Source organism: Camarhynchus parvulus, chromosome 1, assembly GCF_901933205.1.
Source record: "Camarhynchus parvulus chromosome 1, STF_HiC, whole genome shotgun sequence".
NCBI lineage: Eukaryota > Metazoa > Chordata > Aves > Passeriformes > Thraupidae > Camarhynchus > Camarhynchus parvulus.
The window spans coordinates 99,949,382-100,087,950 of NC_044571.1; the positions used below are offsets into that span (position 1 = coordinate 99,949,382).

At 55.6% G+C, this 138,569-nt stretch overlaps 4 protein-coding genes across 9 annotated transcripts; 3 read left to right on the forward strand and 1 right to left on the reverse strand.

The window, feature by feature from the left end:
• Positions 1-207: 207 nt before the first annotated feature.
• Positions 208-36,552, forward strand: ARAP1 (ArfGAP with RhoGAP domain, ankyrin repeat and PH domain 1). Its single transcript, XM_030955635.1, is given in 37 exon segments — positions 208-615; positions 7,647-8,139; positions 8,142-8,394; positions 14,891-15,039; positions 16,563-16,630; positions 17,931-18,034; positions 18,563-18,733; positions 20,341-20,410; positions 20,677-20,797; positions 20,919-21,124; positions 21,470-21,576; positions 21,659-21,858; positions 21,954-22,039; positions 23,168-23,350; positions 24,288-24,462; positions 25,501-25,635; positions 25,871-26,006; positions 26,499-26,601; positions 26,689-26,884; positions 27,210-27,255; positions 27,460-27,623; positions 27,913-28,125; positions 29,076-29,181; positions 29,405-29,552; positions 29,756-29,839; positions 29,991-30,059; positions 30,220-30,337; positions 31,162-31,275; positions 31,658-31,800; positions 32,524-32,556; positions 33,401-33,483; positions 33,951-34,001; positions 34,379-34,442; positions 34,613-34,654; positions 34,656-34,769; positions 35,701-35,738; positions 35,918-36,552. Coding segments are annotated over 35 exon segments (4,488 nt in total). The 5' UTR covers positions 208-615; positions 7,647-7,724; the 3' UTR covers positions 35,719-35,738; positions 35,918-36,552.
• Positions 36,553-49,605: 13,053 nt separating this feature from the next.
• PDE2A (phosphodiesterase 2A) lies at positions 49,606-89,065 on the forward strand. 2 transcript variants are annotated; one of them, XM_030954739.1, is made up of 31 exons: positions 49,606-49,673; positions 68,293-68,344; positions 79,129-79,218; positions 79,755-79,843; positions 80,281-80,390; positions 81,072-81,127; positions 81,203-81,262; positions 81,361-81,520; positions 81,608-81,660; positions 82,150-82,224; positions 82,335-82,376; positions 82,462-82,530; positions 82,645-82,775; positions 82,907-83,018; positions 83,103-83,142; positions 83,581-83,644; positions 83,735-83,813; positions 83,897-84,074; positions 85,001-85,113; positions 85,372-85,449; positions 85,646-85,768; positions 85,973-86,043; positions 86,423-86,545; positions 86,649-86,736; positions 86,846-86,893; positions 87,001-87,075; positions 87,232-87,331; positions 87,561-87,673; positions 87,932-87,970; positions 88,116-88,222; positions 88,431-89,065. In XM_030954739.1, the coding sequence occupies exons 1-31, from the start codon at positions 49,606-49,608 to the stop codon at positions 88,654-88,656; spliced, it is 2,832 nt and encodes a 943-aa protein (XP_030810599.1). In that variant the 3' UTR covers positions 88,657-89,065. The 2 variants fall into 2 exon arrangements, with proteins under 2 accessions (XP_030810599.1, XP_030810607.1); XM_030954747.1 differs by lacking the exons at positions 49,606-49,673; positions 68,293-68,344 and adding an exon at positions 69,110-69,204.
• Positions 89,066-93,593: 4,528 nt separating this feature from the next.
• ARRB1 (arrestin beta 1) lies at positions 93,594-106,916 on the forward strand. Of its 3 annotated transcripts, XM_030952583.1 has the most exons (16): positions 93,594-93,983; positions 99,043-99,073; positions 99,655-99,715; positions 100,096-100,140; positions 100,480-100,676; positions 101,386-101,445; positions 101,564-101,631; positions 102,073-102,208; positions 102,288-102,372; positions 102,463-102,535; positions 102,870-103,007; positions 103,203-103,286; positions 103,484-103,507; positions 104,359-104,429; positions 104,801-104,852; positions 105,484-106,916. In XM_030952583.1, the coding sequence occupies exons 1-16, from the start codon at positions 93,964-93,966 to the stop codon at positions 105,593-105,595; spliced, it is 1,257 nt and encodes a 418-aa protein (XP_030808443.1). In that variant the 5' UTR covers positions 93,594-93,963; the 3' UTR covers positions 105,596-106,916. The 3 variants fall into 3 exon arrangements, with proteins under 3 accessions (XP_030808443.1, XP_030808453.1, XP_030808434.1); XM_030952593.1 differs by lacking the exon at positions 103,484-103,507; XM_030952574.1 differs by lacking the exon at positions 93,594-93,983 and having other exon boundaries at positions 98,856-99,073.
• A 3,430-nt stretch (positions 106,917-110,346) lies between these two features.
• Positions 110,347-116,209, reverse strand: WDR73 (WD repeat domain 73). 3 transcript variants are annotated; one of them, XM_030950271.1, is made up of 8 exons: positions 116,149-116,209; positions 116,006-116,073; positions 115,556-115,644; positions 114,798-114,886; positions 113,645-113,712; positions 112,812-112,976; positions 111,333-111,707; positions 110,347-110,744 (listed from the first exon to the last, which is right to left on the reverse strand). In XM_030950271.1, the coding sequence occupies exons 1-8, from the start codon at positions 116,187-116,189 to the stop codon at positions 110,506-110,508; spliced, it is 1,134 nt and encodes a 377-aa protein (XP_030806131.1). In that variant the 5' UTR covers positions 116,190-116,209; the 3' UTR covers positions 110,347-110,505. The 3 variants fall into 3 exon arrangements, with proteins under 3 accessions (XP_030806131.1, XP_030806119.1, XP_030806141.1); XM_030950259.1 differs by having other exon boundaries at positions 112,803-112,976; XM_030950281.1 differs by having other exon boundaries at positions 112,803-112,976; positions 115,556-115,632; positions 116,149-116,189.
• Between the last annotated feature and the right edge of the window lie 22,360 nt (positions 116,210-138,569).

Sequence of the window (138,569 nt, forward strand, 5' to 3'; positions counted from 1 at the left end):
CATGGCCGGGCTGTGGGGCTGATCTGGCCCCTCCTGGCCCTGAGCAGCACCATGGCCGGGCTGTGGGGCGGTTCTGGCCCCTCCTGCCCCTCCTGCCCCTGAGCAGCAGCATGGCCGGGCTGTGGGGCTGATCTGGCCCCTCCTGCCCCTGAGCAGCAGCAGCATGGCCGGGCTGTGGGGCTGATCTGGCCCCTCCTGCCCTGGCCTCGCGTAGGCGAGGGGCCGAGCAGGGGGGGCTTCCACCCCCGGAGCAGGCAGCCAGCGTGTCCCGGTCCCTGAGCGCCGGATGAAAGGACCATTGTCCCAGGCTGGGCAGCCGTGAGGGCTGGCCATGGACACCCCATATCCCCTCTGTGTCCCCCAGCCCTCCCACTCTCCTTCTCACCCCCCACTAAGACCTTGGGAATTGTGCGGGGAGGCAAGAACCCCACGCGCAACCCGTTTATTATTTTATTGGGGAAAGTCCTGGCAGCTTTCCCCTTGAATCCTGTTTCCATGAAGCAGCCAAAGCTCGGTGCGGGAACAAGCCCGGGCCTGGCAAGGGGGGCCCGGAGTGCCCCCGCCCCGGGAAGCGCCCCGGCATCCTCTGGGAGCCGCCGCTGCCACCGGACAGAGGTACCGGGTGCTCCGGGGGGCTGCAGGGGCACCCCCAGCTCGGGCGGGGGCAGGGGACAGGGGAGGGGGGCACACTCTGCCTTCTCAGCGCCGTTTCTCTCCTGGGGGAGGTCGTGTTTCTTTCCACGTGTTTCTGTGGGCACACAGGGGGGCAGTGGGGATACTGGGAGCTGCTGGGGCGGTGGGGGGAGTGTGGATTGTTCCCCGGCTCAGTGCAGCTGTGGTGTGCCCTCCCCACCCCCCGACTGGGGTACTCGCGCCTCAGATTACCCCAGTATGCCCCAGCTCAGCCCCGGTACTCCCCAGCCAAATTCCAGTACGCCCCAGCTTGCTCTCAGTACACCTTAGCTCGGGCACAATATGCTCCAGTTCACCCCCAGAACCCCCCACCCCAATCCCAGCACATCCCAGCTCAACCCTGGTTCAATTCCAGTATGCTCCAGCTGCCCCCCAGGAGACCCCAGCTCACTCCTGGCAGACTCCAGCTCACCCCCAGCACACCCCAGTTCAATCCCAGCTCACCCCCAGTACACCCCAGTTCAATCCCAGCTCACGCCCAGCAAGCTCCAGTTGAACCCTGCTACTCCCCAGCTGCCCCACAGCTGCCCCAAGCAGACCCCAGCTCAAAGCCAGTTCATCCCAGTTTAATCCCAGTATTCCCCAGCATGTCCCAGCTCCTCCCCAGTATATTCCAATTCACCCCAACACTTCCCAGCTCAATACCAGTACATCTCAGCTTAACCCCAGTTTAACCCCAGCCTTCCCAGTTCACTTCCAGCATATCCCAGCTCCCCTGAGCAGACCCCAGCTCAGCCCCAGTATAACCCAGCTCAGTCCCAGTCTCCAGGGAGCCCTGGTGTTGCTGATAGCCCCCATTTCTGTGCCACTGCAGGGGTCCTATTGCCTGGTTGGGGTGAGTGACATGTTGGGGGACACTGGGTGGTTGTGCTGCTGATGCCAGGGCTGAAGCTGGGAAAAGGGGACCCCGAGGGCCCAGCTGGCAGATTTGTTTTCTGCTGGGGATCTGGCGTGTCCCTGTTCATGGCCAAAAAACAGCGTCAGTTGCAGGCCCCTGCCAGCAATGCCTGTGCCACACTAACCACCACCAACAGCACCCAGATGCCAGGGGATACTGGTAGTGGGCTTCCCTTGCTTTCCTCCTCCTCTTCCTCACTGCTTCCCAGTCTGTCTGGTGAGGCCTGGAGCTTTGCCAGTGCTGTGCAGCTGGAACTGGGATGGTGGTTGCTTTGTCCTGCAGTAATGGCAAGCTGGTTCCACGGGACACCTTCACCCTGCTGGGGCCATTGGGTTGGTGTTTGGGGTGCCCACGGGCTGCACCTGCATGGGGGGTTCCTAGGTCCAGCACCACTGCAGGGACAGCAATTTTAATTTGTGGGTTCAGCCCCAAAGCCAATTTTTGGAGGCACAGAGCTGAGTGCTAGGGGTGGGTGGCTATTCTGGGGCACTGGGAGAAATGTAGCAAGGAAAACTCCTCCAAGAGCTTATGGTGGTTTTCTGGAGGTGCTCCAGCAGCTATTGGGATGTGTTATTATGGGCCACAGCCAGGACATCAGGGACAGGGATATTTAGAATAATACTGAGGATGTGTTTGCTGCCAGAACTTAGCCTCAGAACAAGGTGAGCCTTGAGATTTTGGGGGTGTCTCGTGGGAGGCAGGGAGTGATGCAGCTCCTGTGACAAGACTCTGTGGAGGGTTTGATGCTTGGGGGTGCTTTGCAGGTGGGTCCCCCAAATCTACAGGTGAGGGAGAGCCTGGCTGTGTGGAAAGTCTTTTACAAAGTGGGGGTGGATGCCTGTGGTTGGCAGTCCTTGTACTTCTGTCTCTGCTGCAGCATCCCCTCCCTGCCTTGGCTTATCTGCAGTGCTGTGGTGGCCAGGGGCATCCAGGGGATGGCCCCAGTATGGTGTGACCCTGCTGTTGGGAACAGGGCCTGTGCATGGGCTACAGCTGCACCCCAATGAGCATGAAGAGGAGGCTGGAGGGCATCAGGGCTGGAAAAGGGTGCACCCCATCCACAGCTGGAGGGGTCACCCCTTCCCCATGACACTTTCACTTCCCACTAATGGGAAAGTGAAAGAGGGACCTGCATGGTTTTAGTGCTGGTGATGGGGCTGATTTCTCATGGAGGAAGGAGGTGCTCTGCTTCCCAGGGGACCCATCAGGGACAGGGACCCATCCTCTGCAGCCAGGCTGTTGGCACAGCCCCCCATCCCAGCATCACCTGGGACACTGGGGCTCCTCTGGGGTGGCTGTGCACGTGGGGTTTGGCTTCCTGACCTAGTTTGCTGGCAGCTTCCATAAAGTGTGTCAGGAGCTGAGAGCATTCCAGTGGAACTCAGTGGGTAGCGACAGCATTGCCAGATGTATTTACCCCTTTTCTGGCTGGATTTCCTCATTTCTGGTTGGATTTACCACGTTTTTGACTGGGGAGTTGCTCATTTCTGGCTGTATTTGCCCCTTTTCTGGGTAGATTTGTGAGGCAGGCAGCAACACCTTGGAAGGGAATGCTGTTTGCTGATGCAAACTCATCTGTTTGTTGGAGCCACAGCCTGGGACATGTTTTACCTTCCCAGGTTTTGCTTCCATGGGGGAAGGGGAATGCAGGTGGGACCTTGGGGAAATGAGGAACCCTCAGTTTTCCTGCCCCCTTGTCCCTAACTTCTCACCCACCTCATCACTGCCCACCTCCCACCTCTATGCACACCCTCCACCTGCACACAGGGCTGGCTTGGGGCAGCTCCCCTGTCGGGGCACACCCTGGTGTGTGTGTGGGCCCTCTGGCTTCTTCACATGAACCACCTGGAAATGGCAACTCATGGCAGAGGGAGGAGGCTTCGGAGAAGCAGTTCCACCTCTGGATTGTGATTCCACAAGCCTGAACTTGATCCCTGAACAGTGCCTGGGGGGTTTGAATATCATTTGCAATTTCTTTGGCTGAGAAGATCTTGAAAATGAAAAAGCCTCACCTTCCAAGGAAATACCTTGGGTGCTGCTGAGCAGGTGGGCACCCACTGAGGAGCGTGGAGGGTTTGGGTGGGAAGGGGTCTGTGAAGTGTGGGGTAATCACTGCTTGCTGAGGATCCTGCTTGGGCAGTTTTGGGGTGAGGATGTGGTGCTTTTGATTCCCAGTTGGGTGGGGCATCTGCAGTGGCCCTGGGAGGTTTGTTGGGGTCATCACATTCACCCCCTGGATCCAGCAGTGACACTGGTGACATTGGTCTCATTCTGGCTGGCCGTGGCCCCTTGTCTGAGGATCTCTCCTTAATTTAGGCAGGAAAGGGTAAAAATTGCTGTGATGTGAGTCTGGTTGCCCAGTGCTGCTGGAGCTTGGTGGCTGAAGAAGCCCCTTCCCACTGGTGGCTAGCCCCGTTCCCACAGGTCCTTCTGCCACCCGGCTTTGTCCCCTGTGCCCACAGGAACCCTGGTGGGTTACAGCTTACTGCCCTCTCTGGGGATCCACATGGGTCCTGGGGTGTTGGGACATGGGAGCCACCTGCCTGCTTGTCCCTTTCTGCCCAGTGGCCGGAGCTCAGCTTGTCCTACTGCCCCACAACGCCCTGTCCTTGGTACCTGGTTCCTGCTGCTGCAGTGCTGAGCTCTCACTTCCCAGAGATCACCCTGCCTGGCTCTTCCTTCCTCTCCTGCTGAAAGCCCTGCCCCGTCCTTCTGTCACCCAGGGCTCACACCGCCTCAGATCCAGCCTTCTTGTCCCTCATGGCAGCTGTGGTCAGTGCCTCACCACACTGAGGCCTCACAGCTCTGCTGGGGCTCTTGCACCACATCCTAGCTCAGAGCTCTGCTTGGCTTTCCGGAAAGTTCCCATCGCTGAGGTGGCGTTTGAGGAAGCGCCGGGGCGGGCAGAGATCCCCTTGGCAAACCTCCACGGCTCCAGCTGGACCACGGGCAGGCTGGCCACCTCCTGCTGCTGCTGCTGAGCCCAGGGACCTGTGCTGGTAATGAGCTTTCCTTGATTAACGAGCCCACAGAGCTGGGCAAGGGGAACATGGGATGCCGGCAGGGTTTGCCTACATTGGAGGAGGAATTGCAGTGGGAACCAGATCGATCAAATGGGTGCCAGACACCCTGCAGGGCTCCTGTGCTGGATTTTCCTGGCTCAAGGCCACTATTCTGTGGCAGGGAAGAGCTGTGAGATGGCCACCACTTTATTACCTGGTGCCTGGGTGCTGAGTGCAGCTCTGTCAGTGACATCCTGATGGCCCTGGTCGCACTAGTGGATTCCTGGCATGTCGTTAGGGGTAACAGTGATTACCCAGGGGAAGCTGGAGCCAGTGAAGGGAGCGTGCTTGCCTGTCACTTCCAGTCAGAGCCCATAGCTTCCATGGCATGCACAGCTCCTTAATCGAGCAAGCCCAGCCATCATTAGTGCCCTACCTGAGGGTTGGGAAGCCCATGGCCCTGAGAGAGTGGTGGGATGCAGTGGGAGAAGGGTGGGCACACCCCTGCCTCACAGCGGGGCTACTCCCTGGGCCAGGATGCTCAGCTCTGCTGGGGGAAGAGGTACATCCCAAATGTTCTCTTGAGTTGAGGGCATCTGAGGTGGGCTGGGGTAGCTGCAGAAGCCCCCAGAAAAGCAGCCAACACCCAAGTTTGGGGAGAGAGGGGCTTGCTGAGCCCTTTGGTCCAGAAAAAGGGAACCGGCACCAGGCACCCCCAGATCCTTCATCCCCATCACTGGGAGAGCGACGGCTCTGTGGGTTTGGGATGGGGCTGAGGGGTATTTTGGCATCCTGACTTATCCCCCCAGAGCACCAGCCACAGTGCCAGGGTGCTGGCAGCCCTTGCCATTCCGTCCTCACACCATTTGTCCAGCCTTTAAGTCTCTTACAAAACAGCCCCTGTGGTGTTGCCTAATCCCGGGGAGGAATGCAGTGGGTCAGCACTGGGAGGATTTGTGCGTGCTGGGGCCACAGCCAGGGTCACCCCCCAAACCCCAGCAGCCAGCTGGGTTACAGCATCTCCCTGTCTTGGTTTTGCTTCTGGAATATCCTCATCTTGTTTAGCACAGAGGTTAAATGATTAATGATTGGAGGAGGGAACCTAGCAGAGGCCTGATGAATTATTTACTTGGTGAGGGCAAAGGGCCCGACAGCAACGGGAGCTGCCAGCCTGGCACACTGGGGACTTCCCTTGCTGGAGTTTTGTCCCCATCCCTGTCCCCGGTGAGCAGCAAGGAGGGCCCTCAGCCACCCCAGATAGTGCTGGGACAGCGCCAGTGGTGAGTGCTGGTGCAGCTGTCCCTTCCTGACAGGTCTGTCCCGCCACTGCATCCATGTCCTGGCACAGCAGGGGATGCTGGCACTGGTGTCAGTGGGTGACACTGGTGGCGATTCCTTGGCTCTAGCCAGGACAGGGGGCATTTGTGGGAGCCCCATTCTGCTGTCACTGTGTTTCCCTCTGCTCCTCCATAGCCCGTGCCCAGCTGGGGTGGAGCCTGCCTGTGCTGGTGTCACTGGGATGTGGTGACAGCAATGTCACCCAGCACCATCACTTAGCCATTTTCAGTAATAGATGAGGGCTTTCTAGGTGTGGAGGTGGAAGAGAGAATTTTATTCTGAATCAGGGATTTTTGTGGTGCTGGGACTAGTGGGAAGGTCCTGGGTGCTGCTGATTTCTGTGGCGCTGCCAGCAAGGAGCTACAGAGGTCAGCCAGCCCTGTGTTCCTGTTGCTCGTTCCTTGGACACTTGGTCCTTGGAGCCTGAAGCAAAGCCAAACTGTACCAGGAAGTGCCAGGGAAGTGGCACTGTGGCCACATCCCAGCAGCACCACTGAGATGCTGCTGTCTCCAGGTGTAGGGCTCACTGGCTGTGGGGACCCCATGGTGCCTCAGGCTCGGCAGTGTCCAGTTTGTGCCGGGTTGAGAGCGAGCTTTGCTCAGCTGTGCACTTTGCACCGAAACCGCAAGTGCTGCTGAGGGGCCTGCCTGAGTCACAGCAAATGTGACTCTGACAGCAGATCAGACTGGCCTATTTACAGCTCCAGGAAATCCTCTGGCTCCTTCTCAGCAGGTCTAGAGAAACCTCCAGCAAACACAAAATAAGATGGTGCTGGGGTCATGAGCAGTGCTGTGTGCGCCGGCGTGACGGGATCTGCCTCCTGCCTGGAGCCCGCCGAGGCCGTGATGCTGGTGGGTGGGAAGGGCAGGGGATCCCATCTGCTGCTTGTTGGGATAACAGGGATTTGCCCTGCCAACAGCTATGCTGTGGGATGGGTGTTCTGCTGCAGGATCTGGGACACCAAATGAGCCTCATGTCCCAAGCTCTGGATGCCACAAGGGCACTCTGCTAGGTGTGAGCACCAAGGTGCTCTGCCAGCACTCCAGGGTGTGGTGCCATGCTAGAGCAATGCCAAGGACAGACAGGGCTCTGGAGCTGGGAGCAATGCCAAGGACAGACAGGGCTCTGGAGATGGGAGCAATGCCATGGTGGGCATATGGTCTGTGAGGAGAGGTTTGGCGTGGTTTGGGTCTGGGGCTCCAGCAACAGCACTCTGCCACTGGCTGTGACAGGGACAGCCTGGGAGAGGGGACAGCCTTCTGGATGCAACTGTCCATGTCACCCTATCCTGGCTTGCTGCTGTAAACCAGAGGAGCTGCATCCTGGAGGGTGACAGCCCTGAGGTGCAGCCAACAGCTCCCCTGCCCTTGAATCACGCATATTCAGGCATATTCCCTGATTATTTACAATGTGGATAATCCCCTACTGCTCTGTCCCACAGCCCAAATGTCATCCCCTGGGACAAGGCTGGGGCCCCATAGTGCCTTCATCTCTAAAAGGATGGCCTCTATGTTTCAATGCTTAAACTGGGACCCTCCAACATTTCCACACCCCTGCAGCCCCCCAGTTTGGGCTTGGTGATCCTGGGGACATAGCATGGTTGGAGACCATAGGAAAACCAGGTTGCTTCTCTGGTGATGTTGGTTTTGGGACTCCAGGCTTCACCTGGTGTGTGTTTTGGGACTGATCCTGATCCTGTTGTCTCCATTCCCAGGTCCTGATGTCATCCTGAGCCTTGCTGGCAACACAAGATGCACTGAGTGGTGCAGGTTTCTGTGGCCAGCCCCCTGCCATGGAGGAGGAGGGATCTCTGCCGGTGGCCGCCTGGCTGTCTGCCGTCCACCTCGACCAGTATGTGGAGAGCTTCCAGCAAAGCGGGCTGTGGTCCGTGTGGGACTGCCGGGCTCTGACGGACGAGGGGCTCATCCGCCTTGGGGTGCTGCTGCCCGGCCACCGCCGCCGCATCCTCCTGGGCTTGCAGAAAGCCTTAGCCGAGGCGCAACCAGCCGGGACTCAGCAGCCCCCTGGCAGCAAACCTGTCCCCATGAAGCGCCACATCTTCCGCCCGAGCGCTGCAGCAGCGCCGGAGCAGCCGGAGCCCCGGTGCCCGCCGGTGCCTGCTGGGACCCCCCTGCTGGAGCCAGAGAGGGGGGCAAGCTTCACCCAGCTGCCCCCACCCATCCCACCGAGGGTGGGCTGCCGCCCTCCCTCAAATTCTCGGCATCACTATCGGGGGACAGCCCCGAGCCCCACCCTGCGTCCTGCAGCCATCTCCCGGCCCTGGAGGATCCCTCTCCAGCAGCCCTTGGGGAGAAGCCCCCCACCGACAGCAGGGCCAGACCCCCCTTGCCGCCACTGCCGGCCAAGCGACACCAAGTGGAAACCAAGTGCCAGAGCCTGAAGGGCCCCCCAGTGCCTGACCGCCCCCCCGTGCTGCCCCCCAGGGCTGTGTCCCACAGGAGGTAAGGGGGCTGGCAGGGACACGGCCTTGGGGATGCCCCAAGGCGGCCAGGTCTGCGTGGGGGGCTACTGGGATGTGGGTGGGACCCTCATGGGTTACCTGGGCTACCTATGCTCTCCCCAGACCTTAGCACAACCCCTGGGGGTACCCCCAGCCCCAGCATGTCCCATGGGGGTACTAACCCTTTCCCCAACCGCAACACAACCCCTGGGGGCACCCCTGCCCCAGGGCACAGCACATTTCCCTGGGCTACCAGCACTGGGGTGGGGGGTGCTGAAATATTTATTTTGGCTCTAGCTGGATGTATCCACCCTGCTCATCCCAGTCACTCAGGTCACCCCAGCCTGGCATGGGCTGGGTGCAATCTCCACAGCAATGTAGAGCCCTGCCTTCCCCCCACCTGCAGTGTAGGCAGTGCTGAAGCCTGAGGAACTCTGGACACCAGTGGGTGCAAGGCAGTGAACTGCCATGCACAGAGAGCACGGGGCAAAGCTGCTGCCATCTCCTGTGGCCAAATGACATGGGAGCAGGCTGGAATTTTGGGACAGCAGCACTTGCAGCCCCTCCTTTGATGTCCCAACCACCCAGTGCACTCCCAAATCCTGCAGAGCACAAGCACATGTGGAGTGAGGACTGGGAGTGCAGTTTGGAGAGGGCAGACAAGCTCCTGGGTGCCAGCACCCTCCCAGGGTGAGGTGGGGGAATGTCACCAAGCTTGTGTGCCCCCCCTGCCCCGGGAGTCCTTCCCTGCAACCTCCCCAGGACCCACAGACTCTAAGGGATATGCTCCTGGAGCTGGGATGTCTAGCTGGCCCCCTCAGGGGGGTCCTGGGAGTGAGGCTGGGTTTGTGCTGACTGACGGTGCTGGATGTGTGTAGTCAGGATGAGAATGGGAGGGCTGGGTTTCCCCTCCAGCTTCCCATCCCTGTGTCCCAAGGGGCTTATTGTGGTAAGGTGGGTGGAGGTGATCCCTCTCCCTATGCTCGGACCCCTGCCTGCAGGGAGTGAGCTGGGGAGGGGGCTCAGGCAGCTGATGTGGGGGGCTGGTGTGCCATGGGGTGGGCAGCACCTGTCCCTGGGGCTCCTTGGACTTCAGATCAACAGTGTCCATCCTGGCAGCCCAGGAACTGCATTTCTGCACCGAGACAGTCACCCAAATCCTCCTGGAGCCACTCTCCATCCTGCCCTGGCCAGAAAGCTGCCTGGGCATGATGAGGCCAATGGCTGCCACTTTGGTGCCAGCTGTGCTGGTTTGCTGCTGGGCGTGCCATTGGTTTAGTGCTGTCCATGCTGGGTGTTGGATGCCAGCCGTGCCGTGGGTTTAGTGCAGTCTGTGCTGGGTGTTGGATGCCAGCTCTGCCAGCATTCTGGTACTTGCCATGCTGGTTTGGTGCCAGCTGTGCAGTGGGTTTAGTGCTGTCCATGCTGGGTGTTGGATGCCAGCCGTGCCGTGGGTTTAGTGCAGTCTGTGCTGGGTGTTGGATGCCAGCTGTGCCAGTGTTCTGGTTCTTGCCATGCTGGTTTGGTGCCAGCTGTGCCGTGGGTTTAGTGCTGTCCATGCTGGGTGTTGGATGCCAGCTGTGCCAGTGTTCTGGTTCTTGCCATGCTGGTTTGGTGCCAGCTGTGCCGTGGGTTTAGTGCAGTCTGTGCTGGGTGTTGGATGCCAGCTGTGCCGTGGGTTTAGTGCTGTCCATGCTGGTGTTGGATGCCAGCCGTGCCAGCGTTTTGGTGCTGGCCATGCCGTGGGTTCTTTCTGGCCGTTCTGAAGATTTGGTGTTAGCCATGCCTCTGCTTCGGCCAGCTCAGGAAGTTTTGCTGTTTTCAGCCAGTGCAGGAAGTGCCGGGGTGAGAAGCTGCGCTCCCCGCCGGCCTCCCCCGGCCCTCCCCGCGGTGCCGATCGGTCCCACCGCGGTTCCTGTCACCTGCCCAGGTAGGGGGGCACGGCTGGCACGGTGCCGGGCGTGCGGCGCAGGAGCAGCCGCCGGGGCCCGGGGCGGAGGGATTTTTGGGAGGGGATCGAGCGCTGCCGGCGCTACCGGGTGCGCCTCTCGCCGTGCCGGGTGTTTCCTGCGCTGGCCTGTGAGCCACAGGCACTGCTGGTTCCTGCTGCCCCGGGACTCCAGGGCACCCTGCCGCGGAACAGGCGCTGCCCATCCTGGCACGGCACCCCCAAGGCTGTGCACCCGGGGGCTGGGATTCCGCCCTGGAGCCGCCCCGCGGGATCGGGGGGTGCATAAGGGTCCCTTGGGAGCTGCATCAGGAGCGTGAGACTCAGGATGGGATGGGCCAGGCGGTGGCTGAACAGCACCCCCCGAACACAGGGGTGCTCCCGTGGCTTGGGGGACTCTGGGGACACCGTGGCAGAGCCCCGGGGGCTGTGCCAGTGTGGGACAGGTGGGTGACCACAGGGCCCTGGCACCTGGTGTGCCATCGTGCACTCATAACATATAGATTACACCTCAAGGTATGTGTTAGTGCTTGGTAGCAACAAAAGAAAATATATATGGAGGTGTGTATGTGTATAGATGTGTGTATGTGTATATTTCTCACATAGATCTTCATGGCTGTAGTGAAAATCTCCAGGGGTCTGTCTGTGCACCCCTATGTATGTTATATGTACATTATGTGGATATATTGGGGAGTTCAGAACTAACCAGCCAAACCCCAAAACTCTGATTTCAGAAGTCACTTGAATTGTATGACCAGGAACATATTGGCTATAGGTGGGTTCTTGTTTTGGGAACATTTTAAAAATAAAGAGCTGTGATTTCCTAAGAAATTCTTCTCTCTGAGGGTGGTGAGGCCCTGGCACAGGCTTCCCAGAGAAGTTGGGGCTGCCCCATGCCTGGAAGTGTTCAAAGCTGGCTTGGATGGGGCTTGGAGTAACCTGGGGTTGTAGGTAGGTGTCCCTGCCCATGGTATGAGAAAAGCTTTAAAGTCTTTTCCCAGCCAAACCATTCCATAGTTCTATGGCTCTTTGGCCAGTGCTGGTGCCTGGCCATGCCCTGGCTGGAGGAGGTGCTGTGTGGTGCAGGACAGCTGGCACAGACAAGGGGGGCATTCAGGAGGGTGAGGATATGAATCACCCTATGGTGGGTGTTGGGTCCCAGCTCTGTGTGTGGGGCAGCATCTGCTGGGAGCTTGGGAAGCTATCCACACTGGGGCTCCCTGCAGTGATGGGTCACTGGCCAAAGGGCCTGTGCTGGGTCTGAGGGAGCCCCACAGCCCTGGGGTGCTGCTGTTGGCCCCAAACCCATCTCCTGTCCCTGGGGGGACCTGACTTTGGTGCCTGCAGCCAGTGAACATGAAAGGCCTGGGGCTGGGGATGATACTGCTGGGCTGCCCAAGGACCAACCACAGTGGGGAATGCTTGCCCATGTTGGGGCGGATGGTTGCTCTTGTCTGGATGATCCTTGCCCATGCTGAGCTGATGCCCACATCAGGGTGATGTTTGCCCAGGTCTGGATGGTACCTGCCCACATCAGGGCGATGTTTGCCCAGGTCTGGATGGTACCTGCCCACATCAGGGTGATGCTCACTGCATCCAGTGAGCATCCAGGCTGGGACTGGGGCTCTTGGCCAGCAGCTGTGAGGCAGCTGCACTGGTCTGGCCCTGTCTCTGGGTGGGAATGAAACCCCACCATAACCTTGTGGAGGTGGAAGTGCCCACAGGGGAGGGATCTCTGAGAATGAGAGCTGAGGAAGAGCTGGAGCACCCCTATGTATGCAAGGGGGGGTCACTTGCTCTGCCCCTGGGAGTAGAGCAAGTGACCTGGGCATTTCTGGGGTGACAGCATCCACCCATCTCCCCTCACTTCCGGCTTGCTGCCGTGGTCCCTGGCGCTTCCTCCTAGCTGCTTGCAGAGCCATATTGTGGTTTCCTCCAGGCCATGTTCAACTCTGAGTTCTCACCACCCCCCCCAAACCCTGGGCCACCCCAAGCATTTCTGTGCTAGGAGGTGACAGGATCATCCCAACGCTGCTGGGTGTGGGATGTGTGAGATACCACCTGCCACGGGTTGATGGCAGCAACTGTGTCCAACACTGGGAGCTCTCTCTCACCAGTTCTGGACTTCATGCCACCCTCCCAGTGCCAGCAGGGGGACTGTGAGCACCTCAGTTTTGGCCACTGATGGCTCAGACCTAGACACCCCACAGAGGATCCCATGAGCATGTCTGCATCCTGATTGTGGGATAAGGCTGTCACTGAGGGGGGGCACACCCTCTCCATGCCCAGGAGATGGTCTAGGGATTAGAGCAGCCCCCCGAGCAGCTGGTGGGGGGAGGGGGTTGTACAAAGGGATGTCCAAGGAAATGATGACAGAAGACTCCTTTTTGGAGGGCTGGGTGAGCTGGGCAGGGGTGGTGGCCTGGGCAGAGGTTTGGCTTTGTGGTGGTGGCTGTGGGAGAGCCGCCCTCTCTGCCCCCCTTAGAAGAGAGGCCTAGATAAAGGGTAGCATTCAAGGTGCTGCTCAGATAAGGGACAACACATAAGGCACTGGTTTGTCACTTGTCTAATGGCAGAGGTGGCACCAGGCAGACCCTGCCTGGAGCAGGACTGGCATCCTTTGGGCATGGCTGCAGAGGGGTCTGGGAAGTGCAGGGGGTGATAGGGCACCCATGCTGCCCCAGGGAGCCATGGGGGGACATGAAACCCAGGGATGCCACAGCAGCCAGTGATGAGAGGTGGGGCAGGCAGAGCAGTGGGGAGGGTGTTTTGGGAAACTGGGGTGTTATTTGTGCCTGAGCTCTGTGGGTGCCCCCCTGCTAGTCCCTGGGATGGTGGGGCAGGGGCTGCACTGGACTGGGGCTGAGCCAGAAAGCCTCCTGAGCTGTCCCCATCCAGGAGATGGGGGTTGTCCTGGCCTGAGGCTTGTCATCTCACTGCTGGCCATGGGGCTTGTGTTGCAGCCCCTCAGCCACACCCCAGGGGCCAAACACCATCCTGGTGGCTGCACAGATGCACACCCCAGCCAGGCTTGTGCTGGAGGCTCTGTGACTTGTGCACTGTCACCTCTGTGTGTCTGGGTCTCTGCACAGCTGGGTGCTCCGGCAGCTCCTGCCTGGTGGTGTTGGGAGCAGTGCTGCTCCACTGCCCATGCTCCCCTCCTTCCCTGCCAGCATTCCCTAATGTATGGATGGTTGTGGCTGGTTCCCATGGAAATGGCTGCTGGGAAATGAGGTCAGGCTGACCCAGGGAGAGCCAGCACTCCCGTCCTTCCCTGCTTCCTGCTCCAGCCAGGGAGAAGTTTCTTCTCCAGCTCACCCCAAGCTAAGGGAAAGCTCTTGTGCACAAGCCATGGTGCTGGGAGGCACATCCCCAGAAACCATGGTGTGCTGATGGCATCCTTGGCCATGGAATCATGGCATCACAGAATGGTTTGGATTGGATGGGACCTTAAAGCTCGTTTAGTTCCACCCCCATTGCCAAGAGCAGGGGCACCTCCCACTAGATCAGGTTGCTCCAAGCCTCATCCCACCTGGACTTGAACATTTGCAGGCATGGGGCAGTCACAGCATCTCTGGGCAACTTGTGCCAGGGCCTCACCACCCTCAGAGGGGAGAACTTCTTCCCAATATCCACTCTAACCAGCTGTTCCTTTTTGTGGTGCGGTGGGAGGTAGTTGGGGCAAGGATGGGGATGGTGCCAGCATACAGCTCCCCTGGGGCTCACCTACCTGGGGCTTGGGGTGGAAATTCTGCCCACTGCCTCTACCCTCTCTTTGGATTCAGGGATGCTTCAAAGGTACCTTGTATTTTTATACCCTGGAGAAACTTCTTAATTTCCTGCCCTTGAAAACACCATTACCCCAGAAGTTTCTATTGATTGCCTGTCACCTTTCAGTCTCAGGAAGGCAGGAAGCAAGGAACAGGAGGTAGCAGTAGCTGAGCCCAGCTGTTTGGGCTCTGTGGAGAGGAGGACAGTCTCCATGGTCTCTCTCCCCACTGGTCAAGGTTTTGGGGCTGGGGGCATTCCTCACTGAGCTGGGAGAAGCTCCATTTCTAGGATTTCTTGCTGCTGTAGCAGCCACACTGGATCACCAGTGTCCACTCCACCATAAAGAAGCTGGTGGCACAGAGCATGCCTAGGAGCCCCATCCTGCTCAAGAAACCCTGTGGCCACTTGCAAACCAGCTAAGGAAACAACTCTGCCATTGTTTAGACTGGAGGAAAGAAAACAACCTGCTCTGGGATGTGGCTTCAAGGCTGTGGGTGGTTTGAGGTGTCCCAGAGTCAGATAAGGATCCTGGGCCGTGAAGCACACACAGGGGAGTGAGGCTGGATGCCAGGAAAACATTTCCAGGCTACAAAAGTAGTCATATAACCCAAGCACAGGAAAGGCTTTACCGTGGGGTCTTAGGAATTGCTTTGTGGGTCTGGGTCTGCTGGGGTTTGGTCCCTTTTGAGGGTTCTCTGTGACTCCCCTGCAGGTGTATCAGGGCTGGGAAGTGAGGCAGGGGCTGGCATAAGGCAGTGCTTGCTCCTCTCCCCCACAGCATCCCTGTGAAGGAGGAGGTGCCCATCACTGAGAGAGCAGCCAGCGTCACCCTGTCCTCCCCGCTGCCCCCGCCCCGCTCCAAGGCGCCAGCACCGACGCCACCCGCGCTGCCCTCCAAGGCCAGCCTTCCCTTCGTGCCAGAGTTTGGTGAGTACAAGGGGGGCCTCTCCACTCTCCCGCTGTCACAAATCCTGCCTTGGGATAGCTGGCTGCCAATCCATCAGCATCCATCCCGTGGGTGCTGTGCCTTCCTTCTTGGCAGTTTGTTCCTCTGTCCTTGCTGCGGTCTCTTTCTTCTCTATCCCCTTTCTTGCCTTCTGGGCTGGGGGAGTCAGGGGTGCAAGGCCTGGGCTGGGGGATTTAGGGTGTGTGAGGTCTGAGCCGGGCACTTCAGGGAAGGGGTGTAAGACCTGGGTTGGTAGTTTCAGGGGATGGGAGATGTGGACTGGGGGTTTGGGTGCAGCCTCTCCTAGGGCAGAACAAATGTTTCTGTGGGTGCTGGAAGCACCCACACTCACTCACTCACAGAGGAAAAGTGAACCTGCTAGGGGGGTGAAATGCAGATGTCCCTGATTCTGGGGTCCCAGGATGCCTTTGCATCCCCCAGCCCCATCCTCAGGGTGTCCCTGGGGCTCAGCCAACTGCAGGGAGCAGTGCTGAGCTGGGGACCCCCATGGAGAGGTGAAGGTTTGGTCTGAGGGTGCAGCCCTGGCTGGACTGTACTTCAGCTGGAACAGCTCTGCTGGAAGGAAAAGGAAGGGCTAAGTTGTGTGGGGTGCTGGGTGCCTCTCAAGGCTAGCAGTCCTGCAGGAAGCAGCACTGGTTTAACTGGGATCTGGGGGGTGTTTCAGAAGCTGGGAAAAGCTGTGGACAGGTTATCAGGACAGAGCTTATTTGTTTGTTGGGGGATGCAGGGAGGAAAGCTGCTCCCACCATGATGGGTTTGGGATGCAGGGGGTTTCTGTGGTGCCAAGGTGAGCATCTACTGCACCCCTCAATCCCCTGCAGCCTGAGAGCATCCTCACCTGCTGCCAGGGCCCAAACACCATCATCTGGGTTGTGGTTTTGGGAGGAATCTGACCCAGATTCTCTGTGGTATTTGGGAGTGGGTGTCTGCCAGGGCCAGGCTCTCTGGGGCCACTTGTTCCCTGTGGGGTTACAATCCTGACCAGGATTCCTGCTGATGTGGGTGCTGGGTGAGGAGAAACCATCTCTCACTCCCATCATCCTCTGGGATCTCATTTCCATGGTGCACAAGCTCGGGAGCTGGTAAGGAATGGGAGAGGAGGGAGGGGAATCCACCCTGGAAAACCAGCTGTGGAAAAATCCCCTGGGAACCCCCAGCAGCAGGAGCCCCCAGGCAGAGACACGAGAGCCTGGATGGAGCCATGGTGCTGGGGCTGGTGTCACCAAGTCCCCTTCTGGCGAGGCCAGGAGTGTCAGGACAGTGCTGGGAGGTGCCACTAGTGGGACTTTGCCCTTTCCCAGCTCTTCCCCAAACTCCTTGATAAAACCTTTGTTGTCACAAGAATGGGGTGGTTATTTGCCAAGGGCAAAGCAAAGGGAAGCCAGCCATGCCTGCATCCCCACAGGCTCCAAGGTAGCAGGGGGAACTGGGACCCCTTGCTCCACCCCAGCTGATCCTCAGTATCTTCCCTCTCCTTTGTCAGATGACTCAGACTACGAGGACTCGGCGTGGGAGGAGGAATTAGCCAGACCGACGGGGGAGATGGCCAAGGTTGGTCCCACCGTGGGGCTGGAGGTGGGCAGGAGCTAGCAGGGTGACTGGCTCTAAGGACTGGCCTTGGGATGATCCAGAGATACTGGTTAGGGCTGGAGGAGCATGTTGGCAGTGGCTAGAGATGGGTTCTGCCTCACTGAGCACCCACTGGGTCTCTCTCATAGGTTTCTAGGGAGTACCCCCTGGGTCTCCCATGGGGGCTGGAACCCCAGGGTTTCCAGGAAGCACCCACTGTGTCTCCCATGGGGGATGGAACCCCAGAGATGGAACTCGGTTTTTCAATGTCCTTGGGAAGTATGTATCAGGTCTTTCAGTGGTGCTGGGACTTGAGGGTCCCTGGGGAGCACGCACCAGGTCTCATCCAAGTGTCCCCAGGAAGCACTCACTAGTTCCTCTGGGGTCTCTGGGGAGCACCCCCAGCTGTGCAGCACACCACACTCGTGTGCCCTGAGTGTGTGCTAGTAGACATCTTGAATGTAATCCCTGGATTGTGAATTTCTATCTGCCTCCCTTGCTCTCTGGGGTGGGAACGGATGGATTTGAGGAGTCCCAGAAGCTGCAGAGCTCCCTGAACACCTGGAGCCCTCATCTACCTTGGCTTGGGAACACCAGGGCCAAGGAGGCAATGCCAGATTTCTCATGAAGCGGGGACATTTTTAGCTGCTATAAATAAACATCCTGGTGTTCAGCTCCTCCCTTGGCTACACTTTCCTCTCTCTGTGAGCCTCAGCATGCCTCTTCCTGGGCACCCTGGCACTGTGAGCACCCACTGAGCTGGGGATGGGCTGGTGACATGGCATCGTGTCCCCTCTCCTTCCATCCAGCCTGCACCCTCATGGTGTGGTGGTGGCACCAAGAAGACCCCAGGTGTCACAGACGTATCTTATGAAAAATCCTTGTGCTAGGATTTTTTTCTCCTGAGAAGCTGAGAGGCCTCAGAAATGAAATGTAAACAATAATTATCTGCTGCTGTAGAATGCAACAGGTGCATCTTTGACTGGTCTCATGTGGTTGTTTTTAATTAATGGCCAGTCACAGTCCAGCTGTCTCAGACTCTCTGGTCAGCCACAAGATTTTATTATCATTCCTTTCTATTCCTTGCTAGCCTTCTGATGAAATCCTTTCCCCTATTCTTTTAGTATAGTTTTAATATATAATTTTCTTTTAATATAATATATATCATAGAGTAATAAATCAGCCTTCTGAAACATGGAGTGAAGATTCTTGTCTCTTCCCTCGTCCTGGGACCCCTGTGAACACCCCCATACCCAGGTGTCACCCGTGTGTGTCTCTGCAGGAGGATGCTGAGCCTAGGATGGGGCGACCACGCTCTGTGCGTTTCAACAGCCTCTTCAGTGAAGATGAGTTTGGTGAGGACCAGCCCAGTGCATCCCCTGCCAGGTATGAGCTTGGCTGCCGTGCTGTGTGCAGGGCACGTCTGTGTGATGCTGCTGACATGCTCTGTGTGTGTCCCAGGGGGTGTTTTTGTTTGTGTGGGGGGTGTGAGCACAGGCACAGAGCTCCTGTGCACAGCAGGACAGGTGAGTGTGCAGGTCAGGGCTTCTTGTGCATGCACAGCTCCACAGTGTGCCCACAGATGGGCACACACAGGACCTGTGTGTGGGAGCACGTGTGAGTGTGTGTGAGCAGAGAGCAGCTCTGAGCATCACTGGGCTGGGGCTGCAGTCTTGGGGGTGCCCCTGTCCCCCCTCCCAGAGCTGGGACTCAGGCCTGGGCTGTCCCTGGGACTGGGGGACACGCTGGGACTCCACCGAGGGGACTGTCCCCAGTGTCCCCACATGCATCCAGCTGGCCTGCATTGCCTGTGCCTCAGGGAAGGTCACAGGGAGGCTGAAGCATGCTGGGGAACCTCAGCCCCTCCCGGGACCTGCCAGCTCTTAACCCCCTCCCTCGGCTCCTCATCCCCAGTGGTGGCAGCAGCTGGAGTGACAGGGAGCCCAGCCTGCCCCTGCCCGCACCCAACGCCTTCCCTGGCAGCAGCCCCGGCACACTCAGGGACAGCATGGAGGGCACCAGTGCCACCAGCCTGCTGTCACCCACCATCAGAGAAGGGTGGCTGGACAAGAACCCGCCACAGGGGTGAGTGATGTACTGGGGGTCCCTGTGTGACACAGAAGTGTAATTGTCCCCTCCTTTTCTCACCTGTCATTCCTGCTCATGGGGGTGTGCTTTTGCTTTGGTGAAAATCCATTGCTAGGTGTTCCTTCCACTCCCTTCTAACCTGTGATTTAGGCTAGAAACACTCATTTTTTGTGAAAGAGCCTTCTCTCACCAGTTGTTGTACTGACTTTGCTGAGAAGGGGAGGCTGCAGCTCGATCTTCTTCTCAGACCCTGCATCACTGGGAAAAGAGCTGCTTTTCCTCTGGGGGAGCCCTGGAATTAGCGGTGACCACAAGAGAAGCTGTCAGGGATGAGGTGGGGTGTCTGGGCTGAGCCGTGCATTTGGGATTGCTGGGTTTGCTGCAGGAGGAGGTGGTGATAGCCCCTATCCTATGGGATTGCAGCCTCAAATCCTGGGTTCATGGGGGATAGTCAGAGTGGTGCCGCAGTAGAACAGGGGAAGTGCTGGGCTTGCGTCTGTGTGCTCCAGAGTGAGTGAGCCAGGGAGTCATGGGGAGCCAGTGATCCCCAGGGAGTCTAGTGAACCCAGTGAGCACAGCCAGCACAGTGTGCCCAGGGAGCCCACTCAAAGAGCCTCTGCACTAGCTGGGAGGCAACAATCATGCAGGAGATGTGATGGATGTTTGGGAGCGTCTTAATCTGGGCTCCGAGTAAGCCCCGAGGCAGCAGTTCCACCGAGGAGGAGGAAGCTCAGCTGTTTGCAGCAGAGCAGCTGTGCTGCTGGGGAAGTGAGAGCAGCTGGAAGGTCCCTGGGAAACCCCTGCTCCAGCAAAGCTTTCCTGAGTAAACAAGCCCTTGAGCAACCGTGTCCCTGCTGCCACAGCCCCACCAGCATGGGGAGACCTGGATGTTCAATGCTGGTAGGGGGCTGCATGGCAGGGCTTGCTGGAGCTGTGTTGGAAAGGGCTTGGCTCCTCCTGCAGCCCTAATCCTAAAGCTATGGGCTGAAGAGTGTTCTGCCTTTTCCTGTGGTGCATGGTTGGTCTGCATTCTCAGCTGGGGAGGGCAAAGGGCTCTCTGGTGGCTGTCTTCCAGACATCTGTCATCTGTATCTCCATCCTGATAGAGAGGCACGGCTTCTCCCTCTGCTCTGGTGCCACTGACCCCTCCTGGAATGTGTCTCCTGGTTGAATCCTGCTAAGCTGTTAGGGGCAGCCCTTGGCAAACATGAAAACATGTTCTCAGCTCCATGTTTTAATTGGTGCCTGGAGGAAAGCAGGAAGTCCCCATTGCTATCCAAAACAGCAACACGAGGGCACAGGGAGAGGGCACAGGATCAAGGGCTGAGGACTTCAAGGGCTGGCTGGGACAGGCCTCTTGTCCCTGTGCAGGATAGAGGACTGGGGATATAGCACCAGACCAAGGGTTGGGGACACAAGGCAGAATGGAGGGCTGGGGACACAGCATATGGTGGGGGGTTGGGGACATCGAAGGCTGGGGACAAAGGGCAGGATCAATGCTGAGGTGGCCCCAGGCTTTTGGCAATTGGGGCGTGAACACGCAAGCAGAATCATCCTGAGTTCAAGGGCATCCCCTCCAATGGGTCCCTCCCGTCCCCTTCCAGGTCCTACATCTACCAGAGGCGCTGGGTGAAGCTTGACACTGACTACCTCCGCTATTTTGACAGTGAAAAGGTGGGTGGAGAAGATGGCTCTGGGGGTTTGGGATGAGAAGGTGGCAGAGGAGCTGCCCCAGCAGGGCCACCTCCCTCTGGCCATCTCAGCTTGGAGACGTGGCTGTACCAAGCAAGGGTCAGTGTCCCAGGGAGCAGCCACAGCTGGGTGCTGGGGATGAGGCTCAGAGTCTCCTGGACACTGGAGCTGGAGCATTGGGAACCTGGGGCACTGACAGCCCCGTTTGACACAGACATGAGCAGCGTGTCTCCCACTCCCTGACCCAGGATACCTACTCCAAGCGGCTCATCCCCGTCTCCTCCATCTCCCGCGTCTCCAGTGTTGGGGACCAGAAATTTGAGGTTGTCACCAACAACCGCAACTTTGTGTTCCGGGCTGAGAATGATGGTGAGCGACAGTGACAGGGGTCCCTGTTCCCCAGCTCCTCTCCCTTCCCAGCCCAAGGGATGAGTCCCATTGGCTCCTGGGCTCAGGCTGATCCTGACACGTCTCGCCTTTGGCCCCACAGCAGACCGCAACGAGTGGATACGGACCCTGCAGCAGATTGCAGAGGAGCGGAAGAGCAAAGTTGCAGTGAGGACATCGATGTCCTTAGCCACTGACAGTGCCACTGAGCTAGCTGATAAGAGTGGCTTCCTGGAGCTGCGGGGCTTTAAGCACAAGCTCTTTGTGGTGGTGGCTGGGGACAAAGTGTTCCTTTACAAGAATGCAGAGGTGGGTTGCTGGGGGGGCTGGGGCACTATGGAGAACCCTGATGCCCCTTCCCTTTGCACTGCCAGCCTGAGCAGAGCAGCAGTGAGCCAGGGCACCCAGGCCTGCCACCATCCCTCAAATAGGGACAGCTCAGAAGCCACAGGGTGCTGCCCTCTGAGCCCTCCCTCTCTGCTGGCTCTGAGCCTTGGAATCTCCCAGGAGCATGACACCCACTGTAGCTCTTCCAGTCTGTGGTGCTCTAGGTACACCCAGGATGAGAGCTGGGCAGTGAAGAACCCCCAGCTCCCAGGCACTGGATCCCATCATCCATCCCCCCCTCATCCCTTGCCCACCCTCCCCCACCAGGACTATCGGCTGGGGATTGGCATCACCTACATTGAGATGAATGTGGGGAACGTCAAGGAGGTGGATCGCCGGGGCTTTGACCTCACCACACCATACAGGATCTTCAGGTGAGCCCAGGGTAGGGAGGGGGTGCTGAGGGTGCTGCCCACCCCGAGCCATGGTATATCTCACCCCCATCCCTCCTGGCAGCTTCTCTGCTGACTCGGAGCAGGAGAAGGAGGAGTGGGTGGAGGCCATGCAGCAGTCCATCACTGAGGCACTCTCCAACTCGGAGGTGGCCGAGAGGATCTGGGCGGTGGAGTCCAACCGTTTCTGTGCCGACTGCGGCTCCCCCAAACCCGACTGGGCCTCCATCAACCTCTGTGTTGTCATCTGCAAGAGATGTGCAGGTACCCATATCCAGTGGGCACAAATGGGGATCCCTGGGGACACCCAGACCCTTCCCACCCCAAAATGGGTCCCTAATGCCTCATCTCACTGGCAGGGGAACACCGGGGATTGGGCCCTGGCATCACCAAAGTCCGGAGCTTGAAGATGGATAGGAGGGTGTGGACTGAGGAGCTGATCGAGGTAGTGGCACAGTCCCAAAAAGCCCTTTTGGGGGGCAACATCCCATTCCTTCTGCATTATGGAGCTGTGGGCTGGGGGGTGCTGGAGCACGGCAGGGCTCTTCCAGGCTGATTCCAGGCCCTTGAGGGGACACCATGGTGTGGCTTAGCTGGGGAGAGGGCCCCAGAAGCCTTTCATTCTGTCCTTGTAGACCCTTGGCAGCCAGCTCAGCACGCCGCTAGGGACAAGCGGCACTTGTATGAGAGACAGACAGACGGTGTCTCTTTGTCCGTGGGTGGGTGGCTGTGGAGCGGCTGTGGGGCCGTGGCTGTGGGACGGGAGTAGGCCCAGGGGCAGAGCACTCCCCCGAAGCGCTATGGCCGCCGGCGCGGAGGAATGTGCCGGCGCAGCCAGGGCCGGGGATGGGTGGGCGGGCACAGCTGGGATTCGTTTCAAGACCTAACCTGGCAGCCATTTCCCGCCGGCAGAGCCGGCAGAGCCTGGCTGACTCCGTTCTTCCCATCCATCCTGCTCAGAGCCTGCATTCCTGCTCGGCGTCCCACCCGCGCAGCCCCCGCCTCCAGCACTGCCTGCTCCCCGAGCTCCCAAACGCTTCCAGCTGCTCCTGCGGCTGCTCCCTTTCCCCTCCCCTCTCTGGGAACCCTGCCTGAAACCGCTCCAGCATCCCCAGGGCTCCGGCTCGCACCGCCCCTTCTGCCCTCTCGCATGCACCCTTTCCAGCTGCTGGAAAGTGCCCCGTGGGTACTGGGGAGATGTGTATCTCCTGATAAATCTCCTAATGGCATTGCTCACCTGTGGGTAGCGGGATGGCAAGGGGCCACCAAAAGCGCTTTGAATCTGTCCCCGTGGGTACGGAGCACCACCCCACCTCCCACAGCTGGGTGCTGCTTTCCAGATGTGCTTTTCCGGGGCAGGAAGGGGAGCTGGCGGCTGTGGATGCTGCGTGCCTGCAGTGGGTGGGTGGGTGCACCTGCACCCTGCCCAGCCCCACGGCCCACTCCCCTACACGACCCATGCTCTTCCTGCACCCCACTGTTCCTCGGGGCAGCACCCTGCCCCCCAGCAAAGCCCCCCCACATGCCCCAGCAGTGTGGCCACGTTGGCGTCTCCTTGTCATTGTTTCCACAGCTCTTCCAGCGGTTTGGCAACATAATGGCCAACCAGTTTTGGGCTGCAAATGTGCCTCCCAGTGAGGCCATCAGCCCCACCAGCGGCAGCCAGGAGAGGAGGCGCTTCCTTATCGCCAAATACCGGGAGGGCAAGTACCGTCACTACCACCCACTCTTCGGCAACCAGGAGGAGCTCGACAGGGTCAGTTCCCCCAGGGATGGTCACCCACTTGGGGGTTCTGCGTGAGCTGGGGTCCTGAGGCTCTTTGGGGAGTGAAGTCTGTGTCCAAGCAGACTGCCCACCATACCTCCCTGCCCGTATCCCCCCAGCCCCCATTGCACACCCTGTGTCCTCACTGTGCATCCCAAGCCAAAGTCTGGGGTCTCCAGCAAGGATGAGCCAGCTGTGGGGACAGGGTAACATCTCTGCCGTGGGGTATAACCAGCTTCATGTCCAGGCTGGAGAGCCTTGTCTGAGATGGGATCTCCCTACTGCAGCCAGGCAGCCCCAGGGTTTATCTCTCCCTGGCTTGGAAATTGTTTTGGGTTCAAGCTCTGGGCTGGATGGGGCTTAGGGGAGCTGGTGCTGTGGGCACACCCCACTTGAGGCAGCTTGACATCCCTCCCCAGGAGTACCTGGCCGGCACTCCCAATCACCGCCCATGGCACTCATTCCCAGCACTGGCTGTTGGCAGCATGCCAGACTACAGCGGTCACACAAGGAATATGACACATGGAATGCCATCCTGGCACTCTGGCTGCTGACCTTCGCCTCCTGCTCTGCCATGGCTTTGCCCCTGCCGTGGCTTCTGCAGTGTTTTTACAGGCGGTGGGGGTACATGGGGGGCCCAGCCAGCCGAGGGAATTCGCATGTGGGCTTGTTTGTTTTCCTACTCTGCCTTGGCCGGCCCGCCCCGCTGCCGTATGACTTCACCCCGGCTCCTTAAGGGAGGGATTCACTGCCGGCTCCAAACTTTTTCTCCCAGTTTGAGCCTCCTTTGTTCTGACCAGGCGGCTGGGAGGCGGCCGGGGGTCCGGCAGCTCGCTGAACTCTCCCGGCTCCTTTTGCCGGGGGCGTCCTCCTCCTCCTCCTCGGTGGGAGCCATCAGCTTCACACGGGCTTCCTGGCTCTGCTGCAGGCTCTGTGTGCGGCCGTCACCACCAGTGACCTGGCAGAGACGCAGGCTCTGCTCTTCTGTGGGGCATCGGTGACCTGTGACACCGGGGACCCCCAGTGCCCAACGCCCCTGGCCCTGGCTGAGAGGAGCGGGCAGCGGCTGCAGATGGAGTTCCTGCTGCACAACAAAACCTCAGGTAAGGACTGACCCCCTTGAAGCTCCGCCGTGAGCTCACACCCACTGACAACATTCCTGGAGTTGCTGCTGGGCTGTTCTGGGGGACACAGCTGTGCTTTGAGCTGGTCCCAGCTCTGTGTCCTGCCCAGCAGCTTCCTGGCAGGAGGCTCTCCCATCTGCTGCCACTGTCGAGGGTCTGTGTACCCCATGAGAGGGAAGAGAGGCTTTGGGGAACCCCTGCACCCCTGGGGGCTCAATCCCAGCTGGGAACAGAGGTCTGGAGCCCAGCTGGGGATGCAGGCTGGTGTTGCAGGTACCAGAAGGGATAGGAGAGAGTATTCCCATCCTGGCGTGTTGTGGGCATTCCAGGCAAGGGACATTCCTCTGTCAGATGTGCAGCCCCACCTCCAACACGTCCCTAGGGCAGGAGGGCTGACCCCCTAATGACCAGTCCCATTCTGCTGGCTGTGCACCCCGGCCCCTGAACTTGACTCCAGGAGGGCTGACAGCTCCCATGGGATCTGCACCCTAATACAGGTGTTGGGCAAGTGGGCAGGAACACTTGGGTGGGTGGAACAGAGCTGTGGGGGGCTGGCCAGTACCTGTCAGAGCTGTCACCTCCCCCCTTGCGTCGGCAGCCAAGTCTGTCCTGTGTTCCTGCGGAAGTTGGAATTTGCCCAGGTCTGGGGCTGGCCCAGCTATTCCTGATGTGTCAGCACTAAAGGTGTCTGGGAGAGCTCTGGGGCCTCCCAGGCCACCCCAGCGAGCCAGAGAAATCCAGAGCTTGGGCTCACATTGTTCCCATCCAGTCCTAGCTCAATGCTTAAGGAGCATTGAGGAGTCCTCCTCTGGGGAGGGCTCAGGATGTGGAATGAGTCCCAGGCAGCCCTGCATTTGGATACCAGCACTGTTCCTTGCACCCCAGCTGTGCTGTGGTGGGAGCTCGGGGTGCAGCCTGTGAGATGCTCTGTGTGCTGAGATGGGGCAAACCCAGCTGCCTGGTGGGGCTGGGCGAGGAGGGCAGCTCCCTGTGACAGACTGATCTCCCTGCTTGCAGAGCCGCCGCGCCTGGAGATGGTGTGCAGTGAGGAGAAGCCCTACTCTGTACCCCTGCCCTCCATCACCCACAATGGCTTCCTCTACAAGACCCCCTCCATGGTCAAGCCCATCAGTGAGCGCAAGGGCCCAGAAGGTACATGTGTGAGACAGGGAAAAGGGAGCTGGGAGATTGATAGGGGAAATTGCACCCTCCCCTGTTCTCTCAGGCATTGAGATGGTGGTGGGGAAGTGCAGCACTACTCTGTAGCCTTGGTTTGATGGGTGGTCACATCAGATGGGCACCCAGCGGTGCTCAGGCTGGTTTGGTGGGTGCCATGGGGCGGGCCAGAGCTCAGGGAGGCTGCTCAGTGCTCTCCTGTGCCGTGCAGAGTTCAGCAGGCGGTGGTGCACGCTGCAGGATGGCATGCTCAGCTACTATGAGAACGACCGTAACACTGTACCCAATGGCGAGATCAGGGTGGAGGAGATTGTCTGCCTGGTGAACAACCCACTCCATGCCCATGGGTAAGGCTGCATTCCCTGGAGCACCCCAACAGCCCCTCTGTTCCTGCATGGCCTGTCACGGCTGCAGTGGCCCCCATGAGGGGTGTCACCAGGGGACTGTAGTCCCCAGCCCCACCAATGGCCCCTGAATCTATGGCTTTGCAATGATTCTGTGTAAATAGTTTGCAGCCCCTTTGGAGCATCTTTCCAGTACTTATGTAACACCTTTGCAGCCTCTTTGCAGCTGCTTTGTCATCCCTTTGGAACCCCAGTCCAACTCCTTTGTAACCATTTTGTGGCCTCTGTGCAGTCCCTATGTCTTCTGTTGGAATGTGTCTGGCATCATGGGGATGCTGGAGTGCCCGGGGCCATGGTGGGGGGATCCCACATTAGATCAGCCATTGTCAGAGCCATCAGCAGCCATGCAGCAGAATGCTCCCACCCCTGGAACACCCTTATCGCCCACCCAGCTCTATCCCACTCCTGTGGCTCCCCTTTTCCTCCCTCCTGAAGGATCGAGAGCACGTTTGAGGTGTACACGGAGGCAGATCGACTCTACCTCTTTGGGCTGGAGAGCCCTGCCTCTGCTCGAGAGTGGCTCAAGTCTATTGCCAAGGTGGGATGCAGGGGACTGGGGTGGCCCTGGGTGCTGGTGGCAGCTGGACACAGTGATGCTGATGGATTCCTCTCCTCCCTGGCTCAGTCCTTTGTCCACCCCTGTGCCGAGGAGCTGCTAGCACTAGACTTTGAGCGGCTTGGCCGTCTGCATTACAAAGGGGGTCTCACCCTGGAGCGTGCCCAGGAGGGCTGGTTTGCCCTGGTTGGCTCCACTCTCCATGTCTGCTCAGAGGATGGCCGTCGGCAGGAGCCTCTCCAGCTGCGCAAGCTGCAGGAGCTCTGTGAGTACCCCAGCCCTGCTGGCAGGACCCCCTGGCTGGGGGCAGGGCGTGTCCTCCAAATCCTGCTCTAGGATACACCTAGCTTTTGGTAGGAGGCTGGTGGATATCACTCCTGTGGAGCTCAGGGTCCCTTGAAAGGGAGGGAATGCAGCTGCTCTTTTTCCTCTCCATCCTCTTCCCCCTCTCCATCCTCTTCCCCGTCTCTGCTTGTCCCATTTGGACTGGAGCTGGACCTGTTGGCAGAGCCTCCCACAGCATGTGGGTCAAGGGGAGCTGTGGCACCCCATGTTCCCATAGGTGATGGGCTTCCTGCCTTCCTTTCCAGCCATCCAGGGGGACCACGAGGTTCTGGTGTTGGTGGAGAGGCGGAGGTAAGAAGGTGGGGGAAAAGCCCCACCCTCCCAGCCAAATACCCCTCCTTGTTCTGGCGTGTCTTTACCCTCCCTGGCATGACTATAGACCCCCAAAACTGAGTTGGGCTCACCTGCAGGCCCCCAGGGCCAGCCTTCCTGGGGGTTGCAGACATGCAGTGGGGTGTGGGGGGAGCCCCCTGCTGAGCCTAGGCGTGCTGGCAGGACGCTGTACATCCAAGGGGAGCGGAAGCTAGATTTCCTGGGCTGGGTCCATGCCATCCAGAAGGCTGCGAGCAGCTCGGGAGACACCTTGTCGGAGCAGCAGCTGACGGAGTCGGACGTCCCACTGCTGGTGGACCGCTGCATCGACTACATCACTCAGTGCGGTATGGATCAAGTCCTGGCATGCTGGCAGGGACCAGAGCGTGGCAGTCAGGTCACCCCACTGCTGTGGTGTGGCAGGCTGAGAACCCTACATGCTTGTGATACGTGATTCCCTCTCTCCCTGAATATCCAGCTCTGTGGGAGGGCTCCATCTCTAGCAGGGCTTTGTCTCCAGTCACAGGAGCACCTGCAGGGTGGGGTACTCTGTAACACCTGGCAGTGTTTGATGGTGGGCTGGGAGTGGGGTCTGTCTCCTGCAGAGGGGTCTCATTCTCTCTGGCTCCATCACAGGGCTGACATCTGAGGGAATCTACCGCAAGAGCGGACAGAACTCCAAGACCACCAGCCTGCTAGAAGTGCTGCAGCGGGATGCACGCTGTGTCCGCCTGAAAGAGGGCGAGCACCATGTGGATGATGTTGCCAACACCCTCAAACGCTTCTTCCGTGACCTTGGGGATGGGCTCTTCACTCGGCGGTGGGCCCCAAACTGGCTGTGGGCAACAGGTGAGCCCTGGGGGCTGCTTGGGGGTGGCAGAGGAGGGGTGTGGGCCAGCCAGATCTGTGCAGCCAATTTGTCCCCTTCATGGGTTGGAGGAACATGTCTGGGCTCCACATGTTACCCTGTGCTGGGGTCTCAGGTGGTGGGTGGGGAGTGGAGTGTGTTCATGCTGCCCCTGTACAGACTCATGCTCTGGCAAGGGTGGGGCTGAGCCAGGGGAGACAGCCAGATCCCCCTTCCCTTCTGGATCTGCTCACTGGACACTTGGGATAGATGCACTCAGCAGAAAAACAGACACAAGCTGTGGTGCCATGGAGCTGGGATGCTCTGGTTTCAGAGAGCCGGGATGCTCCAGCCTTTTGATGCTCCAGCTCTGTGGAACTGGGATGCTCTGGCCCCATGATGCGGGGATGCTCCAGTCCCAGTATGCTGAGGTGCTCTGTTCCCATGAATCTGGGGTGATCTAGCCCTGCAGAGCTGGAATGCTGTAGTCCCATGGCCTCACAGGTCTGGGATGATTCAGCCCCATAAAGCAGGTGTGCTATCACCCCATGGACCTGGCATTCTCCAGGCCTAGGATGCTCCGGCACCTTGGAACTGGCATGTTCCAGCCCCATGGAGCTGAGATGCTCCTTCCCCATTCAGCTAGGGTGCTCCAGCCCCATGGAGCTGGGACAGTCTGGCCACATGGAACTGGAGTGCTTTGGCTCCATGATGCTGGGATGCTCCAGCCCCATGATGCTGGGTTACTCTGGTCCCATAATTCTGGGATGCTTCAGCTCCGGCATGCTCTGGCTCTGCAGACCTGGGATGTTCTCTGACCTCGTGGATTTGGGATGCTCCATCCTCAAGATGGGACAGGAGAGGGAAAGTGAAGTGTGTAGAGGGGATAGTGTGTCCCTGAGCCCTAATCTCCACTTTGTGCTCCTCCGTGTTCATTCTCTCCCTCTGGCAGCGCTGGAGGATGAGGGGGCAAAGGTTGGCGAGTACCGGCAGCTCTTGGCTGCCCTCCCTCCGGTGAACCGGGCCACTCTGAAGGCGCTCATCAATCACCTCTTCCGGTATGGCATCAACCCCCTGGGCATCAGCCTCTCCACTGTGGGGTCCTTGGTGGCTCTGGGGTGTGGGAGAGCCCTTATCCTTTCGCTCATGTCCCCAGCAAGGAAAGGAGAGGAGTTTGGGGCCAAGCTATACCTGATGCCATGCATCGTGTCCTCCATGGGGGTTGAAGGGTGGGGTCCAGGGAGGGCTCTGGGGCAGGAATCTTGACAGAGTTTCCCACAGGGTCCAGTGCTTCTCTGGGGAGAACCAGATGAACACACACAACCTGGCCATTGTCTTTGGGCCCACACTCTTCCAGACGGACGGGAAGGACTACAAGGCAGGACGTGTGGTGGAGGACCTCATCAGTCACTACGTGGAGATCTTTAACGTATGTTCACCCCTGGGTCCCAATGTGTGGGCATTCACAGGGAATGGAGAGCTGGAAGGAAGAGGAAGTCAGGTCTGTTCTGTCTGTAGACATCTTGCTTTGGAGACAAGGGGAGAGAGGACTATGTCTTTTCAAACCTTGGAAAGCAGAAGCCTGGAGCCAGAATGGTCTGGTCAGCCATGATGGCTTCTCTTCCCTGGCAGGTCAATGACCAAGAGATGAAGAAGCAGCAGGATGAAATCACAGCCATCATGAAGATGCGGGAGGCATCGTCCAGCGGAACACAGGTGGGTCCTGGACATGGGGACATCTTCTCCTGGAGCCCTCAGTGTCTACTGTAGTATCTCTTGGACATGCCCTGGGCAAGAGATGTCCACACTGGTGGGGGGATTTCACCCACACAGCTGCATGTTGAAACTCTTTACTGTTGCTCTCCAGCAAGCTGGGGACTTCATCTGTACTGTCTACCTGGAGGAGAAGAAGACAGAGACAGAGCAGCATGTCAAGGTGAGTGGTTGGGCAGAGGATGCAGAGGGGACAGGGGTCCCATTGTTGTATGCCCAAGCCTCTGTGGAGGGATGGAGACTCAATCTGAGCTGGGTGTCTGTGGTGTGGGGATGGAAGGCCCTGGGCACTGACTGATGGAGGCTTGCCCCCTCCCTCTCAGATCCCAGCCACAATGACGGCTGAGGAGCTCACCTTTGAGATCCTGGACCGGCGGAAAATTGTCATGAAGGAGAAGGACTACTGGAGCTGCTTTGAAGTGAATGAGAGGGAAGAGGCAGGTTGGTGCAGGGGCATGAGAGTGGTGATGAGGAGTAGAGAGATGGAGATGGAGCCGGGGATGATGTTAGAGGTGGAGATGGGGATGCAGTGGGGATGAGGATGAAAAAGATGATGGACATGGTGGTGCAGATGGAGTAAGGATAGGTATGGGGATAGAGATGCAGATGGAGATGGGAATGGATATGGGGACGGGTATGCAAAGTGTCCCCTTGTGATTGCACCATGGAGCAGTCTGGGATGGGCTCCAGGTGCCCAGGGGAGGACAGTTGCTTACCTCATCCAGCTTGCACATGGCCGAGTACTGCAGATGGGCTGAAATTTGGACCAGGGCGTCTGTCTGTATCCTTAGGAGTTCAAGTGCCTTTGAAGCTTTGATGGGGGGAGGTGTCCAAGTTCTCTGGCCACCAAAGTGAGCAGCCCTCTGTTGGCCATAGGCAGCAGCAAGGGAGAGATCAGCAGAAACAGGATGAGAGCCTGGTCCTGTCTGCTGGTGCCTTGAGGTCCTGCTGCCAGTGGGTGGGGGTCAATCTTTTCTAGGTAACAAGTGGCAAGAGGAAATGGCCTCAAGTTATGCCAGGGGAGGTTTAGGCTGGATATTTGAGAAAATTCCTTCAACTAAAGAGTTGTCCAGCCCTGCCACAGGCTACCCAGGGCAGTGGTGGAATCTCCCTGGAGAAATTGACAAGTCCTGTAGGTGTGGCACTTGGGGACATAGTTGAGTGTCAAGACCATGTCAGACCCTCAGGGCAGAAGTGTGACACTTTCTGGGTGGGAGCTGGCCCTGGGTGCACTTCCTGAGACCTGACTGTCCCCTGACTTACAGAGCGGCCCTTGCATTACTCGGAGAAAGTTCTGCCCATCCTGCACTGCCTGGGCACAGAGAGTTACCTGGTGGTGAAGAAGCAGATGTCCATGGAGCACATGCTCATCTACCTTGGTGAGAGGCAGGGGCCATGGTCTGGGATGGTAAGGGATGGGATGGGATGAGGATTGAACACTGATGGGGATGCAGAGTGGAGAGGAGGGGATGGAGAAGGTGTTGGGAATGGGGAAGAGGATGGTATGAGATCTAAGTAGGCACCAGCTCAGTTAGCATGTGACTTGGAGTCCCCTGATACGGTGTCATGGCCAAATGCTGTGCCCAGAGCAGTAGGGAAGCTGCTCCTGCCTGCCCTGCCTGGCCTGGGAGTTGAGGGGCAATGCCAGGACTCTGCAGCAGCTGGAGGGCTGCTGTTACAGGGGGTGAGGGTCTGGCTGTGCCCTCCTTGGGGAGCCTGTTCCCTCTGGAGGGCTGGAGCCGCTCAGGCATGTGCCTCCAGCCAGCAGAGTGGGTGACTGCAAGCATGGCATGATGAAATTCCGGGAGGAGAGGAACCTGCTGGGGCTTGGGCTGAGCACTGGCTTCCATGATCGCTACTTCATCCTCAACCGCTCCTGGCTGCGCCTCTACAAAGAAGTGCGGGTGAGCCCTGCCTCCTTCTCCTTCTCCTTCTCCTTCTCCTTCTCCTTCTCCTTCTCCTTCTCCTTCTCCTTCTCCTTCTCCTTCTCCTTCTCCTTCTCCTTCTCCTTCTCCTTCTCCTTCTCCTTCTCCTTCTCCTTCTCCTTCTCCTTCTCCTTCTCCTTCTCCTTCTCCTTCTCCTTCTCCTTCTCCTTCTCCTTCTCCTTCTCCTTCTCCTTCTCCTTCTCCTTCTCCTTCTCCTTCTCCTTCTCCTTCTCCTTCTCCTTCTCCTTCTCCTTCTCCTTCTCCTTTCTTCCCCTTCCCCTTCCCCTTGCCTTTCCCTGCCCTTCCCTGCCCTGCCCTGCCACACTGTGACTTTCTGGGGATTCCCTGAGGACACAGGACTCCTGTGGGCTGACATTGCTCAGGCAGTGCAGGCAGCAGTGTGGTTGCCATGGCACAGGCAGCTCAGGCAGCCATGGGCAGTGTGGGCAGTGCCAGAACTGGCCCCTGGAGTGCTGTCACCCAGACCTGGAGCAGATCCCAGAGCTCCTGGTCAGTGCCAGGGCTGAGGGGGGACATGCTGGCACACTGGCTGTGCAGTGACAGCCCCTCTGTGCCCCCAGTTCCTGGTTGCCCTGATGTGACACTCCATTAGCACTCCATCCCTATGCCCTGCCCGTGGGCACAGGAGGGCTGCAGGGAGGGGTCCCCCACCTCTGTTAACCCTTTTCCTCTGTTGAACAGAGCCTGAGGCAGCGGAGCCCCCCCTTGGAGAGCGTGAGTAGGGAGGGGAATGGGGGGCTCAGCTGGGCTGCAGGGGCTCCCATGCCCTCTGCCCTTACAAGTCTGCCCAGGGTTGACCTCAGATCTGATCCAGGGTCAGTCCCAAATCCAATCCTGCAGCACACATGTGCCAATCACTGGAACTGTCCCTGGTGCTACCAGCTCTCCCCATTTGGCCCTTCTGGCTTGTGGGTCCCGCTGTCCTTCACTCCAGGCAGCCAGAGCTGGGTCTGGGGAAGGGACCAGAGAGGAGAGGGATGGGCTGAGCTTCCCCATCCCGCAGGCATTGGATCGGGCTCTTGTAAGTCAAACACTGCTTGCATGTGAACGTGGATGGAGGGTCCCCAGTGTGGCACCTGCTTCTGCATCATGGCAAGGCACAGCAAGCCCTGGAAGGATCCTCATGCTGTGCCACAATGGCAGTGGGACACTTAGGAATGTGCTCTGGGCAGAGTGGATCCAGATCCACCACTGCCGTGGCTGTGGCCATGATGCTGAGGAGGGGTATGAGGTGGGATCCCATGGGAAGTGTCTATTGCCAGACTCTCATTGAGACCCTGTCACAATGTGCAAGTGCTGGTCCCAGCTCAGAAGGCAACTGGCACTGCCTAGGGGGGACAGGCCACCTGTGTCCCTTTCCTGCTACCTGTGGCCCTTGCCATGGGTGACAGACACATGCTCTGCTCCATGCTGGGCTTCACCCTCCTCCCTGTCACCGCATCACTACAGCTTTTCCTCCCTGCTGGGGGTGAACCCTATCCCAGCAACGGTGGGGACTGTGCTGGGCGGGGATAGGTCTGGCAGCCACCAACCCAGTGTTGGTGCCCTGTTCCCCCAGAGTCACAAGCCAGAGAAGGAGTGGCCTGTCCGAAACCTGAAGGTCTACCTGGGCGTTAAAAAGAAGCTCCGACCCCCGACGTGGTGAGCAGCAAAGGGGTGGCCTGTGGTGCCGAAGGATGAGGATAGCGGTGGAGATGGGGACAGGGAAAAGGACAGGGACAGTTTTGACTAGTGGACCCGTCCCCTGCTGGCCAGGCCTCCTGCCACCAGGTGTCAGAGCAGCCCTGTAGCTCGCTTCTGCAGCCCGGTCCAACCAGCAGGGACTGAGCTGTCCCCAGCACTGTCCCCAGCCCTGTATTCGGCGCTGTCCCTGCCCTGTCTTTGTCCCGAGCCCTGTTCCTGGCCCTGTCCCGGGGTGTGTTTGTGCGACTGAGGGGATTTGCAGAACTGGGGGAGGGTTTGTGGGGCTGGAGTGGGCAGTTGCAGGGACAGTGGGGGGTTTGCAGAGATGGGGTTGGAAGGGATGAGAGGGGTTTGCTGGGGTACTTGGCCAGCAGAGGACAGCTGTGTGGGATGTTGGGATTCATGTTTTCACTCCTCTCTTCCAGCTGGGGTTTTACAGTATTCTACGAAAACGAGAAGCATGAGAAGCAGCAATGGTGAGGGAAGGTGACATGGCATACTAAAGTTCTCCCTGGGACAGACAGACACATGGCAGCTCTCTGAAGCCTTTGCCATAGCAGGGGTAGATGGGGAATCATAGAAATCATGAAACGATTTGGATGGGAAATGACCTTGAGAATCATCCAGTGGCACCCTCCTGACCTTGGCAGGGACACTAGATGTGTGGAGACAGCCTGGCTGAGCACTCCTGGCCCCATACAGGTTCCCCCTGAGGAACCCCTGCAGCTGTCCCCTTCAGTCCCCTGGGGTCTCATGCAGAGCAGCAGCTGAGCTCTCTGGAGCAGGCAGGTGTCCCTGGAGTGGGCAGAGGGGACACCCTACTTGCCTTTGGCTGCTGACACTGTTTCCACAGGTACCTGTGCTGTGACACCCAGGCCGACCTGCGGGAGTGGTTTGCCACCTTCCTTCAGGTGCAGGTAGGGAGTGGGCTGGATGATCCCTCCCTGTAACAGCGGGGCACCCCGTGGGGGACAGCAGAAACCCTTTGGGGTATCCAAGCATCCCTAAACACCAGCGCCCCAGGGCAGAAGAGAGCTCCTGGGGCGGGTGAGTGCCTGGTGTCCCTGACTGTCCCCTCTGCCTGCAGAACGGGGGTGCCCTGTGGCCCTCGGAGCGTCCCAGGGCGCGGGTGGTTGCGGCCGCAGCAGGATGCCAGGTTGGGTAACATCTCCCTCATCCCGCTGCGGGGCAATGAGAGCGAGATGAGGAACAGTGTGGCTGCTTTTGCTACTGACCCTCTAACTGTGAGTGATCTGGGGGCACTGGATGCTCCTCCACGCAGGGCTGCATCCCCCCTGCATCACATGATGGGTGGGTCCTGGTCTTCTAACCTGGGTGGGGGATATCCTGGCTCCCACTCCTGCTCCCATTCCTTATGTACTGCATCATCTCCAGTGATGGAGCTGGGGGGGCAAGCTGATCCTTTGGGGACTGCTGGAGTCTCCTGGGTCCAGGGGGTCCCAAATCATGTGATGCAAAAAGAAGGGATGCTGCCATGCTCCTGATTTTTCCTCTAACAGGGTTGGGTTTTCTGTCCTGGTCACAGATCACCTCCCCATCCTGCTGTCTTGTCTGTCTGCAACAGCTGTCCTGCCTGGGGGCTGTCACCCATCGAGTGTCCCTCAACCATGCGGGTGCTGGACTCTTGCCCAGCCACGAGGCTGGTGGTGGGACAGAAATGATCCCACTGCCTCCAAGCCCATGGCTTGGGCCCTCGTTGCTGTTATAAACCAGGGGACAGGGCTGTGCCAGGGAAATCCCCCACCAGCATCAGTTGGGCATCACCCAGTGAGTGCTCAGGGATGCCCCAAGGGCAGAGAGCAGCATCTTTGCTGCCCTGGAACTCCTGCACAGGCTTAGGTTTATAACAGAGGGCAGTGGGGAAGGCTCCAGGGGCTTTGCTGTGGGCTGTGCTTCACAGTGTGCTTGTGGTGGGGTGGTCTGGTGCAGGGGACCAGCACACCAGGGCTCCCAGGGGACAGTGGGTGAGTGTCCCCCACCACGGGGCCAGCATGGGAGGAGGTTCTGGGACTGCAGTGACCCTGGGGCGACCACAGTTTCTCTTGCTGGGCATTTTCCCTGTGTCCCCCTGGGTGCCATGCTGCCAGTGATGCGCAGACACGGAGGAGGAGGAGGCTGAGGATGAAAGGTGATCTGTCTGCCCTTTGTCCCTAGCTTCTGCGGAACGTCTGAGCTGGAAAACTGACATGCCAGTGAGTTTCCCCCTGCCTGCTTGCCCTGTCCTGATCTGATGACAGTGGGAGTCAAGAGCTCTGTCTGTCCTATTGCCATCCTGCCTTGGGGACATGGCACGTGTCCCCAAAGGTGAAAAGGGGTTGGAAGTGCCTGCTCTGTCCCCTCACCGACACTTTGCTCTCCACTTGTGCCACAGGTTCATCTCCAAGTGGGGCCACCCTCGAGGTCTCGTGCCAGCCCCATACTCGGGCACCTGCCAGGGTCCTGTTGCCTCCAGAGCCTCCACTGGGCCTTCTCACCTTCCACTGTGGGGACCACAGGCAGCCAGGAGGGCAGATGGCAGCGAGGCCACCCCCTACCCCAGCAGAGCTGGGCTTGGGAGACATTGCCAGACAGCCCACAGGATGTCAGCCCTGACTCTGTGCCCCAGCTGCCTTTGGCCACCGCTTCTTTTCCCAGCTCCGGGAGGAGAAGCAGAGCCTGGCTGGGAGCTGCAGTCGAGGGCATTTATGTTTCGTCTTCCATCCCCTATTTTTAAGTCTTTCTCCTCTGAAATGATAAGGCTGGTGGGAGCTGCCCTTCCTGTGGGATGCTGCACTGGCCCTTCTCATGGGATGCATGCCTGGCCCCAGGCACTGCCATCATCCTACTCCCATCACTCCTGGGGAAGGGTCCCCTCTGTGCTGGGTAGGGCAGGATGACAAGAGCCTCAGTATTCACCCAACACTGGGAAGGGGTGCCCCTGGGCTCTGTCCTCTATCCATCACGATGGAGATGGCAGGAGCAGCCCCTGCGTCCCACTGCCACCTCTTGACAATATTAAAGGTCTTAAGAAACAAAGTGGGAGTGTTCAGGTCTCTGCCAGCCACACGGGGCAGGGGGGGACACCAAGAGCTGGAAGTGCAGAGGGACAGTCCTGGATGCACCTGCTGGGTGGTTGCCAGAGAATGGGTGCCATGGGGAAGGCAGTGAGCTGCCCTTTTGGGGACAGAGCAGTGGCACCCCACTCCAACAGTCCTCTGCTGTGACTGCTGAGCCTTGCCAGTGCCAGAGTTGGTGTCTGTGCTGGACTGCCACTGTACATCACCAGGAGTAGGTGGGAGCTACCAAGAAAGACGTGTGCAGGTGTGTTTCAGGGCCTGGCCCTTGCAGTGTGAGGCACAATGGGCATTTCGAAGCCAGAGGTTGGGAGCTGTCTCTTTGGATCATGGCAGCCTTAGGAACTCCTCCCCGTAGCTCATGGCTGATCCTGTGTGCCTGCTGCTGCCTGCCAGTGCTTGTGACCTTGGAACTTGCCATGGAAACCCATTGAGCTTCATCTCACAGCCATCATGGTGGGGAGCATCACTGGAGCTCAGCCTGAGTGGCAGGAGGTAGCTGGGACTCTGCTTTCCCTGGTTTCCAGGAATGTGGGGATACTAATCCCCACAGCTGTGGGGATGCAGGGGTGCTGGTCCCCAGGGATGGAGGGATGCAGGGGTAACTGCAGGGCTGGAGCATCACTCCCTGCTGAGTTGTCTGTGGCAGCCCTGGGTGGGGGTGTCCCACGCCCCCTCCTCACGCTGAGCCACCACAGGGGCTGTGGGTGAGTCATGCGTGGGAGCTGGAGGGCTGTCAATCACCTGCAGGCACTGCCAGGCTGCAGGGTGGTGGCAGCGAGGCTGGCAGTGTCACCTGCGCTGCTAGAAGGGAGCCACTAAGAGGGAGACACAGGGAGGGCACCTGTGTCCCCATGTCCCCCTGAAAACAGCACCCCACAAGCCTCAGTTACACCAGTGTGTGGCTCAAGCCCCTTGTTGTTGGGGCAGGGTGAGGACCCTCACCTGTTGGGAAGGGCAGGAGAGCCTTCACCACCCCTGGTTTCATGACCTCTCCCATTCTGCTGTGCCAGGTTGCTCCATGGGGCTTCTAGTGCCCAGCACTCTGTGGGCCGGGAGTGGATGGTTGGCACCAAACCCCAGGGATGTGCCAAGAAATACCATTAGTGCTCAACATTGTTAAATACTCACTCATCCATCCATCCATCCATCCATCCATCCATCCATCCATCCATCCATCCATCCATCCATCCATCCATCCATCCATCCATCCATCCATCCCCACCTCTATCTCTCCCCTGCCCCACCACCATTCCCTGAATCCACTCCCTCCTTCAGCAGCCTACCTGTCTCTCTGGCCATGCCCTCTTACCCTCCTTCCCAGTCTTTCACCACTAGGGCATCCATCCTCTTCATCTTGCCCTGCTCCAGGAGCTGAACAAACCCTGCAGCTCCCAACCAGCCAAGCTTCCAGCCAAGGCTGGCTCTGTCCTCCCTGCACCCCTCACCAGACCAGGGGCAGAGTGTGGGGGCAGCAGGGGGATGCTGGGGGCCCTTCTGGATCCCAATTTGGGGTTCCCTTCATCTCTAACCACATTTTTTGGGGAAGGGATCAATAGGGAGCTGCTGGTGGCCCACTTGAGGGAAACTGGGAGTGGGCAGAATCGTGGTGCTGGGAACCCCTGGATCCCATAAGCATGAGGTTTGGAGTTCCCCTCACCTTCATACTGTTTTCTGGGGGAAGAGATGGGCAGTGAGCTCCTGAGAGCCCATCTGAGGGCAGCCAGGATGCAGTGATGATAACTGGGGACCTCCTGCCCTGATGTCCTCGAGCCCAGCCAAGCCAGGAGGGGCCAGGGCACTGTGCAGCAGCCGTGCTGCACTGAGCTGGTGCAGCATTGCCCTGTGGAGAGGTGGATCCATCCAGGAGCAGCATGGATCAGGCCTCTCTCCAGCTCTCACTATTCATAGTGCTGCGGAGGCAGTGCCATGTGACACCGCGCATCGGCAAGTGATTAATTGCAGAGACATTTACAAACAACTTAATAAACTGACACTGGGGGGGTTGGGCGTGTGAGGGTGTCTGCTGGCTTCTCCACGAGCACAGGCTGGGGCCTGGCTGAGACCCACAGCCTCTCCTGCGTGCTGGAGCCCTTGGCACTGTCCCTGTCCTTGCCCGTGGTCTGCTGGTGTGGTGGCATCAGTGACCTTGTGCGCCAGACATGTAGATTAGATGGATGCCAGACTTGAGTCACGGTCATGGTGCCACCAAGGACAATGCTGCCGTTCCTGAGGTGCTGCCTGCCCTGAGTGCTGCCATTCCTGGCTATTGTGTCTTGTGCTGGGGACACCCCACATTCACCGTCCTCATCTCGGGTACCCTGAGGAGGAGCCAGGAGGTGGCTGGACAGCCCGGCATAATGCCACAGTCACCCCATGGCACCAGTACTGATTGTCCCCAGGGGCTCTGCTCTGCATCCCACACCCACAGCAGCTCTGTGTCCCACTGAATGGCTTCTGCCCCTGCACTCCCCCTCCCCCCTCAGTAATGAACTCAGCAGATTATCAGGTCCTGGGTTATTGCAGAGCAGCCACACTCCAGCAGACTTTAAACTAGTCATTATTTCATCAACAGCCCCATTAAACTGTCACTGGCTTTTTCCAGCCTTTTTCCCATCATTTTCCCCCCTTTTCCTTGCCTCCTGCCTTTTCTCTCTCCATCTATGCTTTTTTTTATCAGAGCATGTGGCTGCCAACACACTCAGGATGCTCTCAGGGGGTTCACCTCACCCCTCAGCTATCCGTTTACCCACCCAGAAAATGGGATCAGGCTGGGGAAGGATTTGAGGAAATCTACCACTCCCCAAACTGACACAGGAACTCTCCTTCCCTTGCTCCATTCCACTTCAGCCTGGCCCAGTGATGGAAAAGGTCTCTGGATGCTGGGGAAGGGAGAGAAGAGCCCATGGGAGGGTTTTAAAAGCAGAAAGTGAAGGGGCAGAGGAAAGGCCCAGCTTGCCTGAAGCTTTTTATCCTTCACAGTGCTCTCTCCCCTCCCCCTGCTCTGTCCACTCCCAGCTTCCTCCCTGGCGGTCGCCCTCTCACTTTAACAAGAAAAATGAAGGAAATTTAAATAGCCAGGTAAATGTTGGGCTGGTGTGGGGGGGAGGAAAGGCTGCAGAGGTGGGTTGTGCCTAGGAGGGTCCGATGGGATGGGGGATCTGCTTCTCCCAGCTCCAGTGGGGTGCTGGCAGTGCCAGGGACTCGATGCCACATTGCAGGTGGTAGATGTTGGGAGCTCGGTGTCTTGGGAGAATGGAGAAGGTGTTTAGGAAGGGATGTTTGCCCTTGGCTTTGCATGGCCAGAGCTGGACAAGGAGACATGACTAAAGCAAGATGGGGTGGGATGGGTGGCAGAGATGGGAGCCACACTGGGATTTTCCCTGCCAGGGGGACCTTCCCAGTGGGCACAGGGACCAGTGAGCAGAGCCAGCTGCCAACCTTCCTCCCAGCAGAGGCCAGTGGTGCCATTGCATCCCAGAGCATGTGGGTCTGGCATGTGAACAAGGACGCTCTGGCTGATGACTGTTTATCCATCACTGTCACAGCACTGGCTCAGATGAGGATCTGGGTTTGTCTTTCTCCATTAAGTAGATGTTAATTTGCATTTATTTAAAAATAACAGAGCTTTCAATCTCTTTATTAACATCGCAGCAGCAATGCTTCTGGGTTGTCAGCCCAGAGATATTCCTGATGTATCCCTGCCCAGGGCTGGGCACAGAGCCCAGCTAGGATCCCCTGGAGCCAGGATCCCCAGGGAGATGTGTGCAGTGTGGGACAGGCAGATACATAGAATTGCTGAGTTGTCAGCATCCTGGCTGTTGCGTGTCCCCTGGGTGACAGCCCTGCTCCCCTCTGTGCTCCAAGACTTCTAGGGGTGGGGAGAAACAGGGATGAGCTTTCCAGGGATGGTGGGGGTGATTCAGTGTCCCTGTGGGCTGCAGAAGGGTCACAGAAGGGATCTGAAGCATCTCTGGAGCCTCCCTAGGGCCTTCTTCCCCAGGTGAAGGCTCAGAGCAGCTCCCTGAGCTACAGACAAGACCCCAGCAGGTTCTGCAGGTGAAGGCAGCGAAATCCCTATGGAATCAACCTTCAGGAGCCCTGTGGCTAGTGACCACAGTGCTCCAGGCAGTTACATGGATGTGCCACAGGTCCTGCAGGCTGGGCACCCATCCCCTACCCAGCCCTGTCCCCGGGTGCCCCAGACATGGATGCAGCTGCAGAGGAGCAGGCACAGCTCTGCCCATCCATGAGTCTGGTTCACCGGGACTCCAAAATCTCTGTTTGCCCTTGTTCCACCTGCTGGGAGATGCCCAAGGAGCCCATTTTGGGCTGTGACTCCAGATGTGTGTTTGAGCATGCTGTATGCTTTCCAGATGTGTGTATGGCATGCCTGGATCTGCAATGCCTCCAAACACACTCATACACGCTCAGGTGCACACGTGTGTATTTATCCCACCTAAATACCTACCCAGGTGAGCAGGAGCTCCATGCACGTGTGGCCCTGAATGATGTCACCCCACTTCCATGTGGGCTGCCGCTGAAATTGCAATGAGCTTTGGCTTATTGAAGACAAGGGAGATGGCAAACCTCACTGTCTTGAGTGTTCGTGGAGGCCAGGCCTTGAATCAAAGGAAAAAATAATAAAAAAAAAATAACAGCAGCAACAACAACAAAAAACAGAACAAAAATTAACAAAAACAAACAAATGAACAAACAAACAAACAAAAAAACCCAAACCCCCCAAAACCCAACCCAAACCAAAACAAATGACACAATAAAGAAAAATAATAAAATAAAGGGAAACAATAAAATAAGCAAAGGTAAATCTAAAAAAATCCCTGAGACTCTATATATAAAAAAATAAATACAGGGGGAAAAAAAGCTCTTTGAGGAGAATCACTTCAAATTGGCTATTTATCGGCGCAGCATCCCGCCGGGAGGTTTCCATGGCTACCTGGCAGCCAGAGCCGGGCCAGCAGCGTGCCAGCCCCATGTGCCTCCCTCCCAGCGTGTCCCCGCCGTCCCCCGGCACCGGCCTTGGTGCGGCACTGGCGGCGCCCGATGCGGCTGAGCCGAGCCGAGCCAGCACCACCAGCCTCAGCCCCGCCTGAGGAGCTGCCCTGGGAGCCAGATCCCGAGGATTGGTTCCCACCTGGTGGGATGTAGAGGCTGCCACTGCAGGCGCGGTGGGAGCGGGGTGTCCTTGCAGAACCCCCTGTGCAGGTCGGGAGCAGAGCTGAGCCCCCATCTGGGGGGGACGGATGCCTCAAGGCACTTTGCTCCCCAGAGGAGCACTGAGCTCCCCCTTTACCTCTGGAAGCCTCATCCCTGCTTCTCCCCACCCCAAGAAGCTCTGGAGCATGATGGGGAGTGCAGAGGACGTGCTGTCAGCACCTGGAAGAGCTGAGCTCTCCCCTTCCCTCTCACCAGGCATGGTTTTGGACAGGAGGTTGGGAAACCTTTGGGAGGAGGCTTTTGAAGCCTCATGCTATCACATGCTGCTAGATTTGGAGGGATAATGTGCTAGAGAGTTCCCATGGTGGTCATTGCTCGCATGGATCCCTTCCATGACCCTGAAGGGCCATCCCAAAGGCAGCGTCTCTCCATGGAGCCCCCATTTCCCTTCTGGGTGCACCCATGGGCCATGACAAGGGGGCACTGATTGACCCTGACCCCTGCTGAAGGTGCAGGGAAACTTCTCATCTGCCCCAGCGCTGTTGGAAGGCAGAACACAGGGACATCTCCCAGGAACAAGGAGCTCCATCCTGCTCCTCCTGTGTCACCAAGGCTGCCCGGTTCCTGCCCTGTCCCCTGTCTCCCACCTCATCTGCCACCCACCCTGGGGGCGTGGGAGTGTTGGGTGCAAAGGAAAAGCCCCTCCACTCCTCCTATCAGGGGTAGGCCCCTGCCTCTGGGTGATGGGAAGGGGAAGAAGGGGATTTGGGACTTCTGAAGTTAGTCTGCACCCCAGTGCCACCCTGGGACTGGATGCCTTGGTGCCCCCATGCCCGCTTCCACAGGCAGCAATGGGAGGGCTGGGAAGAGCTCAGGGGTGGCAACAAGGATCTCCAAAACCTTGAGCATCTTTGGAATGAGGAATCAGTGGAGAGGGTCAGGTCTGGGTCCTTGGTATGGGGGAGGACTGCGGGGATGGTACTTGGGCTGTGCTACCCTGGGAACATCCTTATGGCTCCTGACAGTTCCCAGGGTCTGATCCTGCAGCCCTGCTTCGATCTCTGTTTCCCACTGCCTGTATGCTGAGTGCCCCCTCTGGGATAGCCCAGGTAGGGAAGCTGCCACCTGGGGAATGGCATCGCAGGGATATTTTCCCATACTTTGGGCTCAGGGACACATCATACTATGGGAGGATGGAAAAATTTCAGGTGCAGTGAAGAGTGAGGTTGGAAAGTAGGGGCAGAGTGTCCCCCGTGCCCCCTTGTGTCCATGAGCACCTCATTCTCCTGGCTCAGCACTGGGAAGGTCACCTGCATGATGTCCTGTGTGTGACAGAGCCAGCGGGTCCCTGTCCCCTCCCGCAGCCAGCTGACAGCTGTGGCCAGGCGGGGGACACTGGCAGAGGCTGGAGGGCAGGTGCAGGTGCTGGATGGGGCTGCAGGAGCTGGCACCAGCCACCCTCCCACTGCCCTGCCAATCCCATGGCCTGTGGGATCCCAATCCTGAGGGAGCTGTGGGTAGGGGGGCTGCTGAGACCAGCTTATGATGGTGTGAAACAGCCCTGGAGAAGGTGGCTGACTCAGATCTCTTCCTTCTCCCTTTTCCCTTCCCCTTCCCTTTCCCCTTCTGTTTCCTCTTTTCTCTTCCTCTTTCCTTTTCCCTTCCCCCTCTCCCCTTCACCTTCTTTCCCCTTCTTTGCCTTTTTCCCGCCTTCTCCCTCCCCCTTTTCCCTTTTTCCTTCCCCTTTCCCTTCTTTTCCCTTCACCATCCTTCCTTTACTTCTTCTTTCCCTTTCCCTCTCCAAATCCCATTTCCAAAGCCAAGGAAAGCCCTTGCCTTCTCAAGCTCCTTCCTGTGGTGTTCAGAAGCTCCATCCCAGCTCCAGCACCTTCCTAGCCAGCAGCACCAAACCTGGATGGCTCCAGCATGGGATGGGCTGGCACTGGTGACAGCATTGCCCCAGTGTGGGATGTGGTGGCCCCAAACAGCTCCTGGGACACGCATCCCCACCCCAAAATACACATAGGGTGTTTCTCTCTGTTCTACCCCATTCACAGGTGAGCTCTTGGACCTCTGGACACAGGGAATTATTTTCTGGTTCACTGTGAATTTATTTCCTATTTTTTATTGAGAACATCTTGTACCAACGTTGCAATAAAAACAAGGCTCCAGGTTCCTCTGTGTGTTTTTTTCTGTTCTTTATCTGTTCCCAGGATAAATGTCAATGGAAATGGAAAAGCTTTTCTCTGTTTTGCTATTTTCTTCTCTCCCTGAAAGACTCATCAGGTTTATGAGGGAAAATGGTGGAAAAATCAGAAAGGGAAAAAAAAAATCCCCAAAACTTGCTGAAATTGAACTTTCTCATGGATATGCCTCTGTACATGGCAGGACCAGGAGGGATTAAACAGATATGTAGACGTGGCACTTGTGGCTGTATTTCAGTGGTGGGTTTGGCAGTGGTGGGGAGCTGTGGTGGTCTTTGAGGGCTTCCTTAATGATTCTGTGATTCCACAATTCAAAGTAGGAAAGTGGCTCAGACCATCCCAGGAAACTGGACTGGGTGTCTTCAGAGGAAGGGGAGCATCTGCCTGCATGCACAGCAAGAGAGCTCACAGCTCTGGTGTGATGTAGAGCGCATTTCTAGGGAAAGTATTCAAGGTGCAAATTGCTTTGTATCAGCAAATACATCTCCATTAGCGCTGGAATTGGTATCCTGCACAATACGTGCTCGAGGACAAAGCCTGCCTATTCAGAGCCCACAGAATTCAATCATCTTGCTGAGGAGTATCAGCAGAAAGCAAAGCAAGGCTCGTTTCGCATTCACGCCACAAATATCGGCATGAGCCCACGGAGATGGAACGCTGCCTACGGAACCCTGGCACCACTTCGCTTCTCCAGCAGTAAATAGAGACATGCAGCCCATGCTGGTGCCCAGCGCAGGATCCCCAGCAGCTCCAGCAAAGAGAAAAAGACAGGTTTGTAGGAGATAATGTGATATTTGTAGGAGACACTGTGTCAGGACTTCTGACTGCTGTCATGTCTCCCAGGACCCTCTCCCTCCATCCAGGAGGTCAGGCTGAGCTGCCCCTCTCAGGTGCACCTGGAGAAGGTTTCTGGGAGGCTCTCAGCAGCCATCACTGGGGCCTCACTCCTGTCAGAGGGATCAGTGAAGCCCTGGGTTGAGCAGCTTTGTGCAGGAGATTAGAACAGGAGTGTCCATGCTCTGTAGCAGCTCTCAGGGTCTCCAGCTGGTCAGAGTAACCCTGAGATAAGTTCGAAAGTCTCTTTTCCCAGCATGGTGCTTGAAGAAGGAGTCAGAGCTCTTCATTTCTCGGTCTCAAGGTTGTTTATTGTTTCTTTTCTATAAAATTCTTTCTCCTGTCCTGCCGAGGTCTGTTCAGCAGGTCAGACAGAGGCACTCTGCCCATCCCCGGCTGGTTTTATCTTTTTATACTAAAAACTACATGTACAAGATTTACAATTACTTCCCAATACCTATCACCTATGTTAGACAGTGAGCTTCTACTCTAAACCAATCCAAAAGTGCCAGCATCACCCAGAACATGGAGGCAAGGAGAAGAAGGAGGAGAAGGACAGGGCACACCCAAATTCCTCCATCTTGGGACCCTGAGCCCTCCTTCTAAAAACCTCAAAAATCTATTTTTCACCCTGTGACAAACTAACTATTATTCTACTTAAACTTTTGTGGCTTGTAAATCCTCATATAAGGTTGGTAATTGTTTTTTCCAAGGGCTAAATCAAAGGCACAGGGGTCTTGGGCTCTGTGCCAAGGTTTCTGAGCCCCCCTGGGCAGGGGCTTGAGCCCTCCAGGGCAGCCACAGGAATTTCCTGGGTTCTGACACATCCAGCAAAACCCACCCAGCAATATCCTCGCAGCAGTGCCCACCCAGAAATGCCTTGTGTGCTTCCAAGCAAGAATTATCAGGCATTTATTAAAAAAAAAAAAAACCAAAAAAAAAACCCCAAAACTAAAATCAACCTCAAACTGAGCATTTTTAATTAAACACACCAAAACATTCCAGGAGGGTGTTTCTGATTCTTAGCCTCCACGACACTCCTGGGATTTCACACACTGTGCTGCCATTTGCAGGAGGACTTGAAGAAGCTTCTTGGATATGGGGCAGAGTTTTCTCTTGAGGAAAAAATAGTACAGACAGATGTGGAGTTGAGAAAACCATGTCTCTTAAATACCAGGAATGACATTTGGAGAGGGGAATGAGAAGGGAGAGAGCTAGGCATCACACTGGCCACATGGAGGGAGTCCCAGGGGTTTGGAGAGTGTGGGACAGTGGGGATCCATGTGGACGTGGCACTCGGGTCCATAGCGTGGTGGAGGGCTTGTCAGTGGTGGGGAGTGGTTGGACTTGATGGTCCCAAATGGCTTTTCCCACACAAATTCCATTATTCCATGGTAATATGGAGATGTGATGGTCCTTGCCTGGCATCTGGAGATGGATGGTTCTTTCTGGTGGACTTTGTGCCCAAATCTGCTCTGATCTTCTCAGCTGCTTCTGTCTGGGGACCACTGACAAAACCATCTCTTGGGAATAAGAGAGGCTGGGATAAACAGGCATGGGAACCAGCTTTTCTGGAAAGGAGGGGACTCCTTGTAGATTACAAGGTGATTGGGGTTAGCAGGGTGTGGGATGGCCCATACATGGCAGCCACCCTGCTCCCACCATCCACTACTGCCACTGCAGAGTGTTGGGAACAACCTGGCCACCTTGGTGGGAGTAGATGGATGAGTGCTGGAATGGCTCCCAGTCCTCAGGGCACCCCACGGCGCCCCACAGCAGGTTCTCCCCCTAAAGGAATGCAGGATATGATGAAAACCTAAGTCATTAAATCTGAGGCTCAGGGTGGAAATAGGGATTAGATTAAAGTGATGGTCCTTAAAACAATCTACAATTAGCCCTGGCTCTAGTCTCAGCTCTTGGGGGAAAATTTGGGAAAGTAATGCAGGACTGGGCCTCAGTTTCCCCTTGCAGATAACAAAGTGAGAGGATCTTGTGTAACTGATACACTGCCTATATCTGTAGGCCATGGGGATATTAATTCTGGTGAATTTGACAGGAACTGATGTGATTTGAGTGCTAATCCCTTAATATCTATTGCTGCTCTGACGTCCCAGCTGGGAGATCCACAATGACTTTAAAGCACATTCCTCCCTTCTCCCCACAGGCAAATGATGCTGGAGAGATGGAGGTCTGCAAGGCTAGTGAAGAACAACCTAAATAGCTCTTTCTGGTGCAAAATCTCAGTACACTAAGCCAAGTTTGGGAGTGTGGTTTGGGCCTGTGGTGCAGCACACAGCATGGGCAGAGAGTGCAGAGGATGCAAGTACCTGCAGAGGGGTGCAGTGGAGCCTGCAGACCCCAGACATGCTCTAGATTCACCTGTGTGCCTGTGCTGGCTGAGAACAAAGGTCCATGGCTCCGTACTGCCAGTGGCCCAGAGATGCTGAGGGTGAGGGAAAGAGCAGGGCAAAGGCATGGATCTTTGTCAGTGGCACAGGCAGTGGGATCCAGGGTACCCCAGCATGTTTACACCAAGCTCTGTGGTGTGATCACCGTGCTGGAGGGAAGGGATGGAATTGAGGGGGACCTGGACAGGCTGAAGAGGGGATACTGTGCCAGCCTCATGAAATTCCACAAGGTTAAGTCAAGGTCTTGCACCTGGCTTGGAGTATTCCCAAGCACAAACAGGATGGCTGGAGAACGGATTGAGAGCAGCCCTGGGGAGAAAGACTTGACAGGTGAAGAGCTCAGGATGCCCTGGCCATGGGCACTGACAGCCCAGACACCCGCTGTGTCCTGGGCTGGCCCCAGGAGTGTGGGCAGCAGGCAAGGAAGGAATTCCTCTGCTCTATTCTGCCCTGCTCTGGTGAGACCTGTCCTGCAGTGCTGCTTCCAGTGCTGTGGCCCCAGCATCAGAAGGACAAGAAGCTGATGGAGGGAGTCCAGAGGATGCCATGGAGATGCTCTGAGGGCTGGAATACATCTGCTATGGGCATCCCTCCTATGGCTGAGAGAGTTGGGAGTGTTAAGCCTGGAGAAGAGAAGGCTCTGGGCAAACATGAGAGCCCCTTCCATGGCTCCAAGGGAGCTGAGGAGAGATGTTGGACAATGGTCTGGAGTGACAGGACAGTGGGGATGGCTTTAGTCTGACAGACAGTAAGGTTAAATGGGGTACTGGGAAGAAATTCTTCCCTGTGAGGGTGGTGAGACCCTGGCACAGGTTGCCCCTGGCACAGAGAAGCTGTGGCTGCCCCATGCCTGGAAGCATTCAAGGCCAGACTGGATGGGGCTTGCAGAAACCTGGTCTAGTGGAAAATGTCCCTGCCCATGGCAGCAGAGTGGAACTGGAGGAGCTTCAAATGTCCCTTTCAACCCAAACCATCCAGTGGTTCTATGATCCTGAGCCAAGATCTTCAACAGCTGGATGATCTGCTCGCAGTCTTTGTCCAGGACCTGGTCCCTAGGAGCTTCCCTTTTTGTCTCGAGTGCTTGCACTGGAAGAAGAAGCTGAAATGCTTAAATCTCTTTGAAAGCTCCGGTTGCTGTTGCTCCTTCTTGATTCCCTCCCCTTGTGCCAGGAGGTTTCACAGAAACCTCTGACCTGAATTCAGGGTAGGATGGGTGTTCTTCCCCAGGGTCCCTCTTGGGAGTGTAGCTCCCATGCATGGGGTCTTTGCCTGGAGAGCACAGGCAGTGCTGGCACTGCAGTGATTTTTACCCTTCTCCAGCCACCCTCTGATACTGTCCCACCCTGCTGACCCCTCTGGCACTGTCCCACCCTGCTGACCCCTCACACTGCCAGACCCAAGCCCATGGGGCCCAGGACAGGAGATCAGCAGATTCAAGCTGGGGACCACCCATTGTGGCTGGGACTGTTTGCAGGGTGTCCACTCTCTGGCAGGGACCTCTTTGTGGTCCAGTGTTGTCCTATATCACAGAACCATGATTTGGGGAAGCCCTCTGAGACCATTGAATCCAACCATTGCCCAGTACTGCCAAGCCCACCACTAAACCATGTCCTCAAGTATCACATTTACATGGCTTTTAAATCCCCCCAGGCATGGTGCCTGCAGCGTTTGACAACAGTATTGTGGGAGAAATTGTCCCGTATACCAAATCCAAACCTCTCCTGAAAAACTTGAGGCCATCTCCCTTACAGAAGAGGAGATATATTGCTCACTGCTGCTTAGTGCCCTCGGGAAAGCAACCCATCTGTGGTCCAAGTGTTGCCTAGTGCAGCTCATTTCCCCTGGGACGGGAACCTGTGGGACCGGTGCTGCTCAGCACCTCTGGGACAGGGATAGGTGGGAACAGAGCTGCCCCGTGCTGCCGATGCCACCGGGGCAGCAACAGCGCACGGCAGACGGGGGTTGCGGTCCCAGCAGGGCCAGAGGCTCCGGGTGGGCCGGCTGGCCCCGCGGGGCGAGCGGGGAGGGCAGGTCCCGCGGGCGCTCCGAGACAAAGGCGGGCGCTCCCCGGCGAGGCGCGGCGCACGGGCGAGGCCGGGCGCGGCGCGGGGCGGGCGGCGGCGGGCGGCAGGTGCGGCCCCTCCGGCCCCTCCGGGCCCTCCGCCGAGCGGCTCGGCCCCCGCCCAGCCCCGCGGAGCCGCAGCAGCGCCGTCAATCAGCGTCGCCCCCGCTCCGTCCTTCCCTCCCGCACGCCTCGGCGCGCTGCATCGGGCTCGGTGACAGCAGCGAGCTGAGCGCGGCGGGAGGCTCCGCTCCCAGCCGGCACCGAGAAGCGGGCGCGGCGGCGGCGGGGCTGGCAGGGCTGCCGAAGCATGCGGAGCCATGGGCCAGGGCTGCGGACACTCCATTCTCTGCCGGAGCCAGCCGTACCAGGCGGCCGCATCTGACATGTGAGTTCCCTCCCGCCGGCACCGGGGACGGGGGACCACGCCAAGAGGGAGGGATGCTCTGGGAGTAATGCCGGGCAAAGGAGCGAAGGAGACGTCAGGGACGCAGGAAAAAGTTCCTCCTGCCTGACAGCTGTCAGGGAGGGGGTGGCAAGGAAATGACAAGAGGCTGCGACCCCTCCCTGTTCCCCACTCGCCACCTATGTTAGCCCCGAGGCAGGTCATCGCTGGTGTTTCTGTGCCAGAGGGCTGGTGTGAACTGAATCTCCCTGTCTCCCCATCACCCTCATCCCATAATGATTTCCTGCAAGGGTAGGAGGCTCCTGGCCCAGTGGTGGGCCGCAGGGGGGCCCGGGTGACTTTGTGAAATTCAGGTCAGCCTTCTGAATTGTGGTTTCGGCAGCTTCACACAGGGCAAGAGAAGCCAGCCCCTGCACAGCCACCCGCTCACCAAACAGATTTGGGGGTCCCAGTGTCACAGTGCCTGTCTGTGTATGGCGAGGTGGGGATGGGGCTCCAGGGCTCACGGTGGTCTCCTGCTGCAGCAGGCACAGCGGGCTTTGTGTGACAGCGTGGGTGACCTTGCTGAGGGATGACAGTGCTCCCTGGAAGCAGGGAAGGGTGATGCTCTGAAGAGCCCACGTGGCAAGAGGGGAAGCTTGCAGTGTGTGGATTCCCAGTGCCCAGGGGCTTGGTGGGGCTGGCAGAGCCCCCTGTGTCCGTGCACCCCTGTGTGCAGCGCTGGCGAGGCGCCGCAGCTGCTGGGAAGCAGGATGTGCATGGGTGTTCACAGTGGGTGCTCTGGGCACCAAGGATCTGGGGCGCTCCCAATCCCTTCTCCCCCGACTCCAGTGGGAGCAGATCCCACATTTTGAAAAGCCCTCTGGGAGGGTGAGCTGGACCACAGGAAAGAAATGCAGGTCTAGGGCAAAAAGGAGGAAGGCTTCTCAGGGCTGGGATTCCTTTGTCTGACAGCGCCAGCTCCACATGCTCGGGCTCTGGCCGAACTGCCTGGCTCAGCTGCTCACACCAGGACCACCAGAACCAGGAGGCACGTTGCTGCACTGGAATGTGCCCAGGAGCAGCCAGGGCTCTCCTGGAGCAGGTGCTTTAGGTGATGGCAGGACTGTTGGGGTGCAGGGAAGCTTACATCCACTCCTGCCCCAGCGCTACACATTTCCCTCACCGAATTTTCACACCTTCATGAGTTGACCTTTGGGTGAGAACCTTCTCCCTCTCCATAGAAAACACCCTCCAGCATCTCTCTTGCCTACATGCAACGTGTATGCCTTGGATCTGTTTTCTCAAGGCCCCAGTAGGTGCTGATCCTCCTACGCTTCCGTGGGTGCTGGGTCTGTCTCTGCAGGCAGCATCCTTCCCTCAGCTCTCCTGGCTCACTCCCTGGTGCTGTGTGTGCTTTGTTCCCTGCAGAGATCCTTCTCTGGTGCTGCCTGAACACGTGCACGTGTCCTTTTCTTTAAGCAAAACACACAAAGGTCTTGAAATGCCATGCGAGCCCCATGTTCCTTCCTGCCTCTGCTGCTGCTGTTTAAAGGCTTAAAAAAAAAAGGAAATGACAGAAAAGCTTGGTGTGGCTGGGCTGGCTGTGCCCAGGTAGGAATTGGCAGGCGAGGTGGGAATGGTGAGTCCAGCTGCTTTACCCTTTTACTCGGGATATGTCCTTCATAGATATTTGTCCCTGCTCCTGTAAACCCCACGGGGTATAGAGAGGTGGAAAAGCTTCCCAGGAGTTGCCAGAGGACGATGCCCCTGGCCCTGCAGTGCTCCCTGGAGGGGCTGCAGTGGTGAGGCTGGCGCTGTGGGGAGGGGCGCTGCCTGCCGCCTGCCTCCCCTCCAGCCCTGCCCTGTTCCATGCTGGCTGGCAGCGCTGCCTGGCGCTGGCATCCAGGGGTGGCCCAGCTCTCCCATGTGCATGGTGCATTTTTTGCAAGGGGATGCAGGTGCAGCATTATCCAGGTCACGTTTTAACCCATTTCCTCCCTTTCTCCCGCCGGGAAGTGTGCTCCCGGGTGGGTGGACGCTGACCTGGTTAGAGGTGGGTGGGGTGTCAGGGTGCCTGGAGCTGCTGCTTTCACAGCATCTGACAGCAGCCGGGGCTGGGGAAGGAGCTACTGAGCTCTGCAGATGGAAAACACAGAGGAGGAGATGCCGCTCTGAGCATCCCTGCGGGAAGTATCCAGCTCAGCAGAGGCTGGGAGGGGTCAGGGCTTCCTTCAGGGCACATCACTGTCTGGGACACAGGGGGCGTGAGCAGGGCTCAGCCACCTTTGGAAACCGTGGAGCGCCTGCAGAGCTGAGGGCAGGCTGTCAAACCCCTTGGAGAACCCCCCCAGACCCTTCATGGTTATTGCTGGTCCCTGGGCTGCATGTGTAAAATGTCGTGGAAAATGCCCGCCCCATCACTCCGTTGTCCTGGCAGTTTGGCTGGATAGCTCTGCTCCCCCTCCAGGCACTGCTCCTCAGGAAAAGGGGTTCAGTGGAATGAGGTTAACCTGGTCCCCCATTGTTGGGGTTCTTAGGGGAGGTTCTCCATGTTTTTCAAAGCCCCAGGCTCCTCCTGTGCTTGTAAGTGGGGCTCTTCAGGATCACCCACCTGCCTGTGCACCCAGCCCCTGGAGGTGCCTGGCAGGGAAAATAGAGGGAAAACTCCTGGTTGTGAGCTTCCTGCATTCTGCATACGCCAGGAGCTTCCCAGCACCCTGCTCCTGTGCATGGGAGGTCTCCAGGGTGAGGGAGGAATTTCCCCTCCATCACCCTGGGGCATCTCCCTGAGCATCTCCACCTTCAGAACAGCCAGTTGTTTGGAAGTGTTGGGAATTGGGCCAGATTCTGGCTCTGTTAGTGAGGACCCTCACCAAGTGTGCCCTGGCCATCATCTGCAGCAGAGCCCTGCTCCTCCCCTGTGTGCTGTGCTGCTCTGGGGGCTCTGGGGGGCTGAGCATCCATCTAGGGCTGAATGCAGGGTTCCCTGGGGGCAACGGTGGATGCAGCAGCAATTTCTGGGATTCCCTCTTTCCTCCTGCTGCCCTCTGACCCTGGTCCTTGCTTTTGCTTTTACCTCATTCCCAGCTCCCACGTGGCTCAGCGGGAGCTGTGCTGGGCTCAGAAATGCCAGCAGGGCCCGGAGCTGCCTGGGACTTTCTGCCTGTCCAGCTTTCTCCTGTCCTCCTGAACGGACGGGCCTCTCTGGAGGGCGGAGTGAGCTGTAGAGTGAGTGTTGGGAGAGGCTTTGTTTGCTGCCATGGCTCCATCTGCACAGCAGCAGCAGCAGCAGTGGGGTCAGGCAGTGCAGAGGCTGCTGAGTGAGCAGCAGGGAGCCTGGAGCTTGGCTTCCCCCAGCCCAGGTGCCAGGGATGGGTAAGGGGTCTCAGCTGCCTTAGAAATGGACGATGACAGTGAGATTTGATGTTTCAGGGGATGGAGCCTGAATTGTGGGATGATTGGTTTGGGTTGGAAAGAACCTTAAAGCTCATCCAGTTCCTATGTCCCTGCCGTGGGTAGGGACACCTTTCAGTGCACCAGGTCCCTCCTCATCCAATCTGGCCTTGTGGAAATGTGTAGGAAGGTGTTTGGAAACATCTTGTAGGCAGCTGTCCCCAAACCTTGTCATCCACAGAGGATCCCCTGTGGGGAATGGACCAGTGTGGCAGCCTCAGGGACTTGCTGAGTGCCAGCTCAGGAATGTCCCTGAGGCTGGTTATTTGGCAGCAGCAGCCCTTGCTCCACTCCTGTCCCCAAATCCTGCTCCCAGCAGCAAATCCTGCCCCTGAACCCATGTTCTGAGCCCTGCCTGCATCACTGGTGTGTGGAGTCAGAGACGAGGAAGGACATGGGAGAATCTTGGGTGAGTTCAAGCCTTTTGGGCCTTTGTCAGTTTGCATATTCAAATAGAACCAAGAGAGGGATGTGGAAGTGGGATGGGGTGCATTTCCCACTGAAAATATGAAACCCTTTGGCTGGGGCTGGGGCTGGGTTGGGGCTTAGCCTGAGCATTGCATCCATCGAGGACAGCCTTGCTATATGTTTTGGCATCCCCAGAGCCCTCTGCTCTCCACCCAAAGAGGGAAAAGCAGACAGCAGCGCTGCCAGTGCAGCTCTGGGACAAAGTGCTGACTTAGCCAGAAGCCTCCTCTGCCTTCCAGTTGCTTCCCAGCCCCTTCCCAGGCTGTTAATAACTTGCACGTTTCAGCTGGGTGACTCAGAAGACGGTGAGCAGATATTTATAAGGAGCATTTGAAAGGCAGAGACTGGTGGAGGGTTTTTCTTCCCCCTTTTCTTCTCCTGAGCTGGTGCCAGCTGAACGTGCCTGTGCTTTGCTTGGCTCTGGGTTGAGGTCTGGAGGGTGACCTGCCCATGTCCCCTGAAATTCAGTGTGTGCTTGCCACAGCATGAGGATGCTGATGCTCCATAAAACCCTCCAAGCACACTTAATCTCACCCCATGGCAGCAGAGCCCTACTGCCAGTGCCTGTGAGGGCAAGAGCTGGCAGGGCAGCCAGAATTTGGGAATGCAGGGATTTGCAGCCCCTGCTTGGTCTGGTGGTCCCCAGCCTGGCTCTGAGGCATGGAGCCCTGCCAAGCAGTGACATGGATCAGCCTGGTCAGGATGTTGCTGCTTGGTGGTGATGCTGTGGGATGTCTGTGCAGCTTCTTGGTGGTTTGGGGTTTATCCTCACACCAGAGCTGCCCTGTGTACTTACCCCTGCAGCGAGGATGTCTCCACAGCCCTGTCCTTGAGCCAACACTTGGCTTGAGCCTGGCTGGAAGGACACAAGCTGTGGCTGTTGCTGTGTTTTCCCTTGCTTTCCCCAAAATGGGGTCTTTCCTCATGTTTTTTACTAGTGTGATCACAGACAGGGGGATGGCAGCATCCTTTCTGCATGGAAAAAGCAGGTGGGAGCCATGAAGGCTTTAAGTAAAAAATTGGGGTCAAGGAAGTGGTGCTAGTGATGGGGAACAGTGCCAGAGTCCCCGACCTCCTGACTCAAGCAGGGTGGTGGCAATTTTCAGGAATTTGATTGTCAGCTGCTCAAGCCAGGAACTCCTGCAATGGGATGGAACTCCTGCAATGGGATGGAAGTCCTGCAGTGGGATGGGACTCCTGCAGTGGGATGGAACTCCTGCAGTGGGATGGAAGTCCTGCAGTGGGATGGGACTCCTGCAGTGGGATGAGACTCCTGCAGTGGGATGGAAGTCCTGCAGTGGGATGGGACTCCTGCAATGGGATGGGACTCCTGCAGTGGAATGGAAGTCCTGCAATGGGATGGGACTCCTGCAATGGGATGGAACTCCTGCAGATGAAACTCCTGCAATGGGATGGAACTCCTGCAGATGGAAGTCCTGCAATGGGATGGAAGTCCTGCAGTGGGATGGAACTCCTGCTCCCCTCCTGAGAGGAGGTTGTTGGATCCTGAGCCTGAACATCCTCGGGAGCTGTAGAATGTGGGGACCCTCTCGGTCCTTCTGCAGGACCTCAGGGGTAGAGCTTGGCCTCCCTTTGGCTGCTGAGGGGCTGAAGCTGGGCCTGAGGTTGGGATTAGGGTCAGAGCTAAGGGTAGGGGTAGATCTAAGATTAGGGTTAGAATGAGGGTGAGAGCTACTGCTAAAGTGGGACTAAATTTAGGTCTGGGTTTAGGGCTATGATCAAGTTTAGGGTTAGTGTTTGGGTTAGGGATAGGTTTAAGGTTAAGGCTAAAGCTAAGTTTAGCTTTAAGGTTAGGTCTAGAGCTAAGATAAAAGATTTAGAATCTGGTTAGATCTAAGAGTAGTGTTAGGTCTTGGGTTAAGTCTAGGGCTGGTGTTTGGTCGATGGCTAAGTTTAAGGTTCAGATTAGTATTAGGAGTAGTACTAATTTTGTGTTTATGCTTAGGTTTGGGGTTATGGTTAGCCTTGGATTAGATTTAGGGCTAGGGTTAGAATTATGCTTCAGATTAGTTTAGTGTCTGTGTTAGAGCTAGATTTAAGGCTTAGTTTAGTGTTAGGGTCGTAGTTAGGTTTAGATTTAGAGCTTGGCTGGGTCTAAGTTTAGGGTTCCAGCTATGCTGAGGTGTAGATTGATGGTTAGTTATGGTTATGGTTAGTGCTTGACTGGAGTTCATGTCAGGTCTGCCAGGACAAAGGCTGCAGTGCTCCATTCTCCCTCAGCAGAATATGCTCCATTTGCCCCACCAGCACAGCCTTGGGGCCTTCCCATCCATGTTTTCCCCCTTTGACTGAGCCAAAGGCTCTCTGGGACCTGTCATGTGCTTTGGTTTTGTCTTGCACCTGTCTTGACCTCACTGGGAAGTGGGACAGATGCTGAGTCAGCAACGCTGCTGGATGAAACCCCCAAAACTGGGGAGTTTTGCTAAAGCTCAGGTGAGGAAAACCAGTGCTCAAGTAAGGAAAATCAGGTCTTGAGACATGAGGAGTGTCCCTGTGGAAAAGCCAGCCAAACTTCAGAGGCATTCCCCAGAATCAGCCCAAGGGCAGGCACCAAGGCACTCAGGTGCCCTTTGGGTGCTGCTTTCCTTTGGTCAGAACCAGGTGCAGGTGGATGCAGCAGCAGAGCCAGGTGAGCTCTTGCTCCAGAGGGTGCCACAGGAAACAACTGCTCACGGTGAGAGCTGGGTATGATGAACCCTGGGAGGCCTAGGAAGAGGCTGAGGGGGCTGCTGTTGGTGTGACTGTCTCCAGGGAAATGATGCTCCTGGGAATGGCTGTGGGTCCCAGTCAGGCATCTGTGGCTGGTCCTGCACCTACCAGATCAACAGGACACAGCTGGAGCTGCTTGGGGCAGGATTTGTGCTGTGTGTGCCATGCTGTGGGCTGGGCAGAGGGGCGCCCAGTGCCAGTAGCTCCACGTGGTTTGGGAACCCCGAGGTCAGGGTAATGTCCTTGGGGCCCCCCATGTCCAATTGGGACCATCTCCCTTACCTCACGGAGACAAAGCAACCTGTCCCACTGTGCAGCGATGGAAAGAAGGGATGGAAAGAAGGTCTCCTTCCCCCAGGAGCAGCGTGGGAGCTGGCTCCTGGGCTGTGTGGGTGTGCTGTGTTGGTGAAGATGGTGGGCTCTGCGAAGGTGGGGTGCTGCTGGAGAAGCCCCTCTCCCCCGCGGCGCGGGCAGGGACAGGGACAGCAGGGACAGGGACAGCAGGTCCGTGGGCTGGCGAGAATGCAGAGTCAGGCACGGTGTGTGTTGCTGTGCACAGAGCCTGCAGGGAGCTCCACGTGCCAGCTGACAGTGCAGAGAGCTGCAGCATGGCCGGGGGGACCCCAGCTATGTCACCTCCCTCCTGCAGCCCCCGATCTGCAGGCACAGCAGAGAACCACTGTGCTCCCAGGAGGGACCATGGGGATACTCTGGGAATCCTGCTTCCATGCTTTCCTGTGCAGCTCAGTTGGATCCCAGCTCCTGAACCAGCATGGGCACTGTGACACAGGGAAAAGGACGAGGCTGGGGACGCTTTTCAGGTGGCACCTGGCTGCCAGCCATCCTGCCAGGGCTCTGTCCAGGCACAGTGTGGCAGGGGAGAAGGAGCCAGCAGTTCAACCACAGAAAAGCCATTAATTAATGGAAAGCATGGTCGAGGAATAAAAGCCTGACTGCTCCGGCACTGGTCCCAGTAGCAGTGGGATCTTGGCTGTGCCAGGGACCAGCCCAGAAGGGTGCACCAGGGGAGATTTAATTTGGATATTAGGGAAAATTCCTTCCCTGAAGGGGTGCAGCACAGGCTGCCCACAACAGTGATGGAGTCCCCATCCCTGGAGGGATTTAAAAGGTTTGTGGATGTGGCATTTGGGGACATGGGTTAGTGGTGGGCTTGGCAGTGCTGGGGGAATGGTTGTACTTGAAGGTCTCAGAGGGCTTTTACAACCTCAATAATTCTGTTTCCATATTCCATAGGACATCTCCATGCCAGTCCCAGGGCTGAGCTGCATCTCTCTGCCAGTTCCATCTCTCCCCCAGTACCCACACCAGCCCCACCACTGGCAGTCCGTACAGCCCATCCCCATCCCCAGTTGCCCCCTCCCCTCCTCTCAGGGAAAGCTGAGGCTTTGGAAGCTAAAAGCTCAACTCAGCTCTGGGAAATGGGTTGAAAGTGTCAGACAGAGCCACTCTAGCCCCAATGATCCTCCAAGGCGTGAGTGACTTTGTCATCTCTTGTCCCTCCACAGATGGTCCCCACTCCCTGCACTAACATGGGAATATTTGGATCATTTGAGAAGAAGTCCTGGCCCAGTGAGTGGCTCCCACTTGTGCCATGTTCACAGATGGAGGATCCACTTAGAAATCTGTGGTGTTGCTTGGGAGACGATCCCTGCTCCTAGGGTGCTGTTGTTCATGGAAAGCATGAGGCATGGAAAGCACAGGCTAAGATCCTGGCTCCTGCTCTATTCCCACTATTTTTAAGGGAAAACAATGCTGGAAAGGAAAAAAAAGGAAAAACAAACTCAAAGGGTAGGTGATGAACACATGCTGAACCATGATCAAGTGCAGCTTTCTTTCCCCCTCTAGTTATCAACCAAATGGACCAATTGAAAGATGAGTTGGCAGCATCTGTAGGATTGCATTTGTCCAAGGATAATTCCCCAGGGATTCAGGGTAACTGTGTGTTTTCCCTCTCACCTGGCTATGCTACTGCCTGGTTTGGCTCCCTTGGGGTGCTGGTGGCTTTGCTTGGAGGTCCCCACGGTGCTGGGATTTGCAAGGATGCCATGCAACAGGGATGGAGATTTGCAGGGCTGCCACGCAGTAGGGACAGGGATTTGCAGCCTTGCAGGGCTGCCAGGCTTTCCAGCCCTGTCACTGAGACCAGCTGCATTCCTGTGGCTGCTGGCACCCCTAGGGGTTTGCAGGGATGCCATGGAGTGGGGATAGGGATTTGCAGGGATGCTGTACAACAGGAATGGATTTACAGGAACGCCATACAACGGGGATTTGCAGGGTTGCCCTGCAATGTGGACAGGGATTTGCAGCCTTGCAGGGCTGCCAGGCTTTCTAGCCCCACCACCAGGGCCAGCTGCATTCCTGTAGCTCCAGACAGCCCCGGGAGCTGCTCTCCCAGCCTGGCAGTGGGGGCAGCTGCTTGCATAGGACCTGATGCTCCAGGGCGGAGCACCCGGAGCAGTGTGTTTGCCAAGCAAACAGGGCTCAGCCTTCTGCAGCCGGATCAGCAGCCTCCCCTCGTTTGCTCAGCAAACAAATCCCACCCAGCAAAGCTTTGGTGCCACCGCTGCCCTTCCCGCAGCTCCTGCCAGCTGCTCTGGCACTGCCATGCAGCACCTGTCCATTGTTGTGCAGGTCTGGAATTGTGCAGGGCTCCTGATGGCTTCAAATGGAACATGGCAGCTCAGCAGCCCTCCCTGCCTTTCCTGCCTGCAGATGCCAGGGTGTTGCTGAACCGTGTGTGCCTGTGCTGGGATCTGTCCTGGAAATGTGCAGGGTGGGATCCTTCGGCTCCATGAAATGGTTTTGCTCTGGACTGAGCAATTGCAGGATTTTCTGTCACTGCTGGAGGCTGGGTGAGATGGAAACTGCATTGGCAGGTGCTGGTCTGGGAGGCTGGCTGCTCTGGGGATGGAGGAAAGGTGTCTGGGTGTGTGGGGATCCTGGAGCACCATGCCGTGCCATTGCTGCTTCCCTTGCTCCAGGCTCTCCATGGCCCCAGACCAGGTTCCCTCTGGGGTCCTTATTCCCCCATAACACACTGCCCACAACCAGGGTTCTGCTGAGGTGGGGACAGATGCCACCTCCACCCTTCCCTTTGCCTGGAGACTGTGGGATGTACCCCAGCCATTTCACAGGCTGGTTGCCTGCTGCTCCAGCTATCACCTTTCTCTGCTTCCCCTTTATTTTCCCCTCTCAGATACACTCTTTAGCCTCTGCTGCCTGCAGAAACAGAGAAACTCCCTTTGCCCAGCACTGTTGGCTACCTCAGGGACCCATTTTCTTCCCTGAGGTGCTGGAGGCATATTCTTCTTTTTATCTTCTCTCCCAGAGCAGCAGGACTGTGCCTTGGTCAGGATGTGGCTGTGGGTACTGAGCCTCCCATCTCGCTGCACCGTCCCTGGCAGAGTGGCCAGGCACTGGGGTCACCACTGTCACCCCATGGGGACACTGCTGCTTTCCCTCCCACAGAGCTCTCTGGAGCTGGGGCCAAGCCACCCTTCAGCCTCCCAGCTTCTCTAAAGTCACCAGAGTCACTTGTGCACTTATAGGCCACTAAGTGCTGTAATTACAGATATGCTTTAATTAACATAATTGTGTTTCTACGCAAATAAAACATTTGGCACAGTTAATTCCAAGGCTGCAGCTCCAAACACAAGGCTTCCTGGCCCCCCTGCGGAGGTGGCAGGGGGGCTGGCAGTGAGTGGGGCTCTCACCTCCCTGCCAGAAGATCATCCCAGTCCCAGCCAGGGCCTGAGCCAGAGCCCCCCCTTCCCCACTGGAGTGTCCTGCCCTGCTTTGGTGGAGACAGCTGTGCTGGCAGACACTTGGATCGCTGGGAGATGGCACTGGGCTTGCTGGAACACTCTCTTGGGCTCAGTGGAACAGAGCACTGGGATTTCTGGGATGCAGCAAATCCAGTGGTTTGCTGGGACACAGAGCTGGACTTGCTGGAATGCAGCCCCAGGATTGCTCAGACACAGCACTGGCTTTGCTGGGCTGTGGTGCCCAAATTGCTGGAGTACCACGTTTGGCTTGCTGGGATGCAGCCCTGAGTTTGCTGGGACACAGCTGGAGCCCAGCAGTGCCCTTGCAGCAGTGCCAGGGGTGTTCACCTTGGCTGGGCAATGGGCACAAAGGGTGGATCCAGCCCCTCCATCCATCCCAGAACATCCCACTGAGCTCCCCCAGCGTGTTTTGCCCTCCCAGCACCCAGAGATCTCACACTCCCCATTCCCTCTTCAGCAGACCCCAGAGCTCCCCACGCTCTTGGGAGTCTTTGGATGAAGGCTGGAGCTGGCGGCAGCATGCCAGCCCTTTGCCAGGAAGATGCCAGGAGAAACTGGGAAAATGGCTGGTGCTTATGTGCTAAAATGCCCTTTTCATTTGAAAAAAACAGAAGAAAAGGGGAAAAAAACAGATTCCATTTTTCTCCAGCTGAAAATGAAAGTGATTATGTAACGAGCAATAAATTACAGAAAGGAATGAGTCATTGGAGCAAATCCCAAGAAAGGCACAGTATTTTTAGCTCCAACACCCTGTGCTGTACTGTGCATTAACCCTTGCAGGACTTGGGCCCCCACTGCAACCTGCCCCTAGGGTGACCCCCCCAGAGGCATCATAGTGGTTTCTGTGAGGATTTTGTCCCTGTGACGTTCCCAAGGGAAGATGGAATTGATGTAAGCTGTGGGCTCCTCATCCCATGGTCCTCCTTTGGATGGGATGCTTATGGGTGGTCCAGAAAACACTGCTCACCCCAGATCCATGTCCCCATCCTGGGCTAAGCCCCTGCTTCTCTTCCCCTCTGCTCATTCCCACTGGGATAATTAATCCTGATCCCTTCCTGAGACCCTGGGCACCACTGTTGTTTCCTTGCCAAAGAGCCTGAAGAATTAATTAGGAAATAAAAGCGAGGAACAAATTAATTGGAAGAGAACTAGCGAGGGAGCAAGTGAGCAATGCTGCTTTAATCCAGGTTAAATTGGGGAGTGATTGCTTTGCTAAAAGAAGAGATAATGAGGGAGCATTGGAGCAGGCAGGTGCCAGGTGAGACAATGGCAACAAGCATCCAGGTGCCAAGGGATGCACGTGGAGAGCTGTGCTGAGTGGGGAGGAAAATCCTGAGGATGCCAGTAGGAAGCTGCAAGAGGAATCTGGAAAAGAGGTTCAGGGCTCAGAGTGTCCCAGGATCACCACTCAGACCATCCTCAGGGGTCCAGAGCTTGGAGCACCGCTAGGAAGAGGGCTCAGAACATTCTTAGGATTGGGGCATGGGGCACCCCTGGGATCAGGGCTCAGAGCATGCCTGGGATTTGGGCTTGGAGCACCCATTGGAACAGGGCTTAGAGCATCCCTGGAGTCAGGGCTTGGAACATCCCTTTCTTAAGTGACACTGTCATCCTGTGGGATCAGGTACCAGTGCAGGGACAGGGACCCTATTCCTTGTGTGCCACATTCCTTTGGGGTCTCCAAGCTGGTGGGAACCAGGCCTGCTTCTCTGCCTCTGAACAGATCCCTTGGTGCTCACGGTAGCACCCCACTCCATTGTCACCTGGCAGCAACCCCAACCCTAAATAAGGGGCCAAGGAGAGTGGCAGGGACCAGTGAGAGCTGGTGGCCAGGTCCTCGTGGCCTGCAGCTGGAGTGGGGTCAGCTCAGAGTGGCATAGCCACTGCCAGTGGACGTCATCTCCTCATCTTTTATTTAACCTGGCAGTAAATTCCTCTCCTCCATATGCTTGGGCTGGGCTGGGATCTTCCTTATTGCTGCTGGGCCACCTGGAATAGTGGCATGGCACTGCATGTCCTGGGGCTGCTGGGCTGCTGTACCCCTAGTACACACTGTCCCTTCTCCTGCTGCACGCTCTCATTCTGGCACATAATTTCCCCAAAATCCATGTGACCCTCCAGAGACATCCCGTTCCTCCAGGCAAGCCCTGTCCTTATGGACATGTGCTGTCCCTTGTCAAACATGCTGTCCCTCTGCAAACGTGCTGTCCTCTCAGGCACCTGCTCTCCCTCGAGACACATGCTGTCCCCAGGTGTGCCGTGTCCCTCCAGACACAGGGTGTGCCCCAGGATGTCACCTGTGCCTCTGGATATGTGCTGGTCCCATGAATGCATGCTGTCACCCTGGAAGCAGGCTGTCCCTCTGGACACACGCCGTGCTTCTGGGTCCAGGCTGTCACCCACGGACACGTGCTGTCCTCCGGGATTCAGGCTGTTTCCATGGACACACTTGTCCCTGTGGATGCATGCTGTCCCCATGGATACACAGTGCCCTGATGGATACATGCTGTCCCTTTGGATACACGCTGTCCCCTTGGACACATGCTGTCCCTCTGGGTACATGCTCTCACCATGGCATATGCCAATCCCTGGATGCAGGCTGTCCCTATGGATACCCCCTCTCCCTCACCCCTCTGAGGGCACAGTGGGAGGATGTTCTGTCCCTGCCCACACAGGACAATCTCATGGGACAGGCTGTATGCAACTCAGGAGAGGAAATCCCACTAGCCAGGCTGAAGATGCTGGTGGCCACCATGCCCAGGGCTTGTCCATGAGGACTGTCTGAGCCAGCTGGGAAAGCAGCCAAAGAATGGGGAGAGAGGTGTGGAAGCAGAGCCAAGAGCTGTCTCAGCCCCACAGGGACCTGACCACCACAGTGGGGCCAGCAGGGCTCTGCCATCCCATCTGTCTCCCTCATTAGCCCTGTCGTGTCTGTGGGCTGCTGGTGGCCCCCCAACCCCGGCCCTGCTCTGAAATGTCTCCACAGAGACCCTCCAAGGGCTCCATCACTCACTCATCAGCAGTATCACTTAATCAGCCTGGCCCTTCCTTGTCCCTTCGTCACCGCTCCACAGAACCCACTCAGTTGGAAGGGACCCACAAGGAGCATCAAGTGCAGCTCCTGGTCCTCCCCAAGAGTCACATCACATGCCCAAAAGTACTGTCCAGATGCTGCTTGAGCTCTGTCAGGCTTGGTACTGCTCTGGGGAGTCTGTTCCAGTGTCCAGTCACCCTCTGAGTGAAGAATCTTTTCCTAATATCCAACCTAAACCTCCCCGACACAACTTCAGACCATTCCCTCGGGAGTGTCACTGGTCGCCAGACAGCAGAGGTCACTGCCTACCCCTCCTGTTCCCCTCACAAGGAATTTGTACCTGCAGTGGGTTCTCCCCTCAGTCTCCTCTTGTCCAGGTGGAACAGACCAAGTGACCTCAGCTATTCCTCATACATCTTCACCTCAAGGCCCTTCACCACCCTCACGGTGCTTCTTTAGACTCTCTCTAGTGGCTTTAATGTCTTTTTTACTTTGTGATGCCCAAAGCTGCCCCCAGCGCTCGAGTGAGGCTGCCCCAGTGCAGAGCAGAGCAGGACAATTCCCTCCCTTGCTCAGCTGGGGATGCTGTGCCTGGTGCCCCCAGGACATGGGTGTGACTCATGTGACTCCCGTTCAACTTGCTGTTGTCATGGAAAGGTCCCTTTCCACTACACTGCTTTCCAGCAAATCATTTCCCAGTCTGTATGTATACTGGGGTTGCCCCATCCCAGATCCAGAATCCTTGTTGAACTTCACACACTCGGCAATTGTCCAACTCTCCAATTTGTCAGCAGCCCCTCCCAGTTTTTTATTGTCTGTGAACTTGCTTAGTCTGAACTTCCAGTCCTGTGTCCAAGTAATTTATAAAGATGTTGAAGGGTGCAGGATGTCCTCATCCCTTCCTCATCCCTTTGTTATCCCGCTTTGAATCCAATGACAGCCCAAGCCCCCAGACCTCATGCCACCAGGTCTCTGCAGCTGGCACCTCTGGGGGCCATCCCCACTGGGGCACTGGGGCCAGGACACCCCATCCCTGCCCAGCCTGAGATCATTCAGCTCTTCCTTGTGTCCACACATTCCCAACTCTCCTGCTGCTCCCAGCAGGTCCATGCAGTGAACCCACCTGATGCCATGGAGCCTCCTAGCACCCCCAGCCTGTGCCTGGCATTGCTCGGGTGAGGGATGCCACAGCATTCCCTGTCCCACAGCATTCCCTGCCCTGCCATATTCCCTGCCCTACTCAGGCACTGTAGCTCTGTCCTGGACACTGAGTGGAATTTATCCATGGGGAAACCACAGAGCAGTAAATGGGATATCGATTGGGTGCCATTGTGGGGATTAGTGCAGAGAGGAAGAGCAGATGGATTGATTTCTGGTGGGATTTAGAGCTGTCAGTGTACCTTGTGCAAGCAGCTCCAGACAATAACATCCCAATTCATTCACGGATCCGGCAGCTCCGTTAGTGGCTGTGTCCCCCAGGCTCAACTGAGTCTCAGTCATCTCTGTTCTGTGGGCAGGAGCCCAGCCCCATGTGCCACCCGCACTGGCCACTGTGTCCCCTCCTTCCCCAGAGGACAGGGATGCTCCAGAAGGCAATGCTGTGCTGTGCCTCCCCAGAGCCAGCATCTGGCCCTGGGTCCATACTGGTGCCACAGTTTAGTGGAGCACTGTTGATCCTACATGGCTCACAGCAGTCCTAGCCCAGCTGGGAACAGCCAGCCATGCTGCCCTCCTGCCCTGCTCTCTCATTCCAGTGCTCCCAGGATGCAGAGATGGGGAGAAATGGGATTTCAGGGTTATGCAGGGTGTGAAGGCTCATCTTTGCGCCTTAACCCCCCAAAATCTTCAACTTTGGGAGTTTGATACCATTTGCTGCCAGCACCTCCCAGGAAAAAGCTGGAGTGGGGTTTATGTGAGTGTCTTTGGTGTGGAATATTCCATTACCATGGAATAAAGGTTAATATTTACTTGCCTGCATGAACTTTATTCCCACTGATGCCATCAGACGCCCTCCAGATGGGATGCGGTGTGGCTGCTCCCCAGTTCCCAGGAGAAGACAGGAGGCACAGAAATTGATTGATCCACTCCAGGCCAGGAACAAGGGAAAACTACAGGATGGATGGAAATGTGGGAAGCCCAGCTAGGAAGCCCACACTGCTGCCTCTCCTCAGCACCTACAGATATTCCCCAGCAGCTCCAGGGCTGGGTTCTGAGGCTGGGTGTGTGTCCATCTGACTGCTGTGATGCTCCCATCCAAGGAATGCCATTCCTGGGGCACACAGAAAAGCCAGGGATCAGCTCATAATTACCCTGGGACTGACTGGGAGATGAGCAGTGATGCATGGATGCAACGGTGGTGCTGCAGCACAAGTCCCTGCACCCTTGCACCCCTGCACCTGTGCCCCATTCCCCTCTCCCCTGTGTCCCTACACTGCCATGTCCCTATGTCCCGTTTCCCTGTGTCCCTGTACCTGTGTCTCCCTCTCTGTCCCCAGGCCTTTGTGCCCTGTGTCCCACCACTTGTCCCCCAGCCCCTCCCCACCATTTCCCTGCAGCTCCTGTGTCCCTGCACCCCTGTGTCCCACCCCCTGTCCCCAGGCAGCTCTGGGCGAGCCCGAGGGACAGCTCCGTGCTGTGTCCTTGTGCCCAGCAATGCCTCTGTGTTCCCTGGGCAGCTGTGCTGGCTGTGGGCTGCCCCGTGGGTGGCTCTGGTGACAGGGTTGTGCCAGGTGGCAGGACGTGGATCCTGCCAGCACCCAGCTCCTTGGGGTGTTCCCACTGTTAGCCCCACAGGGAACCTGCTATTCCCACCTGCTTTATTCATGGATCCCCGGACCCACATCCGTGCCAGCAGGACCTGTCCAGGCTGGGGTGGCACTTGGTCACACCTGCAGCAGGGTGACCCAGAGCAGGGGATTCCACAGCCTGATCTGGCGGCTCTGGTGGTGTCCTAGCCGGAAAGATGGGCGCTGTGAGACGCTGCCCTGAGGGGTATCCATGATCCTGGGCCACCCCCGGCGAGACACGCCCGTGGCCCCGTGTCACCCGCAGGGCAGGACCAGCCGGCGGCCGGGGTTCTGCGGCAGGGTCCGGGATCGGCCGGGAGCTCCTGGTGGCTCTGGCCGCTAGATGGCCCCGCGGCTCCACGGGCCGCCCTGAGCCTCCTCCAGGCTCCCCGGCCCACCCTGAGCTCCTCCGGGCTCCCCGCCCGCCCTGAGCCTGCTCCAGGCTCCCCGGGCCACCCTGAGACTCCCCCGGGCACCCCGGCCCACCCTGAGCCTTGTCCACGTCCGGGCTCCATGGGCCACCCTGAGACTCCCCCGGGTTCCCAGGCCCACCCTGAGCCTCCTTCGAGCTCCATGGGTCATCCTGAGCCTCCTCCAGGCTCCCCGGCCCACCCTGAGCCTCCTCCAGGCTCCCCAGCCCGCCCTGAGCCTCCTCAGAGCTCCATGGGCCATCCTGAGCCTTCTCCGGGCTTCCCGGCCCACCCGGAGACTCCTCGGGCTCCCCGGGCCGCCCTGAGCCTCCCGTGGGCACCCCGGCCCACCCTGAGCCTTGTTCATGTTCGGGCTCCATGGGCCACCCTGAGCCTCCCCCGGGCTCCCCGGCCCGGCATCCCGGGGGTCAGGGAGCAGGGAGTAAGATGGAGCGTGCAGCATGGAGAGTGTCCCTAACCCTACCCAGCTTGGCCCCTGCCTTGAGGTGGCATTTCCTTATCACGACCTGTCCTAGCGAGGGTTCAGAGACCATGCGGGGAGTTCTTTACAAACCCCCAGCCGAGCCTTGGAGCACCCTGTCCCTGAAGGGCACCCTGGGGACAGGGACACAGAAGTGCAGGAACACAGAGGTGCCTGGGTAGGGAGTGGGACACAGGACTGCAGGGACACAGGAACATGGAGGAGCAAGGATACAGGGGTGGCAGGGACACGGGAGTGCCTGGGGACATGGGAGTCCCGGGATCCGGAGGAAGAGCAGGCCATCCTCCCCCAGACCAGAACTTTCTCTTCTGCCCAGAGGAGGAGGAGGAGGAGGAGGAGTGGGAGGGATGGAGGTTGTCACGCTGCCGATATCCCTCTCCTCACTGTGTGGCGCGTGGCCATCGTGTGACAGCTTGAGCATGTCCACCCTCCGTGCAGATTCCCTGGGGCCACTGGGGTAGGGGCAGCATCCCGAAATCCTTATCTCGGGCCGGGGGCCAGGGGGAGGGGAGGAGGTGTCATTCCTCACTGAAGGCGATAAGGGGTTAATACAGGAGGGTGGGGGCGAACAGACTCTATAAAGGGTCTCAAGATGAGGGTCCCTCCCTATCCGAGACGCTGGGTAGGACCCCCTGCAGTATCCTATAGGATGGGGGGCGGGGAAGACTTTCTCTGCTGAGCCCTGCATCAGAGTTACCCCGGGGCGAGGGATGGGATGAGATTCGGCCCCTCCGTCAGGCAGGATGAGGGGAAGACTGCCCCAACCCAAACGTGGGGCACAGCCTTTAAGGGGGCAGGGGTCGCTTTATTGTGAGCTGGAACATGCCCCAGAAGGGAGAAGGGGCAAGGGGGAAACTCCTGGCCCGACCCCCAGGAGGGGAGGGTTTAACACGGAGGGAGGTTGTTGCCCTCCCGGATACCAGAGCCGTGACGGCACCCCCGGCACCTGCCCCGCAAGGGGAGCACTGCCAGCCCCGCGCTCCAGAGCGGGGAGCGATGCCCTGATCCTCTCCCCACATGGGCGCCCCCGCCCCACTCCCGTTTCCCCCTTCACCACCCCACACTGGGACTCCCAGCCCTGACCCCCTCCCAATACCGGGGAGTGACATCCCGACCCGATTCCCACATCGGGACCACCTCTCGACCCCCGCCCCACCCCGGGGACCCCCACCCCACGCTGGAGAGGGATGTCCGATCCCCCGGCCACCCCGCAGCCCCCACCCATCCTCGCTTCCCAGCGCCCCGCGGAGCCGCGGCCCCGCAGAGCAGGTGCGGGGCGTGTCGCGATCGGACGTATCGTGACGGGGCGTGTCGCGGCGGGGGCGTGCCCGCAGCCCGCGGGCGGTGCGGGGGTGCGCGGGACCGGGATGGTGCCGGGATGGTGCCGGGATGGTGCCGCGGCTCCTCATCGCGCTCCTTCGCTTTTTCAGCCGCGGGTTCCTGCGGGCGGGGGACGCCGCTCCCGGCCCCGAGGCGCTACAGGTAGGGACGTCGGGACCTCCACCCCGAGGGGTCCCCCGCACCTCCCTCCCTCTCGGGACCCTCCTCTTCTCAACCCGGATTTCCATCCCCAGCCGCATCCCCTCCATTCGGGACCCCCATCCCAGCTATCACCCGTTCCACCTGGGACCCTCAGCCACCCCCCCCATTCCCCCCTCCCCATCCCACCCGGACACTCAGACTCGCCTCCGCTCCTACCCGGGACCCCGACCCACGTCCCCCGACACCTGGGACACCCGATTCACCTGCCCTGTTACTGGAGACCCCCACCCCAAGCACCTCTCCTCCCAGTCGGGACCCTCAGCCCTCCTCCCCTCCCAAAGCACGACACGCGACTCCCCTCCTCTCCCACCCGGGACCCCCATTCCTGCGGCCTCCCTTCCCACTGGGTCCCGGAGGTGGGGGGATCCCTGTGTGTATGCTGTGGGGCGGGGTTGGGAGTCGGGGCTCCCGATTCGCCGTGCTCGGACCCCCCATCCCTTCCCAAGGGCGCAGGGGGCTTTCCCGAGCGCGTTTGCACCCGCTTGTCTCCCCCTTTTCGGTGGGGGGCTCCCACGGGGAGAGCTTGACAGGGAAACTGAGGCACAGATGGGGCTCCCGAGGCGGGGGTGACGGTGCCGTTTTGTGTCGTCGTCCTTTCCCCCCCGCCCCGGCCGCATCCGAGGTTCGAGGACACGCAGGGAGGAGGCAGCGGGCTGGGGGTGCGGATCCCGGCGGGATCCCGGGAGGAAATGGGCTGGACTGGCAGGGAGCGGGGGCCGGCTCGGTCCCGGGGGGACCCTCACGCCCTCCGGCAGCCGCGCCAGGAGCCGGCCCGCGCCATGGGGACTCTCCAGGACACTGTGAGCGACCCTGGGGAAAGGGATACCCTGGGGGTCCCGGGGGAGCTGCGGCCTCGGGCTGGGGGTCCCTCCTGCCCTGGGGAGTTTGGGGTGCGATGTGCTTGGGAGTGCCTGGGGGTTTCGGTTTCCTGGGGGGGTTGGAGTCCCCCCTTCCCTGTGTCCCCTCGCCCCTCTGGCAGTGGAAGCCTCAAGAGCTCGGCTGCGAATTCCATCCTGCCAGACCTCGGGGTGGGTGTGCTGGGAGGGACGGAGCCCCTTCAGCACTCCCAGCAGGACCTAGCCCTGAGCCCCTACCCCTCCTTACACCAGCTGCACATTTTGGAGAGATGGAAGCTGCATCTCAGCATGTGGGTGGGAAAACACTTGGTCCCTCCTGCTCCTGCGCCTTCGAGCACACCCAAATTTGGGGAGGGGGTGACTTGAGTGGGGGTTCTTCCCCTCTGTTCGCCTGGATGGATCCCTGCCCTGTGTGCCGATGGTTTTGGGTGAGGGAACCGTGGCCTTGGTCCCCCTGGGGGTGCAGCTGCTTGGGGGGCCCCGGGGGGTTGCAGGTCCAAGACAGGAGCGAGGACCTGGAGATTCAAGCTGGGAAGCGAAGGGAAGGAAACGCTCTCTGGGAAATTGCCGAAAGCTGCTGACGGAGAGAAAGAAGCTGATCAGGGCCAGTGTGCCCCGGGCGGGGGGGAAATGAGCCCCCCTCCCCCTCCGGATGGGAAGGTGGCGGCTTGGCGACATCTGAAGTGTCGCTCAGCGCGGCGGTGGGGTGTGACCCTGCTCACCGCCCAGCGCAGTGACACGGGGGTCCTCGTGATCCCTGTCGGTCCCAATCCTCCAGAACCCAACGGGGTCTGACTCAGGAGGGTGCTGGCAGCTGGGCAGGCTCTGAACCCCGGGCACAGCCCCCCAGGGGGATCTGGGGGTGGGGGGCTCAGGGAGCCACAGCTCCCAGCCTAGGGGGGACAAAATGCACCCATATGGGGGGGTGGGCAGGCTGGTTTTAACCCAGTGCTGGTGTGGACATGAGGAAGAGGAGGAGGATGAGGAGTGGGTCACATGGTGGGGCAGAGATGCAGCCCCAGCGTGCGAGGCCACAGTGGCAATGGGGTGTGACCCAGGGTGTATGAGCAGTGAGTGGTGGGGATGGATCCTGCTCCTTCTCCAGCACATCCCAGCCCAGGGGGGATGAGGAACAGCTCATCCCCCCAGGGGATACCACAGGATACCACAATACCACAGCACCCCTGTCCCCACTGGTGTCCTGGGTACTGGCTGCATCTGGAACTCCAGTCCCCGAGCCTGGGGGGCATGTAGGGGGTATATATGGCTCGGGGCATTATTCCCCTCCAACACCCTGCAGTGGGCTGAGGCTGAGAATGTCTGTTCCTCCTCTCCCTCCCTGCCACGAGCTGCAATGCAATTACTTGCAGACTGGCTCATGAATCAAACGGTAATTGATACATGTTCACAGCCTGGAGAAGCAGGAGGGGCTGTGGGGGACGGTCAGGCACCTTTACTGACCTGCCAGGGACTGGGGGGCTCAGCCAGCACCACGGGGCTCCTCCTGCCTCAGTTTCCCCCCGTGTGGGGCCAGCCACGTTCAGTGGGCCCAGGGCCTGCTGAGGCCAGTGAGGGGACATGCGTATGCGGGCGTTTGTCCTTGTGTTTCCTCTGGCAGACACAAACACATCGGCAGGGCAATAAAGGGGAGGAAAGGGCCGTGGCGGCTTCTTTCCATGACATGCAGCAGGGCTGGCTTCCTCCCGCACTCAGCAGGGTCAGGGGCAGAGCTGGATCCCCAAACTGGCATGGCTGGGGGGAGCCCGGTGTTTCCCAGCCAGGCCTGGGACCCCCACAGGCCAGGGATCAAGGAGTCACTGCTTGCAGTGTGGAATCAGCCTGTGCTGGCACTGCAGTGCCCTGCTGCTGGTTTTTGAGGGGCAGTGGAGTTTGGGATATGGGTTCCAGTGCTCTCATGCCTTGTGACATCACCCAGGAGGGGAGGTCTGGAGTGAGAGTGCCCTGCTGGACCCCAGGCAGGGGAGCTGGGATGGAGATGTTCCTGCTGCACCCCAAGCAGAAGGAGTTGGAGGGGATAAGTCCTGCTGCAGCCTGGGCAGTGAGAGCTGGGACAGGATGCTCCTGTTGCAGGATGACATGGTGGCATCTTCCCCCTGAATGGGATAGGCCCCGTGGGTGACCTTGGCTTTTTGGAGTCGAGCTGTGACATTTGGCAGGGAGGTGGTGGGCTGGGATCCCCTGCAAGCCTGGCTCTGGAGGGTTGTCCTCTGGGAGCTGAGTCCATGGATTTGGGGACTGGCCTGGCACCTTTGCAGCTGAATCCTGTTGCATACCCACCCTGGCCACTCCATGGATGTGGGGGAGAGGATGGTGGGGACCTGCCCGAGAGAGCCATGGGGTGGAAAATACCAGGGAGCAGAGCTAGCTCCCGAGTCTCCCTCCTCTTGGTGCAGGAGAGATCACTGCTCCTGGCCGCCTCTGGCAGTTGCAGCGTGTCTGGCACCTTTGGATGCCCTGGCCACAGCTTTGGAACCCCCCCTAGAAAAGGGGGGGCTGGAGGCCAGACCCCTGGCTGGGTGCTGACCCATTAAACACCAGCACTGTGACCCTTTCTGTCATGCCATGGGCTTTGGTCTTCTCCTGGCCGTGCCTCAATTTCCCCATCTGAGCAGTGAGACCACCTCAATTCCTAGACCCCCTCATGGCAATTAAGAGCTGCATCCCACCATCAAACCCTCCCAGGCACCTAAAATAAGAGCAGTCCCTGTACAGACAGAGTGGAATCCCCTGGGGGGCAGCTCTGGCAGCCCCCAGCCCCCCACACCCTGCTCCGGAGCACTGCCCAAATCGAATTCCTCCCCAGCTGCAGATGGCCAGGAATTCAATTTTCCCAGATCCCATCAGAGTCTGATAAATGAAGTCCCTAATCACTGTGCAGATCCCATTAGCACCAGCCATGCCAGGAGGGGCTGCACAGATAGATGTGGGAATGCTGCATCCCCCTTCCCACCCCACTGATTCCTGTCCCCCCAAGGGACTTAGATGTCCCCCGAGCCCTCTCTGGCTGCATCCCCAGAGCTTTGCCATGATGGTCCCAAGCAGAGCCAAGCACAGAGACCCCTGCATGGCTAATCCACCAGAACACATCTAGGAAAATCCTGGAAACCAAGCCAGCGTGGATGGGAAGGGGACTGTGTGCCAGGGAAGTTTTTCCAGCAATGCCATGTCCCAGGAATGCCCATCATGCCAACTCCCTCCCAGCACTGCCACTGCTGGCACCCCAAGCTGGGTGCCAGGATGTCTCTGTCCTTTGGGGTGCAGGCACCTGCATAGCAGGGATTCTCCTAACCATGGAGCAGCTTCCCTGCAGCAGCTGCAGGAGGGCCCATGTGCCCCTCCCTGACATGAGTTAGGGACAAGTGACATGGGGCTGAGGGGGTCCCTTTCCCCCTCTCTGACGTGGCTTAGAGACAAGTGACAGTGAGACCCCCAGCCCTCACCACTTCTTTCTTAGAATAGTGATCTAATTAGTGACAAACTAGTGACAGATCATTAGGCTGGTGGCCGAGCCTGCTGTTCCAAGAAGGCCACGATGTTCTGGGGACGGAAATCCTTGAGGAGTGTGGCTGCTGTCCCGATTTGTCCCGCCCGACAAAGGGACATCAACAGGAAGCAACCTTGACTCCAGCCCAGTTCTCTTGGCCCCGGGAGGCCAAGCCAGGATGTGGGGGGACAGACCAGCAGCACCCCAAGGGCTTGTGAGCTGCCAGAGGTTAGGAAATTTGCTTGGTTCAGCAAACTTCCCACTCAGAACGTGCAGGGTCCTCCGGGAGTGGCATCTGTCTGGTTGCAGGCTGTAGAAATTCCATGTGCAAATGGTCTGCGCAAATGTCCTGTGCAGTGTGAGCATGCCAGGCTCCAGCCAGGCTGACGTATGGGTGAGGAGGAGGAGGATGGGGTAAGGGATGCACTGAGCTCCGGGGAGACACTGGGCTCAGCACGGCTCATTCCACCTGAACCAAACTCTGTGGCACTCTTAGTGCCACTCTAAGCAGGTCTTGCGTGGCCATGACGCTTTGCAGGTAGGGAAACTGAGGTAGGAAACCTCCACAGAAAGGGAAACTGAGGTAAGCACAGGCATGCAGGGCTACTTGTGTGATTTTTTGGGATGGCTAATTCCACAGATTTGAGTCCTCCAGCCCTTGGGAGCCTCAGCCTGGATCACTGGGTGCCAGGGTAGCTCCATGACAGGGTCCTGCACCTCAGCCCTTGCTTCCCATCCATACATTGCAACAGGACCCCAGGCAAATGACCATGAGGAGACAAGAGATATCCCAGAAGTGTTTCCTTCCTGTTTGCCCTCATTATCCCCCTGGAAAAGATGAGGTAATTAAGGAGCTACCGTGTTGCAGGTTGTTGCTGCCTGATTAGATTAAAGCAATGTAATTTGGGACTAAGAGCGGTGCTGGGAGGAAATGGATGGATGGCTTCCCAACTGGAGTTGGGCAGAGCTGCCAGCTCTACCTTCCATCCATCCCTCCATCCTCTGCTGCCCTGGACCTTGCTCCAGGGACACTGCTAGAGGGTTATCAGGGGTGCTGCTTTGGGGCACTAGGGATTCCGCTGTTTTCTCACTCCTACAGAGAGGATTTCCTGGGGAATTGTGACTGCGGGGCAGAGGGAAGGAGCCTGGAGCAGTGTGGGGGTGACAGAGACAGGGTGGCAGGGTGTCAGCAGTGTAACAGCCTCTTGCAGAGCTGAAGGGTGTCAGGGATGCTGCCTCTATTTCCCCAGCTCTGTGGGGAGGATTCCCTGGGAAATTGTGGCTTTGGGCTGGGGGAAGGAGCAGTGCAGGGAACAGGGACAGGGTGACAGGGTTTGAGCAGTGTCACTCTGCCCACAGTACAGCTGGTGACCTGCTGCCTTCAGGAGCTGCTTCCCTGCTCCTTAGCTGAGTTTCCCCATCCATCCCCGATGTCAGAGCTGTGCTCTCCTGCCTGGCCCTGCCCCTGGTTGTTAGGCCGGCGTTGCCACAGAGCTGGGCTATATTTAACCACCACGGCCAGAGCAGCCAGGGGAGAGCAGCCCCCCAGGATTGGAGGGAGCTGGGGCGGCTCAGCATTGCTGGAGGTGGGAGAGGAGGATGAATCATGGCTCAGGGATATTTTGGGATATTTTTAATGCCGCCAGATTGCTCGGCAAATGCTTGGGCAGGGCGGCGCGGGCGCGGGCTGGGTGTTTGCTGGCAGCTGTGGCTCAGCTTGGAGGCCCAGGGGGATCAGCTGCTCCCCGTGGTGCTGTCACTCTGCAGCCATGCACTGGAGAGGTGACAAAGGCAGGGACATCTGTCCCCGTGCACTTGGAAACAACTCTGGGTGTGATGGGTGGGGGCAAAAGGGGGTCTTGGAGCAGCATCTTCCTCCTTGAAGGGGAGGCAAGAGGGGAAAATGTTTCCCCATCACTTTCCCTGGAAAGGGGAAAGGGCTGGGAAAAGGCAGAGCGAGTGTGGGTGTGTCTGCCTACAGGGCTGTGGTGGATAGGGAGCCCTTGGACAGGGACAGGTAGCCAGGCACCCTGTGGGTGGGACACAAGGAGTGGTGAGGGGCTCGGCAGGTGGAGGTAGGCTGCCTCCCAGAAATCCAAACGGGATTTTGCTTTTCACCTGTCAAATGTAACAAGATCCAGAGGCTGGTGGCTAAAAATGCATCCTACCTGAAGAGACCTCAGTGAGAGGGAGCCCTAAGCCCCCAGCACCAGCTCTCAGCCTTGCAAGAGGTGACCACATGGTCACCCTCCTCATCCATGGCTCTGATTGGGAGGGAATTCCCTGGGGAGCAGCTCCTCTGTCCTTGAAGTCTGCAAACCCCCTGTGAGAGACATTGGGGCCAGTGAGACAGGCAGCAGGGGGGTCATTTGCTGTGCCCCAGACCCCTCCTCGCTGTGTTCTGCACTCCCAAGCATCCCAATTCCTTTGCAACCTGGACCTCAAATCCATTGAGAAGCATCTGCATGGGATGTAGGTACTGGGATGTGCTGCCCACTCAGCATCTTGGAAGGTCTAATTTGATTTGGGGCCCACAATTGGGGGTGAAGTTGTCCAGACAGAGCGATGTCCAGCTCCATCCCAGAGGTGATTGCTCAGGCAGGGGCTAATAGACTAATCCACTACCAAAATTAATTGGGCTCATTTTCCCTGTGCTCACAGATGGATAAGGTCCCATTGGAGGGCAGGAGCTGAGCGAGCTCTGAGAGCTCACTGTGCCATGGATGCCTCAAGCTCAAGCGGTCACCTCTGGCAGATCATTTACTTGGAATCCTTACAGCAAAGCTGGGCTGGAAGCTCGGCAGGGAGATGATTCATTTCCTTGAGGTTCTTTGGGGAGGGTTGTGGCAGGAGCCTGGGCTGCTGCCAGCATCCCCCTGCAGAATCAGCACCCATGGGTGCTCTGGCAGCGATGGCAGGATCCATCTGGGGCCTCCCCAGCCCAGCATCCCCTTGCAAGGCAGGCTGGGGGTGCTGCAGCCCTGCTCAGCACTCCTCTAGGAGCAGGATGCTTCCAGGCACCTGGAATTGCTGCCTGGCTCTCTGGGCCTGCTTTCCCATGGTGAAAGAGGAATCCAGTGGGTGGCAGGTCCCTGTTCTGAGCTCTGCTTCATGCAAACTCTACTCAGTGAGTGCTCAGGTGTGTCCTACCTCAGAGAGAGACCCCAAGGTGCAGGTACCCTCAGGAGGGCTGAACATCCCAGTGGGTGCCTCACTGCACTGGATCCAGGGACACTGCACCTCCTCACCCTTGGGGGGCCTCCGTTCATCTCCCAGGAGCAAGGCCAGGAGAAGGGGTGCGAGCTCAGAGACCCGAGACCCTGTGGTGTCAGTGTCCTCCTCCTCCAGGTCCCCACCCTCCACATGGCAGGTGTGAAATGAACCTTTCTGGAGAGGAAGCTGGCCAGGATGGGGTTTCTCTATTTCATAAACATCCAGAGAAGCTGGGGGTGCCAGGGAGGACAAACCAAGCTTCCACAGCTGGTGGGGGTGGGGAGGGGGTCAGGGGACAGACGTTGCTGATCCTCTTGAAAAAAGTCATGTTTTCACTGCTGGTGAATTCCCTCTGATAAAAAAAGCTGTTTTTAAATCCCAGCAGGATCTATGGAAGCCTGGGATGGGGGCTTGGGAGCCTGTGCTGGGGGGACAGGATGCATGGGGACAAGATGCTTCTGCAGCTATCCAAAGGGAAAAAGAGGGGCAAAAACAGCAGGGGAGAGAAAGAGCCATTTTCCATGAGAGAGAGAGCAGGAGGTTGGTCTGTGGCAGGATTTGTCTTTGCCAGAGTGGGGGGGTCCATGTTGGAGCAGAGACAAATCCTTACTCCAAGGAGATGAATGGTGTCATTAATCTTCCACTGGCTCCAGTGGGAATACTGAGGCAGATATGGCTCTGGTGCTGCACCCACCATGGGATGATGGCCAAGGAGAGCTGGCAAAATTCCTGCCAGCACTGAGCTCCCGTGGGTCACCCTGTCAGCTCAGGGAGTCTGGCAGGGTGACATCAGTATCCTTGTCCTCTCGGGCCAGAGATAAGGTGACAACAGTCCCTGGGTGGAGGCTTCACAAGGCCATGTGTGTGCACCATGGGGACAGGACAGGGACAGGGTGCTGTTCACCTGCTCTGCAGGAGCAGCATCCTCAGCTCCTGGGGCTGTCAGTGATGCCATGCTATGCTGTGTTCCCTTCTCATACCCTGTCCTTGGATCTGTTCCCAAAGCCCTCTCTCCATGCCCATTTCCAGACAGCACTTCCCTCCAGAGCACCTGGGGTGATGCGGGTGTTGGACTCTGCTCCAGCAGCTAGGAATTGCAACCCCTCTATGCTTTCTCCTGTTCTAGTGAAGTTAATTAACCCCCTGTGCCCCCTTGGGAAGTGTTACCATTGCTCTGCCCTCCATGCAGATGGGATGCAAAGCAGGTGCTGGGAGCTCTTCCTGGGAGAGCTCTGGTCCCCACTGGGTGCAGGTACAGGGCTTGATGGGTCCTAGTGACATTCCTGGTGACAGGCATGGGCTGGCTGATGGTTTCATCTCTCCACTGGTGCTGGGGATGCATGTGCCAATGCAGCCTCATCCAAAGACCCCAACATTTGTGGAGTAGTGATGGATCCGAAGGAGCCTCCACCCAAACTGGAGCAGTGCCTGGATGGTGTGGATTGCTGGGAGTAGGACACAGGGGGCTCCTCAGCAAAGGGAAAGGCTGTTTATGGCAATAACTGGGATGTGGCTTTGGCAGTGGCTCTGGCTGTGCTGGCTCTGGGCCCAGGCTCTGTCCTGGCAGAGCCTCCAGAGTGGGTCTGCAGCATCCTACGGGCTGTGGGATAGGGTGGGAGGGTGTTGGGGTAAACCTCTGCTCTGGGCTGGAGGATGTGGACTGGGAGTGGGATGAGTGGGACAAATGGAATTAGTGGGATGAGCAAGTGGGATATGCAGGATGAGTGGGGCAAATGGAAGGAGTGGGATGAGCCATTGAATGGGATGAGCCATCGAGTGGGATGAGTGGGTTGAGCTGGATGAAAGGAACAAGCCATTGAGTGGGATGAGTGGGATGGGCAGGACAAGTGGGACAAGGAGTTGAGTGGGATGAGCCATCAAATGGGATGAGTTGGATGAACTGGATCAATATAGTGAATAGGCTGGGATGAGTGGGAGAAGTAGTTTAGCAGGATGAGTGGGATAAGTGGAATGAATGTGATGTCCTTCCTAGCCCACCCTCACTCTCTCTACCTTCTTGCTAGGCTTCAAACCCTCCTGCCAGCATCTGCTGCTGTCTCTTTGTCTTGGGAATATCTTCCTTTAGCTCCTGCAGCTTTCCCCTCACTGTTTCAGGGATGGACCTGTATTCCCAGCCCTAGTAAAGCCACCACCCATGCCCAGCTGCCACCTGTCCATCCCCACACCAAGGATGCCACTGGCAAGTGATGCCCCAAGCAGACCCAAGGGACCCGCTCAGGCTCTGCCCCATCTTCCCCTGCCCCAGGGGGCCACTGTGGAGGATCTGGTGGGACAGAGGGACAGCAGGACAGCCACCTGGCTGAGGCATGGCTGTATTCTACAGTGCATGTGTCTCCAGTGTGAGTAAGTGACTGGAGATGCGGCCCTGTTGGAATAACATCCAGTGCCCATGTCTTCAGCTGGAAGCACCCTCACCGCCAGCCACGCTCCCAGTGCCACTTGGATCTGGCCCCATGGCCAAGGATGCTGCCAGGGTGGGTGGGTGGCATGGCCCTGCAAGGGGCTGCTGTCCTGGATGGGGTCATGGAGTGCATGACAGTCCCCAGGTATGGTTATCGGGAACGGAACCTGAAGCCACCTGGCAAAGCTGGGACCAGAGGAAGAGCAAATCCCAACGCCATTATCCATCCCAAACGCCATGATTCTACTGTTTCCATCATAACATCATCCTTATCCCAGTCTCCCAGACAAGGGCTGGAGGCAGGAGCAGAGCTGGGAAGGTTGCACCACAGAGCCCCCTGTGCCCCCCAGCTTCTTTTCCACGTGTCCATCCTAACACCTCTGCCCTCCATGGGGTTGTAATCCCCAGATGAGCTTAATCCATCTCCTTGCCCCATTTCTCTTCTCACTGGTGCTTTATGGCATGGCTAGCACTGCGGGCAGTGTGGCTCAGTGCCAAAGCCTCCTCTCCCTTTTTGGGGGCCTCCCACCTCCCCACATGATGGACATTGACCAACACAGGAGGGTTTGGCTCCAAAAAAGGCACCAGGCAGACTGGAGGCCACTGCAAGGGGTCTGGGAACAGAAGGACCTGTGCCATGGTGGGGGTCAGAGAAGGTGGGTGCTGCAGTGCCCTTCTTCATGGAATCAACCCCCAGTGAGCCCCTGCTCTGCTCTTGTCTCTGCAGGATGCTCTGCTGAGCCTGGGGGCTGCGCTTGATGCCACCTCCCTGCGCGATGCCCTCCGCCATGCCCTTGTCACCCTGCTGCCCACCGTGGTAGGTGGGGGATGCATCTGCATCCCCTGGGGGGCTGGGAGGAATGCGGAGCAGAGCATCCTCCTCGGGTGGGTGGGGATTATGGGGCTGCTGAGACTCCCTGGACTGGGGGAAGCCCTGGAGGGAGCAGAGAGTGGATTATCTGCTGGTTGATGCTGGGGTTCAGCCTGGGGTGGTGTCTCTAGTGCAGAGTTCTCCCCCTCTATCGGCCACCTGTCACCACCTGGGTGCTGCTGGTGGCCCCAGGGTGCTGGTGGTGACCCTGGGGGTGCTGGTGGCCCTGATCTGGTGACCCTGATGCTGGTGGTGGCTGGGCATTGTGCCAGTGCCATGCCATGGGCCCCCCAGCCATGGGTGGGTGTGAATGGGGCACACGTGCACAGGTACCTGTGCACACCTGAGCAGGGCTCTGTGCGTGGGCAGGGCTGGGCTTGTGAATGTGTGCATGGGCCACTGCAGGTGTGCGCACGTGTTTGTGCACACATGTGGCTGTGCTCACGTGTTTGCACACACGTGTGGCTGCCCCTGTCCCCCAGGAGCACGTCTACATCTACCTGCTGGATGGGGACACACGGCTGCTCTGCGATGACCCCCCCCACGAGCTGCCGCCCAACGGGAAGCTCAGGTGAGCTCGGCCGCCTGCCCAGCCCTGGGCATGGATGGGCACACAGGGGTGGCCCAGCTGGAGTGCATGAACAGGCATGGTGTGTATGGAAGGCAGGAGGGTCTCCGTCCCTGTCCCCATCTCCATCCTTGTTCCATCTCCATACTTATGGCCATCTGCTTTCCTTTCCCATCCTCTTCTTCATCCTGGATGTGCACATATGCACAGGGGCTATGTGTTTGTGCAGGGACACACGTGTTGGCACAGGGGCTGTGTGCGTGCAGGAACACACACATTTGTGTCCAGGGGTTGTGCATGGCTGCAGTGACACACGTATGCACATGTGTTGCACAGTCCTTGAGCCTGTCCCTATCCCATGGGTGTCTCTGCCCAGGGGGTTGCCCCTTCCTGGGGGTTTACCTTCCCAGGGAGTGCTCAAAGTATCCCTGTCCCCACAGAGATGCTGTGCAGAAGCAGAAGCGGCTGGAATGTGGGGGGCTGCTCCCTGCAGAGCTCCCTGGCCGGCACCTGGGACCCCTGGCAGCGCCCCTGGCCCCTGGCACACAAGGTGGGAGCTGTGGGAAGGGTGCTCTTGGTGCAACACCCATGTATGGGGGTGTGGGTGTAGGGCTGGGTGGTGGGACAGGGAGGAGGATTGAGATGTGAGTGGATGGAGGGATGGATGGATGGATGGATGGATGGATGGATGGATGGATGGATGGATGGGTGGATGGATGGATGGATGGATGGATGGATGGATGGATGGATGGATGGATGGATGGATGGGTGGGTGGGATGGATGGATGGGTGGGTGGATGGATGGATGGATGGATGGATGGATGGATGGATGGATGGGTGGGTGGGTGGGTGGGTGGATGGATGGATGGATGGATGGATGGATGGATGGATGGATGGATGGATGGATGGATGGATGGTCGGTCCATGGGTGCTCAGAGGCAGTGGCTGAGGCAGCAGTGTGTGGGTGAGTGATGGATATATAGACAGGTGGGTAGAAACAGGTTGGAGGCATGAGAGACAGGTGGGCACTGGGACTGAGGGGTGCTCTCAGGGACAAGGAAGCAGAGAGGTGGGCAGATGGATAATGGATGGGTGGGAAGATGGAGAGATGGCTGGCTGAGTGGGTCATGACACATGGGGATGTAATGGGGTCCTGCACCCCAAGAGCTGAGTTCCACAGCTCCAAGCTGTCCCTGGGGCCCACCTGGGACCGACCCTCTCTTGCTTGCAGTGCTCATCATCCCGCTGGTGGACAAGAACAGTGGGGCTGTGGTTTGTGTCATCCTGGTGAGTGCAGGAACATGGGCAGGGCTCTGGGGACAGGGCCTGGCCATGAGGGTCCTGACACCACTGCTGCTCCAGGTGCACTGTGGCCAGCTGAGTGACTCAGATGAGCAGAACCTGCGTGCGCTAGAGAGACACGTGAGTGACTCCTTCTCAACTGCGGACCTGCCACCTGGGGACCTGCCACCCTTTCCCCCAGCCCTGCTGTTCCTTGTCCCTTCTGCCCAACCTTGCAGGCCCTGGTGGCAGTCCGGCGCCTGCAAGCCCTGCAGAAGCTGCAGCCCTGGCCCCAGGTCAGCCTCTCCACCAGCTCCTCCCAGACCTCTCTGGCCAAGCCTGAGAAGGCACCTGACAGCAGCTATAGTGACCTGGACTGCAAGATCCTACAGCTCTGTGGTAGGTGGGGGGACGCTGGAATGGGAGGGGTGTGTGGGCAGGGTGAAGCCATGCTCAGCCCCTCACAGCACTGTGACCCTCACACAGGGGAGCTGTATGACCTGGATGCCGCCTCGCTGCAGCTCAAGGTCATCAACTACGTGAGTAGCTGCTCCAGCAGCCCCCTGTCCCCATCTGCCCCCAGCCCCAGCACACACCAGGGAGACCTGTTTTATTTCAAAACAAGAAAATTCCCCAAAGCCAAGAAAAGCCTCAAGCATCAGCTGTGAAGACATCAGTAGTAACCAGAGTGAGCAGCCTTGTAACAACCATCAGTAGTCTCCAGAGTTAACAGTGCCACTCTCACACCAAAAACTCCTTGAGAGAACACACAGGTTCCTCACCTCTCCTGCTCTCTATCATTCTGTACCTCAGTATGACCCTCAGTAGTGTCCAGAGTGAGCAGCCTTCCCCTTGCCATCAGTAGCCTCCAGAGTGAACCTGCTGTGTCACAGGGAGGAGGTTCTGGGGAGGGGCACCACCTGTTCTCTGTGTGGGTGCCTTGGGCACAGGGAGGCACAGGAGGGGCTGGATTCTGCCTGGGGAGAGCTTGGGGCAGGCTGGGGTGCTGACCCTCCCTTACTCCCCAGCTGAAGCAGGAGACCCAGTCTCTGTGCTGCTGCCTCCTGCTCGTCTCTGAGGACAACCACCAGCTCTTCTGCCAGGTAGGTGCTGCTGGGACAGCCCCCCAAGCCTGACCCCCACAGAGAATTACAGGACACCCCCTGACATGGTGTCTTCCTCATGGGCACCCCCTCCTTCCCATCTTTTCCAGGTGGTGGGGGACCGTGTCCTGGATGAGGAGATCAGCTTTTCAGTGAGCAAGGGGAGGTGGTGAGGGGTTGGGAGGTCAGGGAGTGGGCAATGGGTGCTGTGCACTAACATGTTCCCTTTCCCCACAGCTCACCTTTGGGCGCCTGGGGCAGGTGGTGGAGGACAAGAAGCCCATCACCCTGAAAGACGTCAGTGAGGTGGGTACCAGCTGTGTGTCTTCCCCACCTGGGGACACGGGTGTCACCTCAGTGTCCCATGGGGCTTCCTGGAGTGGGCCAGGGGTTCCAGCCCCATCTTGCCTCTCCCTGCAGGAGGAGCACAAGCAGCTGAGCAGCATGCTGGGCTGCGAGGTCACCTCCATGCTCTGTGTCCCTGTCATTAGCCGGGCCACCTCCCAGGTGGTGGCACTGGCCTGCGCCTTCAACAAACTGAGTGGGGAGAGGTGAGCAGCGTTTTGGCTGGGGCTCTCTGTGGGGCTGCACGCCCTCACTTTTGGGGTGCTGGAGCATTGTCCCCATGGAGAAGGGGGGGGACGACCAATGGGGACGGACAACTGAGGTGTGCCCCCGCCAGCTTCACAGACACGGACGAGCACAAGATCCAGCACTGCTTCTGCTACACCTCCACGGTGCTCACGAGCACCCTGGCCTTCCAGAAGGAGCAGAAGCTCAAGTGTGAGTGCCAGGTGAGCATGTGCAGGGCCGTGCCACGTGCGTGTGTGTGCCCCATCTTGCACTGGTCACTAATGGCATTCTCTCTGTCCCCCCAGGCCCTGCTGCAGGTGGCCAAGAACCTCTTCACCCACTTGGGTAGGTGCACTGGAGAGCACCCGTGGTGAGGGAGTGGAATGGGGCACGGATGACCACCCCCATCCCCAGCCCTGGAGGGTGGTAGCAATGGGGTCTCTGTCCCCAGCCAGGGAGAACCTTGTCCCCTTGTTGGGGAATGGTAACAGAAGGGTCATATGAGCTGGCACAGAACCTGGCATGCACTGATGCTGCATGGCTATGTGCATGCCTGTAGCATGACCACAGAGCTCTTAGAAACATGTGCAGCTGCACTGCTGCACACACGCATGTGCAGCTCACACGTGCACATGGCCCACACTGCCCCTGTCCCTCTGTGTCCCCCAGACTTCCTGCTGGGACCCTGAGCTAAACCCTCCCCCTGCTTTCACTGCATGAGTGGGGATGAGGGGGCAGTGCTGCCTGGCTGGGGTCCCTGACCCTTCACTGCTACCCCTGCAGATGATGTCTCTGTCCTGCTGCAGGAGATCATTACGGAGGCCCGGAACCTCAGCAATGCTGAGATGTGAGTGGTGGTGGTGGGGCACGTGGGTAAGGGGACACAGGGGGACACCGAGCTCCCCTGTGGTGAGAATGGCGGCGGTGTGTCTTGCAGATGCTCTGTGTTCCTGCTGGACCGGCTCAGTCACGAGCTGGTGGCCAAGGTGTTCGATGGTGGAGTGGTGGATGACGAGGTGAGCACAGCATGGAGCTGGGGGGCCTGGCGTTGTGTCCTTCCCCACAGGCCTTGCTGGTGATCCCCTTCCCCTGCCCACAGAGCTACGAGATCCGCATCCCAGCAGACCAGGGCATCGCTGGGCACGTGGCCACCACGGGCAAGATCCTGAACATCAAGGATGCCTACTCACACCCGCTCTTCTACCGCGGGGTGGATGACAGCACCGGCTTCCGCACCCGCAACATCCTCTGTTTCCCCATCAAGAATGAGAGCCAGGGTGAGCGAGGGATGGGAGCACACTGGGAAGAAGGCGGCACAGGTCGGGCCCAGCAGGTGTCTTAGCACATGGTTGTTTGGTCACCCATCATGTGGACATGTCCCCAGCATGCAGGCATGGGCACAGCATCATCCCCAGCCTGTGGGCATGAATCCTGTTCAAGCACAGGGGCACAATCCTGGCTCAGCCCTGTCCCCAGCATGTGAACACCCTTCTGTCCCCAGCCCATGGGCACCATTCTGTCCCCAGCCCGTACACAGAGCACTGCCCCAGCACATGGGCATGACCCTGTCCCAGTCCCATGGTCACAGTGCTGTCCCCAGCATCAGGGCAGCATTCTGTCCCATGAATGTGGGCATGGTCCTGTCCTGACCCTTGGGCTCAGTGCTGTCTCCTGGCACAAGGGCACAGTTCCTGGGTGTGATCCTGTCCCCTTGCAGACAAACACAGCACTGACCCCAGCACACGGACGTGACCTTGTCCTAGTCCATGGGCTCGGCGTGGTCCCTGGACACCTACAGACACTCAGCACTGTTCCCCAGCCCATGGCCATGATTCTGTCCCAGCCCATGGGCACAGCACTGTCCTTGAGCACATGGGCATGATCATGTACCCTGTATGTGGGCATGATCCTGTCCACCAACACATGAGCACAGTACTGTCCCTGGGCATAAGCCTGTCCCAGCTCCTGGGCATAGCACTGTCCTCAGCCCACAGGCACAGAACTGTCCCCAGAATGTGGGTGTCATGCTGTTCCCAGAATGTGGGTGTCATGCTGTCCCCAGCCCACAGGCACCGCACTCTCCCTGCCACTTGGGCACAGCCCTGCTCTAAGCCCACGGACACGGTGCTGTCCCCAGCATACAGACATGACCCTGTTCCCAGCACAAGGGCCTGATACCCCTGCTGTCCCCTCTCTGCTCCAGAGGTCATTGGGGTGGCAGAGCTGGTCAACAAGATCAATGGCCCTTGGTTCAGCAAGTTCGATGAGGACCTGGCCACTGCCTTCTCCATCTACTGCGGCATCAGCATCGCCCATGTATGTGCTGGGGGTCCTCCACTTGGAGGGGGTCACACACAGTGTGGGCTTCCAGCTCTGCCACAGCACAGAGGGATGGGGATGGGGGGATGTGTGTGTGTGTGTGGGGTCCCCATTCCTTGGGGACAAGTGGTGGTGGCCATGGGATGGGAAGGGAATTCATGGGCACAAAGATGTGCTGTGGTGCCAGGGTGGGCTGGGGGTGCTGGAGGTGTCTGCCCACCCCCAGCACTCCCATCCCCTGATCCTGCCCCACAGTCCCTGCTGTACAAGAAGGTGAATGAGGCACAGTACCGAAGCCACCTGGCCAATGAGATGATGATGTACCACATGAAGGTGAGGTAGCATGAGGACAGGGACAGGGATGGGGACCCCCGCTGTCAGCATGGTGCCCCCACACTTTATCCCAAGGTGGCCACACAGCTGGGTGGTGGTGATACCCCAGGGCTCTCTGCTCTCACTGTGGTTCATGTGGCCTTTGGGATGCCTGGTGACCTGGCCACAGAGTGGGTCACTGGCTATGGCTCTGCAGGTGTCTGATGATGAGTACACCAAACTGCTGAGCGAGGGCATCCAGCCTGTGTCCACCATTGACCCCAACTTTGCCAGCTTCACCTACACACCACGCTCACTGCCTGAGGACGACACCTCCATGGTGAGGACCATGGGGACAACTCTCAGCTGCCACCATCCCCTGCCTGGCCTCAGTCAGGTCATATATCCCAACCCCGGGGTGCTGGGGTGAAGGGATGTGGTTGCACCCCTGAGCATCTTCCTGCTGAGCAGGGGCAGGGGTGGCTCGTGGGGGACCTTGCTGGGCATTGTCATTCCTTGCCACCCATTCTATCCCCTCTGCCAGGCCATCCTGAGCATGCTGCAAGACATGAATTTCATCAACAACTACAAGATGGACCGTCAGACACTCACCAGGTGAGTGAGTCCCTATCCCTGTCCACTTTCCCTGTCTCCATCCTCATTTCCATCCCCATCCACCTACCTCATCCCTTCCGTCTCCTTCCCTATCCCTGTCCACACCCATGTCCCTGTCCCCATCCACATCCTCATCCCTGTCCACCTTCTCTGTCCCCTGTCCATATCCTCATCCCTATCCCTATGCCCACCCCCATGCAGATAACTGTCTACCTTCCCTGTCCCCATCCCCTCCCATCACCCCTCCCCAACCCTTCCCCATCCCATCCCATCCCATCCCCATCCCCATCCTCATGCCCGTGCCTGCCTGGTGGGCACCAGGCAAGGTGGAGGTCCCTGTGGGGTGAGACCCACCCTGCATGGCTCTGGCCCTGTCCAGGTTCTGCCTGATGGTAAAGAAGGGGTACCGTGACCCCCCCTACCACAACTGGATGCACGCCTTCTCCGTCTCCCACTTCTGCTACCTGCTCTACAAGAACCTGGAGCTCGTTAACTACCTGGAGTAAGGCCAGGTGCTATCCCTGCCCCTGTTCTCCAACCCCTGTCCTGGCTGGGGTGCTCCCTGCTCTCCTGCCTGCCTCAGTTTCCCTCCTCCCCCTCCCCAGAGACATCGAGATCTTTGCCCTCTTCATCTCCTGCATGTGCCATGACCTGGACCACAGAGGAACAAATAACTCCTTCCAGGTGGCCTCGGTGAGCCGAGCCCAGAGCTGGGATGGGCAAGGGGGAAGGAGAGGTATGGGGACAGCTGTGGGGGTCTTCACCCCCATAGTTCCATCATGCTGGCTGCTCTACCTTGCAGAAATCGGTCCTGGCCGCGCTCTACAGTTCAGAGGGCTCTGTCATGGAGGTGAGATCCCCCAAATTTCTCACTGCCCATCTCCCCTGGGTTCTGGCTGCGTGGCAGTATCCGTGCCTGCCCCCTGCCTGCTTTCACGGTCCTGCCTTCTCCCGCAGAGGCATCACTTTGCCCAAGCCATTGCTATCCTCAACAGCCAAGGCTGCAACATCTTTGACCACTTCTCCAGAAAGGTGAGCCCCCCACACAAACACCTCTCTCCTGCCACGCCCTGCCCATGCTGAGCCCCTGCGTCCTCTCCAGACCTCCTGCTCCCCATCCGTGGATCCCAGGGGGTGTGGGAGCTGGCAGGGGCACAGAGCTGGTCACGGCAGCTGCCTTGCCCACAGGACTACCAGCGCATGCTGGACTTGATGCGGGACATCATCCTGGCCACCGACCTGGCCCACCACCTCCGCATCTTCAAGGATCTCCAGAAAATGGCAGAAGGTGAAGATCCTCAATGGAGATTGGGATTGGGATTTGAGGGGTGGTAGGAACTCATCCCACCAAGGCTGGGAGGTGGCACAGGAGGTTCTTATGTCAGGGGTGATAAGGGCTGGGACATGACACAGAAGGTTCTGGCTGTCCCTAAAGTGCTCACATGTGGCGTGATGGGGGTTTTGGAGCTCTGTCCTGAGCCGCCCATCCCAAGCCCTGCCCCACACTGTGCCCACAGTGGGATATGACCCCAAGAACAAGCAGCACCGCAGCCTGCTGCTCTGCCTGCTCATGACCTCCTGTGACCTGTCTGACCAGACCAAGGGCTGGAAGACCACCAGGAAGATTGCAGTGAGTGCCACACCATGGAGCTAAACCCCTGAATGCCACCTCAGAACCCACCTAGGCCACCTGCATGTCCCCAGGCACACACCTGCTCCTCATGGGGTGGGTTCCTCCATGCAGGACCCTGAACCATGCAGAACCCAGTCCCTCCAAGCCAGACAATATCCCTGCTTGATTCAGAGCTGTGGGAAGGGGTCTGGAGGGCAGTGGGGATGGGGGATCATCCCAGGATGGATCCCCTGTGCTGACACTCGTCTCTTGCAGGAGCTGATCTACAAGGAGTTCTTCTCCCAGGGTGACCTGGTAGGTACCAGCTGGCAGGGTTGGGCTTGGCCAGTGCTCCTAGACAGCACCAAAGGGATGGGGGGTGTGGGCAGTGGGCAGAGAGGTCTTGCCTGGGAATGGGGCAAAGCACCACTGGCACTGATCCCCCTTGCCACCCATGCAGGAGAAAGCCATGGGGAACAGCCCACTGGAGATGATGGACCGGGAGAAGGCCTACATCCCCGAGCTCCAGATCAGCTTCATGGAGCACATTGCCATGCCCATCTACAAGTGAGCCCCAGTGCTGGTGCTGGGATGGGGAGGACCCCCTGCCACCCCCACCTCCATCAGGGGGAGATTGGGTGCTGTGTGTGCCAAGTCTTGCAGATGCTGGGGGGCGTTCCAGGCAGTGGGGATGGGGGTTGCACTCAACCAAGGGGGTTGCATTGGAGTAAGGGGTGCAGCCCTGTGCTGATGGAATGCATCCCCCACTCCCCAGATTGCTGCAGGATCTCTTCCCCAAGGCAGCGGAGCTCTACGAGCGGGTGGCCAGCAACCGGGAGCAGTGGACCAAGGTCTCCCACAAATTCACCATCCGGGGGTTGCCCAGTAACAACTCCCTGGACTTTCTGGATGAGGAATATGACCCACAGGCCCCTGACCCCCAGCTCAATGGCTGCCTGGAACCTGAGGTGGGGCAGCCCGCCGAGGCTGGGGCTGAGTGAAGAAGGCGACGGGGGGCCACAGCCATGGCTGGGCTGGGAGCATCCCCAAGCCTCATCCCCCAGCTCCTGGGGAGGAGGTTTGGGGGGATATCAGTGAATCTGGACTACCACAGCAAGGGCTGTGTGCTGCCAGCAGCCGCCACTGGTCCTTCCCCACCACTGAGTGACTATCTCCTCCCTCCGGGGCGGGTGTTCAGGTGTCCCGTCCACCTGGTAGTCCATGGGACACTGCCTTGGTGGCTGGGAGCACCAAGGGACCCAGTGGGGCTGGGGGATGGATGTGCTTTAAGCTGCCTTAAGACTGCAGGTCCTGTCCCCATGGGGTGACAATAAGTACGATGTCCTTGTTGGAAGCACCCATAGAGGGCTGGGTCACCATGACATGGGTGTGCATGGGTCAGCAGGACAGAGGGGGATGGTGTGGGGCAGGGTGGTGAGGGGCAGTGGGAGGACTCTGGGGTGGCTGTAGAGCGTATGGGGGGTGTTATGGGCATCTATGGGGACCATAGATCAGGTCCATGGAAGAAGGTTGGCTCCAGCTGGAGGAGGGAAGAGACACCAGAGTGGGATGGCCACAGCCATGGGGATGTGCCTGCATCTCCTGCTGGGATCCACACTAGAGAACCAGCTGCAGCCTCTCCCTAGCAGCTGCTGAGCATCCTTTGGCTAAAAGCCCCACCCCTCTAGGACCCCTGAACCCACTCACCCATGGAAGGGCTCATATCTCTCACACAGCCCGGTCCCACGCAACCACACAACCACATCCCCTACAAGGGCTACACACTTGCCAAGGCTGGGGGTCCTGCTGCTGGTTTGCATGCACAGGGGAGGGAGGCTGTGCTCCACAGGGGGTCCATCTGGTCCCATACATCACTTTCACCTTCTGGTCCCATACATGTCCTTGCCATAGGTAGAGGAACATGGGTGTTCCTCTGAGGTGTCCACCCGGAGCCTCCTCACTGCAAGCAGCTTCTCTGCTTGGTGACCATGTTGTGAGCATCCCTAGCTCACAGTGGCTTCACAACTCCTGCCATACCAACCTCTGTGCACGGAGCTGCCGACATTTGGGATCCTTCTGGTCTTGCAGGCCACTGGACATGACCCTCAGTGGTCTCCTGTGGTCCCTCTGATCCTGCAGACCACCATGCATTGACCCTGCTATTTTCCTGTGGTCCCTCCAGTCCTACGTGGCACCATGCATGGATGCTGTTGGTCTACCATGGTTGAGCTGGTCATGCATGGACCCTGGTGTTTTCCCATGACTCTCTCCTTGTCCTGACTGCCATGCATGCACCCCACCAATCTCCTGTGGTTTTTCTGGTCCTGTGGTCCACCGTGCATGGACCCCAGTGCTCTCCTCTGTGTCCTACAGACCACTGTGCATGGACCCTGCTGCACTCCTGTGGTCCCTCCAGTCCCACAGCCCAACCCATATGGACCCTCTCAGTGCCAGGGGCTCCACCAGCCCCCAGGGTCTGACCAGCTGTATGTGATCCTGGGCTCCATCACCCCAGCCAAAGCCACTTGAAACACCCATGAGCAGGGGAACTGCTGGGGCAGAGCTGAAGAGGAGGGTGGGGCTGAGTGGGTGTGCTCAGCATCGAGGGATTAGGGTGCACTGAGCCCTCAGGCTGCATCATCCAGCTTGTGGGGGCTGGATGAGTCCACCACCACACCAGGGAAAGGCGATGGGAGCAGCAGGGTAAAATTCCAGCACTGCTGGCATTGGTGTTGGTTCTTTTGGGATCAAGAGTGCACATGGGGCCCTTTGCCACCCCATCCCCACTGCTCTGCATTAACCCATGGCACCATCCCCAGTGGTGCCACAGCGGGTCCCTCCTGGATTTGGGCTGCACGGTGGCTGCTTCTCTCCTTGGCTTGTCTGTGAGCAATGACTTGGCTGTGTTCTCGGGATACCTGGAGTGTGTGTCTGCAGGAGCAATGGGAGACCTCAACGCTGAGCTGCTCCACGTGGCTGAAGTGGCCTGAATTCCTTTTGCCTTACCTACTCGGAGATGCCTTTAGTGAGATGCTTTGCCCGAACCCTGGTGGGACTCACCTGGTGACTGAGTCTGTCTGCTGGCCCATGGTTTTGCCTCCAAGACCCCCTTAAGCCTTTCCCGCCCTCCCCCCACTGCCATAGGGGGTGGGGATGGTCCCAGAAGGCAGCAAACCCCCAGGCTGCAAGAGGAGGACAGCAGCTCCATCCCTGTTGTGACACTGGCACAGCCCTGGTACCAAGGTGCCAGTAGGTACAACTGTTCAAAGACAGTCCCTGCATCCCAGTGCCGGCCCAGGGATGCCTGACAATGCACAGATCTCTCCATCCAACAGATGTGGGGGTGTCCTGCACTTGGGTTCTGCATCCCAGGTACCACACAGTGGTGGGGGCATGCAGGGATGCCCCTTTCCCAGCCGTATCCCACTTTTCCAGCCCCTGCTGCTGGTGTGTGTAGGTAGTCAATGCTTTCCCAGCTCCTGCCCCTGTATATACCCCTCTGGATACTGAGGAGTGCAGCTCACAGCCAGCCCAGCTCACCCAGGAGTGTGCACAGGCGTGTGTGGGTGTGCAAACCTCCTCCAGCTTTTCTGTCCTTCTGTCTTGCGGCACTGGTTGTTCTGGACTCCAATGGAGCCTAAGGAGGAGATGACTTCTCTTTCTTCCTCTCCTCCTCCTTTTCTTATTCTCCTCCTTTTCTTCCTCCTCCTTCTTCTCCTCTTCCTCCTCCTCCCCCTACTGTTTCTCCTCCTCCTGCTCCTTCTTTATTATTATTTCTCTTTTTTGGTGGGTTTTGGTTTTCCTAAATAAATTTCATATGTCAACCTTCCCGTGACAGGTTGGTGGGTGGCCTTGTTGGGGTCTGGGGAGCTCCAATTGAAACTTATGAACACCAAGATCACCTTCAGGGGGAGAATCCAGCTTGGGCCGTGTAGCTCTGACTCCCCAGGAAGCTCCAGCCCCTCCTTGGATGTTCCACTCTCACGGAATGCTCCAATGCCCCAGGATTCACTGATCCCCTCTGAGTGCTCCAGCTGCTCTCATCCCTTCCTGTGCGCTGTTCCCTTCTGAAATGTTCCAGAACCCCAGGACGCTCCAATCCCCTGGGATGCTCTTTTCATCCCCATCTGCCAGGTTGGGGCTCCCCATGCCTGGACAGGAGCCATGCTGGGCCTCATCCAGCCCGGCAGGAGGGGGAGCTGAGCCCGGGGCAGGATCCAGCTTCGGCTGGGACTGCAGTGGGATCCTAGGCTGGGATGCAGGATGAGGTCTGTGTCGGGACCCTTCTGAGCCTGGGCTGGGCCTGGGGCAGAATCCAGCTGCAGAATCCAGCTCTGGCTCCTCCAGCCATCCTTGCACGGCCCCAGAGGGGACCCCCCTAGCCTGCCCATCATCCATCAGGGCTGCAGCTTTCATTCCCACCATCTGGCTAAGGAAGCAATCTATTATCCAAAATCAATGCAGCACAGTCATCCCAGCCCAATCTGACAGCTTTTGGGCATTTTATACCCAGAGGAAAAGTCCTCAGAGGCTTTGGTGCTGGCACGCTCTGGCACTCCATGAGCTGCCAAAATGGGGGTGAAAAACTGTGAAAAACTGCCCAAACTACCAAATGCCTCCATCCTGCTCCAAGCGCCGATTCAAATCCTGGGATTAAATCCTTTAATCTTCCGAACTAGTCCCAGAGCAGGGCTTATGGTTCCCAGTCAGGAGCTGCCCCACTTCTGCCTCTGCCACCGAGGGCTCTATGCCCTTAGGTGACATTCCTGCCTGGATCCGTCAGGTACCACGGCCTTCCTTCCAGACCCTCACCGCAGCTCCGGCCCGTCATTGCCTTCTTTCGTCCTGGCTGATCCCTAAGGTGGGGAGCAGGTTTCCCCAAGGATGGGGTAAAGCTGCCCCGTGGGTGGGGCGCAGGTGTGTCCCGACAGTGGGCACAGGAGACACCGCGTGTCCATCTTCGGTCCCCTCCATCCACGACGGCCGTGGGGGCGGGATAGGAAGGGGATGCTCCAGCTGGGGATGCACCTAGCACCGGAATCACCTGAATCCCCGTTCCCCACGGGCTGCTCCGCCACAGGAGGCGGGCGGGAGGAGGACACGGCCAATGGGGAGGGCGGGGACGGACGTGTTCCTGCAGGGAAGGCGGATTCCATTGGAGGAGGGGAGGGACACCTCGGGGGCGGGGAGTTCGCAAGTGCGTGTGTGTGTGTGTGTGTGTGTGTGTGTGTGTGTGTGTGTGTGTGTGTGTGTGTGTGTGTGTGTGTGTGTGTGTGTGTCTGTGTCTGTGTCTGTGTCTGTGTGTCTGTGTGTCTGTGTCTGTGTCTGTGTCTGTGTCTGTCTGTCTGTCTGTGTGCAGGAGTTGTGTACATGTGTGTGCACACTGTTTTGTGTACACGTATGTGTACGCATGTGTGCGTGCACACACGTGTGCATGCATGTATGTGCACGTGTGTGCGTGTGCGTGTGTGAGTTCACGCGTGTGCGTGCATGGCGGCTGTATGCACATGTGTTTGTGCGTGTACGTGCAAGTTGTGTCCCTCTGCCCACAGACACCTATCTTTGTACTCACACTCGCGCGTGTGTGCTCACGTACGTGTCTCTGTGTGCTCGCAGACGTGTCTCGGCTGACACGCAGGTCTCCGTTCCCCCACGCGTGTCCCCACGGTCACACACGGGCTTCTCCCCGCTGTGCCCGGCCGCAGCCGCTGGGGGGCGCCCCGAGCCGCGCGCGTGCTCCCGCCGCTCTCTCCGTGTGCGTGTGCGTGCGCGCGCACTGCCCCACACTCTCCTACCCCCTCACCGCCTTCCCGCCCACCCCGTGTCAGCCCGGTGCCCCCCCCTCCGCCTCCCCGTGTCCTCTCCCCGTATCCTCTCCCCGCCCGTGCGGCCCTTGCGCGCCGCCGCCCCCGGCCCCGGGGCCGCGCCGCTCAGGGGCGGGCGGAGGCGGTGGCGGCGGCGGCAGCGGCAGCGTCCGCACCGGAACCGGGACGGGCCGAGCCCTGCCGAGCGGCTCCGAGCGTGTCCGAGGGGCTCCGAGCGGTTCCGAGCGGCTCCGAGCAGTTCCGAACCTGCCCGAGCGGTTCCGAGAGGCCCCGAACCGGCCGGCGTGGCGTCCGCCCGGGCCGAGCCGAGCGGTTCCGAGTGTTTCCGAGCGTGCTCGAGCGTTTCGAGCGGTTCCGAGCGGGCCCGAGCAGGGCCGCACCGGGCCCCGCGCCCGCCCCGCCGCCGCTCCCTCCACCATCCAGCCAGTAATTTTCCAAGCCCAGCCGGCGCTTCTCGGCTGAGCCCGCAGGATCGGCGGGGCCATGGGAGACAAAGGCACCCGGTGAGTGAGGACCGGGACAGAGCGGAGCATCCCGGGGGGGCATGCCCGGCAGCGGTGGGGGAGGGGCGGGACAGGCGCTGCCCGTGCCCTGCGCTGGAGCTGGTGGTCCCCTGAGGTGGCCCCGCTGCTGGGATATGGTGCTTCCCGAGCGGTAGTGAGCACCCGGAGACCGGGGGCGTCACTGCTCCCTCCCCATCAGATTTGGAGCCTGGCTGGGTTTGGGATGGGGGAGGCTGTTGTCATCGCGGTGACGCCGGGGGACCCAGGCCCTGATGTCACTCCCGGCATGCGGCACAGCTGGGGGTGTCAGGGACCACGTGCTAGCCGTGGAACACAGGGACACGAGGGCTTACGACGCCTTCATCCCATGGGAATGCTGCCATGGGGATGCTGTCTTTTAGGCGCCCCTGTGCAGAGGTGGATGGGGACTCCCCCTGTGCTCCCCAGAGCTCCAGGTGCAGACGGTGGCAGGACCTGCTGCACATCTTGCAGAGAGCTGCTGGGATTTGAGGGAGAGCTGCAGGGCCCGCGGGGCTGCACATCCTGCAGGGAGCTGCTGGGATTTGAGGGACAGCCTGATGACCTCTGCCAGCCCTTGCAGGGAGGCCTGGGCGTGTGACATCCGCTCACAGGTGTGACATCCTGTGACATCCGCTCACCGGCTGGCACTGGCAGAGTGGTCAAGGAGTTGACACTCCCATTCCTCGCCCCAATCCCTCGCTGCCCCCTTAGCCATTAATCATGGAGGAGCAGAGATTTCTGAGTGCTCCTGCTCACCCCTCAACACCATGGCTCTCCCTTTGCTCATCCCCATGTCCCCTTGGCATCAGGATCAGGGGCTTTGGTGCAGCCTCTGCTCCCCCCCCACCATGGCCACGGCATGAGAGAAGGATGAGGGGGTCTGGCCTGGCTGGGCAGAACCTTCCAGAAACATTGCAGTGTTTTGGAATGGCAGGATGGGAGCTGTGGGTGCCTGTTGAACTCATGCAGCATTCTGGGAAGCGGCTGTTGCTGCTGCTGGCCTGCTACTGGGTGTTGGTGCCCCAGCCATGGCTGACAGCATCCGCTTCCTCCTTGCTCAGTGTCCTGAACTCTTGAGAATTTATATTGCGCTCCTGGAGCCAGCGGACAGCCCCACAGACCAGGGGGCTGGAGCAGCCACTGGGTTCCCCCAGTGTCTGGGTGCACACCCCAGGATGCAGCTAGTTTGGCCTGCAGGGTTTTTCAGGTGCCAGGGGGAGCTTGGTGAGCAGCATTCCCATCAGCAGGCGTGCCGGCAGGAGAGGCATGAGCTGATCTTCTCCCTGCCTACGCAGCGTGTGCAGTGGGAGCTGGGGGAGGGTGAGGGGGGAAGAATTAGGCTGACAAATCCTCTTCCTCTCCAGTTCGGATCTCCAAACCCAAATCCACTGGGTTTGATCAGGAGGTTCAGCTGTGGGAGCTGATTTACTATCTGATTTCCCCAAAAGCCCATTTTTGCTGATTCCTGCTGTGGCACCCCACTTTTCTTGGGAGTCACCAGTGGGAAGAGCTGGAGGAAACAGCTGAGTTGGTGGCTGTTGACATCATTGATCACCTCTCCCCGCTTTTCCCACTGAGCACCCAGCCAGGGCAGCTGCAGCCCCACACAGGATGCCCAGCTACTGGAATTCCTGGCTGCTGGGATTCCTAGCCTGTGGCTTGAGGGTGGCTTCCTGGTGGCTAGGAGGTGCTGCAGTGGTTCTGGTACACCAGATCCCACCTTGGCTGGCATTAAGCACCCCTTGCACACTGTTCCTCTGGCCCAGCAGTACCATGCAGCTCCTCTGCAGCATTCCACCACAGCACCTTGCTGCTAGGGGGGTGACCCTCACCTACTGACAGACCTGCTGCTCAGTCCTTCCACCACCCCATTCGTCCCCCTAGGTGAAACCATAGGGTGTGGGAGCAGGACAGGGATCTCCACTGGGAAGAGAAAGAGCCCTAGAAGGTGGCCCAGGACTCCTGCTTCCTGCATGTTGTTTGGAGAGCAAACTCTGGTAATAACAGCAGGATCCAGACACATCCCGGATCCCAGAGCTGAGGCGTTTCCTTGCCAAGGAAGTTGGTGGAGCTCTGACCCAGCTGGGGGACGCTGCTGCTGACCCTGGGAGGGGATAGATAGACAGATGAATGCAGCAGGGATGCAAAATGCAGCATTGGGCCTGTGGCGTGCTCTTGCTTTGGGATTGGCTGGCATGGTTCTCCAGGCTTATCCAGGCACAGCTGGCATGGAGCTTCTGGCCGCCACCACGGGGTTGTGCCGGTGTGTATGATGTGGTTGCTGGTGGTTCCATTATCCCTGGAGGTCCCTTCTAACGTGGCTCTTGCTAATAACATCTGCCAGCCAACCTTGTTAGCATGAGGGCTGGCAAAATCCCTGAATTCTGTGCCCTGGGTTCAAAGGCAATCAATGGTGTTGCCATCAGATCCTGTTCCGATGCCTAGGGGAATTAAATCCTCATAAATCTTCCAATCAAGATCCAACAGACCCCACTAATAATAGCCCTGGCTGGGTGCCTAACAAGCTCATTAAGGGATGGGATCCATGGCAGGGAGAGGGCAGACGGGATGGGATGTGGCTGTGTGGCAGCACGACAGGCTCAGGGGGCACTGGGACTGCCAGCCCACGGCATGAGGCCCCAAGGCTCTGATGGGCAGCAGCGGAGGCCACTTCCTGCCTCATGTCTCCAGTATTTCGACACCAGGAAGGGCTGGAGGGGGAGGGAAGGCTTCACACTTCCTCCTTTCCTCCCTCTAGATCCGGAGGCGGGTGAGGGTCACCCCGCTGGCAGCAACAGGCCAGTGTGTCCCCATGTGCCCCTTCCCTTCTGTCGCTGGTGCTGCAGGGGAGCCGTGAGCTCCTGCAGCCGTGGTGTGGGGCCAGGCAGGGCTCCTGCACCCACAGGATGAGGGCACAGCACGCTGGTGTACCCACAGTGGGGAGCCAGCCTGGGCTCCTGCATGCACAGTGTGCAGCTGTGCAGGTCTTGCATTCTGTGGAGCTTCTGCACCCATAACTTGGGGCTTTTGCACCTGCAGTGTGTGGCTCAGCAAGTCTCAGGCTCCTTGGGGCCTGTTCCAGTGTGGTGCCAGCACGAGGATGTGCCAGGCAGGGTGGTGAGGAATGGCTTCCTGCAGCACCTGCCGTCAGTCTCACTTGCACTGGGTTCATTAGCAGCTCCGTTAGTGTCTCCAGGGCTGGCTGGGAGCATCACCCGTGTCTCAGGGGGCTGGCAGGGGCACCCACTGAGCCTCCAGCCCTGGCTGCCTTTTCTGGGGCTTCCCAGCACACCTCTGGTTGTGATCCAGCATGCTGGACCCTCTTTGGGGTTTCCCCTGGGAGCTGGTCTGTGGGGTGTGGGGTGACAGGCTGTCAGGGGATGCTCCTTATCCTGCTCTGAAGTAATGCCTCATTAATTACCCATGAAAATCCTGCTGTTAGTTGCTCTGGGCTCTTAGGAGGATGCATTCATTGCCTCTCCATCCCTGACTCTGGAGACTGATCCCCCGTGGCTTTCAAATCCCAGAAACTGTGGGGTGCTGGTGCCCTTTCATGGCAAGTTGAGGCCTTTATCTCCCCAAGTTACTTAATTGGAGCAGCATTCCCATTAATTCCATCTTTCTTTGCACCAGCAGAGGATCACACCTCCATCAGCAAACCCTCATAACAAACATCCTACTGTGGAAGTGCTTTCCCATTTCAGCTGGGAAAAGTCAATCCTCCAACCCCCACAGGGAAAAGCCATCCAGGAAGAGCCAGCAGGATGTTCCTGATGCTCCCAGTGGCTTGGGACAGCCAGAAGGATGTCTCCAATATTTTATGTGTGTGGCAGAGGGTTCCTGTAGCTTATCTGGGGACAAGGGAATGAGGGCCCCACATTCCCTTATCCAGACCAGATCCTGCTTCCTGGGCAGAGCCTGGCCAGGCTGTGCTGGTCCCCATGGCTCTCAAGAGAGAGGGATGTGGAGACTTGGGTGTGCAGGAATGCACAGACACGCATGTGCAGGGACACAGGGAGTGGGGACAGAGCATTTCAGGGCTGTGGGAGTGAGGGGTGTGCCCACACATCTCCTGATGCATCCTACCCCATCGCTGGGCTGGTGGTCACCCCCAGGCTGCAACCCAGCAGCTGCTGCCTTCCCTGCCTGCCCCTTGGCTTGGTGTGGGCAGCTGCAGGCACTGGGGTGGCTGAGGGTTCATCATCCACTAGCAGCCTTTGACATTTTGGCAGAGCCAAGCAGCTGCCCTGGGAAATTGGTTTTTTTCCAGCCTAAAACCACTACTAATCTTGCCGGATGGTTTTAATGGAATTTAAAGGCGAAGAAGGATTATCTGAGGAGAACCCATTATGGGTGGCTTTGTGCCAGGTCAGGCTCCAAAAAATCTGGCAGCACCAGGCACCCTACCTGCCTCTGCCCACTTCCTGCCTGCAGCAGGCAGGCTGGGAATGCTCCAGCATTCCCCAGCAGTGGCATGTTGCATCCACATCCTTTCTCCCATATCTCTGTGGGGTGTTCCAGAAGGATTTTGGGAGTTGAAAGGGGTGTCTGGGGGCTAGTTCCATGGTTTGGAATGGGAATAAAAAGCCCTGGGGACAGGAGCACCCAGACTTTTCTTGCTTCTCCAGTGGCTTTGGGATGCATCCATGTGAGGTAATGGTGAGGTGGGTTCATCCCATGGGATGCTCCCATCCTGTGCGTGCCTTGACCCCATGGTCCCACACGCTGTCCCCAGGGCCAGGTGGGTGCTGGGGTGCTGCTGCCTTTCACAGTGGTCTCTGGGCACCATCCTCAGGTGAAGGGGTGGGCTGGCATCCTGATGCCTCCATTATTCAAAGCTGGGTCCTGGCAGAGGGTGCTGAGGGTTGGATGCACCTGGCACCATGGGACTGTGCCTGTGGATTCTTCTTCTCCCAGGAACCCTTCCTGAACGGGAGAGCTGGACAGCTCCATGGGCAGGGAGCCAGGAGCAGAGGGGAGGTTCAGGAGTGGGGGGTACCCCTTGCTCCAGCACTCACCCCCCTTTGCTGTTTTGCAGGGTGTTTAAGAAAGCCAGTCCTAACGGGAAGGTAAGGGGGACATGGTGGGGGGAACCATGGGGTCACAAGCATGGCTGGGAGTGGGGGGTGGGCATGTCCCTGAACCCTGTCTGCCTCAGCATCCTGCCAGGGTGGCAGGAAGGGAAACTGAGGCACAGTGGTGCTGGTGGGGGGCTTTCCCAAGGTCAGGGGTCAAGCAGACAGGTTTTGGAGTGCTGGGGTGCGGGTGACTCTGCCTGGGGGGGTTTTGGGTCAGGCAGTAGGAGCTGATGCAGAAGACCTTCTGCCTGGCAGCTGCCTGCCCTGTGCCTCAGCTTCCCCATCAGAGAAGGGTGAGAGGGTGACACTGGGGGGCTCATCCCTGCCTGATAGTGGAGTACAAACCCCTGGGGTGCCCCCCAAGAGTCCCCAGATGCAAAGTGCCTCCAGCACTGGGGACATCTGGAAAGGTTCCAGGCTTTCACTGGAATGGGGTGGGATTGGCTTTTGGCTACCACAGGGACAGGGTGACACTGGGGATGATGAGGGATATGGACCCCAGTGGGTGCTGACAACATGGGGGGCCGTGGGGGGTCTGCTCTGTGCACCTGACACTCTATTCTCCCCTGCAGCTCACTGTCTACCTTGGGAAGAGGGATTTCGTGGACCACATTGACGTGGTGGACCCCGTGGGTATGTGGTGGCAGGAAGGGGACCTCAGTTGTAGGGAAATGCATGCCAGGGTGGGCTGGGCTGTCTGGGAAGAAGGATTCTGGGGAGCAGAAAACAGCTGATTTGGGATAATATTCGTGTCCTGCTTTGGCTTTGCATATGCCCTGGGTGTGGTAGGTGCAGACTGTCCCCGCTATCAGTGTGTTCCCCCAAGCCCTAGCTGGCAGCTTGGAGGTGATGACTATCTGTGTAACTGTGCTGGTGTCCCCGCAAACCCTGCCTGTACATTCCTCTCTAACCCTACCAGCATGTCCCCTGACCCTGCCATTGCATTCCCTGACTCTGCCAGTGTGTCCCCCCTGTCCCCATGACACATTTTTGATTTGGCTGTTCCATTGCAGATGGAGTAGTGCTGGTGGATCCTGAATACCTGAAAGAGAGAAAAGGTAAAGTCTGCCCCTGGGATCCCTGGGGCCACAGAAGTGGCACTGCCACACCCAGGCATTGGCATCTCTGGGCCCTTTGGTGACAATTTCCAGCCCCCTGTCCCCATGATAGATTCCCTGTCCTGTGGAGAAGGGGGGTTCTGTGGTGGGCATCTGAAGGCACAGCCGGCGGCTGAATCCTCATCTTCTCAACATGGCATGTCCTCAAGCCACCACTGCTTCCCAGTGCTGGTGGGACTGGCAGGAGCCAGGATGCCACCTTGCCTTGGTGCCCCCATGCCATGATGGTCCCCTGCATGACCCACCCTGCTACCAACCTCCCCTTGTCACCCTCTCCAGTCTTTGTGACATTGACCTGCGCCTTCCGCTATGGCCGTGAGGACCTGGATGTGCTGGGGCTGACCTTCCGCAAGGACCTGTTTGTGGCCAACTCCCAGGCCTTCCCCCCGGTCCCCGAGGACAAGAAGCCCCTGACACGGCTGCAGGAGCGGCTCATCAAGAAGCTGGGCGAGCACGCCTACCCCTTCACCTTCGAGGTATGGTGCTCTGAAGGGACAGTGAACCCTTTGGTGGGGACAGCAGGGTCCCATCTGGCCCTGTGGGGTCGTGCTTGGGGGTGAGATGCTGCTATCTGTGATCAAGACACAGCTTTTGGTGGTGGATCTTCAAACTTGTGAGCCGGAAGTAGCCACCAGTAGGAAAACTGCCAGTCCGTGTCAGCACCAGGGGGTCCATGCTAACACTGGGAATCCATGCCAGCACTGGACAGCTCTGGCAGGGAATGGAGTGGGGGTAGATCCCCTGCTCCTCCGATTTCCCCAGCACAGCTCTAGTAATGCTGGCCACTGTGGGATATGAGCTGCTGGCATCTTCCCATTGTCATAACCATGTAATGAGACTGATGCTGAAAAATAAAACAGCTCAAGGCACGTTCCACAGCAGTCCTGTCCCATTCGTGATTTGTACGTAGCCCCCGGCTGGCTACAGCCACCCCCTCTGGAGCTCTGTGACATTCAACAGTGCTCAATCCTATGGCCTCAAAAATGTCCCTGATGCCCTGATTTCTCAAAATCCCTGATTAATTAAAACCCTCTAAAATAATGTATTTTTGTAACACTTTGGGATTTGGGAAATGCAATAGTAAAATGAGGAAATCCTTCTTGTATTTCCCTCTTTCCATTGTGGGTAAGATAGGGAAGTACTGGTAGCCTCCCAAAAAGCTCCTCACCCCCCTTTCCTTTCCAGATCCCCCCCAACCTACCTTGCTCTGTCACACTGCAGCCAGGCCCAGAGGACACGGGGAAGGTAAGGTCCCCCATGTTCCCATGCCACTAGGCTGTGGTGAGTGGCCACTGCTGGGGTCGCCTCTTTGGGGAGCGCAAAGGGGTTTCTCTGCCTCCTTCTCCCCCTTCCTGGTTTTCAGGCCTGTGGAGTGGACTATGAGGTTAAAGCTTTCTGTGCTGAGAACCTGGAGGAGAAGATCCACAAGAGGTAAGCAGAGGGGATCCATCCAGCCTGGGTGGGAACAGCATTCTCCTGGTACTGGCAACAGGAAAGGGGCACTGCTATTTGCTGCCCACCTTGGGTGAGATGTTTTCCAGAATGGGAGAGAATTGTCTTCCAGGAAGGGGCTTGGATGGGGATGTTTTCCATGATGGGGCTGGGATGGAGGTGTTCTCCAGGATAGGGATGGGTCAGAGAACATCTTGGGGCTGGGATATCCATCACTGTGCAAGGAGCCCAACACTTGCTGTGAGCAACCTGGCCTAGGCATAGGGCTTTCCCCTTGTAGCTCTGGTGGGCATCCAGACAAGAGCTTCCATGCCATTCTTCTGACCCAGCAGGCCAGAAGAAAAGAGGGATTTGACCCAGAATGGGCCAAGAAAGAGGGTAGCCTGTGGGTAGCCTGAGTTCTCCTCTTTCTTCTGCCAGGAACTCGGTGCGCCTGGTAATCCGTAAGGTGCAGTATGCGCCAGAGAGACCCGGCCCCCAGCCCATGGCAGAGACCACCCGGCAGTTCCTCATGTCAGACAAGCCGCTGCACCTCGAGGCATCCCTGGACAAGGAGGTGGGCAAGGACTGGGGAGTGTACACTGGTGGGGTGACCCTGGGGACCTGACCATCCTCTCTGTTCTGCTCCCCTACAGATATACTACCACGGGGAGCCCATCAGTGTCAACGTGCATGTCACCAACAACACCAACAAGACCGTGAAGAAAATCAAGATCTCAGGTGAAGAGTAGGGCCCCACCCCTCTGGTGTCCCTGTCCCCATACCTGTGGGGGCCTACCCTGATCCCTATCTCACTGTGTCTCACCCCAGTGCGTCAGTATGCTGACATCTGCCTCTTCAACACTGCCCAGTACAAGTGCCCAGTGGCTGTGGAGGATGCTGAGTGAGTACTGGCTCCTTGGGAACATCATGAGGAGCTCTGGAGACCTCAGGGGGGTCTTGGAGGAGCATTGGAGGTCTCCTGCCCCAGTGCAGCCCCACTGGGATGTTGCACTTGGAAAGCAGGAACCAGTGGGAGGAACAGGGAGATGGAGACCTTTTTTCTGGTGGCATCTTGGGGACGTCACCCTCTGTGTCCTCCAGGAAGGAGATGTTCATCAGGCTGTGGCAGGGATGGGAATATGTGGAGTTCATCAGGCTAAGATGGAGATGTCTGGGGTGGCCTGTGGGGGCTGTGGGTGGCTTGGGCTCTGGCTGACCTTGGAAATCATCTCCAGTGATATGGTGGCCCCGAGCTCGACGTTCTGCAAAGTCTACACCCTGACCCCCTTCCTTGCCAACAACCGGGAGAAGCGAGGGCTGGCGCTGGATGGGAAGCTCAAGCACGAGGACACCAACCTGGCCTCCAGCACACTGTGAGCCCCTCTACCCCCCCGGGCTCCTGTCTCCCCTGCAGTGTGGGGGCAGGACCTGGCCCTGGTGGGCATCCAGCCCCTGCTCCAGGGGTTATGCTTGGGGTGGAGGAGATCCCACAGGGGGACCTCCAGGAGGACAGGGGGCTGGTCCCCATGGATGTTCCCTCACTGATGCCCATCTGCCCCTTCCTCCAGATTAAGAGATGGAGCCAACAAGGAGATCCTGGGCATCATTGTCTCCTACAAGGTGAAGGTGAAGCTGGTGGTGTCACGAGGAGGGTGAGTGTTGGGCACCCCCCCACACCGTGCTGCACCTCCTCTCTAACCTTGGGACTGGTCTGTGCTGCAGGTGGGGCCCCATCATCCTTAAAGCTCCCCTGGGACTAAGCAGCATGGGTGGGACAAAAGGTGTGTGGGGTTGTGTGTCCTTGGGAGGGGACAGTGACTAACGTGTTGTATCCTTTGACTCATGCCAGCCTGCTGGGAGACCTCGCCTCCAGGTAACACCGCACTCCCCCCAGCGCCCCCCGATCCTCACTGCACCCCCTCAGCCCCTCAGGGTGCTACCTGATCCCATGTCTGTCCTGGGAATTCCACTGTGTTGGGATGCTGTCTCACCTAAAGCAAAAAGCCTGGCAGAGGTGGGGCTGGGGTGATGTGGCTGGGAATGCTGGCAGGGTTTGCATTCTGCATCCTCCTACTTGTACTGGAGTGAGAGACCTGTGGGTGCTGCTGGGAGAGTGAGCAGGGCACAGAGGTGGCTCCATAGGGCTGAGCATCTCTGGATGTGGGGAGGCAAATCTCTGGGGCTTCCTAGGTCTTCATCCTCACATCACTTCCCTCCCACAGGGAGGTCCCTACAGGGACTGTGGAAGTACTTGTCCTCTTTTGGGACACTTCTGTCTGAGCTCTGTCCTACCTGCCCTGGGGCAGCTTGTGGCTGTGCTTAGGCTGTCATGCCCTGATGCCACCATGGCCACTGAACACTGGGAAAACTTGGTGCACCTCCTGCCATTCCCATGGCACTGCTGGCTGCAGCCTAAGCTCAAGGGATTTTGGACACCCCCCCACAGCTGCTAAAGACAGATTTTTGTCGTGCTGCTCTCCCTCCTGATGCCCCTCTGCTTCCCAGGGGGCCTGTGCTGATCCCCCCCCCTGGAGTCCAAGCTCAGCCAAGAGGCATGAGAGCTGCTGAGCAGCTCTGTGGAGGATGACACAGGGGTTTGCCCAGCTTTGTGGTCTATACAGCAGCTGTAATGGGGGGTGCTGTTCTGCTCCCCCTCTGCAAATTTGCCTCGCTCTACATGTAAAGTGCAGGCAGGCCTGTGCTTTACCCTGGTGTCTCTTCCAGCGACGTTGCAGTGGAGCTGCCCTTCACGCTGATGCATCCCAAACCCAGGGAGGAACCAGTACACCGGGACAGTGAGTGTCTGTCCCTGAGTGATGGGGGAGCATCCCTGGGGGTGGGTGGGGGCAAAGGGAGCCAGTGAGGCTGCATGGAGAGAGACTCTTGGCTCCTGTTGGCCCTGTTCACAGGGCCTCAGCATTAAAATCATGGGGGTGCTCCCATCACCCCAGTGTAGCCAAACTCCAGGGGGTTACATCTACACACTGGAAGTGGTGATGACCCTAGGGGAATCTCAGCCACTCCAGTGGGATGGCAATGATGGTGGCGGGGGGGGTCTTGCCCACCCTGGTAGGAGGGCAGAGATGATCCTGGGGAAGGTGTCACCCACCTCGGTGGGACGGCAGTCACCACCCTGTGACTAATCCTGTGTCATCCCTTTGTTCAGTTCCAGAGAATGAAGCGCCCATAGATACAAATCTGATAGAGCTTGATACAAAGTAAGAGACTAAAATACACCCCTCCCCCAATTCCCACATGTCGTGTGGGAATGTGAAACATGGCGGTTGCGTGGCACCCCCCCAATCCTCTAACACCTGCTGTGCCATGGGATTGGCACGTGTGATTAACCCCACGCATGTCACCTGTAATGCATGACGCCTGCTGTTCCCCTGTCTCTTCTCTCCTCCTTCGCCCTTCCCTGCATGGCTTTCCAAAAAACAGGAGAAACTGCAGTAAGAGGCCGCCGGGATCGTGTTGGGGTGCGGGAGGTTGTTGCCAGTATTCCCTGGGCTGGTGATACGTTTGGGAGGTTTTAGGGTACTTAACCCACCCAGCTACTTCCTGCTGGTCTGAGGTTCCCCCAGAGTGGGACAAATGCCCATGGCCCCAGTAAAGCTGCACCTGCTGGAGAGCCTGGGGGCTCTTTTTGGGGTGCATTGGGCAAGTATTAATAAGGCTTTGAAAACCAAGGCTGTTTGCTGGGGATGGGGAGATTTGGGGCCCCCTGAGCTGCTGTAACATCGTGGTGGTGCAGGTTGAGCTCACTAGGCAAGCTGGGACAGCTTTGTGGGAGAGGAGGTGTTTCACCTTGCACCCCACCTAAACCCACTTCCCTTGTGTCCCCACTAGCGATGATGACATTGTGTTTGAAGACTTCGCCCGCCAGCGACTGAAAGGCATGAAGGATGACAAGGAGGATGAGGAGGAGCGGACAAATTCCCCACAGCTCAATGACAGATAAGCGAGCCTCCCCCAGCTCGCCACCCTGCCCCAGGGACACCCCTACATTAGGCTGCTTCTCTTTTCTATAATTAATTAATTTTGTTTTCTACCTGTACTGGGAGCCTACCAATTGCCTGATGGCCACAGGACCTATAACCGTCCAGCTGTGCCGTGTTGTCTCTTCATCCAGCTGCCAGAGCTGCTGTTTCCCGTGCAGGGCACGGCCAGGGAGGTGCTGGAGGCAGTGGGGCTCACTATAACTCCGTCCCTGTCCAGCCTCCTGCCACTTCCTAGAGCCCTTTACTATGAGATGCCCCTTTTATGAGTTTTATATAAGCCCAGTCTCAACACCAGTTTGCTACAGGGAGGGAGGGTGCAGCAGAATTGTGGGGGGGTGTTTTTTTTAGGCAGCCTTCTCATGGGAAAAGGCACCTGTGCACTTTGGTGTCCCTTCCTTTCACCCATGACCAATCCCCCTCTGTCCGGCCCTGCTGCATGTGTTCCCTCCCTGGGATGCACGAGCCTGGCTTTGACTTTGGCCCCTGCCCCAGCTGCTCCAAACAAAGGGGGTGGGCAGCACCTGCCCTTTTCTTCCCTCAAGTCCCCCCACAGTGGCCAACCCCAGGGGTCCTCCCAGCTGCATCTGTTTTCACACCAGTATAATCTCCCTGGAGGAAACCAGCTCAGAGCTGGGAGCTGCTGGTGCCAGGTTAAGGTGGCAGAGGGGACCCTGTGGGTCTGTGCCATCCGCCACACACTGCTTGCTCTGGGAAAGGCCTCAAATGCCTCTTCACAGCCATGGCAGTGTTGTGGCAGAACAGCCTTGTCCCCCAGCGGGATGTTGCCAGGGATACTTTTGTCCTGCCAAGCTGCAAAGCCCCCCTGGTTGATGTTTCGCTCTGCCTGCATGGGATCCAGCACCTATTTGGGGGTAGGGGAGAATCAGGGCTTTTGCCACCCTAATCAGTGTTTTAAGAGATGCTTGTACCTCCTGGATTGGTGGTGCCTGGACCTCCTCCCCCCTCCAAGGGTCTCTGGTCTCCCACCACTCACTGAGAGGCCATTCCCACTATTTATTGTGCTGTTGCAGTCAGCATTGTCATCTGAGAGCATTTTGTAGGGATAGCTCCATCCCCCCCACCCTGTCTGTGGGGTGCTGAGCTGAGCCCACCCCCTCCCCCCATAATTTTTGGGTAAAGCTGATGGGCAGCGTGGTACTTCTTTTTGTAAAGTGGTTCCTTTGTACTGATCATTGATACCTGCTGCTTTGGTTTCTCCACCCTGTCTGTGATGTTTCTGTGTTCTGTCAAATAAATTATTCTAGTTTATTAAACTCAGAAAAAAAAAAAGAAAAAAAGAAAAACCAGTAAAATACAGTCCCAATGCCTGGACACTTTTGTTGGCTAAGGATGGGGGAACTGGCACAGGCAGCAAGTCACAGAACCATAGAATGGTTTAAGTTGGGAGGGACCTTGAAGCTTATCCAGTTCCATCTTCCCAGCCATGGGCAGGCACACCTTTCACTAGACCAGGTTGCTGAAAGATCCATCAAACCTGGCCTTGAATACTTCTAGGGATGGGGTAGCTTCTCTGGGCAACCTGTGCCAGGGCTTCACCACCCTCACAGGGGAATTTTTTCCCTCCTGTGCAAGGACCAGGGAGCAGCAGCTACCGGCCCTGCTCATGCCACCCCATCCCTCCACTGATGACAGCCTCCCTGGTGTGCAGAGACATGCAGAGGAGCCAAGGAGGAGATGAAGGATTCTGTATCCCACAGCAGGGACTGGGCATTATTTTGGAAATGAAATGCATGGTCATGCAGTACTTGATGAGCACAGGGCACTAACAACCTGCTTGTTAAACAAGCCATGTCCAGTCTGTGTCCTGCTGAGGAACTGCTCAGAGCTGATTATTTTAATGATCACAGAATCATGGAGGTTGGAAAAACCCTCTAAGATCATAGAGTCCAGTGGTTCCCAGCCCTGCCAAGGCTGGGACCATATCTCCATAGACCACATAAAAACCATAGACCGCATAAACCATATCTCCAAGAGCCACATCCAAACATCTGTTAATGGTGCAGGGAGCTTCTCGAGCTTCTCATCCCCTTTGAGAGCAGCAGGAGCCAGTACGGGGAAATGAGCCAAGTGACACCTCCATTTATGGACCTGAATTTGGAGACAGTCCCTCATGGAAGGGCTGTGGTTTGTCCCCTCACAGTCAAAAAAGGAGAAACCCTGCCTCAAGTTGTGCCAGAGGAGGTTTACATTGGATATTAGGGAAAATTCCTTCCCTGAAAGGATTATTCAGCCTTGGGACAGGCTGCCCAGGGCAGTGGTGGAGTCCCCATCCCTGAAGGGATTTAACAGATGTGTAGATGTGGGAATTGAAGACATACATAGTTTAGGGATAGACTTGGCTGTGTGTGGGTAAAGATTGGACTCCATGATCTTAAAGAGCTTTTCCAACAGGAATGATTCCATGATTCTGTCTCCAGCTGTGTTACCTTGCCCAAGAGTTAAAATTCTGTGGCCTCAGTGAAGACAGGCCTTCTGGAAGACCTTTCCATGGTCTCAGGGAGAGCAGAGGTTGGACACATTCATGTCCCACGCAGCTTGACCTGCCCCTGCCATGCTGATGCTATGGGGAGAGAGACTGTCCCTAAGTTGGTTCACTTCATGGGTGTTGGCATTTGTGCCAGAGGCTGTCCCAACCTTCCCTGCCAAAGACAAATCTGGCTCCAGCAAAGCCAAAGTCTCCACAGTCACACAACCAGACTCTGATTGCACATGGACATTGCCAGAGACTCCATGTGGTGCATCCCTGAGAGCAATGTTCCTACTGCCCAGCACAACTCTCCACATCCCTCCTATGTGCATAATCCCTTTCCACAGCATCTGTGAGTACTTAATATTTTTTATATCTCCAGTCCCCTGTCAAATCTGCTTCAAGCTGGACAAGAAGGCTTAAGTTATTTTAGGAAAAAAAGGGAAGTTTAGATGGGTACAAACTGAGCTGTTGCTTAAGCCCCATTTTGAAAGCCAAGCAAATTCAGTTCCCTGTCCTTGCTGCACTGTCTGCATCACTGTGATGAGGGAGGGGTCAACTCCTCCACATGTCCCAGCAAAGGAGGCAGTCAGGAAGAGGTAGCTAGGGTACTTGGAAGGTTCCAGTGGTCTTCTCTCCACCTCAGAGCTCACCTCTCCAAGGTGAGACCCTCCCTCTGTGGGTGTTTCCCCCAGGAAAAAGGAGCTGCACAATCTGAGTGCACCTCTGCCAAATTGCCTGCTCCCAGGGGTGCTTGAGGAAAATCCACTGAGCTCCAAGATCCCTCTCTGGGAGCCCTTCATGTCTGTACTACAGGCTGCCCTTCCTGGGGCTGCTAGGGGTCCCAGTCATGGGGCAGAAAGGCCCCACCTGCTAAACTCAGGACCCTGCAGGTCTTGGTGCAGGGGAAGGGCACGCTCGGCTCTACCAGAGCCGGAAGGAACTGACTCAAGAGAAAGAAAGGATGCTCAGGCACTCCTGCAGGACAGCTCAGCTCCTCTAGGACTCAACAGGCTTTTCCTTTTGTTGATTGCTGGTGACACAGATCCATGCCTTTAGTAATTGACAAAACGTTACCATCCCCAGCCTTGGGCAGGACACGTTGCCCCTGCTTCACATGCTGCCAGGCGGAGTTTGGGACGAGTGGAAATGCTCACATGGCTTGTCCTGGGAGAAGAATGAGGCTGGTTCCAGGCTGAGCTGCCAAGCAGACAACTGTTGCCATGGCACAGAACGAGTCAGTACAGCACATTCCCAGTGTAAGGTTTCCCCAGGTGCTCTTGAAGTAAAGCCTTCAGCCCTATCTCACCTGTCTTCAGCCCCTCCTCACCTCAGCTGACACCCAAGCAGAAGGGAGCTTTTATGCAGGCAGGTTGTTCCTCCCAATTAACACCTTGGTAAAAGTGTGAGTGTTGCATGAGCTGCAACACAGCCCAGGAAATCACATCAGTTTGATCAAATCTAAATGTGCAGCTGGTGGGAAAAGAGCCAAAGGACACCAATGCCTTGTCTCAGACCAGGTACTCTCAGGATCTGGAGGGGGAGGGGCAGAGTTAGGAGTAGGCTGTGGCTGGAAAGATTGTTCCTGTTCCTTTTGCAGGCTGCAAGCAGGAACGCAAGTGGTCACACAGAAACTTCCTGAGCGGAGGTCACTGCTCATGACATATGAGCACGTGATAAATGTCAACAGCCCTCGGGGGTGCAGCTTCCTTTGGTGCTCTGGGCCTGGAATACAGTGGGTAAATATCCCACAGAAGAGCCTGTTTCCTCAATTTCCTGGGTTTTTTTTCGTGAAATTGGAGAATGGTTTGGTTTGGAAGGGACCTCAAAGCTCATCCAGTTCCAACTCCTTGCCACGAGCAGGGACACCTTCGAGCAGACCAGGTTGCTGAAAGACCCATCCAGCCTGGCCTTGGGCACATCCAGGGATGAGGCAGCAGCAGCTTCTCTGAGCAACCTGTGCCAGGGCCTCCCCACCCTCACAGGGAAGAATTTCTTCCCAATAGCCAATCTAACCCTGCCCTCTGGCAGTATGAAGCCATTCCCCCTTGTCCTGTCACTCCAGGCCTTTGTCAAGTCTCTCCTTTTTGTGCCTCTCCCTTTCTGCAGACATGACACAAACCTATGATCAAAAAACAGCAGGATGTTTTCTGCCAGCAGCAGAACCACAGGCAGAACCACAAGCACAGCTCTCATCTGAAGGCTGGCACACAGGAGAACAAGTAACACAGGCAAAATTTTTACTATTATTAAAATAGAAATTTTACAGTTGTTCTGCTCACTGCAACAGTCTCCAAACAGTATCTGCAGGCACACACACACACTGCAGCCCACGCAAACTACAGCAGAGGCAGGAAATGCCCCATCTCACCAAAACACCACCTACCCACACTTCCCACAGGGCTGAACCCAGTCCCAGACATGCAAGGAACCATCACTTGCTGCTGACAACAAAGTTCTGGGTTTCTGCAGATGCCACGTGTGCACAGTGACTAGGGGAGGGTCCCTGCTGCCACCTGCTCCACCAAATACGTGGCCTTTGTGAATGAAGATGGGCTCTGCTTCCCTGCCAGAGCTGTCCCAACTCTGTGTGTCATACACATGCACGGTGCCATCAAAACCTTGGATAAAAGGGAATTAAAAGGATAAAGAAGGAATAGAGCGTGCAGAAGTTAACTGCTTTGGTCTGGTCCAGCTGGGCTCAGGATCACCTCCCAGCAGCAACGAGGAAAAGTGGCCCAGACTAGAAACCTGTGAGAAGAGAGCAGCTCTGCCTCTGAGGAGAGTCTCTCAAAGAAACAGCTGCTGCGGAGAGCCCAGACCAGATCCCCAAAGTTTGTGGACTCATGCGTGTGAACATGCAAGGCTCTGGTCAAGAGGCTGCCTTGCTGCCCAGCTGGCATTATCAATGCTGTAGCCTGCAGCCAGGCTGTGACTGGCACTATCAGGGCACTGCTTGTGGTCAGCTTGGGGCCTTTGAGCTCACAGAAAGGCAGCAGGCATTTTCCAGAACCCACCCAGGCCCCTTCCGGAGTTGTTGGACAGAGGCAGCTGCAGAGGACAATTAGTTGGCATCTCTGCTGGCTCCAGCGGCAGCACTGAAAAGCCACCATGTCACTGGGGGGTTTTAGGTGGAGTGAACTGGGCCTTCACAAAAAGATAAATCAAAAAAGCACCCAGAAAAGGAGATCTCTGCCCTAAGCACCTACCTGAAATGGCAAGGTAGCCTTCCAGAGCAGGAGCCCAGGAGACGCACAGGAACTCCGCACCTGAGCCAGGAGAGGGGACCCTGGCCTTTGCCACGGCCAAGAACTCCGAGGTTTTCCTGAGGTCTGTCAGGGCCAGGAGCCCCCTGCTTGAGAGGCGAGCCACGGGTTGGGAGCTGGGCTCAGAGCCCTGAGCTGCATGCCGGGTGCCCATGCACCAGTGCTCGCTGCACGGTGCCGAGGGTGCTGGCACGGCCTCCACGAGGCCCTGCGGCTGCCGGGTGTCGGCCAGGCACAGCCGGCCTGTGGCACAGCACAGCAGCAGCAGGTTGCAGTCCAGGAACGCCAGGCTGCTGAGCTCCTCGCTGCCTTGGGAAGCTGCAAAACAGAGACAGGTCTCAGGTTCAATGAGGAGCACTTTCAGGATTGCTGTGCTGCAGTATTGCCTGAGAAAGAAAGCAGGATGGATGCTCAGGAGTAACATGTCCAGCTCCAGGGCCTCCAGCATCAGAAAGGGTGGAGCTGCTGGAATGAGTACAGAGGCGGCCATGGAGAGGCTCTGAGGGCTACAGCCCCTCTGTCCTGGTGACAGGCTGGGACAGCTTGGAGTGTTCAGCTTGGAGAAGAGAAGGAGCCCCTGCCAGTGCCTAAGAGAGCTCCAAGAGAGCTGGAGAGGGACTCTGGACAAGGGCCTGGAGTGACAGGACATGGGGGTATGGCTTCCCACTGACAGGGGACAGGGTTAAATGGGATATTGGACAGAAATTCTTGTCTGTGAGGGTTGTGAGGCCCTGACAAGACTGTCCAGAGAAGCTGTGGCTGCCTCATGCCTGCAAGTTGGTCAGGGCTTGGAGATACCTCATCTAGTGGGAGATGTCTCTGCTCATGGCAGGGAGTTGGAATGAGATGAGCTTTAAGTGTCTCTTCCAAGCCAAACCACTCCAAGATTCTGTGAGTCCCTCTGGCACAGGGACAGTGACACAAAGACCTTCCTTTCCCTCTGTGCTGTGATACTCCCACTGGACACACACATCCCCTCTTCCCTCCCCAGCGATGAGCTCTGTGGGGACTGAGTCTCACTGCACAGGTGAAGGCAGAGAGCCCCCAGATCCCCAGGGAAACCAGACCTGCACCCACCACCTGTTGTAACCAGGCTGTCACCTCCCTTGTTTGGGACAGCACACACAGCACCCCTCTGTGAACCCAGTTCTCCACACTGAAACTATCTCAGGTAGTGCTCAGATTTGGAGCAGAAATGTGAGAAATCGGTGTAATATGAGTGGTAAGCAGCTGGAGATGGACCAGACCGTTGTCACCTCTTTCCTCAAAACAATAAAATAATAAAACAATATACTTGTGGCAAATATCTTGCACATGTCCAAAAGTACCTGCTCAGTGAAATGTTTGCTACTCAAGCAATTAGCATTGCTTTACCCAAACTCCACCCTTCCAAAAACAAGACATCAGGCTTGCCTTGAATACCTGCTGTATAGACATTTTTCCTTGATTCAACCTCTGTAATTTGGACTCTGTCAAGTCTTGAACCATGAAGGACCCATGGGGCTCTGGCTGAAATGGTGGCAATTTTAGCCCAGGACTGCCCAGTGCCATTTTCTGTTGCTATGGTGCTTACAGATTTAATAACATCTATTAGGAAGAGATAGAAACAGATGTAAAACACAGTGAGAACCAAGTAATCCATCCAATTAAGCTGCTTCACAGCAATACCTCACAAAGGTAAAACTGACCTACTAAACCAATAAGAAATCTAATTATGCCTAACCCCTTCTTGAGGGTAAAACCCCTTTCCAATTCATCCAGCAAGGACTGACAAAATGCTGAGCAAAATGAATGAAAATCTGTGAATCGAGATGTTTATGTTCAATGAAGAACTTTTCTCCTTCTTTTGCACCTCCTTTCTGGTGGTTTACAAGTATTTCCCAGTAGCAGCCTCTCTCTTTTTGAGAGAAGGTGAATCACAGTCTATCCCAAAAGGCAATGGATGGAGCTACATTTCTAACCATTGCAGTTGTAAGGGGACAGCCTGCCAACTACACGCAGTACAAGGCTACTGTGATATGCCTAAACATATTAATTCTCTGATGAGGTTTGTGCTGTTAACTCCAAACCACCAAAACTGGTGTAGATCCTTGTCTTGTACCCTTCTCCAGCCTGTGCCACACAAGTGTGGTCACTCAGGACAGGGAAGTGGCACTCCTCTCCTCATTTTTGACACACAGGAAGAAGGGGAAGCTAGAGATGTGAGATGCAACAACAACTGCATTGGGAAACCACTTGAGCTCAGAAAGCCTTACCAGAGTCCTCTGCTGACACCTGCCAGACCTGGAGTGAGCTGTCGGGTGGGCCACTTGTTACCAGCAAGCTGAGGAAACAGAAGAATCTCACAAAAGAGTCTCCTCAGGAGCAGAGAACAGCCTTGTTTTCCCCAGCCTGGGACAAACTGGTCTGCTGCTCCTGTTAGCAGGAACTCCTGCATCTGCTTGGAACAAAGTGGTGGCTGGAAGGACCATAATCCCAGAACTCCTCATGCAGGGATGCTCCACACAGCCCAAGCAACAGCATTTATGAGGATATTTTATGAGGGTCTGCTGAGTAGTGGCTGAGGGAGCTGGGGGTGGGGGTGCTCAGCGTGAAGAAAAGAAGGCTCAGGGGGCATCTTTTTGCTCTCTACAACTCCCTGACAGGAGGGTGCAGCCAGGTGGGAACTCGGGTGCTCCCAAGGAACAAGGGACAGGACAAGAGGAGATGGCCCTCGAGTTGCACCAGAGGATGTTTAGGTTGGATATTGGGGAAATTCCTCCCTGAAAGTGTTGTCCAGCCTTGGCACAGGCTGCCCAGGGCAGGAGTGGAGTTGCCATCCCTCGAGGGATTAGAAGCTGTGTGTGGCACTTGGGGACATGTGTCAGTGGTGGGCTTGGCAGTGACAGGAACCAATGGTCTCAGAGGGCTTTTCCCACCTAAATGATTCTGTGATTTAATTATCACATTTTCCAGAAGGACTAGACTGAGAATGATCCAGATAGCCCCAAAGTAGTCAATGGGGACTTGTGTAGGAAGAAACACTGAACAAGAGATCAGCCATCAGTATTTGTTTGGTCTAAATCCAGAGCAGGAAAAAAGCTCCTGAACCTGCACACACAGGGTCTTGCAGAGCAGTGGCACCAGCCACCAGCGTCCTACTCTGCTGCTGAGCAGCTCCAAGCAGTGTCAAATGCCAAAGGAAGGGAAGGTAGAGCAGGAAAACTCTACAGGCCCCTGCTGCTCAGAAGTGGGGTAGGGAGCAGCAACATCAGCAGTTCTTGGTATGTAACTGGCCCAGCCTCACACAGGTCCTAGAGCTGGCAGGATTGACCAGTTGGGAAGCAGGCACGGAAATGGAGTTTGCTCTCAGTGGATAAGTCCCTTCTCCACTTCCAATACACCCTGGGAAGGACCTGGTGGTCATACCTGGTGTCTGGCACGTATTTCAGGCTGTACACTGGGCGCTCTGAAAATCCACCACATTCTACCTTGAAATCTCTCTCTGGACACAGGCCCTAGAAATCAAAGGCAAAGCCATTTCTTCACACAATGGTGCACAACTCGTGCTCAGTTGTCACAAAAAATGACAGAGACACGAGGCAAACTCTTGTTTGCTATAGCTCTTCCCTGTCCAGCGCTGCCTTTTTCAACAGGAGATACAGGACTGAAGGATCCCAAAATAGCCAGAGACAACAGAAGCCTGGAGAAAGCTGCTGCCAAGCGCTCTGCCTGTGTCTGTTGCCATCTGCGCACATCTGGCTCAGGAGCTTTCTACTTACCCAGTGACCAAACACCAGCTTCTACTCTAGTGCAGAGGTCACCCACCCAAGGGCCAGCCTTGGTGCTCTGCAGGGTGGTCGCCCAGGCCTGAGCTGCTCAGCAAGCCCCTTCTTCACTTGGCTTGCTGTTCTCTTTCCCCATGAAATGCTTTCATTCACATACCTGGAGATGAAGTGTCCACAACCCAAGCTGTCTGCAGAGCAGCTGCAGGATAACATGACTGAACAACAAACAAGTGACTTCTGTGCTTTTCCTTCCAACCAAAGCTGCTTAATCCCTGGCCATGCCCTTGTCACAGCAACAGGTAACAGCTCATGAAGGCCACCAAGCCCTGCCTTGGTCTCCGAAAATATCAGGCCACGGAGGTCAGAGAGGTCTGGTGCCACCCTGGCTGCAACACCCACCTGGGTCTCCTTTGTCAGCAGCGTTGGCGGTGGGATCAGCTGCAGGATCTCGTTCCCATCACACTGTCCATACCCGGCTACACAGACACCTTGGTGGGGTGGGCACGAAGAGCCAGGAACACGGTGAGGGCTGCCCCCCTGCCCAGCCCACCCTCCCTGAGACAAACCCGAGTTACCGCACAGTCCATGGACCGCCAGGCCCTGAGCTGGAGCCCAGGCTGAGCCCGGAGCGGCTCCAGCCACTCAGCCCCACTTCTGGGGCCCTGCACCCCGGCTTCCCTCCGGGACCCCAGACTGGCCCAAGCCCAGAGCCTCCTTTTCCCCCTTCTCCCGCCACACGGGCCCCGGCCCGGGCCCTGAGCCTCCTCCTTTCCTCCGGCCAGCCACGGGCCCCGCCAGCCTCCAGCCTGGCCCCTCTCCTCCCCTCAGCGCTCCCCGCCTCGCACTCACGGTTCCCGCGGGCCCATTCGATGAGGCGGGTGGGCGCCTGGAGCTCGAAGGTGTGCAGGTCGCGGTACCTGCGGGGAGAGGGCGGCTGTGAGGCCGGCGGTGCCCGGCTCGGTGCCGGGGGCCGGGGGCCGGGGGTCCCTCACAGTCGCAGCGACTGCAGCAGCCACTCGTCCGCCGCCTCCATGGCAACGCCCGCCCGCGCGGCGCGCGCCAGTGACGTCACGAGCCGGCGGGCGGCAGTGACGTCACGGGAGCTGAGGCGGCAGCCGCGGGAGGCGGAGCGGGCTGGGATGGCGGAGATGTGAAAGCTGACCCGGCTCCATTCCCCTGGCATGGGAACGGACATCTTCCACAGGACCGAGTTGCTCCAAGCCCTGTCCTGCCTGGCCTTGAACACTTCCAGGGACGGGGCAGCCGCACCTTCTCTGGGCAACCTGTGCCAGGGCCTCGCCACCCTCACAGGGAAGAATTTCTTCCCAATATCCCATCTAACCCTGCCCTCTGACAGTGGGAAGTGTGAAAAATGCGTATTTTACGATTGGCTTTTCGCAAATATTAAAATGAATATTATATGTATTATGTTAAAAAGTTACACTGTATTCATTTTCTTAAGTAGTGTGTTAAATATAGTTTTAGGTTATAAAAAATGTTAAAATAAAAACTATTCTATGTAGGATACTTTTTTTCTAAGGAAAGGACTCGCACTGAGATAGCAGCCACAGGACACCTAAATCTTTCAGAGAAAAAGAATTTATTGCGCCATTATCAGGAGAAACGAACTTCTTCCCACCTCGCTCAGCCCCGAAGACGCCGTCAGGATTCAGAGGAAGAAGCTGACACTGACCAGACAGAATCCTGTGTTTGAATGGAATTTATGCATCATGTATGAGGTGTATGAATATGCAACAGGCTATTGTTTTTAAGGGTTAATCCTCTGTTAACGTGTGTCCTTTTTCGGGCTTATGCTGCCCAGAAAAAGGTCCCCAGACATCTGTAACTCTTTATTATCCTAATCCAAATTGTCCAAAATTTTTATTACTCTAATTATATTGCTATTTTTATAACAATTTTATTACTATTAAACTTTTAAAATTTAATAAACAAGTGACTGGTGTTTTTCACACCTTGAAGCATCTCCATGGCTTTCCTGGACTTGCCTCACTGGCTGCATGTCCTCATGTTTGGGGTCCCAGAGCTGGATGAGTTACTCCTAAACATAAAACCTGCTTTCCCCCTTGTCCTATTGCTCCAGGCTCTCTCCTTTTTGTTCCTCTCCCTTTTGGTCTGTTTTCTTTTGCAGACGTGACACAGGCCTATAATCAAACAGCTGCAGGATGTTCTCTGTCAGCAGCCAAAGCCAGAAACACAGGTACAGTCACATCTCTGATTTGTCAGATCATATCCAGCTTTCCATCCAGTAGAATCTTCAATGCTTCATGTTTGAAATTCCTTGCCCCTTCCATAGCAGGGGTTTAGGATGAGATAAACTTTAAGGTCCCTTTCAACCCAAACCATTTGATAGTTTTGTGTGTCAATGGCATCTTTCAAAAAACAAGCATTAGGTACCTTCAACTGAATGCAGATGAGTCACGTGTTCTCTGACATAAATACATAAAATTACAAGAAAATAGAAATATGAAGTGAGTTAAATCCTGTCTCTTTGTTGAGATGCCATGGATCACTGTGTTAAGGGGAAAGCACGATTATATCTGTTCTGAAGACTATCACATAGGATAAAGAGATCTAAATTGGAGAGAGAAATATTCAGAAAGAGCAGGAAAAAAGGCACAGATTGCCCAGAGAAGCTGTGGCTGCCCCATCCCTGAAAGCAGCTTGGAGCAGCCTGGTCTAGGGGCAGGGGGGTTGGAATGAGATGTCCTTGCAGGGAAGAGGATGAGCCATCTACAAATAGAACTATGTCTGGGCAATGTGAAGGAACATCAGTTAAATCAGTCTCTGGGTTGTTTGAAATGTCTGTCCCTTGCTCACGCTGGAATGTTCTCCATCACCAGGTAGAGGTAATGGGCTCGCTGGATTTAGGGTCATGCATCTTCTTAAATCATCCTATGCTTGTTCTGGTGTTAGAGTTGCTGCTGCTGACACCAACTTAATGCAGTCTGGTACTCCTGCTGCACCTGGGTCCAGGTGTGGCCAGCTCTTCTCTGTCTCTCCATTCTTGGTTGCTTTAGTAAGAAACTTAGGCAATTCCCCCAACCTTGGAATCCATAATCAACAAAACACCACACCTCTGAGAAAACCTCCTGCCTGCTTTTTGTGACCTGACATGGGAGCTCAATTAATGCCTCTGTTCTCTCTGGATTTATCATTTATTGCCCCTTCTCCAAAATAAAGCCGAAATATTTCACCTTGCTTTGGCACAGCCGAGGTTTGGATGGACAAAGTGTTGCCCTTTTTGCTAGGACAATGTGTAATGTACAGTGTCTGCTACACAATTAGAGTAATTTTATCCCTTAATTGCAGTGCATTAAGTACCAGAATTCTCTGCAGATACAGCAGGGCTGTGAGATGGATAAGGAATTGGCTGCATGGTCACATCCAGAGGGTGGTGATCAGTGACCAGTGGTGTCCCTCAGGGGCCTTATTAGGACCAGAGTTATTAAATATCTTTATTAATGACACAGACAAAGGGATCGAGTGCACCCTTGGCCAGTTTGCTGATGACGCCAAGCTGAGTGGGGCAGGTGACCCATGTGAAGGAGGGGATGTCAGTCAGAGGGACCTGGACATCTCGAGAACTGGCTCATGGGAATCTCATGAGATTTCACAAGACCAAGTGCAAGGTGCTGCATCTGAGTCAAGTCCAAGCACAACTCCAGATTGGGTGGGGAATGGTTTTGAGAGCAGCCCTGCTGAGAAGGACTTGGGGGTGCTGGTAGGTGAGAGGCTGAACATGCCCTGGCTGTGTGCACTGGGAGCCCAGAAAATTCTGTGTGCTGGGCTGCATCCAAAGCCCTGTGGGCAGTAAGGACAGGGGGAATTCTGCCCCTCTACACCACTGAGGTGAGACTCACCTGCAGAGCTTCATCCAGCTCTGGGGTCCCAGCACAGGAAGGACATGGACCTGATAGAGCAAGTCTAGAGGGGGTTATGGAGATGGTTAGAGGGGTGGAGCACCTCTGCTGTGAGTAAAGGCTGAGGGAATTTGTAGTGTTCAGCCTGGAGATGAGAAGGCTCCAGGGAAACCTTAGAGCCCCTTTCAGTACCTAGAGGGAGCCTACAGCAAAGATGGAGAGAGGCTATTTACAAGGTCACGTAGTGACAGGATAAGAGGTAACAGCTTCACATTACCAGGGAGCAGGGTTAGATGGGATATTGTGGAGAAATTCTTGGCTGTGAGGTTGGGAAGGCCCTGGCACAGGTTGCCTGGAGAAGCTGTGGCTGCCCTATCCCTAGAAGTGTTCAAGACCAGGTTGGATGGGTTTGGAGAAACCTGGTCCAGTGGAAGGTGTCCCTGCCCATGCCAGGGAGTTTGGAATGAGATGATTTTTGAGGTCTGTTCCAAGCTAAACCATCTTGGGATTCTGTGATTCTACTTCCTGAAGACCACAACAGAACTTTAAAACATTTTCTCATTTACTTTTTTTTTCTTAAATAGCAAAAGTTTTTTCCACCCTGTGTGTAATAGTCTGAGGTCTTTGGAGTCATTGGATCCTGGCACATCTCTGAGTGGCTGCTCACCTGCCTCTGGCCTCATATCTGAGGCCATTTCCTGCCATTTCCCACCATGCAGAACTCCATCTGCAGCTTGCACACTGAGCTACCTGTTCTAAATGTATTCCTGAGTAGTTCATTTCCTAGTCTGGGATTTTGAACATTCTCCTGGTCTACAGCCACATTTCCATATCCTTTCAGTTAAGCTTATAAACCCATTTGACCTGCAAAAAATGCACAAACCGGTAAGAGGATAAGAGAGAATTTATCCTTCACACACTCTTTAAAGTATTTTTTTTTCAACATTTGTTTACATTTTTCAGTGAGTGATAGAGAGGAAATCAAAGGAAAGCCAGTTGGGTTCCCTCCCAAGGGAACAGAGGTGAAATGTCACCATGGGTTGATAATTGAAGAATGATTGATTTGATCTACAAACTGTTGCCTGCCCAAAACAGTTGTCATTCTGCAGTGCCATGGGGCCTCTTCCTGCCTGAGCAAGTAAACAGCAGAAAGATCTAAAAGCTCTTTGTCAGTAGACAAATGAATGAGCAGAGGGTTGAGGAAGAGGTGGAAGGATGTCAGGTGTTGTGTGCAATGGGTGGAGCACTGCTGAGTGACTTAAAACACCTAATTGTATAGGAAGGCAGCAGAATATCTCTGTATGTCCTGTCCTCTCAGGACATTGGATTGGAGGAGTATATCCATGTTCAGAGAAGAGCAGGATTTTCCCAAGACGGTTTTCATGAATTCAGAACAATGTCTCATAAACCTTCTTAATGAACTATTTTGCTGGCTGCTTGGCCTCTGTACTTAATTGAATTGATCTGCAGCTGGGAGAGTAGTCTGATAGGCAAGAAAGGCACAACTGGAATGATATAAAAGGGAAGAGAAGAGGAAATACAGGTCTCACAGAAGCTTTCCCGCTATCAAACCTGACATGGCCAAAAGCAAGGGACAAAGAGATACCTGAATAAAGCCTAAAGTGGTCCAAAAGTATAAATGGAGTAAAATGAAGCTGAGGCAGGCAGCATGATGTGCCACCAAATTGTGCTGACTCTGCAAAGGAGGAGATGCTCCACTGTCAGCACTGCCTTCAAACTCTTCCAGCCTGCGGTCCAGAGGGGCCCATCCAAAATCACAGTGACAATCCTTTTGGTCACACACCTAAAAGAAAACATGTACTTTACAGGGTGAAAAATAAATCCTGAGGTGGGCCTGTGTTCGTCTGGGGAATAGCACAGCAGAGAGAGGCTGGGTGAAATCCATCTCCCAAGATAAATTTGTTACTCTGCTTTAGCTGCCACTCTAGTAATGTTCAACCTGTTGGGTGCAAAGGTGACACACTGATGTCCCTGGTCATGGGCTGCTGTGGGCTGTGTGGCTTGTACTGATCTGTTGGTGTTTGCTATGTTGGCATAGTGGGAATTCCCAGTCCATCACTGAGGTCATGGTCATGTTAGAAAGTGCTAAAAATGCAGCAAGGAAAGAGGACAGCATATAGAAGGTGAAATATGGTTCTAGTTGTCTTTTTGCAGCTTAAAAGGAGTGCTTTTTGCATTTCTCAAGCCATTTGCACCAAAGCTGAAAAACACTTTTGTACTCTTTATTAATTGCAGAGCAACTGTGCTCATGTAAATTCTGTTTCTGCCATGACAACATTCACAAATATGTTCAAAATGAAAATTTCACCTTCAGTTTTAAAATTACAGGTTTTCCTGCAAGATGGGTCCATGACTCCCTCAGCTGCACATTTACTTTCCCTGTCCAGGCTGGACTACTCAGCTCCTGCGTTCTTTGTTTCTCATTCATGGTCTGTAACAGCTAAAAACGTCTCATGAGGTGCAGTGAGGGTGTGGCCCATAAAACCACTCTGTCACTCCCCTCCCCAGCAGGGCAGGGCTGAGAAAATCTACTAGAAGTCTGATGGATCAAGATAAGAGCAGAGAGAGATCACTCAGTCATTACCGTCTCAGGCAAAACAGACTTGATTTGGGGAAATTGGTTTAATTTATTATCATTCAAATCAGACTAGGATAATGAGGAAAAAACCCCAAATCTTAAAACATTTTCCCTGTATTCCTGTCTTCCACTCTTCCTGAGTTCAGACAAGGCTCAGTTTGGCTGGCATGGAGTCCTGCAGCTGCTGCAGGTGGATCTCTGCTCCCCCCTGCCCTCCATGAGCTGCAGGGCACAGCTGCCTCCCCATGGGCTGAACTATCAGCTGCCAGGGAATCTCAGCTCTGGCACCTTCAGCATCTTCTGCCCCTCCTTCTGCACTGATCTTGGACACTGCAGGGCTGTTGCATTCACATATTCTCACTCTGTCCAGCTGAAGTTGCCCAGTATTCTTTACTTTCCTGAATGCTTTGTCTGAGAGGTGCTCCCAGTGTGGCTGATGGGCCCCGCCTTGGCCAGCGATGGATCTTCCTTGGAGCTGCCTGTCATTGGCTCTGCCAGACATAGAGGAAGTTTCTGGCACTTTTGCATAGAAGCCACCCCTGTAGCCTCTCTCCTATCAAAACCTGGCCACACAAACCCAATACAGAGGAGTTGTCAAAGAGCCTCAATATCCCCAGAGCAGTGGGAAGACTTCCCCCAGGAGAGCTACCCTGATTTTGGGTCGTGCTGCTTTGTGGGTGTGCACTCAGCCTGTGCCTCTGGCGTGCCTTGAGGTGCTGCAGAAGTGAGCCTGTCTCTTGTTGCATCCTAGTTTGGGGTTAGAACTCTTCTCTCCAGGAGAGAGCAAAAAGCCAGCATTGCTCCAATTCTTTGAGAAGACTGATGCCAAGACCATAACTTTTGTTGACCAAGCAGAAGGAAAGCAGACCTCAGATCCTTTCAATTACAGCTCGACAGACTACTAGTAACTTTTCTTACTGGCCCTCAGCAATAATAAAGGACAGATGGTTGCCAGTCTTCCCACTATTCTGCTGTAGCGTTCACACTAACACCCACACAGATCTGGTCATCTACAATAACACTTTTCTGGGAGGTGGCAGGTATCTTGGAAGTGATGTCAGAAAAAAAGATCCACCTGTGAAAAAGTTTTGCCAATGTTAATGTCTGAAAAGTAGGGTTTATATAAGACTAAGTGCAGCCTGTGTTGTACAAAATGTGCCATTTCCATCGCATTTGTAATGAAAACAGAGTGACAGACCTGAGCATGCCTTTTTAATAAGATCTCTCTGACTCCACCTAATTTAAATTCAGTAGCAATGATGGATGCAAGGAAGGATGAAGTGTTGTGTTGTGGAAGTTGGTTTTCACAGTATTTGAGAGAACAAGGAAGAAAAATGGTACAAGTAAGCAACAAACGCTGCTGTGAAGAGCTGAGGGTAGCCAGAGCAGGATCTGTGAGGACAGTCATGGGTGAAAACCAAGACAATCCCTGTACTGCTGACCCAGGAATGGTGCTTGACTTCTGAGACTCCTTTTGAGGGACAAATTTACACTTTGTTCACTCTGCTAGTCAAAGGATACTTAGGTGTTTTTGACTTAGCCCTTTGCCATCGAGCTTTTTTCTCACTACAGTTGTTCATAAGAGCAGATATACATGATATAGATCCTGTATACATCCCTGATATACATCCTGTTCCTACAAATCTGCAGAAAGAGGTAGATTTATATTAATAAAATGATTCCATGACAGATGCTATGAAAGGACATTGACTGCATACAAGTAGTGTAAAACAGCGGGCTGAGTCTCTTCATTCATTCATTCAATTATTTAATTTTATTCAAGACTTTTCTTTCTCCAAACAAGCACGTCTTGATTTGAAAGACAGGTGTCTGCCAAGGGAGAAAAATTCTGATTGCAAAGTAGACAACATTAATATTATCATTTTAAGCTATTGTTATGTCTTGGCTTGAAAGGGTGGGAACCTCCCTTGAATGGAGAATATGACACCCTTCCCTCTGAAGAGAAATTAAGGGGCTTTCAGGCGAAGATATAGGAAAAGGAATAGCAGTTCTTTACTAGTATGTATAAAAAGGCAAACAGCAGAACCAGCAACCAACAACAACAAAAGCAGAGACCCAGTAGCAGCCTTCTCTCAGCTGCGGCACTGTCCACTTCAGTGCAGTCCCGGTCTGTCCTAGGGTGACGTTATGATGCTTGTATCCCCATTCGTGTGTTCTCTTTATGCTGGATATCATGTTCTGTGCTTTCAAGTCTGGCTCTGAAGAGCAAAGTTTTGTTTTGGTTTTGGTTATCAGCCTGCCCCCCCACGGCTGGCGGGACACACAGATGGGGCAGTACATTGTGCAGCTTTTGCTTTTTGCTTGGCTTTTCGCTTTGCTCTTGCTCTTCCTTCTGCTTTGCTCTCGCTTTTTGCTTCTGCTCATTAGTAGCTAAACAGTCCAAATTTTTTCCTGGACTGTTTCTCCTTTCCCTTTTTTTGGACCTACTCGAACCTGCTCCGGACTGGGACCTGGGAAACACCGAGAGTTTGCACCTTGTGGCCTGCAGCAGTTACCCCAGCCCCGGAAGGACTGATAACAGAGTGACCACCCCCAAGAGAGACTTTCTGAATTTGTCATCTTTTTCAGAGCGATGAAAGAGTGGTGACATCCGGTATCGTTCATTTTGTGTGCTGGGGGGTGCTGTGCCTGTTAAATAAACAGGTTCTTTCCACTTCTCTCCGAGGAATCCTTCCCGAACCGGTTGTGGGGAGGGGCCGTGTGGGTTCGCTTTCTGGGGGTGCCCCTTTTGGAGGTTTCCTCCCAAATTTGCCCCAAACCAGGACACGGTCAGGGCCGGCAGGGGCGCCGGCGGCTCCCAGCCGGGCGGGGCAGTGCAGTGACTCCCCCGCGGCTGCAGGGGGCGCTGCGGCGCGGGCTCGGCCGTTCCGGCAGGAAGGGATGGAGACGGAGCTTCCCTCACAAACCGCCAGAGGTACTCGAGCCGCTGCCCCCTCTGGATAGCGAAAGGAGCTGTAGCAGGAACCTGGAAAGCAGCAGGCTGGAATGGCAGGGCGGTCTCACCCGGGGCAGCGAGCAAGAGGCAGCAGAACCTCTGCAGCTGTGGCTGGAACCTCCCAGCAGGCGGAGGGTGCAGGGCCACAGTGCAGCAAAAACCCACAGCGGGGGCTGGGCAGCGGCAGCCCGGCTGTCGAACACGGCAGCGAGAAGCTCCCTGGAGGGGAAAGGGCTCGGCATGCCGGGTTTTCCCCTGAGGCACCACAGCAGGTGGTGAAAGTGCTTTTTTGGTGAGATAGGGTGTTAATGAGGTCCCAGTGCAATGGCCGCTCACCCAAGGCAGCAGGAGACAAACCGGGCAGGGCTGGGCTTCGGCAGTGGCAGCCGATTCCTCCTCCTTCCTTCCCCCAGGCAGACCGTCCTTCTCTTAAGGCGGGAGAGCAAGGAGAGCCAGCAGCTGACCCAGCCCCTCTTTTCCCAGCCCGATTCTCGAGGTATCCCTGCTCCTCCGAGAAAAACCCTCAGATAAGAGAGCAGCCAGCCACACTGTGCTCGGGGCAACTTCTTCTGTCTCTCCTGGGTTCCCGGTCGTTATTGTCTCTTAGCAACACAATGGGATATGAAAAGCTCCAATCGCTTGTTTTTAAAATTTTAAAAGTTTAGTAGTAATAAAATGGTTATAAAAATAGTAATACAATAGAGTAATAATAATTTGGACAATTTGGATTAGGACAACGAGACAATAGAAATAAAGAGTTACGGACAGTCCGGGTACCTTTTTCTGGGTAGCATAAGCCTGAAAAAGGACACACGTTAACAGAGGATTAGCCCTTAAAAGCAATAGCCTGTTGCATATTCATACACCTCATACATGATGCATAAATTCCATTCAAACACAGGATTCTGTCTGGTCAGTGTCAGCTTCTTCCTCTGAATCCTGATGGCGTCTTCAAGGCTGAGTGAGGTGGGAAGAAGTTCGTTTCTCCTGATAATGGAGCAATAAATTCTTTTCTCTGAAAGATTTAGGTGTCCTGTGGCTGCTATCTCAGTGCGCATCCTTTCTTTAGAAAAAAAGTATCTTACATAGCATGGTTTCTATTTTAACATTATGTTATAACCGAAAACTATATTTAACACACTACTTAAGAGAATTAATACAGCATAACTTTCTAACACAACACATATAATATTCATTTTAATATTTGCAAAAAGCCAATCGTAAAATACACATTTTTGACAGGGAGAAACTTCCCTAAGAGAAAGAAAACAAAAGGAAAAACCCTAACCTCCAGCGAAGCATAAAATAATGATCTTATATTCCAGGTTCAAGACAAACCAAAGGGGAGACTGAACTGGGTTATAAAATGAAGAAAACACTTCTCCCTCAGGAACTGAGTAATTCAGAGTTGAAAATAATTGAAGGTAGTGTCAGTATTAGTAGAAAATACCCTATGTTCCTGCAATTCATACTCTTATTGAGATACCTGCCTGAGACTGGTGGGGGGACTGGGGCTGGGTGGACTCTAGGATGGACCCTGCACAACTATTCTGAACTTGGTACAGAAATGCAATACAGAAATGCAACACCCTTTCCCCAGCTCCCACGAGTCAGAAACTCTGCTATTGTCCTGCCCAGATCACAATGTGAACAAGACCTTGGAAGAATAGATATTTGATGTGTGCAGTGAATAACTTGGAGTCTGGGAGACCCAAATACATCTCCTCTGTGCCACAGGAGAGTGAAGGAAAGAGATTTTCAACTTTTTGCCATGCAAATTAGTTATTTTTGGAATTAATGTTTGCATTTGGTGCTGTGAAGTCCATGTCTCCTGAAAGGAGAACTCTACTACAACCACTACTGATCAACTCCTTCCCTTTCGGTGGAACTTAGCATTTCTGTTTTCCTTAGGAATCTTTTTCCTGCTGTATACAAGCAGGAAAGTCATCCTTAAGTAGGTCACTGGCTTGTCAGGAGCTTGGTCTTCTGTGTGGGTTAAAGGGAAGAAGTTAGTCCTATTCCTGGGACTACACCTCAAATTCATTTGAATGTACAACAAATAAACTTCAGCTTTGGTTGGTTGCCTCGAAAGAAGAGCACAAACTTTTTCTTTTCCCTTCTAATGGAAAAAAATTAGCAGCAGGAATATTTGAGCATTAAAGAAATGCAGAACAACTTTGCCTTAATAATCTAAAGCCTCACCTAAATTACAGCTGTAAATAAGGGCTTTGAGTAAGAAGGAGATCCTTTCATGGGGAAAAACCCAACCATCATCCATTTCTCCTCTGGGAGTAGCCAGGCCAATTGTGCAAGCAGCAGCAATGCATCCTGCTAGCAGGGATCTTAAGGGATATCATAGACCTTTTCTCTACTTAAAAGAGAAGGATATCCTTAGAGGATATGCAGTAAAATATAATTACTCAAAATTCATTCAAAAAGATTTTGCTATTCAATAAAATAGAATTATTCAAAAGTTTTTTTTTTAGACGATTTGACAAAATAATGCTGTGAATTTGAAAAAATAAATGTTCAATAAATTCTGTGTTATTTTACTATGCTGAAAGTTTCCTTGCCCCAAAATGAAGGAAAAAGGAATAGGAAAAAACCCATCCCAAACCAGAAACAAGCTGCTAGGTCCGAAAAAGTAAGTGAGTGAAATAAGTGATTGAACAGGGTATCACAGAAGGGTTAAGGTTGGAAGGGACTTTAAAGATCATCTCATTCCATCCCTGGGAATTAGACTAGGTTGCTGCTAAGCACTGTCCAACCTGGCCTCATCCTATCAAAAAGGTTTAATTGAAGTCTCAAGTTGTGAACCACATATATAAATTATTATATCTTAAAAACAACAAACAAACAAACAACCCCAGTGGCTTGTATATATGAAATTGAATAAAGCTAAAAATGAGATGGAAATTATTCCATTACAGACAGCTGTATCAAAATCAGAAATGAGCTGTGCCCTCTGTGTGTGTTCATGAGTGGAAAAATACAAAAGAGTACTCTGAAAGGGAAAAGTGAATTCTTGTAACAATTTACATGACAAATATGTGCTGATTAGTACATGGACTGATTAAACTGTTACATTTTTTCCCCCGTGTAGGATATTACTGGAACAAAAGACTTATCAGCATATACATGTAAAAACTAGTGAAAGAAGCAGATGAAAATATTCTTGCTCCATACTGAGAGGAATAGCAGATTTGTCTTTACTAACAAGCTGTGGGTCTGCTGGTAGATAAAACTAGCACTGGGAGATAAAAGAAACAATTGGAAGGATTCCACTGATTGATGAATGGAAAAAGATATTTGGTTTTACAAATAAACTTTAGGTTTGCTGATAAATGAAATTAGATATTGAAAGATGGAAGGATCAATGGGGAAACCCCCCTAAATTTCATAGGAATTAAAAATTAAAAGGGAGGGTTATACATTGGAGGGAAATCTTTGGTATCAGGCATATCAGGGAGTCTGTACCTCTCCAGTACCTCAGCCAATGGGGAAAGAGAGAGGGAAATGTGCCCAGGAAATCAGGATTAAAAGGAGGCTGCATCCTCCAAAAATTTGAGAGATCCCAGGGAATGCCCCATGACCTCTCCCTTTATTCGAATGAAGCCAAAAAAGGAGTTCTCTGGCTCCTTTTTGGACACAAACCTCTGGTGTTTGTGGATTAATTTTCCTAACAGTCACAATTAACGTGGCTGACAGCATTCTGGCACCTGGCAGCCAAGGCTGTGGTGCTGTGGCAGGCGGTGCTCAGAATGCTGCAACCTTCCTGAAGAGGAGTTTTGGAAAAGACACCTTGAGGGGCACAGGCGTGCCTGTGCTCATGCTGGGTGAGCTCAGTTCTTCTGTGATCCAGGTGATGCAGAAGAAGAGTCGGGGTCTTTGTGTGAGGTTCCAAGGAGAGCCTTTATCCAGCTTCTTCCTCGAAGGGATCCAGGGAGAAAAGAGCTACTCAGGTGGGGAAAGCAGGGGTTTATAGAGGGATCTCGAGGGATGGGACAGAACACAGGAACGAATGGGATGAGGGCACAGAGGCAGAGCAAAGGGGGAGGGCCAATGGGGTAGAAGAAATCAACATACACTTACAAATGTAGAGAGCATGTTGAGCAGATGCTGGATAGAAGCAAGCTGAACATCCCTGCGTACGTGCCTGATAGCAGAGACATGCTGCCCTTGGGCAAACAATACAAAGAAGTTTGCCAAGATGTACCCAAGGAAAAGGGATGTGAAGCAGGATGTTCTGAGGATATAAAGAGAAGATATGGGGCAAGATGTTCTGCTGGCACTTTTGCCAAGCTATGCTACGTGACCAAAGATATGTTAGCTCCTTGTCTTATACATAGATAGTACTTTGTAGCCAATCAAATGTGTTCTCACATCGCTGAACCCTGCATTACCATATAAATGTACCCTCAGATTTGCAATAAATTGAGCATTGATCGTTACCTCCATGAGGATTGATCTCTGACTCCGGGGGCTCCTCTCTATCCATCTATTTCTCCCCCTCACCCCCTCTCCCTCATATTCTCTCTTTATACAAAGGACTCTGGGGGCAATTTTCTTGCTCTCCCTAAGTGCTTTAGGGTTATAGCTCAGGGGTTGTCCTTCCAGGGGAGTGCTGCAGGCTTTTCCTTTGCCATTTCTCTGGCCCCCACATGTAGGGTCCAGGCCAGGCAGGGAGTGCGCTGCACCTGCCCTGTCCCAGTCCTTGTCTTGATGTGCTGACCATGGTCTGCAGCCTCATGCACTTGCACACCTGAAAGACCCCAGTGTGCAGAGCTGCCTGCAGCTCCAGGGCCCCCAACACAAGGTGGACATGGAGCTGCTGGAGTGAGTCCAGAGGCTAGAGAGATGGTCAGAGGGCTGGAGTCCCTCTGCTCTGGAACCAGGCAAGAAGAGCTGGGGTGTTCAGCCTGGAGAAGGAGGCTCCAGGGGGACCTCAGAGGCCCTGATGGTGCCTAAAGGGACTGCAAGAGAGCTGCGAGGGACTTTGGACAAGGGTTTGGACTGGCAGGACAAGGGAAATGCTTCACACTGTCAGAGGGCAGGGTTAGATGGGATATTGGGCAGAATTTCTTCCCTGTGAGGCTGGAGAGGCCCTGGCACAGGCTGCCCAGAGAAGCTGTGACTGCTCCGTGCCTGGAAGTGTTAAAGGCCAGGTTGGTTGGGGCTTGAAGCTACCTGGTCTAGTGGGAGGTGTCCCTACCTGTGGCAGGGGGAATGGAACTGGATGAGCTTTGAGGTCCCTTCCAACCCAAACCCTTCTGTTATTCCATGATTTTATGAAGACAGTGAGAGCTGGCATCCCTGGCAGCCCATGGGGTGTGCAGCGACCCTGGGCTCTGTGCTTATCCCTGCTTTGTTCATGCAAGAAACAGTTTCTTGCTTAAGCTGAAAGAGCTGGGCATGCCACTTATTTTCATGCTTTCCAGTGATTTGAGCTTTCTGTGTCAGTCATTTTTGAATAGTTTGTGGCTGATGCACCAGCATCTTATTGGTGCATTTACCCAGAAACAGCAGAAGATGGAAAGTCATGTGGGGCTTTGGAGGACTCGGAGCAAGAGGGAGGTGAAGAGACAAATCAGTCACGATTAGCTGCCAGGAAGCAATTAGGAACAATAATGTGTATTCCCAAGGAAGTGTTTTAAAGGTGTAGTGTCAAAATTATCGTTACATTTACTTCAGTCATATTTGAAGCAATTGAACTGTTGAAGTGTATGAAAAATGCGTATTTTATGATTGGCTTTTCACAAATATTAAAATGAGTATTATATATGTTATGTTAGAAAGTTTTGTTGTATTAATTTTCTTAAGTAGTGTGTTAAATATAGTTTTAGGTTATAACATAAGGTTAAAATAAACTATGCTATGTAATATGCTTTTTTTCTAAAGAAAGGACTCACACTGAGATAGCAGCCACAGGACACCTAAATCTTTCCGACAAAGAGAATTTACTGCTCTCTTATCGAGTTCTTGCCACCTTGCTCATCCTTGAAGACGCCATTAGGATTAAGAGGAAGAAGTTGACACTGACCTGACAGAATCCTGTGTTTGAATGGAATTTATGCATCATGGATGAGGTGTATGAATATGCAACAGGCTATTGCTTTTAAGGGTTAATACTCTGTTAACGTGGGTCCTTTGTCGGGCTTATTTTGCCCAGAAAAAGGTACCTGGACTATCTGTAACTCTTTGTTTCTATTGTCTCATGCTGTCCTAAATCCTAATTGTCAGAATCTTTATTACTCTAATTATATTGCTATTTTTATAGCCGTTTTATTACTATTAAACTTTTACAATTTAAAAAAAAAAAGTTATTGGAGTTTTTCCACAAGTGGATGTTATAGCATTGAGGAACACATTGGTTCCTGGTGAAGTGACCTCAGTCAGGCACAGACCATTCCTCCTTTTCCCAGGACAATGGTTTGGACAACCATCCAGTGGTGCAGAATGGTGATTTTTATTACCACATCATATAAACTGTGTTCAGGAGGTTTTTTTATGGACATGAACTGATGTAGCATCATGGTTTTGTTGCAGGTATTAGCTTTAAAATGAAAGGGGATAGGGCTAATTAGGATAGTGTCCGGTGGGCACAGTCAGGATCTGGAGATCAGAAACCTCCTGGAAGTGAACAAATGACTCTGCAGCTATTGACGTAGGTTCAGGAGCTTTAAAGCTTACACCACATTGCAAAAGCCCAAAGTAGTGTTACTCAAACTAATCCAGGATTTCCCTTAAGTACAAGAACACAGAGCAATTATGCATTAGAGAAGGATTAATGAGTATAATGGGTAATCAGCATGGAAACAGAGAAATCCAGAGACAGAGCACAGTTGTAGATGGAGTTTTCTTGGCAGCTGGGGGATTACCTGGCACTTCCCATGCTAAATCAGCTCACTGCTGCAGGCTCTTGCATGTGCTTAGACCATTTTTTTATAATTACATTTGACACCACAAAAACGGCGTCAAAGGGAGAATTCAGTGGAGCCAGGTATTTCTTGTTTGTGTCCTTTGCACATTTATCTGCCCATGGGCAGCTCCAGGGTTAAAATTTGCTCTTAAGTGTGACAGGCCTGGGCTGAGTAGAGCTGATTGATTTCTACAGTTTGTACATCCAGCACGTTAATTGCTGGTAGCAATTGGATAATGGGTAATCTGAGGAGGGTATTCCTAAAATCACAACATCACAGAAGAGTTTGGGTCATCCTTTAAAAGGTCATCCAGTCCAACACCCCTGCCATGGTGTCTCGGGTTAGAGACAAATTTTAGGAGAAAAGCGCCCTGGAATGAGCGTTTCATCCAAAGAGAAGGGCTTCAATAATCCCTTTTTGCTGATGAGAGGACTGAATACCCGTGGGTGAAAGTGAAAAATAAACTGTTTATTATCAAAGCAAGATACCTGCAAAGCATAGGGGGAAAAAAAGCACCTCATTGCGTGACCGGGATGCAAAGATGGCAGCTGCCCTTCTTTGTCTGAGGGAAAGGAGGAGAAAAAAGAGTTCATGCAGCAACTGGGAATCTGTTGGATTTCTGGTGTGGTTCTTCTCCTCACAGCACGTGAAGTTGGTGGAGTTGAATGTCGTTTCTTTCACTGTCTCAGTCGTTCCCAGGATTTGGACTGTCTGTGGCCGCCCCCCCAGGCTCCTCGGATTGAAGAAAAACAACAAACGGAGACAGTTCAAGGAAATAAAAACTGCTGAAAGGATTTGTAAGAGCCTGAATGAGAGATGCAGGACTCCAGGTGGCTCTTCAAAATGCAGTTTATTGTATCCAAGACATTACAGCACTCCAGGGTCGTGGGTGACAGAGCCTGTGCCTACAGCTGTCAGCTCCAGGAGACCCTTTGGTTTTGGTTACATTGCATTATATACTTTTCTTTGCTGAGCATCTTAATACAGAAGAGCCAATCTATACCTTAACTTTTACCTATAGCCTATCATAACTACTATAATTACCATATTCATGTTACTATTCTCCAGTCACTAAAAGTTAGAATGTTACAGTTTAAGCTAAAAGTTGTTTTTCAGTTTTCTTGCAGTGGAAAATTCTGAGACCTTTTTTCTACTTGCAACATTGGCAGGCTTGTTTGCCTGTGCTATCTTTCTGCTTGGTAAAAACACCTTCTTGTTTGAGGTGGGTTTATCCTTTGCTATAAGCCATAAAACCCCTTCTAACTAACATACCCTTTGCCTTCTTGGTTATCCAGTAAGACTGGCTCAGCAATTCTTTCCTTCTATATCAAAACTTGCTTCCATCTCTATTCTTTCATCAGACTCTACATTTAAAAATTTTTCTACTAAGCATAAATATCTGTGAGACTTTCTTGTCAAACTTTTATCCTTCCAAACAAGGATTTGCCGGTGAAAGCCTCCAGGCCAGGGGAAGGAAAAACCCAAAATACCGGAACTTTCTTGCCTAAATTGGTGAAGCCCTTGCCCAAAGTCCCTCTCCCTTATTCATGAATCCTTCTCTTAGCCCACTTAGGGCCCTGGAAGGGGCTCTGAAGTCTCCCTGGAGCTTCCTCTTCTCCAGGCTGAACACCCCAGCTCTTCTTGCCTGGTTCCAGAACAGAGGGGCTCCAGCCCTCAGACCATCTCTCTGGACTCACTCCAGCAGCTCCATGTCCTCCTTGTGCTGGGGGCCCTGGAGCTGGCTGCATTCTTTGCCTCCCAGCACGGTGTTGTTCAGTGGCAGCGTTGTCCCCTCTCTGACAAGGTGGGTGTGCACTAACACTGTCCAGGTGGCATTCCTGAGCTGCAGATTTGGCACAAGCTGGGAGATGGAAATGAGGATGGCATGTTAGCATTCCCCTTGAATAGTTCCTAGGTGCTTTGGTGGTAGAAAAGAGGAGGAGGGTTTGCTATCTCTCAGAAAGACAACTTTCTAAATGCTTTGGCTTTTGCATGACTAAAAAGATGCTATTGCTAAAAGTCATTTTAAGCATAGTGACTCAGCTATGTCTTGAACAAATAGCATATAATAATAATAATTATTATTATTATTATTATTGTTATAAATTGTCCTCTTGCCCTGGTAGGTTCTCAGTAAATTCCACGAAACTGCAGCAATTTATAAAACTGTGTGAGTGCTGATAAGTAATTTTTTTTCATCTGAATGCTTCACACTGTTATCAGGAGGCAGCATCTCTGAATGTCACTCCTTATTTTGTTCACCTAATGCAATCACAGTGCACTGGCATAGGCCAGGCTGTTGCTATAAATATTCCACGCTCAAAGGTACAAAAATAACATTTTATCTCAGCTCTGTTGGAAGCAGGAACAGCAATGACAAAATCCTCACAAACTTCAAAAGCATTCATATAAATCAAAGCAAATATACTACTTTTTTAACTAAGGTGTTTCTGAAAACAACCTTATCAGTCATACCCAATATCAAATGATATCAGAGCAAACTCATTTCCTTTGAAAACATGGAAACCGAGTTTCTCAGCAGAAAAGAAGCAGCAGAGATATGTATTTTGGCATTGCTAAAGCATTTTCTTTTTGGTATATTTAAGTAAACTGTGGTAGTAGAATTTAGATTTGCCATAGGATTTAGATTCACTATAAGGTGAATACTAAAAAGAGACAGAGAGAGCAGTTGTTGATCTTTATTGCCAAGATGCAAAGATGCATTAAATGAAGTGCTTTTGCTCTGGCTCTGTTTGCTTCCCAGAGCTGGTGATAGCCCTGCTCCATTTCAAGGGCAGTTAACAGCGGTGGGCAGATGTTTTCAGAGAGCTCACATGGTTGTCTTCATGCCTTTTCCCAAGCATTAACACCGAATTTCCAGCTTGGTAGTGCATGCCCTGTGTAAATCAAAGGCAGCACACAACTGCTCTACAGTGCAGATCACAGCAGCTCTTCCCAAATCAATTTTGTTACCCTTCATATTTGTGTCATGGGAAATTTCCCTCCTTTTTCCTTTTCCTCCTTTGCCAGAAGCATGACAAACTACATGGATTCAAAACAGATCCCAACTGTCTTCCATTTACCTTCTATCCTTGTGAACAATGCCTCTATTAACCAGGTACAGAGAGGAGACCTTTTTTAACCTGTGGTACTTTTGTTTTTGGGTTATTTTTGTGTTGGTAAGGGTCAGAAAGTGAGGATTATTCACGGAGGAATTGCATACAGAGATGTCTGAAGTGGATGGAGTAAAGTTGACAGGCTTCTGTATACTCTCTGTCTTGGTTTAAAAGACAGGTGTCTGCCAAGGAAGGTGGGAACCTTCCTGGGATGGAAAATATGACCCTCTTCTCTCCCAATTATTATAACTTTGAAATTATGGGGCTTTCAGGCAAAGATATGGGGAAAGGAATAACAGTTCTTTACTAGAATATATATATATTTTTACTAGAATATATTTTACTTTATATATACATTTATATATATACATATATATACATTACTAGAATATATACATACACATATACACATATATATACACACACACATATATATATATATAAAAAATATATGGGACAAGGCAAGCTAACAACAAACTGGGGCAATGCTGGGAGGAGAGTGAAGGTGGAGCAGGGAGAGGGGGGTGTTTTGGTTTTTTTTATTTTCTCTGTCTGTCTGGTGTCCCATGTGACATCCTGGTGATGGCAGCAGCAGCCAGGCTCCTGAAAGCACCCAGGAATGCTTCCTCTGGAGAGAAGGAGGGGGTGGGTGGTCCTGGGGCTCTCCTGAGGCACCCAAGCAGATGGCAAGGGTCCCTCCCAGTGAGGTTGGATGTGGAAGTTCAAGGACCACTCCTGTGAGCAGAGGCTCACCCACAGTAAGGAGAAGCAGTGAAGGACAAAAAACTCCACAGCAGCAGTGAATCCTCTCTGCAGCAGCAGTCCAAACCCACAACCATCTCCTCTCCTATACCAGAGAGAGAGAGAGCTGAGCCCAGTCCCTTCACCCCCAGCCAAATCTTGGTTAATGCCCTCCCAATCTCTTGTAGTATCTCTGCACTTTCCAAGAGAAAACTCCCCAGTCCGGGAGCTCAGTCCCCAGCTAAGAAACTGCAGCAACTGCACCCCTACCCTCCTCCTCCCCATCCTTTCTACATCTTTTTTAAGTATTGTCATTTGTAATCTCTTTGGCAACAAATGGGACGAAAATTCCCTGAGAGAAAGAAAAAAAAAACAAAAGAAAGAAATTAACTTTCAACATCCTCCTAATGGAAACTCTAGATAATTTGAAAAGCGTAGCAGCCAAATGTAGGTAGGAGCTGGCTTGGGGAGATGGACCAAGGAGAATGGTCTCAGCAGCAATAGGGAGGAAGGGAGTGCTCTGTTGATCAGGTCAGGTCGAAGAGGAGCTGTCTCATCTCAGACACAGCATCATCCCTGCCCTGGAAAGTCAGGTCACCCTCCCCAGATGTGGGAGAGGTGACATTTCAAATCACAGGTATGCAGGGAAGAGCAATGATTTCATAACCTGGAAGGTTTGAACTGAAGGGCTGACACTGAAAGACCCTGTAAGATGCTCAGCTCTCCCCAGGCATTGCACAGATTTCTGAGGAAGAAATGGGGAAGAAAGCCACTAAGCCAGGAAGCTGCAATAAAGCCTGGTTTGGGAATGGCTTCCCAGTTGTTCCTGGGCTCTCTGGGGTTCAAATAATGAGGCTTTTCTTCTCTGTAAAAGAAAAAAGGCTTGCCCTCACTTCACAACTGCTTTCAGACTCTTACAGTGTGGTAAATGCGCAGCAAAGGTCACAGAGCTCCCTGGGAGGGGAGGGAGGCAGACAAAGGCAGAAGAATATATGCAGATAGCACAGGGTTAAAGACAGATCCCTGTGTCACCAAGTGCTGCACTGTTGGTGTAAATGGATGAAAAATGGTGTTAGACCACCAAGAGAATGATGAATTCCTTCTCCATACTCTGCTATGGCACATCCCAGTGCAGAAGCTGTGTGACAAGGGCAGTGCTTGCAGGTACACTTCACAACCTGCAGCTTTACTTTTTTATATTTTAAAACCCCAGTAAATCAAAATGTGCATCCCTCTACTGCAGATGTTATGACATTTCCAGCCCAGATTTCCATCATTCCTAAATTTAGAAACATCTCTGGAAACCTTTGTGTTTCCCTGCTGTGATGCTGCAGCATCACTGTATGAACTGAACAGGACTGCTCTGCCTTAAGGATGGAGGTCTCCAGCCCACTCATCCTGGTGACTCCACACATCTCCAGGTGCTGACCCTCCTGCATGGAGAAATACAGGAGGCAAGATGACTTAGCCTTGTGGATGGCTCTTTTTTTCCTTGTTGACTATGGAGGAGCTCAGCTGGAGAGCTTGGCTCTGAGGGGTGAGGAGACATCAGATGAGGGGGATGTTGCTTGTGGCACTCTTCACAGACTTCTGAATGACCCCAGTGAGAACTGTGTCTTTTTTGGAGGGAAGGAGGTGCATCAGGGTACCCTTGGGTGCATTCTCCATGGCATGTGGTGGTAGGTGAGGCAAGCTTTCAACTCTTGCCTAGCAAAACCAAACAAAAACAACAAAATAAATGTGTTTTGAAGTTCTTGTGTTTAGTTGTGAGCCTGAAGGAACCACGGGAAAAGATTATCTGCTTTTATGAGAAATTCATGCAGAAGAATTCTGATTGCAAAGTAGATTACATTAATATTATAATTTTAAGCTATTGTTACGTCTTGGCTTGAAAGACAGGTGTTTGCCAAGGAAGGTGGGAACCTCCCATGGAATGGAAAATATGACCCTCTTCCCTCTGAATTATTACAACAGTGGCAGCGAATCCTCAGGGAAGCAATGGTCCAGCACCAAACCCCACCTGTCTCTGCTCCAATCCTGAGAGAGAGACAGAGAGATAGAGAGAGAGAGAGGGAGGGACTGGAGCCAAGCCCAGTCTTTCACCCTCCAACCAAAATCGCCAGATGTGAAAAACGCTAATTACTTGTTTTTTAAAATTTTAAAAATTTAATAGTAATAAAATGGTTATAAAAATAGCAATATAATTAGAGTAATAAAAATTTGGACAGTTTGGATTTAGGACAATATGAGACAGTAGAAACAAAGAGTTACGGGCACTCTGGGTACCTTTTCCTGGGCAAAATAAGCCCGAAAAAGGTCACACGTTAACAGAGGATTAACCCTTAAAAACAACAGCCTGTTGCATATTCATACACCTCATACATGATGCATAAATTCCATTCAAACACAGGATTCTGTCAGGTCAGTGTCAGCTTCTTCCTCTGAATTCGAAGGGCATCATCCTGCCCAAGCAAGGTGGGAAAAAGTTCATTTCTCCTGATAAGAGAGCAATAAATTCTCTTTCTCTGAAGGACTTAGGTGTCCTGTGGCTGCTATCTCGGTGCGAGTCCTTTCTTTAGGAAAAAAGTATCCTACATAGCATAGTTTCTGTTTTAACATTTTGTTATAACCTAAAACTATATTTAACACACTACTTAAGAGAATTAATACAGCATAACTTTCTAACATAACACATATAATATTCATTTTAATATTTGCGGAAAGCCAGTCATAAAATACATGCATTTTTCACAGTCCATCCCCCTGCCATGGGCAGGAACACCTTCCACTACCCCACACTGCTCCAAGGGCTGTCCAGCCTGGCATTGAATGCTTCCAGGGGTGGGGCTGATTGACTCCAACGCTGAGCTAAAAGTCACCTCAGAGACTGATTCAGTGAGGTGAGTATTTGCTTTATTTGGTGCTGGGTACATGGGGATCGCTCCTGCTGACGTGCACAGCCAGCACTTTTACGCAGTACAATATATGGTTAAATTTCATGCATATTCATGACATTCTTTGGGATAGGCGTGGTTATACAAATTACTTCTGGAAAATCATTAATATATTTAGCATATGTGACGATTAGGTGCAGTGTACTCTGGTGGTTCCACTGAGGAAGGCTCCGACTCTTCCTCAGCTCCTCAGCAGTCATTCCAGTGAAGGCAGCAGTCTTCCTCACTTTGCACTTTTCACCTTTC

Bases quoted from the DNA above. Each gene is read 5' to 3' on its own strand.
- PDE2A (XM_030954739.1), top strand. From the start codon at position 49,606: ATGGGCCAGGGCTGCGGACACTCCATTCTCTGCCGGAGCCAGCCGTAC. The intron at 83,645-83,734 runs GTGAGTGGTGGT...TGTGTCTTGCAG, and splicing joins AACCTCAGCAATGCTGAGAT to ATGCTCTGTGTTCCTGCTGG. The intron at 85,450-85,645 runs GTGAGGTAGCAT...ATGGCTCTGCAG, and splicing joins TGATGATGTACCACATGAAG to GTGTCTGATGATGAGTACAC.
- ARRB1 (XM_030952574.1), top strand. From the start codon at position 98,888: ATGGGACTGTGCCTGTGGATTCTTCTTCTCCCAGGAACCCTTCCTGAA. The intron at 103,008-103,202 runs GTGAGCCCCTCT...CCCTTCCTCCAG, and splicing joins AACCTGGCCTCCAGCACACT to ATTAAGAGATGGAGCCAACA. The intron at 103,508-104,358 runs GTAACACCGCAC...TGTCTCTTCCAG, and splicing joins CTGGGAGACCTCGCCTCCAG to CGACGTTGCAGTGGAGCTGC.
- WDR73 (XM_030950259.1), bottom strand. From the start codon at position 116,189: ATGGAGGCGGCGGACGAGTGGCTGCTGCAGTCGCTGCGACT. The intron at 115,645-116,005 runs GTGAGTGCGAGG...CACCCCACCAAG, and splicing joins CGAATGGGCCCGCGGGAACC to GTGTCTGTGTAGCCGGGTAT. The intron at 112,977-113,644 runs GTAAGGCTTTCT...TCTTCCTAATAG, and splicing joins GGTGTCAGCAGAGGACTCTG to ATGTTATTAAATCTGTAAGC.